Source organism: Fundulus heteroclitus, unplaced genomic scaffold (genome assembly GCF_011125445.2).
Source record: "Fundulus heteroclitus isolate FHET01 unplaced genomic scaffold, MU-UCD_Fhet_4.1 scaffold_36, whole genome shotgun sequence".
Taxonomy (NCBI): Eukaryota; Metazoa; Chordata; class Actinopteri; order Cyprinodontiformes; family Fundulidae; genus Fundulus; species Fundulus heteroclitus.
In genome coordinates, this window is record NW_023396770.1 from 539,517 (window position 1) to 681,379 (window position 141,863).

General features: G+C 46.7%; 6 protein-coding genes and 1 long non-coding RNA gene across 10 annotated transcripts; 3 read left to right on the forward strand and 4 right to left on the reverse strand.

Annotated features, from left to right (window-relative positions):
• Positions 1–27,980: 27,980 nt before the first annotated feature.
• Positions 27,981–46,463, reverse strand: cd109 (CD109 molecule). Its single transcript, XM_036130384.1, has 34 exons — positions 46,103–46,463; positions 45,944–45,972; positions 45,633–45,860; positions 44,655–44,780; positions 44,290–44,399; positions 44,157–44,245; positions 44,010–44,091; positions 43,827–43,920; positions 43,590–43,716; positions 43,126–43,235; positions 42,792–43,046; positions 42,431–42,532; positions 41,653–41,715; positions 41,383–41,556; positions 41,139–41,291; positions 40,109–40,198; positions 39,807–39,995; positions 39,008–39,129; positions 38,430–38,547; positions 38,214–38,327; positions 37,523–37,741; positions 35,710–35,851; positions 35,125–35,264; positions 34,512–34,545; positions 34,259–34,340; positions 33,957–34,185; positions 33,545–33,716; positions 33,257–33,447; positions 32,782–32,934; positions 31,782–31,847; positions 31,571–31,704; positions 30,448–30,604; positions 30,262–30,364; positions 27,981–28,339 (listed from the first exon to the last, which is right to left on the reverse strand). The coding sequence occupies exons 1-34, from the start codon at positions 46,446–46,448 to the stop codon at positions 28,146–28,148; spliced, it is 4,737 nt and encodes a 1,578-aa protein (XP_035986277.1). The 5' UTR covers positions 46,449–46,463; the 3' UTR covers positions 27,981–28,145.
• Positions 46,464–49,492: 3,029 nt separating this feature from the next.
• naa20 (N-alpha-acetyltransferase 20, NatB catalytic subunit) lies at positions 49,493–52,656 on the forward strand. The gene is made up of 6 exons (XM_012874329.3): positions 49,493–49,631; positions 50,043–50,067; positions 51,426–51,516; positions 51,595–51,730; positions 51,804–51,949; positions 52,489–52,656. The coding sequence occupies exons 1-6, from the start codon at positions 49,579–49,581 to the stop codon at positions 52,572–52,574; spliced, it is 537 nt and encodes a 178-aa protein (XP_012729783.1). The 5' UTR covers positions 49,493–49,578; the 3' UTR covers positions 52,575–52,656.
• On the reverse strand, positions 52,422–60,720 carry crnkl1 (crooked neck pre-mRNA splicing factor 1). Its single transcript, XM_021322416.2, has 14 exons — positions 60,545–60,720; positions 59,268–59,420; positions 59,048–59,139; positions 58,665–58,823; positions 57,377–57,543; positions 56,999–57,177; positions 56,758–56,928; positions 56,489–56,680; positions 56,354–56,413; positions 56,141–56,221; positions 54,123–54,362; positions 53,913–54,014; positions 53,435–53,683; positions 52,422–53,152 (listed from the first exon to the last, which is right to left on the reverse strand). Exons 1-14 carry the CDS (start codon positions 60,590–60,592, stop codon positions 52,688–52,690), a joined length of 2,358 nt encoding a protein of 785 aa, XP_021178091.2. The 5' UTR covers positions 60,593–60,720; the 3' UTR covers positions 52,422–52,687.
• Positions 60,721–60,821: 101 nt separating this feature from the next.
• On the forward strand, positions 60,822–105,788 carry cfap61 (cilia and flagella associated protein 61). Of its 2 annotated transcripts, XM_036130593.1 has the most exons (24): positions 60,823–61,104; positions 63,491–63,641; positions 64,541–64,617; positions 64,688–64,755; positions 64,831–64,951; positions 78,614–78,728; positions 79,255–79,392; positions 79,465–79,547; positions 81,251–81,290; positions 82,003–82,139; positions 82,936–83,062; positions 86,020–86,097; positions 86,168–86,374; positions 87,769–87,897; positions 89,845–89,972; positions 94,847–94,936; positions 95,192–95,360; positions 96,879–97,056; positions 97,915–98,207; positions 101,153–101,480; positions 102,368–102,450; positions 102,525–102,730; positions 104,727–104,820; positions 105,540–105,788. In XM_036130593.1, exons 1-24 carry the CDS (start codon positions 60,971–60,973, stop codon positions 105,723–105,725), a joined length of 3,360 nt encoding a protein of 1,119 aa, XP_035986486.1. In that variant the 5' UTR covers positions 60,823–60,970; the 3' UTR covers positions 105,726–105,788. The 2 variants fall into 2 exon arrangements, with proteins under 2 accessions (XP_035986487.1, XP_035986486.1); XM_036130594.1 differs by lacking the exon at positions 87,769–87,897 and having other exon boundaries at positions 60,822–61,104; positions 79,462–79,547.
• LOC118556180 (outer dense fiber protein 3-B-like) lies at positions 69,562–71,734 on the reverse strand. Of its 3 annotated transcripts, none has more exons than XM_036130596.1 (7): positions 71,624–71,734; positions 70,764–70,898; positions 70,443–70,646; positions 70,257–70,358; positions 69,990–70,111; positions 69,773–69,910; positions 69,562–69,698 (listed from the first exon to the last, which is right to left on the reverse strand). In XM_036130596.1, exons 2-7 carry the CDS (start codon positions 70,888–70,890, stop codon positions 69,627–69,629), a joined length of 765 nt encoding a protein of 254 aa, XP_035986489.1. In that variant the 5' UTR covers positions 70,891–70,898; positions 71,624–71,734; the 3' UTR covers positions 69,562–69,626. The 3 variants fall into 3 exon arrangements, with proteins under 3 accessions (XP_035986489.1, XP_035986492.1, XP_035986490.1); XM_036130599.1 differs by having other exon boundaries at positions 70,764–70,869; positions 71,624–71,708; XM_036130597.1 differs by having other exon boundaries at positions 70,764–70,912; positions 71,624–71,693.
• A 4,767-nt stretch (positions 105,789–110,555) lies between the features above and the next one.
• On the reverse strand, positions 110,556–111,755 carry LOC118559898. Its single transcript, XR_004929005.1, has 3 exons — positions 111,432–111,755; positions 110,844–111,083; positions 110,556–110,646 (listed from the first exon to the last, which is right to left on the reverse strand). It is a non-coding gene; the product is annotated as an uncharacterized LOC118559898 (long non-coding RNA).
• A 1,739-nt stretch (positions 111,756–113,494) lies between these two features.
• On the forward strand, positions 113,495–115,660 carry insm1a (insulinoma-associated 1a). The gene has a single exon (XM_036130595.1). It carries the CDS (start codon positions 113,733–113,735, stop codon positions 114,984–114,986), a length of 1,254 nt encoding a protein of 417 aa, XP_035986488.1. The 5' UTR covers positions 113,495–113,732; the 3' UTR covers positions 114,987–115,660.
• Positions 115,661–141,863: the final 26,203 nt, after the last annotated feature.

Genomic DNA, 141,863 nt, shown 5'->3' on the forward strand with positions numbered 1-141,863 from the left:
AGTTAGCGGTAAACTCAATTAAATTCATTTCTAGAGCCCCAGTTCACAACATGTCATCTCATTTATGAAGGGTAAAAGGGACAATAATGAATATATCATGAAGTAAATAAATGTAAATATACCATAAAATTAATAAATGTAAAATGAAATAATGAAATGTAGATTGAAATAAATAAATGCAGCATTAAATCTATCATTGAATGAACCATGAAATAAATGAATGTGCCATTTGATAATGAAATGTAAAATAAAATAATGAAATGTGAAATATATAAAGGTATCATTAAATGTTCCATTGAATGAATAAATGTACTATTTCTTTATTTAACACATCAATAAACAATAAAATGTACAATTAAATTATGAAATGTAAAATGAAATATTTAAATGTGTCATTAAATAATTAATATGCCTTTTAATTTGTAACATAAAATAATGTAATTTTTATTAAATTAATTTGAATAAACTCTTTCATGGCTCATCATGAAATCTTGTAATCTCACCTTCACCCGTCAAACCCAGTGGGCGGGATTAAGGAGACCCTGACCTCTGATTGATAAGATAAGATAAGATTTATTGATCTCACATTGGAGAAATTCACACGTCACATCGGCTCAGTAATCAGAAGAAGAAGAAGGTTCCAAAGTAGGACAAGGTGCATCAGGTATATACAGTGTGTTTATACTGCGGATCAAAAAGAAGTAGATAAGAAAATAAAGATAAAAATACAAAATAGAAAAAAGGCAGAGGATGTCTTATGTACATTCACGGTGACTTATATAGATTGGCTGCTTCACATTGAGCAAGAAGAGACAACTTCCTGGTTGAATATTGACTCTGAGGTCAATTCTTTTGCTGTAACGTGCAGAAATAACTTCAATGTGTTGCATTATATCCCTGGTCTGACGGGTGAAGGTGACGATTTAAAAGCTTTCATGAGGAGTCTGCTGTGCGACATTTAATGGTACATTTATGTAGTTCATTCTATAGTTCATTGTTTCATGGTACATTTATTGATGTCATGGTATATTTACATTTATATATTTCATGATATATTTATTTAGTATTAGCCCCTTTAACCCTCCATACTCATGACTCTTTCCAGAGTAAATTCAGCCAGATCCTCCAGACAGATTAGTTTAAAGTTTCCTCTCTCAGGAAAGTCACTGACCTGCAGCATTAAATCCTCCTGAATGAACATAGAGCCTCAGAGGACTTCTCCTGGCATTGTGTTGATGTGTTTGCAGCAATCTCTCATACTGAGCATGCATGTAGCGACAGTGGAGAGGAAAACTCCCCTTTAACAGGGAGGAGAACCTCCTGCAGAACCAGAACCAGGCTCAGTGTGCCGACAGCTGTCTCGGAGAGTGACATCCTCTACAGTAATATTTAATACTCTGACCAATCCCTGCTGGTCGGTCCGGATGGCAGGGATTGGTCAGAGTTCTGGTTCTGCTCTCACCCTCCTCTGTTCTTCAGGTTCTGGAGGAATCTCCTCATCTTCTGGTGGTTCCACATGCCCTCATTCCGACACGCTCATCTAACACCAGTCTGCATACTCTTTCTTTGTTAGTTTCTGCTTGCTGGCTGCACACTTCTAGAGATTATGTAGCTGGTTAGCCTAGCGGCTAGTTTAGCAGTTAGCTTAGCGGTTAGCCATTCACTGTAGCTCCGCTGCTCTCACCGTAGCCTATGAACATGGCTGAGAGTTACAAGAAGCAAACCATGTTCATGTTTATGAGGAGAGAGGAAGGCCTCAGTAGAAAGAAATAAGACCTGAGAGGATTTTGGAAACCACGAGGCCACCACTCCCCGGAAGAACACAAAGTTGTTGACAGCAGCAGATTATCTGCCTCCCCTGATGATGTCACAGCTAACAGAACGCCAGACCAGGTGTACCTTCTATGAAGAGAAAAATGGCAGAGAACAAAAAGTTAAAAGCTGAAATAACAACAAACAATGCAGATTGGAGAGCAGTAGGAGAACTCAGCAGAGAGAGAGAAATAGACCCTGATGTCCTCCAGCACAGAACCAGCTCATTTTGCAGCCTGAACATCTGATGTGAACATCAGAACTTTTAGGAGTGGGATGCGTTGGAGCTGAAGATCTGGGCCAGAAACAGAAGGATCCAGATCAAGGCAAGAAAAATTTATTAATATAGTTTACATTTCAGTACAATGACAACATAAGGTGCTTTACTTGATTAAAATATAGGAAAATAAAACAGAATAAAAGCAAGTTGGAATAAAATGTAGAAACAAAATAGAACATGGGAGAATAGAAACTAAAACCAAACATTATAAACAGTTGGACTACAAACTTAAACTGATGATGTTTCAGTGAAACAGTTTAACTAGAACAGTTAAAGTCCTGAACTAATGTGTTTTTAACCTTGATTTAAAGGAACTCAGGCTTTCAGCACTTTTACAGTTTTCTGGGAGTTTGTTCCAGATCAGTGGAGCATAGGAACTAAATGCTGCTTCTCCATGTCTGGTTCTGGTTCTGGTTCTGGTTCTGCAGAGCAGGCTGGAGCCAGAAGACCTGAGTGGTCTGGAGGGTTGATGCCCTGATAACAAGTCTGTGATGGATTTAGGTGCTAATTCAGAACCGGGTCCATGTTCTCTACGTTCTTAGTCTTAGTGGAAGGACTTCAGAACCGGGTCCATGTTCTCTACGTTCTTAGTCTTAGTGGAAGGACTTCAGAACCGGGTCCATGTTCTCTACGTTCTTAGTCTTAGTGGAAGGACTTCAGAACCGGGTCCATGTTCTCTACGTTCTTAGTCTTAGTGAGGACTTCAGAACCGGGTCCATGTTCTCTACATTCTTAGTCTTAGTGGAAGGACTTCAGAACCGGGTCCATGTTCTCTACGTTCTTAGTCTTAGTGGAAGGACTTCAGAACCGGGTCCATGTTCTCTACGTTCTTAGTCTTAGTGGAAGGACTTCAGAACCGGGTCCATGTTCTCTACGTTCTTAGTCTTAGTGGAAGGACTTCAGAACCGGGTCCATGTTCTCTACGTTCTTAGTCTTAGTGAGGACTTCAGAACCGGGTCCATGTTCTCTACGTTCTTAGTCTTAGTGAGGACTTCAGAACCGGGTCCATGTTCTCTACGTTCTAAGTCTTAGTGGAAGGACTTCAGAACCGGGTCCATGTTCTCTACGTTCTTAGTCTTAGTGAGGACTTCAGAACCGGGTCCATGTTCTCTACGTTCTTAGTCTTAGTGGAAGGACTTCAGAACCGGGTCCATGTTCTCTACGTTCTTAGTCTTAGTGAGGACTTCAGAACCGGGTCCATGTTCTCTACGTTCTTAGTCTTAGTGGAAGGACTTCAGAACCGAGTCCATGTTCTCTACGTTCTTAGTCTTAGTGAGGACTTTAGAACCGGGTCCATGTTCTCTACGTTCTTAGTCTTAGTGAGGACTTCAGAACCGGGTCCATGTTCTCTAGGTTCTTAGTCTTAGTGAGGACTTCAGAACCGGGTCCATGTTCTCTAGGTTCTTAGTCTTAGTGAGGACTTCAGAACCGGGTCCATGTTCCCTACGTTCTTAGTCTCAGTGGAAGGACTTCAGAACCGGGTCCATGTTCTCTACGTTCTTAGTCTTAGTGGAAGGACTTCAGAACCGGGTCCATGTTCTCTACGTTCTTAGTCTTAGTGAGGACTTCAGAACCGGGTCCATGTTCTCTACGTTCTTAGTCTTAGTGGAAGGACTTCAGAACCGGGTCCATGTTCTCTACGTTCTTAGTCTCAGTGGAAGGACTTGGTTTAGAGGCATCAGTCATTCCTTCTCCATGTGGCTGTCAGGTGTTCACCAGAGCTCCAGCCTGGGGACAGAACCTGGTTCTGCATAGGCTCACTTTAGCCTTCAGCGCTCTCTAGCGCCGCCCTGAAGGCAACGGTCTGAATAACCTGAGACCAGGATGAGTTTATGAAGATGAATCCATCAGTTTATGGAGCTAAAAGTGTCGGGAACCAATACACCAAAGATGAAGCTTTCAGCGGATCTTTTTCTTTGAACTTGTTCTTCTTCTGCATGTTTTCACTCTGAAAGCGCTGCCAGGGTTCTGGTGGTTCCGATCACAGCTGATCCCGATCTGGTACATCTGCAGAACATCTTGAGGAGCACAGAGACAAGCAGTGCTTTCATGGAAGATACAATCTGTCTTCATCTTTCAGAGCTCAGAGAATGATTCTGTCCACCAGAAGAACCGGGCCTGGAAAACAGCCTGACAAGATAACAGAGCTGATTTACAAGAACTTACACTCATCCTGTCCTGAGTCCTGGTCCAGAACCAGAACATGTCTGGTTCTGGTTCTGGTCTCTTTTGAACACTGACTCTGGAAACAGTCAGAGTAAGTGGATGTTACTGGACCCACTTCCAGATGTTTGAGCAAACACAAACATTTCTGGAATCAGACGCCTGCATTCTGACTTTTAATCAGAACTTATCGCCCGGAATGTTTCGGGTTCTCAGTTTGGTTCTTCACTACAATCCTCTGGTCCTGTTAGCTGGGAACCATAACGCTTCGCTAAATATATATATTTATACATCAAAACTTGTGACTTTATTAAAATGTAAAGTTAGTATTACTTTATATGTAAATGCTTAATACCACGTCTATCTTTGTTTAAGAGGCAAAAAAAATATTTCTGCATTAAATATTTATTTATTTACACATTTATTTACACACTGTGTAAACATCAGGCTATTATGATTAGTGATTTAACCATTATTGGCCAGAGTTTAACATTTTATGGCACCAGGATGTTTTTCATTCCAATAATAGTGTAATTTATTGCAAAATTACATATTAAAATGCACAAATAAGCTTTTACAGTTTCAGAAATAAAAAGATAACATATGCATTTATTACATTAATGGACCTCGTATTCCCTCGCCCAGACGCGGGTCACCGGGGCCCCACTCTGGAGCCAGGCCTGGAGGTGGGGCAGGTAGGCGAGCGTCTGGAGGCCGGGCTTTTACCCATGGAGCCCGGCCGGGCTCAGCCCGAAGAGGCGACATGGTTCCCCCTTCTGATGGGCTCACCACCTGTCGGAGGGACCAAAGGGGTCGGGTGCATTGTGCAATGGGTGGCAGTAGAGGGCGGGGACCTTGGCGTTCCGATCCTCGGCTGCAGAAGCTGGCTCTTGGGACGTGGAATGTCACCTCTCTGGTGGGGAAGCAGCCTGAGCTCGTGCGCGAGGTTGAGAGGTTCCGACTAGAGATAGTCGGACTCACCTCGACGCACCGCTCTGGCTCTGAAACCAGTCTTCCATTGAGGAAGCAGAGCCTGAGGACTCTGGGTCGGGTTCTCCTATCTCTGGTGCTGAGGTTGCCGAGGTTGTTAAAAAGCTCCTCGGTGTCAAGGCCCCGGGGGTGGATGAGATTCGCCCTGAGTACCTTAAGGCTCTGGATGTTGTGGGGCTGTGTTGGTTAACGCGGCTCTGCAGCATTGCGTGGACATCGGGGGCAGTTCCCCTGGATTGGCAGACTGGGGTGTTGGTCCCCCTATTTAAAAAGGGGGACCAGAGGGTGTGTTCCAACTACAGAGGAATCACACTCTTATACCTCCCTGGTAAGGTCTATTCAGGGGTTCTGGAAAGGAGGGTCCGTCGGATAGTCGAATCTGGGATTCAGGAAGAGCAGTGTGGTTTTCGTCCTGGCCGTGGAACACTGGACCAGCTCTACACCCTCAGCAGGATTCTGGAGGGGGCATGGGAGTTTGCCCAACCAGTCTACATGTGTTTTGTGGATCTGGAGAAGGCATTCGACCGTGTCCCCCGAGGGATCCTGTGGGGGGGTACTCCGGGAGTATGGAGTACCGGACCCTTTAATAAGGGCTGTCAGGTCTCTGTACGACCGGTGTCAGAGTCTGGTCCGCATTGCCGGCAGTAAGTCGGACTCGTTTCCGGTGAGAGTTGGACTCCGCCAAGGTTGCCCTTTGTCACCGATTCTGTTCATAACTTTTATGGACAGAATTTCTAGGCGCAGCCAAGGTGTTGAGGGGATCCGCTTTGGTGGCCTTAGGATTGCGTCTCTGCTATTCGCGGATGACGTGGTCCTATTGGCTTCATCAGGGCGTGATCTACAGCTCTCACTGGAACGGTTCGCAGCCGAGTGCGAAGCGGCCGGGATGAAAATCAGTGCATCCAAATCCGAGACCATGGTCTTGAACCGGAAAAGGGTAGAGTGCCTTCTCCGGGTTGGGGAGGATGTGCTGCCCCTAGTGGAGGAGTTCAAGTATCTTGGGGTCTTGTTCACGAATGAGGGGAAGATGGAGCGGGAGATCTACAGGCGGATTGGTGCAGCGTCTGCTGTGAAGCGGGCGCTGTACCGATCCGTTGTGGTGAAGAGAGAGCTGAGCCAAAAGGCCAAGCTCTGGATTTACCGGTCGATCTACGTTCCTACCCTCATCTATGGTCACGAGCTTTGGGTCGTGACCGAAAGAACGAGATCCCGGATACAAGCGGCTGAAATGAGTTTTCTCCGTAGTGTGTCTGGGCTCTCCCTTAGAGATAGGGTGAGGAGCTCAGTCATCCGGGGAGGACTCAGAGTAGAGCCGCTGCTCCTCCACGTCCAGAGGAGCCAGTTGAGGTGGCTCGGGCATCTGGTCAGGATGCCTCCTGGACGCCTCCCTGGTGAGGTGTTCCGGGCACGTCCCACCGGGAGGAGACCCAGGGGAAGACCCAGGACACGCTGGAGGGACTATGTCTCCCTGCTGGGAACGCCTTGGGATTCCTCCTAAGGAGCTGGCCCAAGTGGCTGGAGAGAGGGACGTCTGGGCCTCCCTACTGAAGCTGCTACCCCCACGACCTGACCCCACATAAGAAGAGGATGGATGGATGGACATTATACGAATATATATATATATATATATATATATATATATATATATATATATATATATATATATATATATATATATATATATATATATATATATATATATATTTATGGTCTCCAGGGTTTCTGGATTTGACTAGTGGGAAAAGGAAAGCAGGTGTAGGCTGTACTTCATCATGGTGGGATGTCCATACATGGCTGATAAGATGTTAGGGAGCAGAACCGGGCCGGTCCAGTCCCACTTTGAAGACGACAATCTGAAATGCTGACTGTTGGGTTTGTCTGCAATCATTAGACGTTCCTAATAAAGTGGCCAGCTGGCTGGATATACGCAGGAAAAGAAGCCTGGAGGGAAACAATGGGGGGGGGGGGGGGGGAAGCTGTGCTTTCTCTTCAGGATGTTCTAGAAGACAAAGCACATTTCTGGTCCAGTTCAGAAGCTGATCTTCTCAGATGTCGGTTCCTGGAGGTCTAAGAAGCCCAGAGTTTGTCTGCAGAGCCGTGCCTCAGATGCCAGAAATATTCGGGTCGGGGAAGAATTTCTCTACTTAAAACAAAACGTCCATGTTCCAAACAAACATGGTGAATGTGGCCCGCTGTGGAGGAATGAGGTTCTGCTAACGCGCTCCACATGTGGGCCAGCTGCTGCACATCACGCACGCCTCCGTCTGAAGCCAAGAGCCGCCTGCAGACCTCCAGGTCAGGGAGGCCGAGCAGCGAGGAGGCCGGACGTTGCTGATGTCTCAGATGAGATCAGCGGCTGCACCCCCCCCCCCACCCCCCCCCCACAGGCCGCCTGCAGCGCTGCTCCTGACCCACAGCATGATCACCAGCAGGACGCCGGACCGGTCCTGTGGGACGGTACTGGTGGAGGTTCTGGTACTGGTGATGGTTCTGATCCTGCTGCGGTTATTTTCATTTGAAACATCAGAATCAGAATCATAAACTGCAGCTGAACTAGTTTTCTAAAGTAGAAGCAAAGTTTGGCTGAAATAAAACAATAAAAACTGATTTCCTTCCTGCTTTCATTGCATTGATGTGTTTTGGACCAGCAGAACCAGACAAAGTTCTGCCGGAACAAACGGATCCTGTTCTCCTTTCTGGTTCACCTCAGAGTGAAGAACCCCAGGTCCGGTTCTGAGAAGGTCGTGGTACCGAGCCTGAGGCCCGCTGAGAGAAAGACAGTAACCGAAGCAAGCTGGAACATCTGGACCCATCTTTTATTTTTGTTTGTTTTTATTTAAATATAAAATCTGAAGCCTTGATTTTAACATCTTAGTTTTAATTTGCCTGGTGAAGAATAATGAACCTGAATAATGAAGCTGAGCAACAGAATAATGTGTTTCTGTTGCTCAGTGACCATAGCGAACGTTTTATCCACTAGCTTTACATCAAAACAGACATATTTATATAACAGATACTCCAAATTCAAAAATTTGATTCAACAAAAGGTATTTTTAGTTAAAGCTAAATAAAGCCACCATTTGAGTTACTGTCATATAGACTTTATTCATCTTTAATCATAAAACTGCCTTTTAAGTTTCAGCTTGCTGGGTTTTAATGGGTCTTATTCAGCTCAGAACAAACAAGTTTCATAAATAAAATCCTAAATTATTATTTCTGTGTTCAACTTCTCTCACTAGATCATAATTCTAATTAATATGGGACCTTAGCCAGAGTTCTGATCAGGGTGTTTAAACAATCATTTTGGTTTGTTCCTGATAAGAAGAGCAATCAGGGTGAAACTATGTGGCTTTAATTCACCTCTGAGAATCAAACCAGACTTTATGAGAGATGTTTGGTGTCCGTGGTTCAGCTGCAGCGAGAGCAGAAGGTAAAAGCTAATCTGGACCGGGGGGGTGGGGGGGGGGGTCTGCCTTTCACAGGAAGTGAAGAACAAACCCAGCTTCTTGGCTTCCTGCAGTTTTATCTGATGTGGAAATAACCCAGACTGCAGAAGAACTTCTTCATTAGGCTCATTGTCTCTAAGGGAGGATTTAATATTTTCCAGAAAGAGCAAAACATCATCAGCATATAAACAAATGTTATGGATTCTAGCTGTTAGCATCTCATGATGCTTTGCTTGGCGGATCAGTGAAGATGACGGACATGGAGGACGTTCTGTCTCTGAAGCTCAGAGAAGTTCAGAGAAGTTCAGACATTTGCTTTCACACCAGGCTAATCTTTATTTCACTGTTTCTTCTTTATTCCTCCTTTAACCTCTTCATTCTTTGTGTTTTTAACAGGTTTGGCTTTGGGAAATAACAACTCTGGTTATCTTTGAACTTATGCGACAGGAAGTGGGTTTTTACTGCCTTACCATCATCGTTGAGAACATACGGAGTTTGTAAAAGTTTTTTTATGAAGTTCTCAGACTAAACTCATTTAGTCAGTTTTTTTCCCTAAATCAGTATTAATTATGTAACATGAGGACATCTGCTCAGAATGACTCATTCTGAGTCAGCTGGGATATTTTAAACTAAATGAATGAGTTTTATTGGGAAAGTTTGGGTTTGAAGATTGAATTGTGGTGTTTTGCTCCGGCCAATGTTAGTTTATCTGAGGTGTTAACAGATGCTCATCAGACGGATATTTCCATGTTTCACCCTCGGCTCCAGCTGCTCCACCTCCTATAAACCCACAGGTGCTCCATGGCTGAGGCGGAGCCAGGCGGCGCCGTCCAGCAGACATCTGGAGCTGATTCAGGCTGAACGCCGCCCTGCAGGACATCTGCTGGTGTCGGCTCAGACCTCCAGCAGACCTCAGACCTGATTAAAGAAGGACGCCGTCTCCTCCAGGCTCCTCCAGGCTCCTCCAGGCTCCTCCGGGCTCCTCCAGTCCACACGTCGCTCCTCTGGAAAACCACAACTTTCACAAGAGCTGAGGAGGCTTTCAACATCAAAGTGTGCCTTCAGAGACGTTTGATCCAAGGATCTGATATGCATTACCATCTTATTAGCAGTTGTTCTCCTGCAGAAATATTACAGGCAGGAACAATACAGAATAAGCAGAAAGCAGCTCATTAAAGTTCACTTTATTAAGCAGAGGAGTAAATGGTCTGATCTGATGAATCCGATTCCTTTTAGCATGAAATCAGCCTTTAGTGATCTTAAAACAGTCCAATCTGGTTCTGTTCAGTGTCACGACAGTTTTATTGTATTTATCATGCAAACACCCAGAAACATGTTGATCTTTTTCAGCTCATCTTTACCTGCCGGTTCTGCAGGTACCGGTCCGGCACAGAACCTCTGAATAAACGGCCTTTATGGATGTGAGACAATCCCTCAGTGTCAGGAACCGGGCCTGATGCAGGTTCTCCACCTCCATCCAGGAACCAGGAGGAGTCCACAGACCCGTCACAGTTCGGTTCCTGAAGCTTAATCTATGGAGTTAGACGACTGTCAATATAAACCTCTGCGCAGGAATAAACGTGAATACATTTAAGATTTGTAGTTCTCCTGGTTGTCACTTCGTACGTGTGACATCAGATGTTTCATCTGAGAGAATACAAGTTTAAAAGTTACGAATACAAGTTACAGAGTTACAACTTTGCAGTCCTGAGTTTTATCATCGCGGTCCTGATTATTTTAGTTCGTTTAACAGGATTAGAGGTAATTCCTCTAAAAACAGTATATCTATACTTAATGTCTGAGTTCTGGGAAACTAAAGTCACATTCCTTGTCTGTTTTATCTTGGCCAAAACAGCAGATTGTGGTTCTGATAAATTCATATTTATGATTGACGAACACCGACAGAGGAAACGGATCACGGCAGGTTTACACCAACACAGCATCGCTGCTATTTGCTTTGTTAATCTGACGCTGAGACAGAGCAGGCAGCTGGTGCCACATCTGGTGCCACATCTGTCAGGGCTGCCAGCGGCTCCAGATGTGGAGGACTAAACAGCGCTGTCAGTCTGCCTGTGGTGGACCCAGGTCCAGAGTCTAAAGTCCGTGTTCCACATCGTCTGTGTTTTCCTCTGCAGAGCAGGATCTACTCACATGCAGCAGACACAAACCTCCCTCCACCACAGCTTAGCTCATCCTGCTGTCCTCATAATGTCATCCATAACTCAGATCCTCGCCGTGTCTCTGTGGTGCGGACTGATTTAGAGCCGTCCCATCAACGCTCCTCGTCATTTGTTCTGAATTAACGGAACAAAAGCAGTTTATCGTCACCAGAACCGACGGCCGGGCCGCAGAGCAGAGCCGCTGTGGGTGGAGATGGTCGGCTTTGGGTTTATCGTCTATGAAGCAAACAGCTTTAATAAGCCGGCGGTGGGTCAGAACCAGCACCATCATCTGTTGCTCTGGCCAGGCATAACATTATGACCAGGTAATAACCCTGGCTCCCTGTCAGAGCGCCTGCAGGTGGAAGCATCAGAGAGCATCACTTCATCCTGAGGCTGATGTGTTGGAGGCAGGAAAGGTGATGAGATCAGGGCGTAGGACAAGAAAGCAAAGTGATGGTTAGATGATCGGCTCAGAGAAGCTCTGATGGATGTTCTGCAGCGGTCAGGATCTACCGACATGGTCCGATCCGTCAGGGCGCTGCTGGTTCTGATGACGTTCTTTAGTCTGGGCTGCAGAGTTCTGTCCATCACCATAACTCCAACCAGACTGTGAAGTTCAGAACTGGGTCCTGGAGCAAAGGACAAAGGTAGCCATGTGTCTTAATCCTCAGGTGTTTTCAGTCAGTCTGTTTCACCTCCTTCTAGTTTCTCTTCCTGCTGCTTGGATTTCTCTGGATTATCTCTCACCTGTTTGCTCCAGTTTGATTATTGCCCAGCATACTAAAGTTCCTGGTTTCTGTCTTTGCTGGATCCTTAGTCAACATTAATCAGTTGTTAACCATAGTTATCCTCAGTTGTCCTAGTGAATCCTTACCTGAAGTCCTTTAGTTAAAGTTACCTTCTGATGACTCTGCATCGCCTCTGCTGCACCGTTGGTCCTCAACAACCCCAAATAATGACACCATGAGTGTGTGCATCGTTACCAGGGCAACGGATGGCACCAGGATGCATCATGGGAAGCGGTCTGCACATGAATCATGCGTCTCACGCTACTTCCTGTCTGTTTCTGATTGGTGGAGCCGTCCCTGAGGGGAAAATGGCAGCAAAGGGGGACAAAGATGGTATCAGAGAGGTCTGATGGTCCTGATGCCTGGTTGGAGCTTCACCTGCTAAAAATGGCCGTTCAGGGAACCAAGGAGAGGTTAAAGGTCAGAAATGAGTGACGGTAAACTTTGGCCAGGAGACCTGATTGGTGCAGATGAAGCTGTGATCTGTTGTCCTCCTGCTCCATCCTGTTCCATCCTGCCATGGCTGAGGAACGTCAGGATCCTGGTTCCCTGCTCCAGGGACACTGACGCCTCACTCTCTCTGTTTTTATGTCACCATTCATGTTGCGTGCTTCTAAAAAACGTTTTCATTTGGGTTTAAACTTAAAGAAGGGAAACATCTGCTCTGCAGGCTTTGTGGTTTCCAGCAGGAAGAACCAAAGAGCCGACTGAGGCCCTTTGTCCTTGATTCTAATAACGTCTTGATGAGCTGCATGGCAAGTTTGTAGAAACTGGTTTTAAAATTATGTCATTTTTTTCTTTTCACCAGAAACTGGGTTGGATGTGAGCAAAGACAGAAGATCCACATCAGTGTGGATCCATTCACTACAGCTGGGTCCTTCACCCTGACGTCATCGATGCGTTGGAGTGTTTTACCTACTGAATAATCTTTACACAGCTGATGAGCGCCCCCATGTGGCCAAACAATCCTTGGATGAATAAATTAGGAAGGACTTCACGTCGCTGCCAGATGGAGCTGCTCAGACCACTCAGCATGTGGAGGTGAGGTAAAATCTTCATCGGTGCAGACTGAGTGTCTGCACAGCGTAGCGTTACCCTGAGTGATGTCATAATCGGGTTTTTGCTGCAGCACAGAGTGACATGTTGGGAGAAGTTTTAGTTTTATCGGGGAAGTTTTAGTCTGGGTTTGCTGGAATGAAGATGTTTGAGTCGTGTAGAGATGATGCTGAAGCTGAACATCTTCTTACACCACTGTGATCTGGTGTTACAGCCAACATGGAGCAGCTTTCCACCTTTTCCACTAAATAATGAAGCATTAAAAGGAATTAAAAGGCAGGCAGACGTGTGTCTCATCTTTCAGACAAAGAAAAGCTGTTTTACAGATAATTTTGGCTGCCGTTACCGTCCAGCACCACCAAACAGATTAAATGTTAAACCTGAATAGACCTCCAATAAGCAGAGATATGACGGGTCTACATGAGGGGCTTCTGCTCGCTGGTCTTTCTAAGCCTTAAGCCGCTGCAGGACGGCTGTGTCTGAGCAGCTGTCGGTTGCATAACTTCTGTCAAAGCGTCATGTTTGGATGATGGAAACCAGTCCAGAGCTGAGGATCAAACAGAACCGACTCCCTGCAGCAGCTCCAGGGTGTGTCCTAACGGATAATAGGAGGACTGGGAGGCCGTGCATCAACATCTAACCCTGAGCGCTGAGAGGAGCAGGTTAGGGGCTGCAGGAAGGTTTGCTCATACGTTCCTGCTGCAGAGACCCTCACATGTCTGGGTGCATGAACACTTCCCTCCCTGCAGCCTGCTGGAAGCTGCTGTCAGACAGGATCAGCGGCACCCTGTCGCTGGGCTCAAAGCTCTCCTGTTTGAATAATCGCCTCTTTTTCTGCAGATATTGTCTTTCCAGACGCGGTCGCCCCGAGGTGAAATGTGGTAGTGGAAAAAATCTCCTCCTGCTCTCATCTGTACTCCGGCTGCTGCATGGAGGAGGAGGAGGAGGAGGAGATGATGATGATGATGATGATGATGATGATGGAAAATGAATCATCATGAATGGCCCTCCTGAAGGCTCTGCTGCCCCCTGGTGGCAGCATGATGAACAGCCGTCACCTTGTCTGCAGAACAGTGGGAACCTGGTCTCTGTTCTGGAGAACCAACCTTCTGGTGAGGACCACTGGTTCTGTTGGATCTGTCAGAAAGCAGCTTCTTGGTGTCGATGCGGTAAAAACAGGAGAACCTTGACTTATTTAAACAAACCTGCCCTGGCGCTGAAAACCGGCTTTTGTCTTTTTAACATTGATTCTTCAGGAAATATAGAAACTTTCAGCGTTTTGTCCCTTTGGAGCCAAACTTCAGATCCTTTAATGGGATTTTGTGAGCAACACGAAGTCATCCTGGTCTGAAGAGGAAAAGCAGCAGAGCCTGGAGAACATCTTCATCCTAATGATGAATCACTCAGAGATTTCTACATTTCCCACAGAATCAAAACCTTTAAATTTGTGCTCAAACGCTTCTAGTCACGTTGCTCTACTCCCTGAAATTAAATCCTGTGCAACCTGTTGGGTGCCATTTATCCTCAGTCTCCTGCAGACCTTCTGGTTCTGGCCTCAAAGGTTCTCCAGAGAACATCCAGGACCACAAAGACCAGGAACCCAGCAGGTCAGGGATGAAGTTCTGGTCCAGTTTCCAGCAGGTCAGGTTCTACAGAACCTCCCAGAGTTCTGATCATCATGTGGACCTGGAGAGAGGATGGACCTCCTGCAGACCTACCAGGACATGGACGTCCACCTGGACTGACAGGCTGGACCAGGAGAGCATTGATCAGAGAAGCAGGAGGACCATGGTGGCTCTGGAGGAGCTGCAGAGACCAGCAGCTCAGGTGGAGGTTAACCAGGAGGACCATGGTGGCTCTGGAGGAGCTGCTTCTGCTGCAAACTACGTGGGAGTCAGAGCGGACATGTTGAAGAAGGAGACCAGAACTGAACGTTTTGGTGTGGAGAGAAACTAACATCACCCTGAAGGTGAAGCATGGTGGTGGCAGCATCATGCTGTGGGACACCGCATGCAGCTAAATCTGGACAATGGAAGAAGTTCTAGAGCAGCTGGAGACGTTAACCTGGTGTTAGCTCCGTAAAACCTCGGTCAACAACTTGTTCTCATGAGTTCAGGCGTGAGACGACTTGTTCTCAGCCTGCAGTCCTGGTGTCACAGAAATATGATCACTGCTTCCTGCAGCAGGAGCCCCTCATGACGGCTGAGCCGAGTCGAGTCGCTGCACGTCTTCCTGGAAGACATCTGGATTGAGCCGGTGCCTTCAGGGACTCTATGGAGGACCTGTCAGGCTGACGGCACGTCCCTCAGTCTGGGTTTAGCTGACAGTCAAACATCTCAGTCTTCAGCTAGAAGAAGCTGCCCATTAATCTGCGTGAAGACGAAGATCCTCATGGAGGAGCTTCATTAACAGCTGCTGATTCACAGAAGACCTGCGAAACCTCCAGGTGTCCTCATCTCTTCTGTGCTAGCAGAACCTGCTGACCCTGGATCTGCAGGATCTGCAGAACCTGCTGACCCTGGATCTGCTGAACCTGCTGACCCTGGATCTGCAGGATCTGCAGAACCTGCTGACCCTGGATCTGCAGAACCTGCTGACCCTGGATCTGCAGGATCTGCTGAATCTGCAGGATCTGCAGGATTCTGTCCTTCAGACTTTCGTTGTTTCCTCGGTTATTAATGATCCGTCAAAGATCCGTTCTCTCCAGAACCTTTCACCCAGCAGAGAACCTTCCAGCACCAACAGTTGGGCCGCACCTCATGGCTCAGAAATCTGTTTGGTGACCTTTGACACTGCAGACACGCCGAGGCGTTGGTGGATTTCAGACTATTAACAACTTTTTCCTGGAGGAAAATCCCTGAAAGTTCAACGCTTCTCACAGCTGAGAATATAAAGCGGATCGATGCAGGAACCATGTTCTAATTCTCCTTTAGAACCTTAAGAACATGTTTAATCTTATTCAGGTAAAACAGATTATTGTTGCTGATCAGAGCACCAAAGCTGCAGATGAATAAATGAGAGGAAGCTGCAGGAACATCTGGAACATCTGGAGCTGCAGGTGGAGTAGCACCATCACGCAGCTCTCTATCCCCCTGGTGGCGCCATCGTTTCAAGCTTTCCCAGAATTCCTCTGGCTGCTGGCTGTGCTGAAGAACCTCTCCTCTTCCTCCTCATCGTCTCAGTTAAGCCATGAATCTATTAAACGACACGCTACAATGAAGGTCTTCTGATCAACAACTGGAGGTGTGAGGTACCGGGGGGGGGGGGGGGATCCTTCCTGTTCTTCCAAGCAGCAGAAATAATGACACTGCTGGAAATGTTTGCCAACAACACAAAGCTTTTTCTTCTGTTCTGGAAATGATGCAGAAAAGTAAAGATTGAAGTGATGAAATGAATTAAAATGTAGTTTGATGGAAACAAGCTGTCCTTAAATCTGAGCTAAAATAACGTCAACAATAATCCAACAGCCTGCAGAGTTTATGAAAATATGTTTCCACTGTCATTATTGACGATAAACGCAACTGGAAACCTCATATTAGAAATCGGTAAAATGAACTAAACCTGTTCTAGATCACTACGTTCTGCAAGGTTCCTAGGTTCTACTTTTTACTTAAGCCTTGAACCTGATGGACTGGATTTATGGTAATTATGTGAAATTATTAATATGTTTAACATTTAGGTGGAGCAGGTTCAGTTATTGTACTATAATAATCTGTATATAAATGATTTTAAAGTCCATAACTAGAATTTGTCCGGCTGTCACATGTTCCTGAAATAATAACCAGAACTGAACGGTTCCTCTCCATTCCTATAAACCCATAAACAGGGAGAAGAAGAACGGTCAGACGAGCAGAACCCGTCCCACCGGACCTTCAGACCGGTCCTCACCACGTCTGGCTGCATGGGGGACTTCCTGTCCCGCTCTGATGCTCGCCGCCGTCGCTCCAAACCTCTTCCAGCTGCGCTCTGCTGATTCTTCCTCATATTTCATAAACCTGGAGCCAGGCAGCAGCGAAGGGAAGACCTGCGGCCGTTAAACGTCAGAGCGACCCGCTGGAGAAAACCAGGTCTGCCTTCAGTCTGTGGAAATGTTGCCCACTGAGTTTCTGTTTTTCTTATTATGACAATAACAGAAATCATCTTCAGTTTTCAGTCTGTTTTGGTTTATTTGCTGTGCATCAAAATCAGATCAAGTTGACATAAACATTAAAGATGTTTTCTGTAAAAGATGTCAGGATTAATCTGCGCAGCACACAGAACGATCTGAACATTGAGAAATAATCTTTCCTCTGAATGACGACAAACTGCAGATCCTCTGGTTTTTCTGCCATAAACACTGACAGCTCAGTCAATGAAAAACAGCCTTAGAACTGGAACATGGTGATTAAAGCTTAATCTCCTGCTATGAGAGAAATGTCGCCGCTTTCAGACCAAACATTTCTCAACATGAAGCCTTAAAGCACAGAAAGCGTCAGAGCGTTCCTGCAGGACATCTTCTGCAGACTGGAGGCAGAATTCAGACATTCCTCTGATGGTCCTTCATAAATCACAGCTGAGCAGAAATGATGTTCTGCCATGAATTATTGCTGCAAAGGTCCAACTGGAGCCTGTTGGCCTCCTTGCTGCTCCGCTGCCCTGCAGCTGCAAACATGTCGCTTTCAATGACTTCATCCTGTCTTCATGAACACCAGTTATGCTCCCTTTAAAACACCATCGCAGTCATCCAATTCAGTTTTATTCATATAGCGCCAATCCACATCCCATCATCTCAAGTCTCGTTCCAAAGTCAGCCTCCATCAGATCCTCCAGGTTGGTGAGAAAGTTTCCTCTCTAAGGAAACCCAGCAGGTTGCATCAAGTCTCTCCAAGCAGCATTCACTCCTCCTGAAAGAGCGTAGAGCCACAGTGGACAGTCGTCTGCATTGTTGATGGCTTTGCAGCAATCCCTCATACTCAGCATGCATGAAGCGACAGTGGAGAGGAAAACTCCCCTTTAACAGGGAGGAGAACCTCCAGCAGAACCAGAACCAGGCTCAGTGTGAACATCTGCCTCCACCCACTGGGGCTTAGAGAAGACAGAGCAGAGACACAGAAAGCACAGAAGCTCACATTGACCCAGGAGTACTTTCTATGGTAGAGAAGACAGAGCAGAGACACAGAAAGCACAGAAGCTCACATTGACCCAGGAGTACTTTCTATGTTAGAGAAGACAGAGCAGAGACACAGAAAGCACAGAAGCTCACATTGACCCAGGAGTACTTTCTATGGTAGAGAAGACAGAGCAGAGACACAGAAAGCACAGAAGCTCACATTGACCCAGGAGTACTTTCTATGGTAGAGAAGACAGAGCAGAGACACAGAAAGCTCAGAAGCTCACATTGACCCAGGAGTACTTTCTATGTTAGATGGTAATAGAGGATGATCTGCCTCCCCTGATGATGTCACAGCTAACAGAACGGACCTTAGGAAAGTCACAGCAGAACCCAGAGGAACCCAGAGGAACCCAGGAGGCTCTGAGGCGTCACCAGCCATCATCAGGAGCAGCTACCTGAGATGATCAGGACCGCACACAGGTGTGCTTCCTGCAACGGCCTAGTTAAAGTTCAGACCTCAGCTTGGTTGCAGCAACATAGCAGCTTCTCGTCCATAATGGCTTCAGATGAGTGTAAGACAGACGCAGAATCAGACTCTTTTCTGCGTATCATTCATCTCTGGTCTCTGTGAGCTTCATTACATGAATGTTGGTTTGTTCCTCCTGCTGCGGCTGCTGATGTGTAAATGGTTGGATTCCTGGCTGACAGCGGGCGGCTCCACAACACGTCAAATTAATGCTCATAAATCTACGTTTCACAATATGTTTGGGACTGAAAGGCTCGCAGCGGAACCCAGAACATGTGTCAGCAGTTAGGCCACAAGTCAGACATGTAACCGGCTGCTAACCAGCTAAACCTGACCACTTCAGCTCATCTGAGAACTCTCTGCTCCCAGGTGTGCGTCCATGATCTCAGGTGTGCGTCCATGATCCCAGGTGTGCGTCCATGATCCCAGGTGTGCTTCCATGATCCCAGGTGTGCTTCCATGATCTCAGGTGTGCTTCCAGGATCTCTGTCTCTGCAGCAGGAAGTAGAAACGTCGCCCAGCCTGGAGAGAAATGCAGGTTTGTCTCATGAAAGTTTTTATTTCACAGCATAAACCGTGGATAATGTCCTCCGTCACAGAGATTTTCCTGTCAGCCCCCCCCCCCCCCCCCCCCCCCCCCCCACATGCGTTTATTTCTGAGCAGCTGTAAAGAGAAACAGACCTGGACTCACGTAGCTAAGCTGGAAAATATTCCAGCACCTCAGGCGGCTGGAAAAAGCCCGAGTTCATAAAAGACGCTGACGTCACCGAGCCAGAGAGAAAGTTCTCCTGGTTCCTGTGAACATGCGGATCAGCGCCGGGCCTGTTGGACACGTTCCTGACAAGATGCTGGTTCTAGATACGGCCCGGGTCCCAGGGGCGGTCCAGAAGGACCAGAAACGTTCCTGGACTCGCTGCTGGAGGCAGGAAGGAGAACCTGGAACATGTGGACTCTGGGGGGGTTCTGGTTCTGAAGGGTTGAAGCAGACAAAGGTGGTTCTGCTTCACAGGAAGTCTCACTATCTGCCACTGGACTTCTAACAGCCGGGCTCCGGAGCAGCGGGTTTTAGCTGATGCAGAGGGACAACCCGGTCCACTTCGGCTGTTTCAGGACGGGTCCTGGTTCTGAGATGCTGCAGAGGTTCTGCAGCGTCCCGTTCTGGTGCTGATCCAGTCTTCCCTGTGCTGACTGTGGATTTTATGAGGCTGACCAACACCAAGCAGCGCACAATCTGAAAAGTGTGGAGGGCATCAGAAGAACTTAGCAGAACCTCCTGAGGCTGCAGGTCTTTCTGGGTCTGGTTCTGCCTGCTTCTGCCGAGCCGGTTCTCCCATCCATGTTTCCTCGTTGTCTGTCATATAAGATTCTGATGAACTGACAGCCGGGTCGGGTCGGCACAGAACGCCTATCAGAGCCGGGTTCTGGACTGTGGGTCACTGGTACCGGTCCAATAGGTCCAGTCTGGGCCCGGGACACAGGGGAGCCACTAGAACTTCTGGTTCAAGATGTAGTAGATCAGCCGGCTGGGCTCCAGGTTCTGACCCAGAAGGCCAGAGGTGTAGATCAGTGAGACCGGAACCAAACGGGTCTGGGGTGTTCTGGCTGGAACTGGTGCCGGATTAATAAAGCCCATTCTCCGGTTCTGTTCTGGTCCACATTCACATGGATGGTTCTGGACGAGGCTTCACCTCCGACCCTCTGGACCGGTCAGACTTCAGACAAAGCCAGAAAACCCAGATTTGGTGCCGGCTGATTGGACCCAGAATGAGGATGAAGATCATCATCATCATCATCATCGTCATCACTATCTTCATCATCATCATCATCACCATCATCACTATCATCATCATCATCATCATCATCATCATCACTATCATCATCGTCATCATCATCATCATCATCACTATCATCATCATCATCATCATCATCATCATCACTATCATCATCATCATCATCATCATCATCTCCACCTAGAGAGGAACGCTGAGAGGAACAATCAGAAATAACCGGGTTCTGGACCAGACCCTCTCAGTTAAACTCCTTCCCTGAATAAATGCGTCTCTCTGGGTTCTAGGAAATTAAAACATCTTTTCTGAAATATAATCTTTGAGTTTTCAAATGAAGGCTTTCTTTAACAAAACTCCATTTGATGTCCAGTCTTTCCCAGCCACTGCCTTTGGACCGGATCATGTTTGTGTCTGGTTCTGATCCAGACCAGGAGTCTGAGGAGCACAGCTGTGTCACTTTGCTCTCACACAGACTCTGTTTGGTAACGGATGGTTTTTCTGCTCCGTCGGCTTTGATCCAGAAGCTTAATGATCCTGAGCTGAGGGGAAATGATGATCCGCTTTAAAAGCTGCAGCTTCTCAGCGTTCAAACAGCAGCTGATCCGTCTGACAGGCAGAAACATGAAGTCACCTCTGCTGCTGGCCTGGAAACTGACGACTCAGAAACATGGAGCCAGGAGGTCCTGTGACATCTCGCCGTTCATCAGAGGCCGTTTAGCTCCACATGCGCCGCAGCCTTTATCTGATTAAATGTTTAACAGCTTCTGAAAAGTTTCAATCTAACCTCCAGGTTCCATTTACATCATACATTAAACACAGATGAAGCTCCAATGGTCCACCATCCTGCTTCTACTGGAGATCAGAGGTTCAGCACCAGGAGCCACTGATCATCATCAGCGATGCTGGAGTTCTGGAACCAGCCAGGATGGATGGACACCATGCCAGGGTGGAAAGACCTCAGCAGGGACCTCAGAGCAGCAACTGCTGCTGCCCATCAACCTGCAAGGGTCAGAAGGTCCAAACCATCTGAGGTCCATCATCCTGCAGAGAGGAGAACATCTCAGCAGCTGCCAGCCTTCAGGATGGATGTCCAGCCGGTTCAGGTCAGAGACACCAGAACCCCAGGAGCTCCTCCTCAGACTCTACAGGTCCTGACCCTGAAGCAGCCTCGCTGCTGGAAGGAGAAAGCCTCTTATCTCCAGAACCAAGATGGCAGCAGGACGTGGATTTCCTCCTTTGTCAGCTCAAGACGGTTGAATCAGGAACAGACGTTCCTGTCTGAGGAATCAAGAGATGTTGGACGGACACAGCAACAAGCATCTGTCAGAGATATGAGTCCACCAAAAAAAATAAAAACTAGACTGGGAGGAAAGCTGTAAGAAGAAAGGGAGGATGAGGAGGAGCAGACAGCTGAGGAACCGTCATGTCTGGGGATGAAGACGATGGTCCAGCTGTCCAACTGCAGCACTTTCCACAGCGATGAGCAAACTGAGTCTGAGTCATCACACAGAACCACCGCTGATCCAGAACCACCACTGATCCAGAACCACCACTGATCCAGAACCACCGCTGATCCAGAACCACCACTGATCCAGAACCACCACTGATCCAGAACAAAGATCTGGCCTAAGAGGCTTCATCTGGTTCTGAATCAGAACGTATCTCCTAACGAGCTCATGTGGCTCCCAGTGGCTTCAGCCTCGTTAGTCGCGGAGCTTCTTGGTGCTGCAGACAGACCATAATGAGCAGTAATTACCTGCTATTAGACTGATGGCTGCACGTTCTTCTCTCTGAGCCCAGAAACAGCAGAAAACATCAACTCTGGGGCTGAAAGCCAAATAATAAAAGAATTACAGCTTAAAATACAAGGCAGCAGAACCTCCTCATGAAGGACCAACTTGTCCTGCCAACAATCACAGAAGCTTCAGCTGCAAGATCTGCAGCTTTCATAAAACAGAGAGAAGCAAGCTCAGCATTTTCACTTCAGACCCAATGCAGCTCAACATCTTGATCTTTCTGAGCGTTTCTGAATGGTTCTGAGCTCTTTGGGGAGGAGAACTAACTAACTAACTAACTAACTAACTAACTAACTAACTAACTAACTAACTAACTAACTAACTAACTGACTAACTAATTGGCTAACTAACTAACTAACTAACTAACTAACTAACTGTCTGACTGACTAACTAATTAAAACTAACCGTTTTTAAGCTGCCCACCAAGTTCCTATTAGAAACACATTTTAACTGGAATTTCTGTGTTTTAATAAATAACTCTAAGTTTTCAGTTGATGAATTTTATTAATCCTGTAATCGGTGTAGAATAACCAAGTCCAGCTTCGTCCTGTTTAAATAAATTAGATTTTAAACCAGAGACCTTGTTTGGCCAATCAGAATCAGCTTAAGCGGCTGACTTAGCTTCAGCTAATCATGTTTCTACTTTTATACAAAGCTACAGAGAAACTAATTCATATTAACAGTTATTAACCATCAGCTGCAAATCCTCATTCAGAAGCCATTCATCTGCTGGTAGCACAGGAGCGCCTCCTGCTGGCCGCCACTGGTTACTGCTTCCTTCCACCTTCAGCTGCTCCTGAAAAGCATTTTCACTGAAACTGGGATGAAATGTGAAATTAATGAACACACAGAAAATGCCTCCAGCAGTGTTTCTTTTAGGATCTGTCCAGTTCTTCCTGGAACCCTTCATCAGGGGTCCAGCAGTCCAGGAGGAGATCTGAAGATCCATGGAGCAGCAGGTCACAGACCGTTCAGTTTGTTCTCATTTGTTTAGTCAATGTAAAAGATAAAACCTTTTCAAAGGCATTAATGCTGAGATTATGAAGCCACCATGTGTCCTGGTCTTTGTTTCAGTGCAGCTCTTCTTTCTAACGTCCTCAGCCTTCATCCCAAAGCTCCTGGTGCTGAGAGCTTCCAGTGGTTTCTCGTTCGTCCTGCAGACACGTCTCAAGGTGTCCAACAGAACCGCCTCATCTCCACTATTCTCTACTGGAGACGGGTCAGAACCACAGGCCCCCAGGCCCGGCAGCTGGACCCTCCTCTTCCTCAGTCAGGTCTCTGGAACATGGTTCCATCCTCTTAGTGGAAAACGCTGGACATCCCTGGAGAAGATGAGGTCCTAAAGGCAGCAGGTTCTGCTCTAAAATCTCTGCTGGACTTTTCTGCATCAGATGATCCGAACCGGAACCGTGATCCAAACCGGAACCGTGATCCAAACCGGGACCGTGATCCAAACCGGAACCGTGATCCAAACCGGCCGTACAAGTCGAGGCCATTTAACATTTGTTTTAATGTAACTCTGGGTTGGAAAGTTGGACAAAGGTTCTCCAAGATAATCCCTGCTCCACGTGGTTCTAGCATGATGGTTCTGGGTTCTGCACCCAGAACCTGCAGACCCGTTGCAGTCTTTCCCTGAGGAACCTTTATCTGTTCTGGATGTTTTTAATGCATGGAGATCCCCCCGTTGTCTAGTTTGGGATCCCAGATTTATTTCCTGAACTTGGAGCTGAAGGGACAAGAAGTCCGTCCAGTGTGAGGAATGCAGGGATTTGACGTTCAGAACCTCCAGTCGGGTCTGTGAGGAGTAAATTCTCCCCGTTTGGCCCGTTTTCAGACCATTTTGCTCCACATTAAAAAGCTGAAGGGATTCTGTCAGACAGTTAATCCTGTTCTGTGAATTTTGTTTTTTTTCCAGAGTCTAAATCTGCAAAGTAAATCTTTCATCTGGAGCTCAGATGTTGCAGAAAACAAGCCAGCAGGAGTAAATTCCTCAGAAAAACCGTCCTGCTGGATCTGGTTCTGCTGCTTCCAAATGAAAACATCAGCCTTGGAAAATAAGACGCTCCAATGTTCTGTCTCTGAGGATTTTCTGATACCAGAGAGTCTCGCCTCAGGTGGGAGTGGACAGCCGTCTGTGGACTCGTCCAGGTGGGACCATCCACCCCGAGGCCTGCAGAGATCCACGTGAGCCGGTGCTGGAGGAGCTGGACCTCAGGACGGAGCAGGAACATCTCGTCCTGGTACAGGTGGACCCACCGGCTTATCTTTTAATTATTACTTGAGAATGCACTATTTAAATTTGTGAGTGGTGAATTAAGATATTTACTGTATGAAAGTGAGAATTATGTAATAGATATGAATGTAATAACTTATTTTGAAGGAATTTTGATGATATCTACAATAATGTCTACAATGTTTGATTAAGTGATTTTTGTTTTGTCTTGTGGACCCCAGGAAGACTAACTCGTCCCACTTTTGGTGACAGCTAATGGGGATCTTTTTAACAATAGGCAGTAAAACCGGCTGGAAGGTGTCCCTGAACGTTAATCACTGAACCGCTTTCCTCCAGATCTCCTGAGATTCCTCAGTGGGACGTGGAACCTGCTGGTCTCCTTCAACAGATCCCTCACTGGACCTCCTGGTTCAGAGACGCCATGTTGGACCTGCTGAAACCTTTGGGTCGCCTCCTGGATGCGTTCTGCTTTTCTACTCTCACATGTCATGATGTTTCCTCTGAAAACAACCTGGTACTGAACTGAAAGTGAGAGGAACTCAAACTGTGAAGACCGTCAGAACCCCTGGAGAACTAGACCCTTCAAGAGATTAAAGGAACGTCCTGAAGGCCTCCTCACCCTGTAGCTCCTTCTGTCAGAACCAAGTCAGAACCCTGGCTGACCCGTTTCCTAAATGTTAATATTACTGCCGGTCAGAGGAGACATGTTGGCCAGAACGTGTAATTTAATCCTAAATCTACCAGGATAAATAAATAATTATGGGATTAACTGTTAGTTCCTAAGCCTCCTGGATGATCTCACTGGCCTCAGGTCCAGAGCAGCAGCTGGATTTCTGACCCGCCGCTCAGGTTCTGACCCGCTGCTCAGGTTCTGACCCCACCGCTCAGGTTCTGACCCGCCTGAAGCAGAGAATCTCACGGTGGTTGTTGTGTTGAATCTTTTCAGTCACTTCATTTAACAGTGAAATTATTGTATTTATGCAGGAAAGGTCCTAAAAGCTGCAGATGTAAACAACAAAGATAGTTTATCTGCAGGGAGTTCTCACTCTGATGAAAACAGGAGAACATTTGTTAGATCAGTGGAAGGTCTCAGAGCTGCTGCTCTGTGGGACGGTGTCCAGATGGAGGGTTCTTCAGGGTAACTATAGAACCTGCAGGTCCTCGCTAATCTTCTTCAGGTGAGGTGGAGGCCTCCTGCTGGTGATCAGGAGATCTGAGCTCCTCCTCCCTGGAGAACAAACCGCCATGTGTGCGTTTATCGCTCCTAAAGATCACACCGCGGTTCTGAGGACGTGGAGCTCATCTCTACGGGGAGAACAAAGCGTCCCTGGGGTTCTTCAGCCGCGATCCTCTCCTTCACCGACGTTCTTCAGTTCTGATGCGTTCCTGTTTCCATCAGGCAGGAGGCGGAACACTGACCACCATGTCTAGAACTCATTTCTGGACTAACGTTCATGTTTGACCTGAAATATTCATTTAAAATGATGTAAGGAAACAGAACGTGTCTGAGCGGGGACAGTAGAACCCCAGACAGATCAGAGAACCATAGACAGATCAGAGAACCACAGACAGATCAGAGAACCACAGACAGATCAGAGAACCAAAGACAGATCAGAGAACCACAGACAGGGCGGGGCAGGTAACTTGCTGGCAGGGGAACCAGGTGAGAGAACCAGCAGAACATCAGAACCTGAACGGAGGAGCCGGGTCAGAAAAGATCCATCAGGATCCAACGGGACCCAAAGGATCCAGATAAAGACTGAAGCCAGAACCCAGAACAACCCCTGGAGAAGAGAACATGGAGGTCAGAGGTCATGTCAACGTGTCCTTCAGTTTGAACTTTGACCTCTCAGTCTTTATGGTTCTGACATGAAGCCCAGAAAGATCCTAAAGTTTTTAACACTGAAACCATCTGGTGCCCCAGGTTCTACCTACATCCATCATCCCTCCATCTGTTCATCTATTCATCATTCATCTGTTCATCCATCCATCTGTTCATCTATTCATCCCTCCATCCATGTCTACACCGGTTCCAGAGGAGAGAACATCTAAACTCCCTGCAGAAACACCTTCTAACCCAGTAACTATGTCGACCTTCATTTTATTCCATAGTTTGCAGACGACCCTACGGTGATTGGTCTCATCAGCAACAACGATGAGACAGCCTACAGGGAGGAGATCAAGCACCTGGCCACATGGTGCACTGACAATAACCAGCTCCTCAACACCACCAGAACGAAGGAGCTCATCGTGGACTTCAGAAAACATTCAAGAGGCACGCACGACACCGTCCACATCAATGGAACGGCTGTTGAGTGTGTCTCCAGTTTCAGGTTCCTGGGGACCCACATCTCAGCGGACATGTCCTGGTCCACCAACACCTCCTGCCTGGTCAAGAAGACTCACCAGCGCCTCTTCTTCCTGAGGACACTGAGGAAAAACCAGCTATCCTTGACTATCCTGGTGAACTTCTACCGCTGTACGATAGAAAGCATCCTGACCAACTGTGCAACAGTGTGGTATGGGAGCTGTACTGCTGCAGAGCGTAAGGCCCTGCAGCGGGGGGTGAAAGCCGCCCAGCACATCACTGGGACTCCACTACCCACCATGGAGCACATCCAGAAGAAACGCTGCCTACATGGAGCTCCCAGCATCCTTCAGGACTCTTCTCACCCAGCCCACAGACTGTTTTCTCTCCTGCCCTCCGGCAGGCGTTTCAGGTGCCTCTGGACCAGAACCAGCAGACTAAAGAACATCTTTTTCCCCAGAGCTGTCTCTTTGTTGAACTCTAATCCTCACTGATAGACTCTCCTCTCCCTCCTCACACCTACCTCCATTTTGTTATTCTGGTATTTACTAGACTGTAATGTTCACCTGCATTCCTGACTGTTACTATAGTAACAACTGTTTACATGCATCCTGCACTACTATGACTGGATATTGATTTGCACTGCTGACTGTTTATTCACAGTACCAATTGTTTACATATACATTTGCAATACCATACTTTAACTGTAATATACAATTACCTTCCACCGCACTTTAATTTAAATAGCTTCTGTCCAAACTTTATTTATTCATTTTATAGTAATAGCTACCTGTACATCATGCTCACAATTCTGCCTATAGTAATAGCCATCTGTACATATATTAATAGTACATGTAAACTCTGTTATAATAATCATCTGTATATTATGCTACTGTACATATCTGTAAAACTCTATTTATAGTAATACCCACTTGTATATTATATTCGGTACACATCCAGCTGTAAATTAGTTCATAATATTAGTCATCTATATATTATACTCATTGGACAAATCTATCAGTAAAATTCTGTCTATAATAGTATTCATCTCTATATTTATTCAGTAATAACCCATGTCCTGTACTTATAGAACCATTGTTTATCCTGAACTTGCTGCTATTGCACTTCTGGTTAGACCTAAACTGCATTTCGTTGCCTTGTACCTGTAAATGTGTAATGACAATAAAAATGTAATCTAATCTAATCTAATTTAATCTAATCTAAACCCAACTAATTCATTTTCAGAGACTAAACCTGAATAAATGTGTTTTAATTACTAAACTTAACGATTTAATGCTTACAGCAAAACTTTGATCCTGGTTTTGAAGCCTGCCACCTCCAGGTGGAGCAGAGACAGGAAACCACCTGGAGCTGAGTTCCTGAGGACCATCACCAGGTAGCAGACCTCCAGCCTGAAACCATGCTTCACTGACCTGGCTCAGGTTCCTCAGGTTCCTCAGATCCAAACGTAGCTCAGACTGAACATAAACATGATTTCACTGGTTCATCCAAAGCCAAACTCCCACTTTGTGCTGTTTGCTTTATTTTGCATTAATTTTTGAAGTATCAAACCAGAGGAAAGAATCCAGACAGAATCACAATTTATCCACATGTATTTGTTCCTCTACGTCTCCTACATGTGGAACCTAACACTTCGGCCCTCCCATCCAGCACTGAACCCAGACTAAGCCCATGTCGGCCATCTTTAATTGCTGCAGATGATGAAGAGCAGCAGCAGGGCGGGCAGGACGCCGCTGGCCGGGGCGCAGCGGCCGTGGCGGGGCGCAGCGTTCAGGCTGTAGTCGTTCGTTCCGCACTGACTGCAGTCCTCCCCGCAGAAGGAGCAGACGGACGCATCGCCCCTCCACGACGACCTGTACGACCTCACGGTCCTCCGTCCTGCAGGGGGCGCCAAAGAGCCAGAGTCAGCACAATTTACTAAAGTTCTGCTAGTTCACTTAAAAATAAGCTGTCAGATCCCAGATTTATTAGCATTTAAATCTCTCAACCAATTATCCTTATTTATTATTTATTTAATTTATGCACATATTAACATATTTTAGAGGTTTAGTGAGAAATGGATGTGAAAGAAAACCAGATTGTTTCACCTGTGAATTATTGTGAATAAGTTAATATACCCTCTGAATAAGTTAGATGTAACCCGGGTGTAAATCCCAGTGATCAAACCTGTGTAAAACTGAACTTCCATCCCTTCATTACTTCATAGCCAATCGCTGTCAAGGATCAAGGTCACATGTACCTCCACAGCCTATAGCTAGGTATATTAGCTGGAGCAAGCAAGTAGGAAAGATTAGGACATGTTGGGAGAAGCAGAGCTGCAGGAGCTAATTAGCCGAGATGAGATAGAAAAAAACTATTTTTGTAATTGTGGGAAATTAAAAACAGTACAACATATATTTTTAGAATGTAATAAATATACTCAGGAAAGAGAGATATTGCGTAGAGAGTTAAGCAGGAATAAAAATAAATTAGATATAAGAGAATTGTTTTAGAGGTCATCTGGGGATGTAGTGTTTGGGAGTATTTTTAGTTTTTTAAGAAGAACGGGTATTTTAGGGAGAATATAATAGATTGTCTGATCCATACTCCATTCTGGAAGGTGGCGCTAATGCACCTATAAGTTGTTTGCCAAACGGCATTAAAAAAAGAGAAGAAGAAGAAGAAAAACCTGTTTACTGCGGAATTGGTGAGTGTTTCTGTGTGTGTCTTAGTGTTAGCTCATAGATGTCACTGTTTGTTTGTATACTCAGTAATTTAGCAGCTAAACAAACAGACACACATACTAGATTTGAACAAACTATATGTGAACAATAGGGTGCCTTAAATATTAATTGAGCACTTGTTTATATTAGGTTACATTTCATGTTAGCTGATTTATATAGTGCATATTCATTGGATTTTCATGGATGTAATTTATATTGAACTTTATATTTATTGAATATGCATGTTGACTGAAAATTGTTTGGAATTATTTATAGTGCAAAGAGTGCCATTTATTGAATTTGTGTGTGCACACTAGAATGTTTTGATTATATATTGAGAAAATGGTCCTGTTTTATTATTCAGGCCAGGTTTCGATGGCGAGCTGAAGGTCCAGGCCTAGAGCCCAGGAACGGTTGCACTTTTGGGTGCATGAAGACTTTTGATCTCCTGCCAGGCTGGTAGGAGGCTCCTTGCAGCCAACGAACAATTCTGTTCTACTCTGATATGACCTGAGTCAGTCACGACCTGCACTGCACCAAGCACTTTAAAAAGAACTTGTTTGAGACCTTTAACCAACCCCAGCTTGGGGTGAATGAACTGAAGGGTTCATTAACTGTGGAATTGATTAATTTTGGGGGTTTTTCTGTTTATTTTGTTTTTCTCTTTTGCACATTTTATATGGCCATTTGAATGTTTCACTGATGTTGTAAATATGTATAATTTTCTTCACTATAAATACAAGGCAACTGCAACCTTCTAGTCTGTCTGCTCCTTCGTGAGTCGTATCTATTTTCTGATCCAACTAGCCCATTGACCCGATTGGTCACGACCCATTTACATTGATTTAAAATGTACTATATTGTTATCTTTACAAATATGCTACATAGAACACCCCCTGAATAAGTTAGGACACCCTCTAAAGACTGACATCAACTCTAATGGGTCACCATAAACCGGGTTCTGGTCCATTAGCTGAGATTGAGCATGAATGAGAGGAAGCAATGCTGGGAATGTTCTTGCTTTTAAACCGGGTCAGTCTGAGCGCTCGGTACGTCTGACTGGGTCTGCATGACCCGGCAGAAGGAGCAGAATCTTACTTGGTTCGTAATAGTCGTAGACGGCAACGGTGGCTTCCTGGACCTTCCCCACCTTAAACTCCACCAGCAGAGGAACGTACAGACACGTCTCCTGAGTCGAGACCTGCAGACAGAACCACAGAGGTTCTTCTGAAGCTCAGACAGAACCACCACCCGCTGAGAGAGACCGTTTGGGTTTCAGCTCACAGAGTCCAGGTACAGGACCACCTTCCCCAGCTGCGTCTCCACTTTCTTCACAGCGCCGTCCAGTTTGACGAGGTCCGGATGCAGAGCGAAGCCGCTGAGCAGACCCACCTCCATCAGAACCATTCCCGTCTCGTTCAGGCCCAGATCCCAGGACAGACTGAAGGGACAACAGATCCAGACCGCTTCAGAACATCCCGCTGGACAGCGACCCAGAACCAGCGATCCTGAACCAGAGACCCAGAACCAGCGATCCTGAACCAGCGACTCAGAACCAGTGACCCAGAACCCAGAACCAGCCGCTGAGACAACATGGACTAAATATAAGAATATGGTTCGGTTCTGGTCTGAACTCAAAGCCCAACATTCCTGAGTTTTACGATTAAAAAGCACAGTTTAGCTCATCTTATTGAAAATAAATCTAATTTTATTATAAATAAAAGGTAGAATTATTGTAAATTAATAAAAGCATTCAGTTAATTTCTCCTCTTTTGACTTTATTTAAATATGTATCATTTTATTTTTACATTTCTCAGAATATCAAGAAAGTCAAACACCAGAATTTAAAAAGAATAAAAGTCAACATTTCAACAAAAATAAAAAAAGAATATTTTAAAGACAAATAAATATTTATATTTCTAATTAACTTGTATTTACCTGATTTTTTCTATATTCCTCAAAAGGTTTTGTAAAAATTAATTAAACATTTAAATAAAGAGATATTAGTAAAAACCAAGAAGAACTCTTGGACGTTTAAAAGTCATGGAGATTTGTATTTACTTTTTTATTACTTTGTTGCTGCCAGTAAATAAAAAATGAATTTTATAATTAAAAAAAATTCTTGTGAATCCAAACACTTCCACTGTGGTCAGATGAAGCTTTTTATACTTTTTAATGGATCTTTCCAAATAAAGCTGCAACAATACAAAAGATAAAATATTAATGCTTATTCAAAAGTTGAAATGAATAAAGAGTAATTTGACAGTAAAAACATTTTTTTCAGACTCTGTTCAGTTACATTTTCACCTAATTTGAACATTTAAGTTCTTCTGACTGATCCTCTAAACTCATCTTCTGACTGCATTGTTGCTGTTTGGCAGATGTTTGGATCATGTGACCCACTCACCTGTTGCAGATGTACAGGTACGTGTCGTTCAGCCCATGGTCAACCAGGTGCACATACAGATAAAAGGCTTCCTGCTCATCCGTGTCCCGTCTCCTCCTCAGCTCCTCGGTCCTGATGTTGTAAAACACGTTCAGCTGCACAAGAGACGGTTGATGAGAAGGACCAACATGGAACAGCAGGGGGCGGTGTTACAGCTCTGAATCACCAGTACCTGGAACAGGGCGAGTCCACGGCCTTCAGCCGTCACCTGGAGACTCAGCTCAGGCTCTGGATCAATCTGAAACGTTCAAACACGTTTAAGATTCTGGCAGAACATTCAGATCCTGAGATCTTGAGCTTTGCTGCTGCAGCTTCAGTCAGCGAGGACTAGACTGGGACTAGACTGAAAGTAGACTGGGACTGGTCTCAGACTAGACTGAAAGTAGGCTGGGACTAGGCAGAAAGTAGAATGGGACTGGTCTCAGACTAGGCTGAAAGTAGACTGGGACTGGTCTCAGACTAGGCTGAAAGTAGACTGGGACCAGGGTGAAAGTAGAATGGGACTGGTCTCAGACTAGGGTGAAAGTAGACTGGGACCAGGGTGAAAGTATAATGGGACTAGTCTCAGACTAGGCTGAAAGTAGACTGGGACTAAGCTGAAAGTAGTCTGGGACTGGTCTCAGACTAGGCTGAAAGTAAAATGGGACTGGTCTCAGACTAGGCTGAAAGTAGATTGGGAATAGGATGGGATCAGGCTTGAACTAAAGTGGGACTAGACTGGAACTGGTCTGTTATTAGGCTGGGACCAAGCTGGGACTAGCCTAGGACTAAAATGTGACTAGGATCGGACATGGGAACATATTTGCTACAACAATAAAACGTATATTTTTGGAGGTATGTTAAAATGGCAAATGTTCTGCTGCTAATTAAAGGTCTGCTGTCTGATCTGGGGTTGGTCTGCATAACAAGCAGCTGACTGAACGTCCTCCCAGTGTTGTGATTCCAAGGCTTTTGTTCTTCTAACCAACTCTGTGGTTGTTTCCTGTCAGGCTGTTCTGGGACGGATGTCGCCCCCCCCCCTCCCCCCTTTGCCTCTCTGCTCTGAGACCTCAGCGTATGACTCTCTCTCTCTCTCTCTCTCTCTCTCTCTCTCTCTCTCTCTCTCTCTCTCTCTCTCTCTCTCTCTCTCTCTCTCTCTCCCTGAAAGGCTGCAGGACCGGGTCTCTGGTCACCTGCTGGGTCTGAAGCAGCAGCTCGTTGTCCTGGTCGATGTGGAAGGAGGCGACGGTGTCCGAGTCTCTGGTGACTCTGATGTTAATGTCTGAGCGCTGCGCCCCTCCCAGAGCGGTGAACCTGGACAGGGCCTGCAGAGCCACCACCGTGTCCTGGGAAACAGAGGCAGGAATGAGTGACGGCGCCTCCAGGAGGTCCGCTTTGTTCCTGCAGCTGTGTTCATGTTGCTGCTTGCTGCTCTGCCACCAAGTCTTTAATGAGCACATACGCAGACGCTTTAACCGCAGTTTACTGCAGTCAGATGGAAACATGTCTCACATGAACCCAGTAAATTCTGGTCTTAGTGGCGCTGAGTCACATTCAGCACCAGCTGCAACTATAAAGACTCAGGATTAATTAATCTGACCTCAGACCTCCATCAGGGAGGAGAAAACGAGACGTGACCAAACCTCCCGCGTCGTTTGGCGGTCCTACCTGAGTGCTGCCATATCCTCCAAGGTGGTTCCTCTGCTGGCTGAGCCACTTCAGCAGACCGAGGCCTTCAGCCACCCGGTCCAGTTTGTGGAGAGAGAGCAGCACGTAGGCCGCCATCTCGATGTCTGCAGAGCGAGGCTGCCATGATGACGACAGGCCGCCATCAGGGGACGACCACGTCGGCACGCCGTCTGCACACGGAGGGACCGGTCAGAGCTGGAATGGACCTCGCAGGTCAAACAGGAACCGGGCTGACGTCTAAACGACGCGGCGCTACAAAGAACGCACCTCGCACATCCGCTCGTCCAATCAGACGGTTCACTGCCGTCTGGGAGGCGGGGCTACCTGCCAGAGCAAGGGCGTAGGTGAGCAGGCTGAGGCTGTAGTTGCTGGACACACCCTGGTCCAAACGGGTCTCCAGGTAGGACCGGGCGGCAGACACCTGTGTGGCGTACTGAGCCTGGCAGACAGAGAGCAGGGCGGCACTGAGCCATCAGGTCCTGGTCCAGATCTGGACCGGGACCGGTTCAGACCATCAGGTCCTGGACCAGACCGGGACCGGTTCAGACCATCAGGTCCTGGACCAGATCTGGACCGGTTCAGACCATCAGGTCCTGGACCAGATCTGGACCATCAGGTCCTGGTCCAGATCTGGACCGGTTCAGACCAGCGGGCCGGTCCAGCAGTCTGTGCGTCTCACCCTGGTGTGGCTGTCCTCCAGCAGAGCCATCAGGACGTAGGACGTGAGGGACACAGGTCCGTCCAGACCTCCCTGGAGCTCGGTGTGGATCACTCTGCCCGGCTCCAGCATCCTCCCATCGCCGCCCTGCTGGCCGGCCAGCCACGCCGCCACGCTGCCCAGAACCCGCTCATCCATGCTGATGAAGGGCCGGGCCTGCAGGAAGCAGCGCAGCACGAACGCAGACAGCCTGCGCACACAGAGCCGGTTCTCAGGCGGTTCTGTGCGGGTTCTGGGCCCGGCTCCGCGGCTCTGATACCTACCAGGTGCTTCCAGACGCGTCCTGCTCCCCAAAGGCGCTGAAGGAGCCGTCGGACCTCTGGTAGGAAAGCTCCTGCTCATAACCTGCAGAGAGAGCCGCCATCAGGGCCTGAGCCGCCTCACACGGTCCAGAACCACAAGAACCGGGCCGGCAGCATCTGGACCGCAGAGGGAATCAGGGGTTCTGATCCGCTGGCCTCTGACAGAACCAGGCAGCCAGACGCTGTGAGGAACAGGAAGGAGGAGCTGCTCTACCTTTCATCATGTAGGCTGTGGCTCGCTGCGTCACCTCCGGGTCCACCGGGTCCACCGGGTCCACCGGGCCCACCGGGTCCACCGGGTCCAGCGGGTCCACCGGGTCCACCGAGTCCACCGGGTCCACCGGGCCCACCGGGTCCACCGGGTCCACCGGGCCCTCCGGGTCCATCGGGTCCACCGGGTCCACCGGGTCCTCCAGGTCCTCCGGGTCCACCGGGCCCACCGGGTCCACCGGGTCCTCCAGGTCCACCGGGTCCACCGGGTCCACCGGGTCCAGCGGGTCCACCGGGTCCACCGAGTCCACCGGGTCCACCGGGCCCACCGGGTCCACCGGGTCCACCGGGCCCTCCGGGTCCATCGGGTCCACCGGGTCCACCGGGTCCACCGGGTCCACCGGGTCCAGCGGGTCCACCGGGTCCACCGGGTCCACCGGGCCCACCGGGTCCACCGGGTCCACCGGGTCCACCGGGTCCACCGGGCCCTCCGGGTCCACCGGGTCCACCGGGCCCATCGGGTCCACCGGGTCCTCCAGGTCCACCGGGCCCACCGGGTCCACCGGGCCCTCCGGGCCCATCGGGTCCACCGGGTCCTCCAGGTCCACCGGGCCCACCGGGTCCACCGGGCCCTTGGCCCTCAGGTACTGCAGGACGTAGATGTTGGGAGCAAAGTGGACCATGTTCTGCTCCCCGCAGCCGGACGGCATCTGGATCAGCGAGTCCAGACCCGTGATGGACGGGCCCAGGAGGTCTCCTTCACGACAGCAGAAACCCGGTTAACGGCAGAACCAGCAGAACCAGAGCTTCTCTCTATCTGGGTCCAAACGGTGGCCGGTTCTGAAGAACTGAGACAGGAAACTGATCCAGACTAGAGAGACACACACAGCTGCTGCTGTTAGAGAGAGGAAGGAAGACCAGAACCAGGACCGGACCCAGGCTCCTCCCGGGGTCCGGTCCTGGTTCTGGTCCTGGTTCTGGTCCTGGGTTCTGTGCTGGTTGCTTCCTGGCTCCCATCAGTAATATTTCTGAGAACCTTTTTTGGGTCTAAGTGACCCAGATGGAGAAATGAATTCACAAACCACGTTGTACAAATGGATCAGAACCAGAACCGGGCCTTTTTCCCGGACCACAGCAGCGTGTTTGCTGGTTCAGATCCCGTTTCCCAACAGAACTGGCCCCTAAACGACGGGCTGACGTACCGACGGCGGTCACGGAGACGCTCTGGCTGCCCTCCACCACGCCTGCTGGGAAGGAGAACTTCACGTCTCTGGAGACGCTGGACTTCTTCTCATGCAGGTCCAACAGCAGCGAGGAGGAGAAGGTCTGCTGGAGTCCTTCAGCCTGCAGGAGGAAGGACACAAGCAGAGGTGTTACAGTTGAAACCGGACCTTCAGGAGCAGAGACCAGAACCGGAACCGTTGGGATGGAGAACCTCCTCTGGATGGATACCTGCAGCTTCCCTCACCAGTTTCCACATTTCTAACTGAACTTCCTGCAATCCTCACAGATCTGCTCATGACTGAGATCTTCTCAGATGTTCTTCCTCTGCTGGAACCAGGAACTAGTGCATAACTCTGCTGTTATCTGCTTCCTGGTTCCTCCTCCTTCTGCAGGAGGAGAAAACAAAGAAAGCCTCAGATGTTGGTCTGGTGGTCTCCACGTTCTGCAGGAGAACGTTTTAACTGCTCTTTGTCAAAGCTTCAGGGTTTTACTGGGATCTTCTGGACACAGAGAGCAGAACTGTTCCTGGTTTCCAGCATTTTTACTAATGAGCTGAAATGAAGCGGCAGGCGTCATTCAGCCTGTTCTGCTGATCAGAGACCAGCTGTGCACCATCATCTGAGGTTCTTTAGAGAACCCTGGAGAACAACCAGCATCACAAGAACATGGATCACGGCTTTCAACATTTTCTGAAGCTAAAAATCTGATAAGTGCGGTGTGCATTTGATTCAGAACCTTGTAGAACCTCCTCTGCTGTGGTTCTTCTGTGTGAAACATCTCCAGCTCAGGCAGGTTGGATGGAGAACATCTCACAGCATCAGTTCTTAAGTCTTGCAACAGATTCTGAGTTGGATTCAGGTCTGGACTTTGACTAGGCCGTTCTAACCCATTCTAACCATGCTGTCAACTGGACCAGAACTTCCTCCCTGGTTCCCTGGTCTCCTCTATTACCATCTAACATAGAAAGTACTCCTGGGTCAATGTGAGCTTCTGAGCTTTCTGTGTCTCTGCTCTGTCTTCTCTAACATAGAAAGTACTCCTGGGTCAATGTGAGCTTCTGTGCTTTCTGTGTCTCTGCTCTGTCTTCTCTAACATAGAAAGTACTCCTGGGTCAATGTGAGCTTCTGAGCTTTCTGTGTCTCTGCTCTGTCTTCTCTAAGCCCCAGTGGGTGGAGGCAGATGAGCGTTCACACTGAGCCTGGTTCTGGTTCTGCTGGAGGTTCTCCTCCCTGTTAAAGGGGAGTTTTCCTCTCCACTGTCGCTTCATGCATGCTCAGTATGAGGGATTGCTGCAAAGCCATCAACAATGCAGACGACTGTCCACTGTGGCTCTACGCTCTTTCAGGAGGAGTGAATGCTGCTTGGAGAGACTTGATGCAACCTGCTGGGTTTCCTTAGAGAGGAAACTTTCTCACCAACCTGGAGGATCTGATGGAAGCTGACTTTGGAAAGAGCCTTGATGATGATGTGATGTTAATTAGATCAATATGAATAAAAGTGAATTTAATTGAATTGAACTCAATTGAATGGTGCTGGTCGTTCTCTGAAGAACCTCTGAGGCCAGAACCAGAACTTCCCCAGCTGGACTCTGGTTGCTGATCATAGAAAAGGAGGTGAGCAGAAACACCTTTTAGATTTGATCATTAATGCCGTTCTGCAGCCGTTCCTGCTGGTCTGTCACATAAACACGGCTGACGATTTGAAGCAGGAAGAGGTGGGACTGAATACCTGAGCAGGTTATCTAGATCAAAGCTGTTCTCATCCAGGTGATCAGTGACGGTCTCTCTGCACCTTAACGAGGACGGCCGTGCGGACGTAGTCAGACGCTGCAGAGGACACGGCCTTCACGGAGATGGGGATCTCTCCCAGGACCAGGGTCCTGATGAGGATCAGGACGGTGGCCCCGCCCTCTCGCTCCAGGTAGACGTGGCGGACGCTGGCCATGGAGACCGCCTCGCTGTCCGGGAAGATGAACTCAAAGCTGCTGCTGTCCGCCACGATGACGGTGACCTGCAGGCGGAGACGCACCTGGATTAGATTAGCCGGGTCTGGGTCGGGTCTGGGCCGGGCCGGCAGCAGGAACAGCCGCCGACGCCCAGAGGAGGTTTGTGTGGATCTGGCTCAGAGCTGAAATCAGTTTCCTGGAGACAAAACATGATGTGACTTCTGCAGCCCTCCAGCTTCTCCAGCAGTCAGACGGTTCTTCACATGTTCTCCTTCCTCTCTGCAGAATCAAAGCGGCTTACTGGCTGCAGCCTTTGCAGCTGGTAAAGTATTCACACCCCGCAGAGTTCCTGCCTTCTCTCCCACTTAAAGGTTCACATCATCAAACCGCTGCTAATCTCAGAGTTTGGAGGACAAACTGGTGAAATCCTAAATAAAACCTAAATTCAAAGAATTAATAAAGAATCACTTGATACCAACGTTCTGCACAGATTTGGGTTTCTTCCCTGGTTCAGGTGAAGAAATGATGCAGACTGACCTCCAGGTCCTCTTGGAGGTAGTTGAACAGAACCACCTCCAGCACCAGCTCCTCTCCTCGGACTATGTAGGCGGGGAGGTTGAGGGACAAGAAGAAGTCCTGGAACACGGTGAGCTGCAGGAGAAGTCAGAGAGAAGGTCAGATCCACCAGGAGCTGCAGTAGGTCCACCATGAGGTGCAGCAGGTCCACCAGGAGGTGCAGGGAGCAGGTCGTACCTCCGCCGCGCTCTCTGTGATCCCCAGACCCAGGTTCTCTGACACCACGAAGGCGGAGGCCGTCCAGGTGGTGATGCTGTCAGGAACGGTCAGAGGAACCTCCTGGCTGGCTGAAGGACTGCAGAGCATTCAGCAGAAACATGGAGGTCACACACAGCTTCTGGACGACTTCTGCAGGTTTTAGATGTTATGAAGTCAGTTCTGCAGAAACGGACCAGATCCACCTGATCTCCACCTGATCTCCACCTCAACTTCACCTGATCTCCACCTCAACTTCACCTGAGCTCCACCTGAACTTCACCCGAGCTCCACCTGAGCTCCACCTGAGCTTCACCTGAGATCCACCTGAACTTCACCTGAGCTCCACCTGAGCTACCATCACACAGCTCTTCACTCTGTTGAAGACGTCGGTGGGATGGAAGGTAGAGATGTGGCTCAGGTAGAGATGTGGCTCAGGTGGAGATGTGGCTCAGGTAGAGATGTGGCTCAGGTAGAAAGCTCAGCTTTCTGATGCTGATCCGCTCTCACTGGTTCTGGACCTGGTTCTGAAAAAGCAGGACCAACGTGTGCTGCATCACCCCATGATGATGTCCATCCAGACCCAGGTTTCTGGAAAGTTCTGACGCTCGTGCAGCTCTGGTTGCTTCTCAAAAGGTTCTGCGTCCATCTGGAGAGGGAAAGCTGTTTCCACCTCTGCGGTTCAGAAGAAGAACGTTAGTTCCAGGCAGGGAGAACATCCCACAAACTGTTACAAAATCATTTCATTCTGAAAGATCTGTAAATCTGTGGCGGCGCAGATGGTAGAAAAGGCTCCTCCTAAATAGAGGCAGTGGTCTCAGGTCCGATTCCTGACCCATTTACTTCCCGTCTTCTCCTCCTCAAAGGAAGCTAGGAGGGAATAAAGTCCCCTGGTTCCACCAAACCCTGAAAATAAATCTGACCTTGATGAAGAACGACCGCTCACATGCTGGAAGCAATGTCCTTTCTATGCCGGTCAGGTCACAAAGCGTGTGAAGATAACCTGAAGAGGGAGGAGCAGGGCCAGTGGAACGGTCCGGTGGCTGCAGAACAATCCCTGACCATCAGCCCCCCCCACCACCATGCTTAACAACTGAGGACTGCTTCTTGAAGCAATGAAATGCTGGGACCAGCATCTAATCTGGACTAAATAAACAATTTAACCAGAACCAGAACCAGGCTTAAATCAGGACCAAACCAGGAAACGACTAGGATGGGTTAGAACAAATGATGGAATCCAGTAAAATGCTGTGTTGGTTCTGCAGAACATTAAGACCTGCTGAGGATCAGATGGTCGTTTGTCCTACTAACTAAAATCTGAACCTCAGAGTCTGGATCCAATGGCCTGTATGTGAACACTGGCTGAGAGAGAAGGTCCATGGAGTCAAAGCCGGGATGTCCTCCACACATGGGCCACGATTCAGCTTCTAGCATGATCATCTGGCTGACTGTAGGAGAAGAAGGTTCTGCTCCAGACTCACTGAGATCGTGCCACGTTGGACTTGCTTTGTGTAAACTGGCGTCAGTCATCACAGCCAGATCACACATCTGCAGAAGCAAAGGTCACTGCTGATTATCTGATTGTTCAGAACAATGAAGTCACAGACACTGGATCTGCTGGTTCTGGAGGCTAATCAGGTCAGGTCTCTGAGGAGGATCACCTGGAAAATGGAGTAGGCATCTCCCATTGTCATCTGGTCTCTGTGGGCTTCGCCTCTGGAAGCGCCCGGCTCCATTATCTCCTTCAGCACCTGTGAAAACAACACCAGACACCTCAGAGTGGAAGAACCAGTCGGGCCCACTTCCCCCTGGACTGATTCTGGAGAGGTTGGGTTTCTCAGGAGGATCTGCAGGAACAGCTTCCTGTTACTGGAAAATTTAAACTCAGGGCGGCGTGTGAAGATCAGATGACCAAGAACAGAGAACACATTTACTACTTTCAGGCTCCCAGTACAGACGCACGACTTTTACATAGTAAATCCTCACATAGCTCCTCACAGTCTTCAGATTCAAGAGTATTTTAATAAAATAATCTTCATATAAATATTAAGAATGTCATTAGTGAACGTGAACTTTGAGTCTTCCTAGAATGGATCCAATAAGTTTGGCCTGAACTTAAGGAACCTTAAGGAACTTTAATCCTCCTTTTTGTGGATCAAGATTGATTTTTGAACGTTTTCTCTACTGATGTTGGATGCACTGCTGCTTGAATGATATTTGGTAGGTTTTTCGCTTTTGGGGCATTTGTTATGATGCATAAACCATAGAATTGTTTTTTCTACAACCAGCGTCAGCTGACATCTCAGAAGCTGAAATGATACTTCAACTACATCCCCAAATCCTAGAGGAGTGGAAAAAGAGGAGAGAGAGAATGAGGAAATTCAAGCCATTGCTGTCCATCATTATGGACAATGTGAGATTTTTGGCAAAGCAGTTGGATGAACTCCAACCTTTACCAAGGACCCAGCCAGACTATGGGAATGCAGTGTTATGTGTTTCACTGAAACATGGCTGCAGGATCAGACCCCCGACTCCATCTTCTCTCTGAAAGGTTTTCTGAGCATACGAGCAGAAAGAAGCGTAGCAAGAGCAAAGGTGGAGGATCGGTGGAGCTTGTGAACAACAGATGGTGCCATCCAGGACGCGTTACTGTGAGGTTTCCTGTGCTAATCGTCTGGCAGAGGTTCTGACCGTCTCCATGCTGATGTCGTTGTGTGACCCTGCCCAGCGCGTTGCTTTGTCCACCACCAGGATCCCAACCAGGGAACCGGGCTCTGCCACCGACACCTGCAGGGCGACCTTCTCAGCAGGCTTCACCTTGTCGCTGCTCCATCTCAGAGATACCTGCCCACCACATCTGCTCAATCAGTCACTGATCAATGCGGAAACACAATGTTGCATCATGAAACTCCCAGAAGGGGAACCAGTGGGTCACCTTGTTCTGTAGAAACCGGGCCATGGGCAGATGGATTACATCGCTGACGACTTCGCCATCAGGACGAACGCAGTAGACAACGATGGAGGCCAGGGGAGCCCAGGAGGCCCCAGGGACCAGAGTCAGATCCCCTGAACTTCTCCCAGCAGAAACCAGCTGACCTCTGGCCTTCACCTGGACACAAACGGAGAACGTCCGCGTGGCCTCACATGAGAAAACACTTTGGGAGATCCGGTTAGAGGACTGCTGTTTTCAGGAGCTCTTCCTTACCAAGTAGTGAACATCAGTGATCGCAAAGTTCCTCTCAATCTTCAGCTGAAGTCGTGAACCAACCTGGAGAAGGTGGAGATACTCAACTAAAACTCCACACGTAACAAACTGGATGGAGGAAATCATGGAGAGGCCAACAGAGACCAGGAAGTATCAAGCTTCCCAGGAAAAACTTATTCTTTAGATCCAACAATGCCTCTGGGTTCTAGCACTGCTGTATGTTCTGCTTATTTTTGACCTGGACATGTCTCTAAATGTGCTATTTGCCCAGTATGTCCTTCTTTTGGGGTGGAAATGATGCAAAAAAAGCTTCCAATTGTTGCCTCTAAACTGAACCACCGTAACATCTCAAAGTCTGAAGCAGAAGAATAATCCTGGAATACCTTTAATACATAGTTTACTACAAAGAACATAATCTAGCTAAATGCCAGAGGAGCTCCCTGTGTTATAAACACAAACTGTTCCTGGTGTCAAAGCTGTGACACGTGACACCACGCCTGGCCTACTTCTGAACAACAGACTGTTTCCACAGCACCAGAGGTCAGATGACTCCTGTCTGGACTCTGAAAGCTTCAGGTAGCCACCTAAGAGGACTCCTCTTCAGCTCTGCTCCTGTTTAAGGTTTAGGAAACACTTGGAGGTTCTGGAGGAGACTCTGGTTTGGTTCCTAACTGGTGTTAGAAACCAGACCTGCTAACACAATGTTCCCCCTGCTTTTGATCAAATAGAGCTGGTGTGTAGCGCTGTTGGAAGTGGAGACATCTTTAAAGAGGTTTACCTCTGCAGGCCTGGAGGGTCTCTGAACCTGAAGGTAGGCGTGGCTCGGGGAGGCGTAGATCATGTCGAGGGAAAGAGTCTTCTGGCAATCCTCAAAAGAAACCTACAAGCATCAGAAAAAAGAAACCTTCATGAAGAAACGTTCATCCACTGGGTGCATGAGATCCTGTCACCATGGCTGCTGTGGGCCTTTCCCTTTGAGGACCAAACAGAGGTTCTCAGAGGGACCTCTGTTTGGCAGAGCTTGTGAACAACAGATGGTGCCATTCAGGACGCGGTTTAACTGCGGTTAAACTGCGCCTCTAAATAGGTGCAGTTTAGTGACGGATGTTTTAAGCTGTCGATACCAGACGGTGACTTACTTCAACGGTGAGATGCTGCGTGTCGTTCAGCACCCGGATGTCCAGAGGAACGACTCCGTCTGCAGGGAGAGGAACCTCCAGGTTCCCTGAGGACTCGTCAGGGTCCATCATGGAAGAGTCATTGCCGCTGAACAGCATCTCCTCCTCCAGCATCTGATCCCACAACCTTTGCTTTTGCTGCAGCACTGAAACTTTCACCGTCTTGGTCTGATCCTGCGCCGTCAGCGGCTCGCCGTTGTACCTTGATATTTTCAGCTGCACACAGAAGACAGGAAGGCCTTAATGGACCGGCTGGACCGGGCTGGACCGGCTGGGCAGGACCAACATTATTTACCCGCCCGCTGAAGCTCAGCGATGGTCTCAGTACTTTAGGAAAGTCTTCAAAGTGAATGTGGAACCTCTTTTTAGCCAAGGTGACGTTCACCGAGTTGTTATAAGTGAGACCTGAAAGCAGAGAAACCTTCAGCACCAGCAGCAGCAGACGTCAGCATCTCCACCCATCCAGTTCATCGCCTCGTTCTTTCTAATCTCTGCGGTTTATCACACGCCTCCCTGGCTGAGCTGCACGGCTCAGGGTGCCAAAACTTTCTGTATCTAATGGTCTGTGGATCTGCAGAAAGTGTTCCTCCTCCACAGACGATGATCTCAGTCATTAAGGCCGATCTGAACCATCCTGACCAACGTGAAGAAGTATTCACGCCCTAAGCCCAGTGTAGCTTTAGGGCGTGAATACTTCCTAGGGGATATTAGCATAGTCTGAACGTAGGCTGTAGTCTGGTGACCGGGTCAGAACCTTACCTGTCAGGTGTTCAGTCACAGACACCTGGATGGTCAGGTGGTCTGAGCGTTCATGGTAGCGCGTGGTTCTGGTCCAGGCGTGATGAAAGTCAGAGAGGACAAAGGAGAACTTCCCAGAGCCGTCGATCTAAAGGACACAGGAACTTTAGGAGAACTTCTCCTGCAGATGTTTGACGGTTTTTACTGAAACGTTTCTCCAGGTTTGTCTCTGAGGAGGAAACCTCTGCGCCTCCTGACCTCCTGCTCCTCGCTGTGAGTCTGGACGTCGCCGTGGGATCCATGACTGACGGTGACGGCCATGCGTCCGCGGACGGGCTCGCCGTACGAGTACCTGAGGACCGGATCAGAACCAACGGGCTCAGCGTTCACACCACACATGTCAGACGGGCCAGAAGACGGCGGACGGAGGAAAAGTCTCACTTTGCAGAAACGAAGCCTTCCAGGACGTCCTCCTGGTGGACGGCCGCCGGAGCGTCAATCAGAACCTCAAACTTTGGCAGAACTGGAACCACAGAGATCGGGTCAGCGTCTCTGGGGTTCTTACGGGCCGTGCTGAGGCCAGCTTACCGTAGTGGGCCACGGTGAAGGACTTCTCACTGGTGACGCCCTGCAGAGAGACAGACATTAGCTGCTGCCAGGCGGCCGGGTTCTGCTTCTAACTGCCGGTTCTGATCCGAGTCCACACGTCTAAAGCCAGAGCAGGACTAGAGAACCTTCTCGCATCTTCTCCTTTCCTGGACCTCTTCCAACCACATCATGAGCAGACCGGGTTTGGCTCTGGGCCCGGTTCTGTTGCCGCCTGCTAAGTTCCTGTAATGTGACTATATTTAATTAATCCTCCCTCCCAGAGATGAATTAGGACTCGTCTTAAACACCAGAACATCAGGTCTCCAGGCCGTGGTCCTGGTTCTGATCCCCGCTGCAGAAACACCAACGACTCTTTAAATGAACAAGATCTTTGCATAAAAGGCTTTAAACCTGGATGGAGTGTTTGTTGTTTTATGAAGTGATTTTAAAGTCTGCATGGATAAATCTCCTCGTTAACCGACCCGCCGTCTGACTTACGCTGACGGAGGCCGTGACGCTCCACCGCCCCAGAGGAGGACGTCCTGACAGCGGGAACTCTGCGGACACCACCCCGAGGACGCCGGCTTCGTCCAGCCACTGCCTGACCCGGTTTCCTCTGGGATCCTGGATCAGGGACAGAAATCTGAAAACCTACAACAACGTTCCTCGCTAAAGTATTCACACCCCTAAAACTTTTCTGCAAGTCGTCCCGTTCCACCTGCAACGCAGAGGAACGTCTATGAAGTGGAAAGAAACAACTTATTTACGACTAAAACTCTAAAATGTGACGGATGCCCCTTCAGGAGGCGCCCCTGAACGCACCGTCCCGCACCTGAACGCACGGTCCAGCACCTGAACGCACCGTCCCGCCCCTGAACGCACCGTCCTGCACCTGAACGCACCGTCCCGCACCTGAACGCACCGTCCCGCCCCTGAACACACCGTCCCGTACCTGAACACACCGTCCCGTACCTGAACGCACCATCCAGCACCTGAACGCACCATCCAGCACCTGAACACACCGTCCAGCACCTGAACGCACCGTCCCGCCCCTGAACGCACCGTCCCGCCCCTGAACGCACCGTCCCGCACCTGAACACACCGTCCCGCACCTGAACACACCGTCCCGTACCTGAACACACCGTCCCGCATGCTGCTGCCAGCAGGAGAACCTGATCCTGCAGCCTGATCCGTTATGGGATGGTTCAGATCCAGCGGTTAGAACGGCCTAGTCAAAGTCCAGACCTGAACTTTCTCCATCCAGCCTGACGGAGATGTTCTACAGAGAAGAACGGACCCGCAGCCGGTTCTACCGAGTTCTGACCAGGCGGGCTACAAAGCACTCCTCGCGGTTCTGCTCCACTGGGAGCGGTTCTGTTAAACCCAAAGGAAATGTTGGACCCTAACTTTCAGGGGTGTGAATACTTCTGAGCTGTAATTGCTGTGAGACTTTTTAAAAGGGAAGCAGCGTCTGACTCGGATCAGGATGTGTGCCGGGCCGACGCAGGGCTTCCCGTCGGCCAGAACCGACACGACCCGGATCTTCACCACCTGGCCCGGCAGGTAGGCGGCTCTGTCCGTCTGGATGAAGGTGGAGATGCCGGCGTGCAGGAGCAGCTCCGTGGAGTTGGAGAAGAACTGGTCCACGCCCCCGTGACCCCTGACCTTCAGGATGTAGGGCCGTCCGGGCCGGGCCTTGTGGATCTGCCGACATGAAGAACGGACCGCTGAGATGGAGCAGAACCGGACCGGAGCGTCACGGATCAGAGTGATTTCAGGGTTTTTACCGCGGGCAGAGTCAGCAGGCCGGTGGTTCCTGCAGAGAAAACGGTTCTGTTAGGGTTCTGAAGCGGTTCTGTTAGGGTTCTGATGCGGTTCTGTTAGGGTTCTGATGCGGTTCTGATCAGAGAACAGCCTCAGGTCCGTGAGGTCACTGAAGGCTTCACCTCCTCTAACCGTGGTGGAGCTGGAGGACAGCGTCTGGCCCTGATGGATGATGTGGGCCGAGACGGTGAAGGCGGAGGAGCTCAGGATGGAGACCGACACCGAGGTGGGGAGTCCGGGTCGGAGCGCCGCCGGCGCCAGCAGCAGGTAGGACGGCTGGGAACCGGGTCGGGGGGCGGGCCCGGTGTCCGTCCAAGCGTCGGGCCTGAGAGAGGAAACAGAACCAGAAACAAAGGAACCGGCTCTGGGTTTTGGGTTCTGATGGAAAGAACCGACTTTCTGCCGACCAACCAGAACCCCCGGTCCACTCAAAGCCGCCCCAGGTCCAAATGACCCGAATAAACTCATAAATCAGGGAACAAATGTTTGATTTGACTGAAAACATAAAAAGTTGCTGTTTAAGAAGGAGAAAAATGAAAGAATTAAATTAAGAATCCAAAAATATACAAAATTTTATCCATTCAACCTTAAAAATATGATCAATTATAACAATTATATTATAGCAATGAACAGGTGATCATTAAAAATTAATTACGTGTAGTAATGCAGTAATTATTTTAAAATAACCCTTTCTAATGCAAACAGAGAGATTGCTGATTAAAATTTACATTTCATAACCATCAGGCAATTATTATTTAAGGATATAGATATATAAACCATTAATAGTTCCCAGATGCTAACCTGGGAGGCTGCTGCTAATATGCATAATCTAAATAGTATATATTCTGTGTAAGGTTCAGTATTTACTCTTATCTTTAGATTAACTTTAGATCAGACCGTTTGCTCTTTCTCTTCTTCTCTTTTCCTTCATTGCTATAATTGTGAGTAACTTTGCCGCCGTCACACCTGAACTTCCACACTGCGGGTCAATAAAGGAGTTCTAAGTCTTAAAATATATTTATAAATATATTCCAACATCCCAGTTATAGATCATGAAAAATACTGACTGAGTTTAGAGTTTTAAAAGCAAATTAATCTGTTTAGCACAACTAGTGTTTGAGTTTATTTAGCTGTCAAATGTTTTACTGTGAATTACTAAAGGCAGCAGGAGTTCAGTCTGAAAGATTAAATGTGGTTTAATCATCTGAACAAGAACATTAAAAGATTTATTTTCAACAGAGAGCATGAAATAAAACATAAAAACATGAAACATCGTAGATTTATTCATTATTAGCGTCTCTGACTCTACAGGTGAGACATGTATCCAGGTGAGTTTACCTGCGGGTGACGTTCTGCGCTGCAGTCAGGATGAAGAAGAGGAAGACTCCTCCCAGCTGGAGCAGAGCCTTCATCGTGACTGAACGTTGCTTCTGGGAGCAGCTGATGTCAGGAGCTGCCTTCTTACCTGCAGACGAGGCCACGCCCCCTCCACCTGTATCACCTGATCCAGTGACCAGGTGGCACTTCACCTTTTTCTATTTCTACCAAACAAAGAACAAAACAATAGAGAAAGTAATACATGAAATATTAGAATGCAAACTCTCATGGAGGATTATAAATTAGGGGCATGAAGAAGAAGTCAGCTGTACAAGAAAAAACAGAAAATAGAGCAAAGCCACAAATAAAGAGCCTGAAACAAAAGATTTTATCTGATTTCCTTTGTTTAACCTTATTTAATGCTAAATAGTATATTTTAAATGTGTTTATAAAACAGGGGGAGGATGGCGTATTACATCTCCATTAATACAGTGAATGTGCTATTTAGATAAAAAAAATATTTATGGCCTCAGAGAAAGCTGGACTTAGATTATCCACATCCAATAAAAATGGCATCAGTTCTAAACAAAGGAATGTCAAGTTTAACATTAATGGTTAGTTTCTAATGTCCATCCAAAAGCTTTGTGAATATTGAGATAAAAAAAACACTCCAGGAATTCAGCTGGTGATTTACAAAAGACGCAGAGGTCAACGTCAAATTTAAATAATAAGTATGACAACAGGATGTGTTTAGTTAATAATTATGAAACAGGTCTCCTTCACTTTAACAGTTATAGACATTTTATAAATGTGGAACCAGCACAAGTCATACTTTTATCTGTTGTTTCAGGAAATTTATTGAAAGAATCTGTTTTATAGTCAAAATGTCTCGTACATTCGTTTATAATCTTATTATTACATTTATGGTCAATAGATGGCACTGAGAAGGTCACTTTAGAATAACCTATGAGAATTTTAATCAAAGGGATTGCTCCACAAACCTTCATTAACTCTTTATAAAAGCACCTTAGATTACATTTTCTAACAAATGATGAGAAATCCAAAATACGTTGAATGAAAATAACTCCATTCTCATACCAGTCTTTTTAAATAACGACTTCCTGCCTGTAGTAATTGCCCTATTATTCCATAAAAGGACGTGTGGGGAGAGAAATTATGTTGAAATATCATTTTCCAGAATGAAGGATTTGTTTGATATCTTTACTAGAATTTTACCAATATCAATTCCTCCCAGTTGCCTAAAGATAGAATTAGGAATATGAAACTGCATTAAATTTTGCTGAAGAATAAATGTTTTAAACCATTTTGTAGGAAATACGTTAAACCCAACCGTCATGTTTTTGACCTTTTAAGATAATGTTGTTTTTCCACAAAAACTGAAAAATAATGGAATTAGCTTTCCTTGTATTTAAAGGTGATATATTCATAGAATGGCATAGATAAATAACTTTGGAGATGCCATCAGCTTTGATCAACAGGTTCTTCTTAAGAAGGTTAAATCCCTGCTTAACCAACCAGACTCTTTCTTTTCTACCAATCGAGCTGTGAAGGTTTCTAGACAGGCTGGCTTGTTTTTTGTCACATCTGTCTGACCTGTTGCACAAAGCGGCTGTTATCTCCCAGATGGTAACTCACAGGTAGAGCTGACCGAGCAGCCTTACTGGTCAAACCTGCGCAGCATCAGCAGCAAACGTAGAGTTTATATATTTACACCAGACGTCTGGACGCCGTGTCTCTTTGCCAACAAGCAGGACCCAATAAAGATGAGGGTTCTTTGAACATCTGACCCTAACTATAACCGAATGATTGGTTTAATGTCTGACTGATTTGGATGTCGTGACATGATAATCAAATACACACATGTGTTTGGAAAGGGAACAGCAGCTACGATGTTTAGCCATCAGTTGGTGAATCTGGAACCTGAATCTTTGAAAGGTTACCACTGATTCTGATCAACCCAACAGAAACTCTGGAGCAGCTGAAGTCCCTTGCTTTAAATAATAACCTTCTTTCTGTGTGTATATTAAAAAATCCTACGTCTAAGATGAAATGTAGGTGTAATTAGAATAAATACATCCTGTGATTTTTCCTACTTTTTGCAGAGCAGTTCTCCTCCCCCCAGCAGGGGGCAGTAGTGGTCTCCGCAGCTGCAGCTGCAGTGCTTGCTGGTTCCAGCAGGGGGAGCTACCGGTTGTTGCTATTGCTGTTTGAGCTCCTCCTCTTCCTCAGCGAGGGCAGCAGCAGCAGCAGGAGGAGGAAGATGACTTCGTTACGACCGTTTACCTGCGACGATCTGTTTAAATTCAACAACATGTGAGTCAGAACCAGCCGGCCCGCTTTAGTCAGAACCCGTCTGTGAGTTCGGGGCCCAGCAGGCGGGTTGGACCCGGAACCAGGCGGACGGTCCGACACCCGAAGATTATCTCAGATTATCTCATTAATTAAAACATTTAATTTCCTCAGATTGTTGCCGATTTAATCAGAACACCCAGCGGGACAATCCTGATTAATGTTTGGTTCCATTTCCATGTTTAAACCCAATAATTTAATGACAAAGTCTTATTTTGGCACAAATATTTACAGAGTCTGTGAATCAAGATTTATTTTTCGTTTCTTCCCTTCTTTATGGGCAAATTCAGGGATTAATGATCAATAATCGCTTTTAGAAGCAACAAAGTGATCAAGAAGTGAAAATCTAACCGTTAAATGTTTCTATTTTGACAGAAATCTGGATCCTCTCACTGAAACTGTATCCTTTACAATAATTAATCATGTTTATGTAGTTATGTTTTATTCATTTTATTTTCTTGTCTTTTCGTGATCGAGATAGAGAAGTAAAATATTTTTCATAATTCAAGAATCTAAATAATTTCTATGCGCATAGTTATAATTAACAGAATGAATGGAAATATATTTAACAAAATGATCTTGTTTTCTTTATATTATCCTTCTACATCCGCAGGGTTTCACAAAAGTATTCACACCCTGTGAACTTTGGGATGCCTGTTAAATAACTGAAATTTCTTTAACTGGCATTTTATGTGACAGACCAACAGGAAGTAGACTGTAGTTAAGGGGAAGGAAAAAGGCTTTTTATGGATTAAAATCTAAAAATGTAAAACCCTTTTTATCTGATAGCAGTGAATAAAATCCAGTCCTGTAAGGATTCTTATACAACTTGCATTTAATTAGTTCATTCCTTATTTTATGTGCATTAACTTACGTGAGCTGTATGTTAGTTTATGTATAGCATGTGATCAGCACAGCAAATTGTGTAAAATACTACTTTGTATTCACCTGTTGCAGGCAAAGCAGCGTGCAGTGAAACACGGCAGTGGCAGCATCATGCTGTGGCACAGGGAAGCTAGCCTCGTGAGACCATCCTGATCTCGCGAGGTTTCAAGGTTTCACTCGCAGATCAGTCTGGATACCCTCCGTTGAAGAAAATTTGGAGCCGTTCACCAAACGAACGTCCAATCAGCGTTGGCTTTGAGGCGGGTTGAGGTGTGACGCAACGGGAAGCGCGTCAGTTCAGTCTAAAGAACATGGCGGCTTCAGCCGATGAAACTAGCGTTAGCGCGGCTATCGAGCAAGTTTTATCGGAATTACAGAGTATTTCTCTGCTGAGCTAACGAGCCTTTACCTGCAGCAGCAAGAGTAGCTTGGCTTGTGGTTGTGTTTTCGTCGTCGCTCGTAACAGAGCGACGACGAATCTGATTGGTTTATTTGGCCCGTCTATCACCAACATAGGCCAATCAGCTAACCAGTATTTTCGCCCCTTCCCAAAATTACTTCAACGGAAGGTTTCCAGATGGATATGCGGAGCAAATCTATCTGGCGGAGTCAGGTAACAGGGAAGCAGCCTGTAGGTGTAAATATAGGGATGGGGGCGTGGCCAGCCGCAGCTTATTTGCATAAAAGTGACAGAGTCCTAATAAGAGCTGACTCTGAACTCCCCTTTAATTCCTCGCCAACATGTTTGTGTGATTTCTCTGGATCCTTTAACTCGTGAGGCTCGGCCCGGTTCTGACCTGGGCCCGGTAACTTTAGCTCCTGGTTTCCAGCTGTAGATGTTCTGCCCAGTTTTCTCTAACCTTTGACCTCCAGTATGGCATCCCGTTCTACCTGCAGTACCTGGCCCACTGGCCCGAGTACTTCATCGTGGCTGAAGCTCCGGGTGGAGAGCTGATGGGCTACAGTAAGTCCCGCCGGCTGATCTAGACCAAATGTGTGGTTCTCCTGGTGGGTTCTTGTCTGACTGCATGTTCTGGATCAGTTATGGGGAAGGCGGAGGGATCCGTGGCCCGGGAGGAGTGGCACGGCCACGTCACGGCCTTATCTGTGGCTCCAGAGTTCAGGAGGCTCGGTCTGGCTGCTAAGCTCATGGAGATGCTGGAGGAGATCTCAGAGAGGTTTGTGTGTGGAGTCAGAGCTGAGGAACCAGGGAAGGTTCTGATTTCTGAGGGTCTGTGGTTCTCCCTGCAGGAAGGGCGGGTTCTTCGTGGACCTGTTTGTAAGAGTCTCCAACCAGGTGGCGGTGAACATGTACAAACGTCTGGGCTACAGCGTCTACAGGACGGTGATCGAGTATTACTCCGCCAGCAACGGCGAGCCGGATGAAGACGCCTACGGTACGTCAGACGTTCTACGTTCAGACCAGCAGGTTCTTCAGAACCGACCCAAACATTCGCAGTAATTCTTCTGGATTAGCTGCAGGAACCAAACTAAACTACGAGCATTTAAATCAGAATCTGTTGACTGTAAGGAAAGCTGCGGTGAACAGAACCGCTTTAGTGCAGTTTGGCCACAGGAGGGCGCTCTTTAAGGCTTAATTTCTGTTATGATGGCCTCTTTAAAATCAATAGTAAATTAAATCTAATATTAGGAAAAATAAGTATCAAATAGGAAATAACTTCTTCATATTTACTTCTTTTTTAGAGTACATTTTGCCTTCTAGAGTAAAGTTAGAAACATTTAAGTTCTGGCTCATCGGCCCACGTTGGTAAAACCTTCTGCTCCCAGACTTTGTTCCTAGAATAATCAGGTTTCAGTTTCCACCTCGCTGATGTTCTTCTAAAACAACGTTACTGTGTGAGAAAGCTGAGCCGTTAGAAAATAGTTCTTTATTATTGTCAGCAGTTAAAGCACTGAGCCGTGGTGTCCTCCACAGATATGAGGAAGGCTCTGTCCAGAGACACGGAGAAGAAGTCCATCATCCCGCTGCCGCACCCCGTCAGACCCGAAGACATCGAATAACAGACGCAGGCTCTCTGAGAGAACCGCTGCACGTAGAAAATGTTTGCTGTAAATCTAAAGAACGTTTGTTTCACAACAAAAACTGAGTCTGAGCTGTGATTGATGCTGAAGAGTCAATCTTTGTCCTCCTCTCTGCTGCTGCTCGCTTTCTTCTCTCCATCTTCATCGCTCCTGCTCTCTTTCTTCTCTCCATCATCTTCATCACTGCTGCTCCTGCTCTCTTTCTTCTCTCCATCATCTTCATCACTGCTGCTCCTCTCTTTCTTCTCTCCATCATCTTCATCACTGCTGCTGCTGCTGTCGTCTCGGTCGTCGTACGTCTTCTCCGTCTCAGCGTCTCTCTCAGACTGCGGCTGCGTCTCAGGAGGCGCTGAGCTCTCCTCCTCCTCCTCCTCCTCCTCCTCCTCTTCCTCAGCGGCAGGAGGCTTTTCTGGAGGCTTCTCTCTGTCCTCGGCGTCGTCGTCCTTCGCCTGCTGCCTCTTCCACATCTTGGCCATGGCGAGCAGCTTGAGGTTGGGCTGGTTGGCGGCGTCCTCGGGGAAGATGTAGTCGTAGTATTCCTCCCAGCCGGCGTCCGACTGGAGGGTCAGAAAAAGGTTCGTTAGAATCAGGAGAGCAAGATGGCCGCCCAGCCGCAGCGAGACTCAACTACCCAGAATCCTCAGTAAGGACTTCAGGTGAAGGAGAGTAACGTCTGAACAGCAACGTTCTCCACACGCAGAACCTGCAGAACAAACAGTAGAACCTGTGTGTTCTGCAGGTTCTGCTGCCCTCTGCTGGCGGAGGAGCGCAGCTTCAGCATCCAGACCCGTTTTTAGGGGCGACCCGCTGGACCCCCACAGCGGTTCTGCTGCTCTTACCCCGTCCTCGGCCGTCAGCTTCCTCCTCTTCTTCACCTTCTCAGGCAGCAGCTTGCGGACCCGTTCCCTGGTTCCGTCCGACCCAAACTCCTTCTCAAAGTCCCTCCAGGACTCCAGCAGCATCAGCCGCTCCTCCTTCTCCTCGCAGCTCCTCATGCTCTTGTTGGCCTCCTCGAAGATCTGCCGGCACCGCTGCAGCCGCTCCGCCCCGTCCACCGACAGCTCGAACTTGGCGTAGCTGATCCACACCTGAGAGCACAAGGCCGTCAGAACCCGGACCCGTTACACGCAGAACTTTTAGAGCAGGTTCTGGGTCCGGTTCCGAAGAGGACCGCTGCTTTTAGGAGCTTTAACAAAAAAAACAACCTGAGCCAACGGAGCAGGTTGTCACCCACTGCGGTCAGAACCGGGTCAGAACCGGACCGTGATCAGAACCGGACCCAGGTCAGAACCAGGTGAGAACCGGGCCGAGCCTCACCTTGACGTGCTGCGTGCGCTGCAGCAGCCTCTTGTAGAGGTTCCTCGTGTTCTCGAACTCTTCCTGCTCGATCTCAAAGTCGATGTAAGACTTCCACAGAACCTGGAAGGACAGAACATGTAGAGGACGGGATGAAGAACCGGGCGGTTCTGAGCAGGAACCACAGAACCTTTAAGTGGCTGCTCAGGGTTCTGGGGGAGGGAACCAAACCTCGGGCATGTCCAGCCGGGGCTGGCTGATGGCGAGCTCAAAGATGGCGCGGGCGCGCTCCACGTCGCCCAGGATGCTCTCCAGCTCGGCGAACTTGATCCAGGTGGTGCAGTTCTCCGGGCTGAACTCCAGGTACTTCTCGTAGAGCTTCCTGCAGCGGTCGAACTCACGCAGCTGCAGCTCCAGCTCGATGTAGCCCTTCAGCAGCTTGTTCTTCGGGCATTTACCGATCCCCGTGCCCTGACGGCACAGAACCACATCAGCACAACAGAACCACACGAGCCCAACAGAACCGCACACAGGAGCCCAACAGAACCGCACACAGGAGCCCAACAGAACCACACAGGAGCCCAACAGAACCACATCAGCACAACAGAACCCCCGGCAGCTTCTCAGGCTAACTAGCCATCCAGCTAGCTTAGCTTGATGCTACATTCTATCAGGATAATGCGTCTGCATTAACGCTCCTCAGACTGTTTCCTTCTTTCTCACGGTCTGGTTTGTTCTCTTGGCGTTTGAGGCTCAGAGTGGTTCTGGTTCAGTGGATCCAGGTGAGTTCTGGAGCTTTTTGGTTCTGATTCTGGCTGAAAACGTGCTGCTGCTCATTTTTACACGTTAGCTTTTCTACACCCTGAATCTGCGTCAAACGTCACGCTGCAGGTTTTCATCTGGTGACGTCTAGAATGAGCCGATGGATTCTCAGCTTGGTTTGACTCCAATATCCATATTTATTACTTTAATTAATGCTCAGTCATCCAATCAACAAAACCAGCTAAATATTATATTAATGTTCAATTTATTGAACACTGACATATTAACAGGAACATAAAGTGGTTTAATGCACAGACATATATACGTAGACGCGTCATAGGGCGCAGGTTCGCACGTCAACGTCACCGCCATATTGTATGTGGCAGAAAAAAGTTGAGTTCTGTTATTGTGAACGTGGATCAGAGAAGATGCCTCATTCCTGTGCTGCAATAAATACACACACACATACACATACACACACACACACATATATATATATATATATATATATATATATATATATATATATATATATATATATATATATATATATATATATTTTTTTTTTTTTTTTTTTTTTTGTGTGTGTGTATGTGTTAACAAATTGAATATAAGGATCAATTTGTTAAATCTAAACATCGTTGTCTTAATTATTTCGTAAAACCATGTCACATGTGAACCTTTAAGGACAGGCGGTAAAAATGTAAAATTAATAATATGAATGAAAAAAAGTCCAAGGTCAATAAAGTAAAAATAAACAAACACAAAAGTGATAATGTTATGATAAAAAACATCATATTATGAGAATTAAGGGGGAACATTTCCAGAATAAACACAGTTTGCAGAATTATTTCACTCCTGGAGTAATAGGGCCAGGTTAGATTATTTTAAATATTTTTATTATTTAGGAGAATAAATTCAGGAGAATGAAGCTAAAGGGATACGAAAATAAACTTGTAATATTACAAAAAAAAATACTACGAATACAAAGTATATTCAGAGATTAAAGTCCCTCTGATACTGTTTAAGTGACTGAGTAACTGCAGATTTGCCACATTTAAGATGGCGGACGCTCTGACGCATCGCAGCATAGGCAGAACCCGCCCAACGACGCGTCTACGCTTATATTATGTCTATGGTTTAATGCATTTAACGAACCACAGAAACCAAAAACGTCCCAAACGTCTGATTTTAGGGAGGAAGGAGCTTCTAAAATCCTGTCGGTCATTTGGCAAATTCGTCATGTCACGCAGTAATGGCGCATTGTACTATCGCCCCCTAGGGGTTGGGAGGTATATCCACACTGAAAGCTAGAATATCAATATTAAATCGTCTTTAAAAACATGGATATTAATCTTTGTATCCATTTTTATGCACAGCCCTACAACAGACGCTTCATGCGTGAGGCTACGGTTGAAACCTGAGGGGTGTGAATACTTTCTGAGGCCCTGAAGGTCCATCAGAAGTCAGGAGCTCTGGAGTCTCACCATGATCTTTCTGGCTCCCGGCAGGTTCTTCTGTCGGATCTCAAACTGAGCAAAGAGCAGCCAGATCTTTGCAAAGGTGAACTGGAAGAGAAGCGAGACACGGCGGTCAGAAGCAGAGTGGCAGAGAGTGGCAGGGAGTGGCAGAGAGTGGCAGAGAGTGGCAGCAAATAACAGAGAGTGGCAGCCAGGCCGCCTCGTGTCTTCAGGACTCACCTTTTTATGGGGGATGAGCTCCAGACACGCCTGGTAGACCTGCCTGGTCCGCTCAGGATCCTGTCAAAGAGCAGGTCAGGATTAGTTCTGGTTCTGGTTCTGGCCCGCCCCCCCCCGCCCCAGCTGAGGACCCACCCTGGTCTCCAGCTCCTCGTACAGGGCGTAGTTGATCCACAGGTAGATGTAGCGCCTCCAGTGCCTCTTCTCCTGGATGGGCGGCACGTTGGCGATGGCTCTCTCGTAGACCTCCCTGACGGTGTCGGCGTCGGCGTCGCTCTCCACCAGCCGCAGGTAATCAAACCAGGCGTCGTAGTTGTGTGGATTGGCCTGTGGGGACAGAAGAAGAGCGCGTCACGCTGAGGCGGCCCGTCGTCACCGCATCCCGCCGCTCTCCGCTGCCGTACCTTCACTTCCTCCTCATACTGAAACCTCCGCTTGCTGACGATCACGTCCTCGATTCCTCGCCGGTCTCCGAACTTCTTCTCAAACATGGTGTAGTTCTTGAAGAGCTCCTGCGCCTGATGTTTGGGGATCCTGTCCAGAGCGTACTTGTAGATGACCCGGACGCGCTCGAACTGTGGAGGAGCGCACAGTCAGAGACAGCAGGAGCAGCGAGCTGAGGGGGAAGCTGGTGTCAGCACTCGCCTCCTTCTGGGTCTCCTCAAACCTGGCGAAGGCCACAAACAGGTTCTCGTCCACGTACTCCTCCCCAAAGAACTCCACGGCTCGCTCGTACACCTTCCTGCTGTGGGCGATGTAGCCGTGCCTCTCCTCGAAGCGAGCGTACTTGATCCAGTTCTTCACCTCAGGGTGAACGATGACGAGTTCACAGGAGTCAAGGAAGTCATGGCGGTCGATCAGAAACGCTGAAAACACGAGAGCATGACCCGGACCAGGGAGAAGGCTGCAAGCTAGCAGGCTACACGTAAAAAAAATCAGCCTTTAATTTCCACTAAACGCCCCTCAGACACCTGAACACAGCCCAACAACGCAGACGCAGCTTTTTCCACAGACAGAGGATATATCGCTCATAGATGGTGCGGGCTTTGTCCACCTCCTTGTAGCGCAGCTCAAAGTTGATGTAGGAGTGCCAGGCCTGTTCTTCAGGCTCCCACTCCATCCAGCGCTCAAACACCTGCCTGCAGCCCGGCACGTTCCCCAGCATCTCCTCCATGTAGGTGTACTTGTACCTGCGCAGAAAGGCTTAACGGCTCAGAACAGCGTCAGGAAATCTGTCAGCTACACCTTTCCCTGACAGATGTTCTGCCCAAACACAGAAATCTGGTTATAGTAATTAACATTTCCCCCGTTTCCAGCCTTAAACCAGGAGAACAGGTAAATAATCTGTAATAAAAATGCATCAATAGTTTAAATCAACCTGGAATAATATATTATTTATATCTACATTTATCTAAATGTCTAAATCATTAATTTAAACTTCAGTTCATTACGTTGGTAAATTATTTCCATATTTATGTCAAATTTCACACACTGATGCAATTAGACCAGAACATCTGATTGGTTAACCTGCAAACCAATCAGATCGGCTAAAGCAGCCTCAAACTGATTTGCAGAATAAACTCATTCATAATTATCTCCTACGGTTGAAATATATATTAAATAAACGTACAATTATGTTTCAATAACATGAAATACGTAAAGAATTAGATGAGAAACTCGTTAAAATTTAAAACTCGTTAAAGCCACAGACTTATTTCCATGTTTAATCGGTGTGAGTGTATTAAGGCCAGGGGGCGGGGCTAGCGCTGTTTCAGACGAGCTGATTGGTCCCCAGCTAAACTTCTGCTTTATGACCCAAAGTGAGTTTAAATATTTTCTGGTGGACAGAAGCTAAAATAAGACCTTCCTTAAAGAATACTGAAATAATTTCAACATCTTATGAATTCAAGTTTGATCAATCATTTACGTGTTTATTTACAAACCTGTGTGTTTAAGAAGTGACAATTTGTGTAAATGTTGAAACTATTTTAGAATTAAATCAGTTTATTCTGTTTTACTTAAACCACGACAGAAATAAAAGTTTGACGAATGATTTATTGGATGGTGGAGATAAACGTTAAACTCTTTGTTTCTGAGCTCAGGGACAGAAACCTGCTGAGGAGGAGGTCCAGTTGCTCCTGGACCTCCTCCTCAGCAGGTTTCTGCTGGTTTCCTGCTGAGCTGCCCAGCTTCAGCTGAGAATCTAGACTATGTCCAGGGTTAAGCAGCTCAGGCTGATGGTTGTCAGCATCAGATCCCACCGGTCCAGCATGGACACCCGTCTAATGTGAGCGGCATCGCCTGGTCCTACCAGAACTGGTTGACCCGGGGGAGGATGGTGATGGCTCTGTCCCAGATGTTGCGAGCGTGGTTCACCTGGCGGCTCTTCATCTCCATCTCTGCGTACTTCAGCCACAGAGCGATGTTGCGGTGATCCACGTCCAGCGCTCGCTCGTAGATGGAGCGAGCCCTGAAACAAACAGTGATTTTATTCGGGTCATTTAGAACCTCGCTGATGGGTTCGGCCCTCATGCAGCAGATGAGAGCTTTCAGCCTCCAGCGCATTAAGACGGATTAATAACTGCATTTATTTAGAAAGACTGAAGCAAATATGTTAAAACAAAGTAAATCGGACCATGAAAACAGAACTTAGATAATAACTTTCCAACGGGTTTAAGGAGCTAACAGGTATACCTCTGAACCTCCTGCAGGCTTTCCTCCCATTGCGCGTATTTAATCCAGTTACTGATGACGGTCCGATTCTTCCTGATGTTGTCTTCAAAGCCCTTCAGAAAGGCGGGTGGACAGAATCAGAATCAGGCTTCATGGTTTCTGCCTCAGCAGATGTTATAGGAACCTTAAACTGCAGTAAACAGTTTCATTGCATTAAAGTGTCTCTGGTTAAAGAACAGACCTTCCTCTTCTTCAGCTTGTAGTCGTTCAGCTCCTCCTTATCGGTGATCTTCTGTTTGGGGGGTGGAGGCAGCAGTTCCAGCTCCCTCTCTTTGGCCTCTCTGAGCAGCTGCTCAGCCGTGATCTGAACCTCGGCAGGAGCTTTATTCTTCACCTGAAACACGACAAAAGCTCCTTCAGAAGGTTGCCTCGAATGTTTTCTGTGGCTTTACTTTGTGCAAACACTGGAAGGTTCTCAAGGCAAAGCTAAAAGTGCTTCCGTTATTCTTTGATCCCAATTTAAAGCAAAACAAGACGGTCTATTCTGTGGCGTTTGAGGAGAATAAAAACGCTGCGTTTTACAGACGATAAACATCAGCTCTGGATTAAACTGTTCTGTTCTTTCAAACATCTATATTTAATGCAGAATAAATCGATTTTTGACCTGTTCCATTTTTTAGAATGGCTCCAACCACTGTGGTAAAAATACAAAACAACATTCTCAAAGAAATGCATCAAAAATCACAAACTGAATCTATACTGAAGCAATTTTTGGAAGTTTTCTTAGAGTAGTTTGGCCAACAGTTGTGTTTTAAAGTGCCACAGAAATAATGTGGGTCCGGATTAAAGCTCATGTAATGTGGTAGAAAAGAGGAAAAGTGTTATTTGTGTGATTTATTTTTTTCAGCAGAATCAGTCCCGATTTTGCCTGATCTGATTCCTGATGTTTTCATGCTTGATTCTATCTGTGGTGTCCAGAAAATAATTATTTATGTATTTCATAAAATATCTAAAGACTGACATGAATAAAGACACTTATTGGGTGTTTTTGTCACCGTTTCACTGGTTAAATCATCATAATAACATGTTTTTTTTTTTTATTCAGTAAAATTAAATTAATTCTTCACATTTTAAAACTATGCTGGAAATAAGCAGCGAGCAATAACAAAATATATATTAAAATTTTGATTGGGAGGGGGTATAAATATGGGTCTTGTTGTTTTTTTAACGGTTAAACTTTTCATGTCGGAATGATTAATTTAACCCTTAAAATAAATTAAACTTTAACTCTTAAAATAGTGGCAGAGCCCTTTAGTCCAGTCGGATGCTAACAGAAATTAATAAGCGATTATTTTAGCTTAAGCAACGTCAGAAAACGTAAAATATTTAGATTACCACATTGATCAGAGTTTACAGAAAGAGCAGAAGCACATTTTAAAAGCGCCAGGACCTGCTTCCTGTCTTTAGCTCCTGCTAGCATTAGCCGCTCCGAGCTAACCTCCCCCCGGCTTTTCTTACCTTCGCCACCTTCGGGATGCGCTGCTTTCCCGCCGCCGTGGACGCCATGTTGCCGGTGGTTCCGACCCAAAACTACCGCGCAGCTTTTCACAGAACAAACCGACACCTACAGCGGCTCCCAACCGACAGACTCAAAACGTTTTTGTGTCACCAGCAGACAGCCGCCATGACAGTACCCACAATGCCACGCGGCTCCAGCGTCCCGCGAGAGTCTTCAAACAGGCGCCTGCTGTTGCTATGGCAACGGACTCAACGGAGTAGGAGTGACGAAAAGCAGTCGTTTATTGAGTTAAAGTCGAGAAGTTTTAGGAGAAAACGAGCAACTGAGGTTAAATACGACCGAGCGAGAGCAGAGAGGAAGAAGCGGAGGAAACAGTTAGTGATTCCATCCGATAATAACCCCGGAGGAAGAGGAGGAAGAGGAGGATGAGGTCGGCCGACGGGCAGGAGGAAGGTCTGCTTGTCACTAGGAGTCAGTCATCAGAGATCCAGTGGATCAATGAACTGATCGGGTCCTCGGCTCTGGCTGTGTTTGGAAGGATCAATGTCATCGATCTGCTGTGAGAACATCTCTTATTGTTCTAGTGATGCGTTGGTAAACTGCTGCTGCCTATGAGAACCAGAGCTGTTCATTACAAACGGCCATAACCAGTTAACCAGGAGTTAACCAGCAGTTAACCAGTAGTTAACCAGGAGTTAACCAGTAGTTAACCAGTAATTAACCAGCAGTTAACCAGCAGTTAATTAGGAGTTAACCATCAGATAACCAGGGTTAATCAGTGGTTAATCAAGAGTTAACCAGTAGTTAACCAGGAGTTAATCAGGAGTTAACCAGCAGTTAACCAGGAGTTAACCATCAGATAACCAGGGTTAATCAGTGGTTAATCAGGAGTTAACCAGTAGTTAACCAGGAGTTAATCAGGAGTTAACCAGCAGTTAACCAGGAGTTAACCATCAGATAACCAGGGTTAATCAGTGGTTAATCAAGAGTTAACCAGGAGTTAACCTGTGGTTAATCAGTGGTTAATCAGGAGTTAACCAGGAGTTAACCAGTAGTTAACCAGTGGTTAATCAGTGGTTAACCAGGAGTTAACCAGTAGTTAACCAGGGGTTAACCAGGAGTTAACCAACAGTTAACCAATAGTTAACCAGTAGTTAACCTGTAGTTAATCAGGAGTTAAACATCAGTTAACCAGTAGTTAACCAGGGGTTAATCAGGAGTTAACCAACAGTTAACCATCAGTTAACCAGTAGTTAATCAGGAGTTAACCAACAGTTAACCAGTAGTTAACCAGTGGTTAATCAGGAGTTAATAAGGAGTTAACCAGTTGTTAACCAGTTGTTAACCAGTAGGTAATCAGTTCCCCAGTGATTTATTCAGTCATCGCCTGATCCATAGATGACTCATTTCAATAATAATAATAATAACAATAATAATAATAACGACAATAATAATAATAATAATAATAATAATAATAATAATAATAATAATAATTATTGTTATTATTATTATTATTATTATTATTATTATTATTAAATAATAATAATAACGACAATAATAATAACAATAACAACAATAATAATAACAATTATAATAATAATAATTAAATAACAACAATAATAATAATAATAATAATAATAATAATAATAATATGATAACAATAATAATAATGATAATAATAATAATAATAATAATATGATAACAATAATAATAATGATAATAATAATATTAGTAACATATGGGACAAACAACCACACACACACACATGTTGGTATTTACAACATTGTGTGGACCTTCCATTGACTTCCATCTTTTTTCTATTGCTTTCTATGTCTTAACCCTGAACTTCAACTCAGTTCACACCTTAGCCCTACACCTAAGCATTAGCCCAATCTGCACTGTGTGGACCAGCGGTCACCAACATGGGGTCCGCGGGCCCTAAGTAGCCCCTGAGGACCTCATGCGGGGCCCACAAGCCTGTTCTGGAAAAATAAAGCACAACCCACCAGTGAGCTGCATTTAGAACTTTATTTTATTCCGTTACTCTTCCTGTTTATTCACACTTGTATTTATATAGATTTAAAAATGACAATATCTACAACAAAGCATGAAAAATGTGTTTATTTTACATAAAGTTAAGGTGAACTCTGACACCAGTGAAGGAGCTGTCAGTTCCAGAAAGACTCCAGAATCTCAGTTTCTATGCTGATGACTCCTGTTTCTGTGCCATGACTTTTGCTCCTTACAGTCCCTGAGTTCATGTGATCATCAGGGAATACACGGGTCAGAACTTTATCTGCCTGAATTTATGTAAAGCATCACTTTACATAAATTCAGACTGTTACCAGGATCAGAGACCATCTAGACTGGACAGAGAAATCCAAGAAGCTCGTTATGGATTTGGCCCTTCATGGTCAGTCTGTTGTTGAAGCAGCTCACTGCTAAAACCTGCAGCCTGTCTTTATTTCAGGTGTTAGATTACTGTAATGGTATTTCTGATGTCTGAGCCAACAAGGTGCAGCTCATCTATAACGCTGCAGGCGGAGTCCTGACCACATAAATGGATCATACCAGAACCAGATCTTTTAATCAGCAGATTCATTTAGGATCTTGTTGATGGACCGTGAATCTCTGAATGGACCCAGAGCTTCTGGTCAGGTGTGCACAGTTTAGTCTCCTCAGGTAATCAGAGATTACTTCAGAACCAGAACCAATCAGGTGAGGCAGAGTTCTGTTTCTAGGCTCCTTGGCTCTGGAACAAAGAGCCTGAAAGGCTTTAGAACTGAGAACATCAATGAAAGCTTTAATTTGATCCTGTTTTAGCTTGATTATTGTTTAAGTCTTTTTCTGTGAAGTTCTCTCGGTGTTTCTGTTTCCTCCTCTCCTGTAAGCCCCTGCTGTGCGGATGGCCTGGCCGGGTTCTGACGCTCCCTGGTTCTGTGCAGAGAGAAGGCCACGCTGGCTGTGACTGTGGCCGACAGGGAGGACCACGTCCTGGCCCACGCCTCCTTCCTGGACCGGCCCGCTGCACAAGTGCTGGATGGGGACACCTGGGAGGCATTCCTGCAGGCACACTTCAGCGCTGACACATGCACAGTGAGTATTAGTGTGGGATTCAGGCGTCTGGAGGAATTAATGGTCACTAGTTATTAGGGCTGTGCATAAAAATCGATATAAAGATTAATATCGATATTTTTAAAAACGATTTAATATATTCTGGCTTTCAATATCGATATACCTCCCAACCTCTAGGGGGCGTTATTACAGCGCAACCATTACAGTTCACAGCGAAGGAGAGCAAGTGAGACGAATTTGTGGAACGGCCGACAGGATTTTAGAAGCTCCTTTGTCCCTAAAATCAGATGTTTGGGCACATTTTTGGTTTCTGTGACACGTTAAATGCATTGAAGCAAATGCACTTTATTTTCCTGTTAATATGTCTGTGATCAATAAATAGAACATAAACATAATATTTGGCTGATTTTGGTGATTGAATCATTGAGCATTAATTCAAAGTAATAAATATCGATATTGGAATCAAATCAAGCTGAGCTATGTATCGAGAATTGTATCGTATCGTGAGCTGTGTATCTAGAATCGTATCGAATCGGCTCATCCTAGATGATACCCAGCCCTACTAGTTATAGCGCTCTGTGAGAAAATGATGAGCAGAAAAAGCTTCAGAGCCGTAGAAGCTTTGAGTGAAGATTACAGGAGAAGCTTGATGTTCCCAGTGGGAACAGGTTCTGTTTGCTGACCATCTTTGATCCAACATGGAGTTTAACAGGTCACCAGAGCAACCAGAGCACAGAAACGCCTGGAACGCGTTTCACTTCAAAAGAGGCTAAAAGGTAGTTTGGGTCTGGAGAAGTCCTGCGTTCTGACCTGAAAGGAAGAAGGAAGCAGGTCCCTCAGACGGTCTCATGAGGAACCGGATCTGAAGCGATGTGCTGGTCCTGATGTTCTGACAGATGCTCCTGGTTTCTTCTCTGCAGCCTGTCAACACTCTCTTCCTGCGTCTGTTTGCGTCTGAGCCCAGAGCGGCTGCAGCCAGTCTGAAGGAGATACTAAGGTGTGCAGATGCCTGACAGACGGATCATTCTGAGAGGTTCCTGCATTAGCATCCTGATTTCTTTCTGCAGGACCGTCTTCAGCAACACACCTGAACTAGAATACATCCTCCTGCTCTGCCCGAGCGCCTGTGCTTTAGGTGAGAGCCAGCTTCGCTTCTCTGCCCTCGCTGACGGCCTGTTATTAAACTCTGATTCATGACGTGTGTGTGCAGAGCCGGCTCTGGAGGAGGCCTTTGTGCCGCTGCAGTGTGTGACCGAGCCTGAGCCTCCGTGTTCAGCTTTCATCTGCAGCAGAGAGGATCACTGCAGGCGGCTGCATGTACGCAGAGCCAGGTGAGCTTAGGCAAGATTTCAGCGCATAGGACTGAACCAGGAGGCGTCTACGTATTTATGTCTGTGGTTGGCCCTCCTTGTGTCCTTAATAGTTTCGCTTCTTTAAAAAAAAAAAAAACTTTATTTAATGAACCGAAGACCTATTTTATCAAGTGTAAAACAATAAAACTTATCTGCCAAATGAAATGTGTAGTGTAGCATATCAACAAATGATCAAGCTCCATAATCACTTTGGGATCTTGTAATCTTTCCCTATTTAAACAGTTCTTGCTCTTCTATGTCCAACTTGATGAATAAGAATTTTTTACCGTTATTAGAGAACATGGAGAAAGATTTCGACAGGTGGTCCTTATTGCCATTATCTTTGATGGGACGGGTGAACCTGGTTAAAATGGTAATTTTACCCAAATTTTTCTACCTTTTCCAACATGTTCCCATATTAATTACAAAGTCCTTTTTTGACAAGTTGGATAAGAAAATATCCCAATTCTTATGGCTTAAAAGACCTGCCAGACTTCGTAAATTAGTGCTACAGTCCCCAACTTGTGAGGGTGGATTTGCTCTTCCCAACTTCAGACAATACTACTGGGCAGCTAATAGACAGAAACTATTATATTGGGGGTGTGATGCTGAGGCTTCACCTGCCTGGGTGCAGATTGAAAGGGCATCTAGCCGTTATTCGTTGTCCTCTCTGCTTTGCTCTCAGCTCCCCCTTCCACTCTCCCTGATAGAGAATAATCCCATAGTTAAAGCCACATTAAGGATTTGGATCCAATTCAGGAAACAGTTTGGCCTGCATGGACCCTCGATACAAACTCCTCTAGCTAAAAATTGTAACTTCATGCCTTCAGTCACTGATTTAGTTTTTAACTCGTGGCACGACAGAGGGATCAAGACTGTAAAAGATCTTTATAACAGTAATACCTTTTCATCCTTTGCTGAACTTTCATCCAAATTCCAACTGCCCAATTCTCATCTCTTTCGGTTCTTTCAGGCCAGGGATTATGTTAAAAAAGTGTTTCCACACTTTCCTAATCGACCCCCTGAAACACTCTTAGATACCCTTCTACAATTAGACCCACAACGGAAAAAATGTATTTCATTCATCTATAATTCTATTAATAATGATAACACCTTAAGACCTGAAGCCTTTGTTAAAACGGCATGGGAGGGGGAGTTGGGTACTGGGGTGGAGGAGGAGCAGTGGGAGGCTGCCAAGGATTTAATTCATAAGTCCTCGTTCTGTGCCCGGCATGTTTTAATACAGTGCAAAATATTCTATAAAGTGCATTTCCCAAAATGCAAAATTAGCAAAGATTTACCCATCAGTCAGCGACATTTGCAATAGGTGCGGACAGTCGCCAGCTAACCATACCCACATGTTTTGGGCGTGCCCAAAGCTAATCGGGTATTGGGGTAACATTTTTAAAACACTAAGTCAAGCATATAACCAGACAATTCTCCCCAATCCATTATCGGCTATATTTGGCATCCCTCCAGACCCGGGCCTTTCGCGTTCTCTGAAACAAGCCCTAGCCTTCACTACCCTTTTGGCTCGAAGACTTATCCTACTTAGATGGAAACTAAACGTCCCCCCATCTCATGACTACTGGGTCAGAGAAGTTCTTTACAACCTGAAGCTGGAAAAACTCAGATTTTCACTTAAGGGTTCCACCAGTAAATTTATGGAGACTTGGAGACCTTTCCTATCTACATGACCTTGCTACCTGATTCAGAAGAAAATTAAATTATCTGTAGGACTTCTCATTGATATCCAATCCAATTCTTTGGTTTTTTAACCGATATATATTCTTCGTCTTATAATTCATTTATTTATTTTTTATTATTATTATTATTATTTATTTATTTTTTCTCCTTTCTCTTTCCTTCTTAATTTGTAATTTATTTGTATACTTGTTTAACTTAACATGTATTCTCAAGTATATATTCATTTATTTACTTAGTATCAGTAATATTATTTTTTTCTTTATTTCTTTTCTTGCCTCCCTTGAATGTGTGTGGATGGATGTGTGTGTATGTCGCGTTGCTAGAATCTGCTACAGGGACTGGATCCCAGCAGGCTGTTTGTCTTGTGCTTGGACGGGGTGCGTTTGGGGTGGGCTGGGTTCTGGGAGAAATCAGCTTGAACTTCTTTTTCTCTCCATCTATAACCACTCTGTTTTCAGTGTACTAATGATTGATGTGTGTCAAGTTGTAAAATGCAATAAAGAAAGTTGGAAAAAAAAAAAAACAGTTCTTGCCAAGACAGTTTGATTTTAGAGTAATAAATTCAAAAAGTAGCTATAAAGAATCAAATGTGTATCTAATGTTTAGTAACTAAAAGATATCCTTCTAGTTACTAAACACATTTTTATGCTGTGATCCCTTTAATTCTAGTTTCAGTATTAACCCTCTGAGGGGTACTGTTAATTTGTTTTTGTTTTATTCTGCATTGTTTTATCCATATTAAGAGCTGGACTTGAAGTAAAATCTGTTTTTAAGCAGAGCTTAAGTTTTGTGATCTTCAATATATCTCATCTGATTTCCTGTAAAGTGCTTCGGATTGTCTTGTGTAGGAATAGTGTAAGTCTTTTTATTGTATCCCAATTGACATTATTTTGATATACTCTCATTAATAAATAGTTATGTTGCTGCCAAGTGTGTAGATAATGCCCACCTTGCTGCTTTATAGCTTTAGTGATCTGCACTTTTAAATAGTGTGGCCAAATGTTGAGAATAAATGTTTACAACCCTTACATTGACGAGATAAAAAGCATTTTCCCTGGCGCTGACCAGACACGTCTGAAAAGATGAATGTGTAAAAATGACCAGCAGCAACATGCAGATACAGATGCAGAGCAAAATTATGAAGAATGACAACATCCTCTATCGACTCATGAACTATTCACCTTCTCTATGATTCCACACTGAAGAACATTTAACACAAGTCATTTAATCTGTCCACAGCAAATTCACATCAACATATTTTTACTAACTTGTGACTTCAGGCTTATATTGTTTTTTCTCTTATTTATATTTAGTGTAATTTTCTGCCCCGATAAACATTTTTTTCACTCTCCAGTGTTTCTGACATGCTGTGAAGCAAATAATAAGAATAATAAGATAAAAAAAGCAGAAATCTCATGTAATAGCCAAAACAAAACTACATCTCCCTTTCTGTCCGTCCTTCCATCCGTCCACCGTCTGAAACCACGCTAGGCCGCTACAGTAATAATCATAATAATCATAATAATCATTCTCCTGCTCTGAAATTCAAAGGAGGGTCAGGAAATTTAATTCAGTACTGTGTGGGTAGTTAAATCTTTAATTGCAATTTATTGAACAAGGTACTGGATGGTGACCTGTCCAGGATGAATCCCCCCCACTTTCGCCCACTGACAGCTGGAGACAGGCACCAGCACCCCCCCCCCCCCCCCCCCCCACACACACACACACACAAGAGATAGATGTGTTAGAAAATGGACGGATGGGATTGGATGGTAAAAACCCTGAAAAGGAGCAATAAGCAGTTTCTCTTACTGTTTTATGAGGGATTTCCTCCCACAGTCCAAAAATATGACTGTTAGGTTAATTGGTCTCTCTAAATTCTCCTTAGGTGTGAGTGAGTGTGTGAATAGTTGTTTGTCCTGTTTGTCTCTCTGTGTTGCCCTGTGATAGGCTGCTTACCTGTCCAGGTGAACCCCGCCTCTCACCCAGTGAACGCTGGAGATAGACTGATTGATGGATGGATGGATGGATGGATGGATGGATGGATGGATGCATGGATGGATGGATGGATGGATGGATGCATGGATGGATGGATGCATGGATGGATGGATGGATGGATGGAGGATGGATGGAGGATGGATGGATGATGGATGGATGATGGATGGATGGATGGATGATGGATGGATGATGGGTGGATGGATGGATAGATGGATGGATGATGGATGGATGGATGGATGGATGATGGATGGATGGATGGATGGATGGATGGATGATGGATGGATGGATGGATGCATGGATGGATGCATGGATGGATGGATGGATGGATGGATGATGGATGGATGATGGATGGATGGATGGATGGATGGATGGATGGATGGATGGATGGATGGATGGATGGATGGATGGATGGATGGATGGATGGATGGATGGATGGATGGATGGATGGATGATGGATGGATGGATGGATGGATGATGGATGGATGGATGGATGATGGATGGATGGATGGATGGATGGATGGATGATGGATGGATGGATGGATGGATGGATGGATGGATGATGATGGATGGATGGATGGATGGATGGATGGATGGATGGATGGATTTATGGATGGATGGATGGATGGAGGATGGATGGATGGATGGATGGATGGATGGATGGATGATGGATGGATGGATGGATGGATGATGGATGGATGATGGATGGATGGATGGATGGATGGATGATGGATGGATGGATGGATGGATGGATGTAAATTCTTAACCCTTTCAGATATGAGCATGCATTAACATTTATAGCTAATCCATGTAACTGCAGACTAAACTGATTGCATTATTGATAATTTGTCCTATAACTAACGTTGAAGCAGTAAAATGATCTCATCTATCTTCCACGCTGCTTATTGAGTGTTTATTGGGTCAGTTTACTGTCAGATTTCCTCCATGTTCACTAAAAGTAGGCCCTGTACTGCGAATGGTGGATGCCAAAGGAGAAGCTTGGAGCTTTAGGTTTTGTAAAGATCTGTAAGGAAGAATAAAAAACGTGTTAGGAAATTAAGGATTTTAGCTCTTTCTAGAACATAAAGTGTTGCTTACCAGCGGATAGCTTGGCCCTGGGCCCGGCGTTTTAGCAGCTTTGTCTGGAGGGAAATGACGACCTGTCATAGTCCACTGAGGGGGTTTTGGCTTAGAGATATACGGGTCTGCAGCATTATAGGCAGCTGGGCCTGGAGTCTGCAAGGAAAACAACAGTAAATCCAGCTTTTTAGATTAGTTTTAGAGACAGTTGGTTTTATTTTCATTTTATTTTTACCTTTGTTATATCTTCCAAAAAGGATCCCTTCACAGTGCGCCCTGTGATGGTGAAGGAGGGAGCTGAAGAGGTTGTTATCCCCTTTGTGCCAAGTAATGGGGGTAACTTGTAGGATGCTGGACCTAAAAGGGGAAGAGACAACTTTCTCCTATTTTAAAATTTAAATGATGGTCTGACACAAACACAGAAAAAAATCTATACAAATTGAGTTCAGTTCTAAATTAAGCTTAAATTTAAGTTTTCTCAGAGCAGATGATCCTTCCTCACCTGGAGTTTGGTTCTTAGTAAGTTCTTTGGGTCTGCTGGAGAAAGTGTACGCAGGGGACGATTTGAAGGTGGACAGTTTTGAAAAATCTGGGGAGTACTGGCCTAACATACCAAAGAAAATGATTAAAAGAAAGTACTAAATCACAACCACATGTGTTGTTTTGGTTTGCAACGGGCCCAACAGACCTGGTCCAGGAGTGCAGAATGGTGCGAGTGGATTTAGACGGCCACGGACGGAAAATGCCAGCGTGCCATCTCTGCCGTATCGGGTGTAGTTGGGTGGGAGCTTATAAATTGGTCCAGGGGAACAGTCGGTGTTTGCCACTTTACGCCGTGACGTAATGGAGAACGCTGGCGCTTTGGGTTTAGTCGGGTCATGACGAATTGCACCTTAAATTGTGAGAAAAAAAGGAAAACAAAGCAAGTAACAAGATCCAATAGAGGTTTAACTCCTAAACTACTAAATTCATAACTTCAATGGGATGTAGTTGTACATTTTAGTCTCACCTGTTAGCCCAGGTAACATGTATACAGGCCCAGGGCTCCCATACTGAGCCGCTATGGGCCCTTTTGGCTTGTGGGGCCTCCAGGTCCCAACCCAAGGCTCATTTTTCTGCATTGTTTTGAGGGACATATAACTGCCTATAAAGAAACAACTGAGTACATTTAAAAAATAACATTTCTGATCTAACATGATGAATCCAGAGATGCTTGACAACAAATCTTTTAAAAATCAGCTTTGAAAAACAATCCCTTGTCTCAACATATTCTTTGAGTCATCACTTGCTTTTGGTTTATCTGAAAAGCACAATATAAGCAATTATAATAAGATTTATTTTTTGTCTCACAAATAGGTGCTGTAGAGGTTGAACCTGTTGCATATTTTAATTCAATTCAAAAATAATCATCCCAAAGAGATTAAAGCTGCTGTGAAAGTGTCGCCACTAGCAACCAAGCAGAAGAGCAAAGTTTGAATTATAACAGTTCTGCTTAACATGAGCAGTAACCAGCTTGATATTCACAATATGCAAAGAAAAAAGAACAATGCATGAAAGAGGACAAACATTTTATTGTGAGGACAGGAAGGACTTGACTAAAAAGATATGATTTAAAAAAATGTTCTCACATGAAAACAGCAACTTGCTATGTTAACATCTTAAGTATGGTTTAATTTTCTGAAATTTTAAACTTTCTTTTCCTTTTTATTGCAAGTAAAACCGCTGCTTCTGAAAGACATGTTCCGTTACTCTCCAAAGCATGTGGACACTTAAAGTTTACTTTTGAAACTAAAGTAAAATGAACAGGTCCTTTAAAAAGAGATGCCTTGTCTCCATTAATCTAAAATTAATCTAAAATTAACGATTTACCTTAAAAGGTTTCAGGTTCAGCTCATTCTGTCCTCTTCAGGCTTAAGTTATTACATCTGCAACTGCCTTAAAATCAGAATTTTCAAATTGTTGACAATGCCTCCATGACAACGTTGCCATGGTGATGGTTTTATTCACAATACTGTAGTCAATAACATGCAATTAAAACTTCACATGAGTATTACAAAATGGTTCTGCAACTGAACCAGTGTCCTTTACTTTAAAATATTTCCTTTAGGGTAAAATATGTATTTATCTTTTATTTCTATTATAATAACTTTTATTAGTGGTTATTGGTACAAAAGTCAACATTCAGTTTGTTAAACAATTTATAATCACTCAATCACTGTAAAGCAGTGGTGGAGAAAGTACTCATACAATGTACTTAAGTAAAAGTACAAATACACAGACAAAAATTTACTCAAGTAAAAGTCAAAGTACCACATTATTATTTTACTTAAGTAAAAGTAAGAAAGTACAAGCTTTTAAAACTACTTAAGTATTAAAAGTAAAAGTACTTGCCAACCATAATACCTAACAGCTTATTTAATGTCATTAAGTGTACCTATCGTATTTAGTTTTAATAAATCAGTAATGTACCATTTTAATGAGCAATGCTGCAGATAAAGCATGTTTTTATTGTGTTTACCCCCTGTGACAGTTTAGATTTAGATATTTTATTCTATGCATCAGAATTCAAGGGATCGATATCGATAGCGTTTAGCAACTTAACTTACCTCAATATGTTTTTTCAAATTTGATGGTGAATTTTTGAAAGATAGAATTTCATGCTTTCGGGGAAGGCAAAGGCGGCATTGGAATCTCCAGGAAGCGTTTTTTTGACCCAGTTATTTCAAAGAAATCTTTTAAATAAGGCCATGGGTGGGGCAGGTCTTCTGCAGGATGACCATCCTTGGACTCCATTCTGGGAGTTAATGATTCTGCAGGTCCTGCGTACTGTGCTGCTCTTCTTGAGGGAGGGCCTAATGGTTATTTCCCGCTTTGGATTGGTTCAGCGGACTGATTCTGCTCTCGCCATTGGATACTTTCAAACTAACGAACAAATCAAAAAACCGAAATGCGTCTTGGATGTAACGAGTAACGAAACGCTGTATAGAAATGTAGTGAAGTAGAAAGTACAGATACTTACTGTTAAATGTAGTCGAGTAAAAGTAGAAAGTATCCATTATTAAATCTACTTAAGTAAAGTACAGATACACGGAAGTTGTACTTAAGTACAGTAACGAAGTACTTGTACTTCGTTACTTCCCACCACTGCTGTAAAGACAGTGTCACCCTATTAAATTAAATAAACATTTAAATTCATATGAACTGACAATCCCAGTTATTGCCATTTCATTGTAAATTAAATACTATACAATGACACAACACAGTATTCATCAGGGATCTATAAGAATGAAACAAACCAAAAAATTTACATATATATATATATATATATGTTATGTTCTGTTCTGTTCTGCCAATCTCTATCAATTAATCTATATATATATATATATTTTATACAAGTATATATAAGCTCCATCTTTCTATCTAAATACTTAAAACAAAGGGAACATAGACGTTCACTACTCTCTGCCTCATACAATATGGTGGTGACGTTGACGTGCAAACCGGCGCCCAATGAGACGTTTGCGTATAAATGTCTGTGGTCTCTGGCTCCTGACTTCCTGTCTGGAAAATAAGGCGATTTGCTTCTGTTGTCATTTCTCAGTTAAACATTTACTTAAGTGCATTATGCATAAGAACTGATCACAGTGATTGTACAATTCAATTCAATTCAATTCAATTTTATTTATATAGCGCCAAATCATGAAACATGTCATCTCAAGGCACTTTACAAAGTCAAGTTCAATCATATTATACAGATTGGGTCAGATTATACAGATTGGTCAAAAATGTCCTATATAAGGAAACCAGTTGATTGCATCAAAGTCCCGACAAGCAGCATTCACTCCTGGGGAACCGTAGAGCCACAGGAAGAGTCGTCTGCATTGTACATGGCTTTGCTGCAATCCCTCATACTGAGCAAGCATGAAGCGACAGTGGGAAGAAAAACTCCCCATTAACGGGAAGGAAAAACCTCCGGCAGAACCGGACTCAGTATGAACGGACATCTGCCTCGACCGACGGGGGTTACAGAAGACAGAACAGAGACACAACAAGAGAGACAAAAAAGCACAGAAGCACACATTGATCTAGTAATCTGTTCTACATTAGATGGTAGTAGCGGGTGAGCCGTCTTCTCTGGATGATGTCACAGTTAATAGAACAAAGACCAGGTGTACCTACGATGAAGAAAAAGAGAGAGAGCAAAAAGTTAAAGCAGAAATGACAACACATAATGCATAATTGAAGAACAGTAGAACTCTATAGAGAGAGAAATAGACCCTGATGTCCTCCAGCAGCCTAAGCCTATAGCAGCATAACTATAGAGGTAGCTCAGGGTAACATGAGCCACTCTAGTTATAAGTTTTGTCAAAAAGAAAAGTTTTAAGCCTAGTCTTAAAAGTAGACGGGGTGTCTGCCTCATGGACCAAAACTGGGAGTTGGTTCCACAGGAGAGGAGCCTGATAGCTAAAGGATCTGCCTCCCATTCTACTTTTAGAGACTCTAGGAACCACCAGCAGACCTGCAGTCTGAGAGCGAAGTGCTCTGTTAAGAACATACGGGGTAATCAGAGCTCTGATATATGATGGAGCTTGATTATTAAGGGCTTTATACGTTAGAAGGAGAATTTTAAATTCTATTCTTGATTTAACAGGAAGCCAATGAAGGGAAGCTAAAATTGGAGAAATATGATCCCTCTTGTTGATTTTCATCAGAACTCTTGCTGCAGCATTTTGAATCAGCTGAAGACTTTGAACTGCATTTTGTGGACTTCCTGATAGTAAAGAATTACAATAGTCCAGCCTTGAAGTAACAAATGCATGGACTAGTTTTTCAGCATCACTCCTGGACAGAATGTTTCTAATTTTGGCGATATTCCGGAGGTGAAAAAAGGAAACTCTGGAAACCTGTTTAATATGGGATTTAAATGACATGTCTTGGTCAAAAATAACACCAAGATTTTTTACTTTATTACCAGGGGCCAAGTTAATGCCATCCAGATTAAGTGATTGGTTAAAAAGTTTATTTTTTGAAGACTCTGGTCCAAAGATTACAACTTCTGTGTTGTCAGAATTTAAATGCAGGAAATTTAAAGTCATCCAGCTTTTGATGTCATCAAGACATGACTGCAGTCGAAGTAACTGATTGGATTCATCAGGATTTATGGATAAATATAGCTGAGTGTCATCAGCATAACAGTGGAAATTAATCCCATGCTGTCTGATAATTTTGCCAATCGGAAGCATATATATAGTAAAGAGAATTGGTCCAAGGACTGAACCCTGTGGTACTCCACAGGTGATCCTAGAGTTTGAGGAAGATTTATTATTAACATGAACAAACTGGAATCTGTTTGACAGATAAGATTTAAACCAGCCTAATGCTTTCCCCTTAATCCCTACAGTATGTTCAAGTCTTTGTAGGAGAATATTGTGATCAACTGTATCAAATGCAGCACTGAGATCTAACAGGACAAGTATAGACACAAGTCCATTATCTGAGGCCATGAGAATATCATTAGTGACCTTCACCAGAGCTGTTTCAGTGCTATGATGAGCTCTGAAGCCTGACTGAAACTCCTCAAGTAGGTCATTACTTTGTAAATGTTCACATAGTTGATTAGCAACTACTTTCTCAAGAATTTTAGATAAGAAAAGAAGATTAGATATAGGTCTGTAATTTACTAACTCATCTTGATCAAGAGAAGGTTTCTTAAGTAAAGGTTTAATAACAGCTACTTTCAAAACCTGTGGTACATATACATTTACTAAGGATAGATTAATCATGTCTAAAATAGTGCCACTGATCAAAGGGAATATGTCCTTAAACAACTTGGTTGGGATTGGGTCTAACATACAGGTAGAAGGTTTAGATGAAGCTAAAATTTTAGATAGCTCAGAAAGCTCTACTGCTTCTAAACAGTTCAGACACTGCGCAGGTTCTAAAGATTCCTCCAATGCTGCCTCACTTACTGAGGACGAGGCAATCATGTTTGGGAGGATGCCAATTATTTTATTTTTAATGGAATCAATTTTATTTATGAAGAATCCCATAAAATCATTACTACTAAGAGCTAAGGGGATGGATGGATCAACAGAGTTGTGGCTCTGGGTAAGTTTGGCAACTGTATTGAAGAGAAATCTAGGATTATTTTTATTCTCTTCAATTAATGATGAAAAATATGCTGCTCTAACTCTGCGAAGGGTCTTGTTATACAACAATAGACTGTCCCTCCAGATTAGGTAGGATTCCTCTTGGTGTGTAGAGCGCCATTTTCTCTCCAATTTCCTAACATTGTGCTTCAAGGAACGCAGCTCTGAATTAAACCAAGGAGCCAGCTTCCTGTGAATAATCACCTTCTTTTTCAAGGGAGCTACATTGTCTAATGCAGAACGCAATGACGAAGTCATACTGTTTACAAAGACATCTATTTGTGAATTGGAAGAAACAACATTACTGCTATCTGCAGGGTATTTCTGCAATACTGAGGATATTAAAAAGGGGACAGACTCTTTAAGTTTTGATACAGCATTATCCGATAAAAATCTACTATAATGGAACCCTCTTTTGGGGGTGGAGAACTCAGTTAGATTAAACTCAAATGTTATTAAAAAATTATCAGATAGGACAGGGTTGTGAGGAAATACTGTTAATTCTTCACAATCAATGCCATATGTCAGAACAAGGTCTAAAGTATGGAGCCGAGAGTGCGTCGGTTTATGCACATTTTGAGCAAAACCAATTGAATCTAGGATAGTTTTAAAGGCTACACTAAGGTTATCACATTCAGTGTCAACATGGATGTTAAAATCACCCACTATAATAACCTTATCAGTATTTAACACCAAATCAGATAAGAAATCTGACAACTCATCCAAAAACTGAGTGTAAGGGCCTGGTGGACGATACAAAACAACAAACAGAAGAGGTTTTATTGCCTTGCAGTTAGGATGAGGGAAACTGAGGGTTAAATGTTCAAAAGAACTGTAATTATTAGTTGGCCAATGTTGAAAAATATTTATTCACATTTTTTGGAACTTAAAAACACTGTCCTGCATGACAAAATACATCAAACAGATAAAAATTAAGAAATGATTTAAAATCAATTTTCCACATCTGAAGCTCATCTGCTAATTAAAACACAGCGCCCCTCGTGGACAATATAGGAACTGCAGATTTTCAACGAAAACGAAGTACATGTTTTTTTCTATAATTGTTTTATCATTCTCTTCCTTTTATCTCCTCTTTCTTTCACCTTTTCTTTTTTCTTCTTGTTCTCCCTTTCCTCTCCTACTTTCCCATTGTAGTGTCCATATCCTTTGAGATATTCCCCGCATGAATAATAATAAAACTATTCACATTCATAAATCAAGCAGAGCACTATGGCAAAAGCCGTACTGCTCCACTTGTGAAAGTCAAATCTGATGAGCTCTTTTTTGTCATGATTGGAGTTTTGTTATTGGTTTGTTTTGTACTTCTTTCTATTTTACCGATTCTGTCTTAGTTTTAGGTTCTGTCTTAGTTTATGGAATAGTTTGAGTTTTGTTGTGGTTTGCTTTTGTTCTTCGTTTTATATTATCAGTCAGGGTTCTGCAAGCTTTTAGTTCAGTTCTGTTCACCTGTCAGCTCACCTCCCTGTTTTCACCCAATCAGTTTGTCACTCCCCTGTCAGCAGTCACCAACCTATCAGTTCACTTCTCTGTCAGTTTGAATCTCGTTAGGCTTTGCTGCTTTGGGGGTTAGAGCATTACGTTTGTGTCTCAGAGCTTCTGGGTTCAGCTGCTCCGCTGGGTCTCCAGGAGCCTCAGTGGCAGCCCACTGCTCCCCAAGGGGCCGGGTTCAATGCAGAGGACACATTTCATTGGTATGTACGTTGCAATGACAATAAAGGTGATTACAATTATTATTAAACACCTGATTTACCTCCAGCAACACTTCATGATAGCTGCTTGAGCCAAAATATTACAAACCGAGGAAGCTGGATAAGAATTTAATACAAACCAACAACCTGTAAACTCCTAGCTCCCGGACCACTGCGCCCCGCAAAGACAGAGCAAACAACAGAGTTAACCCACAGCGACCAACAGCAGCAGCGTCACTGAAAGGCTAATTAATGCAAAATACACAGCATCTGTCTGCCAGGAACCTTTGTCCATGTTTAATAATGGAGGCGGGAGGCTGGGACCCCCAGGACCCGTGGCCCCCAGGACCAGTGGCCCCCAGGACCCAGGCCCCCAGGACCAGTGGCCCCCAGGACCCCAGGTTTTCTCTGCTGGCTGTAGTGTCCAGTTGTGTTTGCCACTATATTGAGGTTGAGTGGTGGAGTTGTTATTTTGGGTTAAATTGTTTTGCTTCTTTCCTGCACGGCTCTCTATGCAGACTCTCTCCATCTGTCATTGTAGCACAAGGAGCACAAACAGGTTTTCATGTTTATGAGTTTATGTCGACTAAAATAGAAGCAAAAACTGCGCTGCCATCATTTTCAGGTCTGATAACTGGCTCTGCTGGTGCTGAGTATTTAAATCTGTGTGCGGTTTGGTCCTAGCGTGGGACTCCAGCCAGTAAGCTCTCGTCCCGTAGAGAAAGTCCTTCTGACCTTCACAGCCTGCAGTCCTGGATGTTCTCCAGAGGTTCTGCAGGTATGGTTCTGCTAACCGCTGATTTCTGGGCCTCTGCTCAGACTGATGGAGCGGTTTAAAGGCTGCTGGTTGTTCTCATCCTAACCTTTTTCTCTTTTTGCATCACCGTGGTGACTGTGAGCAGACAGGATGTTATTCATGCAGGAACGTCTGAGCTGGAAGGTTCTGCCCTCAGCAGCCGCTCTGCTCTGTGCTTTCAGCTCTGTGTGTTGTTCTGTGGCAGGGTGGCAGACTACGATGACGTGATGCTGATCGTCAGGCAGCAGGACAGCAGCAGGCGGCAGGACGTTCTGATAGAACTGATAGAGAACCAGAAGTATCACGCTGCTGTCTTTGAGGTTGGTTCTGCTCTGTCTGCTCTCATGTCACCTCTGATTCCCCCGTTAGAAATCTGAGCAGCAGCTTGCTGACGGAGCTTTGAAGGATTTTCAGGAACCCCGCTGGGTCGGTTCCCCCCGGACCGGGACGGAACCGATCTGCCGTTCCTCCTGCGCCAGGCGCTCTGACATGTGTTCACGGCAGCATCTGGTGGATGTGAGCTGACGGCCAGCCAAGACCAGCTCTCCCCCAGCAGCCTAAGACAGACAGGAGAGGCTCTCCTGGGCCTCTGAGGAGCAGCACCTCCTCCACCTCCTGCAGGAGGAGGTGGAGGAGGTGCTGCTCCTCAGAGGCCCAGTAAAGCTTCTCCTGTCTGGGCCTCTGAGGAGCAGCACCTCCCCTTATGGTGGGGAGCTCCCCTCAGCGCCTCCTCCACCTCCTGCAGGAGGAGGCGCTGCTCCACAGACCGCTGCCTCCTGCAGCAGAACCCAGATACAGGAACCAGAACCCTAGAATCAGGGATCTAAAGCTGTTTTCTCTCCAAAGGACGGAGAACGCATCGTGGGCTTCATCGCCGTGACGTCTGAGGTTGATGTGGAACATCTTCAGCAGAACTTTGACCTCAGTGAGTTTGACGGTTTCTACAAAGAGCAACAGCAGAAGGTTCCACGTGGAGAACCCCAGGTACCGTAAAGCCTCCTTCAGCTGCAGCAGCAGATACCAGGACCATGACCGCTGTCCCTCTGGTGTCAGCAGGACCAGCAGACCCGCCGGGCTTCCAGGAGGTCCAACTGTTTCTGCTCTCAGCACTTCCTGGCTGACCAGGACTATCAGACCAGGTAACACACCTGGAGAGGAACCGCACAACCAGAGTCCTTCTCACTTCTTCAGGTAGAGGAAGGTTGATGAGGAGGAGGAAGGAACCGTTCTGGTTCTACAGGTGGTCTAAATGTCCACCTGTAGAACCTCAGTCAGCGCCAAGGGCTGTCTCCTTGGGGAGAAGTTCTGGTTCTGTTGATGAACCAAACTGTTGAACCTAGAACCTTTTGGACTACAGAGGAGATCGTGGTCCACTCAGTGACAGAGAGGACAGAACCATCGTCCACCGTGCTTTACAGCTGGTCTCAGCCGTTCCTCCATGGTTCTGTCCACCATGGTTCTGTCCACCATAGTTCCTCCTCCATGGTTCCTCCTCCATGGTTCCTCCATCATGGTTCCTCCTCCATGGTTCCTCCTCCATGGTTCCTCCTCCATGGTTCCTCCATCATGGTTCCTCCTCCATGGTTCCTCCTCCATGGGTCTGTCCATCATGGTTCCTCCTCCATGGTTCTGTCCACCATGGTTCTGTCCACCATAGTTCCTCCTCCATGGTTCCTCCTCCATGGTTCCTCCTCCATGGTTCTGTCCATCATAGTTCCTCCTCCATGGTTCCTCCATCACAGTTCTGTACATCATGGTTCCTCCATCATGGTTCTGTCCATCATGGTTCCTCCATCACAGTTCTGTCCATCATGGTTCTGTCCACCATGGTTCTGTCCATCAAAGTTCCTCCTCCATGGTTCCTCCTCCATGGTTCCTCCATCATGGTTCCTCCATCATGGTTCCTCCATCACAGTTCTGTCCATCATGGTTCTGTCCACCATGGTTCTGTCCTCCATGGTTCCTCCATCATGGTTCTGTCCATCATGGTTCCTCCTCCATGGTTCCTCCTCCATGGTTCCTCCATCATGGTTCCTCCATCATGGTTCCTCCATCACAGTTCTGTCCATCACAGTTCTGTCCATCATGGTTCCATCCATCATGGTCCATCATCTCTGGTCCTTCATCCAGGTCCAGCTCTGCTGACTTCACTCCTGCTGCCATCTTGGTAGCAGAAGAGACTTTAACCTTCATGCTGAGATGTTCTCCTCTCTGCAGGATGAAGGACTCAGGTAGTCTGGAGATGACCTTCCCAGGTTGATGGCAGCAGCAGCAGCTGCTCTGAGGTTCCTGCTGAGGTCTTTCTGCCCTCATGTTGCTTTAACCGTCCTCTGGAGGCTGCAGAGCAGCAAACGGACTAAAGTGCAGCTTTCATGGAGACGTTCTCACTGATGATGGTCAGATGACCTGATCAGCAGCTCCAGCAGCTCTGATAGAAGCAGGAAGCATAGATCCTTCAGCTTTGTCTGAATAAATGTCTCTGCTCACTCTCTCATGTCCTGGTTCTCCATCAGGGCATGAACCTCCTGAGGCTCTGCTGCTGCTGGCAGGCTGCTGGCAGGCTGCTGGCAGGCTGCTGGCAGGCTGCTGGCAGGCTGCTGGCAGGCTGCTGGCAGGCTGCTGGCAGCCGCCCAGCGCTGCGTCAGTCATAGGCTGGGAGCGCTGACTGCTAGTTGGCTCCCGCTGAGCTGCTCACCTCCCAGCTGCTCCTGCCTGCAGAGAGCGAGCGCGTTATTAACGAGCGGCCAGCAGAAAGTGACGGCGCGCTGAGGCTGAGCACAGATTGCTGCAGCAGTTGTTCCTCAGCTTGGCTCTAACTTCCCTGCTTCTGCTTGTCTTACAGATCCGCCGACTGTGTTCCTCACCTGTTCCAGCTTTTCCCTGTAAGTACCGGAGCGCTGCGTGGCTCCGTGGTGGAGCGCACCCAGTTTACACGGACCAGCAGGTACCAGCCGGTACCGGCAGGTACCGGCAGGTACCAGCAGGTACCAGCAGGTACCAGCAGCTGGACTCAAATAAAGCTCTGAACAACTTCTAACCTGGATCTAAAGGAACTCAGAACTTCTGCTGATTTACAGTTTTCTGGGAGTTTGTTCCAGATGTAGAGGAAAATAAATATCTTAGTGGAAGGACTTCAGAACCAGGTCCATGTTCTCTACGTTCTTAGTCTTAGTGAGGACTTCAGAACCGGGTCCATTTAGTTTACCTGAAGTTCTCCAGAAGAACCAGAGGACCTCCTCATCTATACCTGGGTTATGGAGGTCCATCTGGACTTCATGATGAAGGAATTACATTTCATCATTAAATTAACAATATTTAGTTTTTATTTCTTCCTAAACTGATAAATCCAGCATTGAAAAGTCCAGGATGTTTAATGCTGCATGAGTAGACGGGTCCGATAGGTGTCAGATGGATCAGGGAACATCAGAACTACCTGACAGAACCCAACAGAACTCCAGAGATCCAGCTCTGTGGTCAGATACTTCAACCCTTCAGAATGACTTTATTTTCTTTCTGCGTTCCTCAGCGGCTTTCTGTTGACTCCACAGAACCTTGATCCCATGGTTCTGTTCTGACTCTGTTTGGCCTCTCCAGGACCTGGACTACTGCATAGTCATGCTTCCCTCTGCTCAGCCCGAGTTCCCCTGGTTGCAGAACTTTGTGATGGTGCCGCTGCGACCCAGCAGCTTGCTGCTCAGCAGTCTCTACGTCCTCCACAGGTCCAGACTCAGGTGGGTCCGCCGCACCGTCAGTTCAGTCCCTTCAGAGGTTCTGGTGGGTCGTTCTGGTGGGTTGGTTCTGGTGGGTCGGTTCTGGTGGGTCGGTTCTGGTGGGTCGGTTCTGGTGGGTTGGTTCTGGTGGGGCGGTTCAGGTGGGTCACAGATCAGGAGAAGGAAGAAATCTCTGCTTTCTGACTGCAGATGCTTTTATGGGATCAGACGGAGTATAAAGGGTTTTATTGAGTAAAAATCATTTCTCTGAAAATAATTTCATGTCCAGAATCAAACCTCATCAGTGGAGGAAATTATTATTATTATTATTATTATTATTATTATTATTATTATTATTATTATTATTATTATTATTATTAATAATAATAATAATAATAATAATAATAATAATAATAATAACCTCTGGGTTCCTCCTCTGGGTTCCTCCCCTGGGTTCTCCTGCGTGCAGATCTGCGTCTTTTACTTCCTGGAGCTTCTCAAAGCAGCCAAGGTGCTGCTGCTGGAGAAACCTGCGGTTCTGTTAACCAGGGTCCTCGCCATGAACAGCAAGAACTATTTGGACCGATGCAGAACCTTGACCTTTCTCCCAGATTGTCCTAATTTAGGATCTAAAGCAGCTTCACATTTTGTAATCACACATCTAAACCTGCAGCAGTATGAATAGTTCTGGCCTCAGCTGTGGACTGAAGCCAGAACTCTCTCCAGTGACGGGTCAGAGGAGCGTTTCTGGTTCTGTCCGGAGCAACAAACCTTAGAACCTGCAGAGATCCAGAACCTTTCCTGTGTCTCTTTGAAGGAGTGTGGAGGTGAGGCTGTCTGTTCCTGCAGACCGCCACGCTGTGTCTGACCTGCTCCACAGCTTGGATCTCAGTGGCTGGGCTCTGAAGGACCTGGACTCGTTCTACAGAACCCGCTGTGACCCGGTGAGTCGCCTCTGAAAGGCTTATTTAGCTCTACTGGGTCCACTTTGCTCCCTGCTGGCCTGCTAGCACCTGCTAGCCTTGGTCAGACCGTCATGATGCGGTACCATTGATAACTAACCCTACCACTAGTTACCATTGATCACTAACCCTACCACTAGTTACCATTGATCACTAACCCTAACACTAGTTACCATTGATCACTAACCCTACCACTAGTTACCATTGATCACTGACCCTAACACTAGTAACCATTGATCACTGACCCTAACACTAGTAACCATTGATCACTAACCATGACACTAGTTACCATTGATCACTAACCCTACCACTAGTTACCATTGATCACTAACCCTACCACTAGTTACCATTGATAACTAACCCTACCACTAGTTACCATTGATCACTGACCCTAACACTAGTAACCATTGATCACTGACCCTAACACTAGTAACCATTGATCACTAACCCTGACACTAGTTACCATTGATAACTAACTCTACCACTAGTTACCATTGATCACTAACACTAGTTACCAATGATCACTGACCTTAACACTAGTTACCATTGATCACTGACCCTAACACTAGTAACCATTGATCACTGACCCTAACACTAGTAACCATTGATCACTAACCCTACCACTAGTAACCATTGATCACTAACCCTACCACTAGTTACCATTGATAACTAACCCTACCACTAGTTACCATTGATCACTGACCCTAACACTAGTAACCATTGATCACTAACCCTAACACTAGTAACATTGATCACTAACCCTACCACTAGTTACCATTGATAACTAACCCTACCACTAGTTACCATTGATAACTAACCCTACCACTAGTTACCATTGATCACTGACCCTAACACTAGTAACCATTGATCACTAACCCTACCACTAGTTACCATTGATCACTGACCCTAACACTAGTAACCATTGATCACTGACCCTAACACTAGTAACCATTGATCACTAACCCTACCACTAGTTACCATTGATCACTAACACTAGTTACCATTGATAACTAACCATACCACTAGTTACCATTGATCACTAACACTAGTTACCATTGATCACTTACTCTACCACTAGTTACCATTGATAACTAACCATACCACTAGTTACCATTGATCACTAACACTAGTTACCATTGATAACTAACCATACCACTAGTTACCATTGATAACTAACCCTACCACTAGTTACTATTGATCACTAACACTAGGTACCATTGATAACTAACTCTACCACTAGTTACCATTGATCACTAACACTAGTTACCATTGATAACTAACCATACCACTAGTTACCATTGATCACTAACACTAGTTACCATTGATAACTAACCCTACCACTAGTTACCATTGATCACTAACACTAGTTACCATTGATCACTTACTCTACCACTAGTTACAATTGATAACTAACCATACCACTAGTTACCATTGATCACTAACACTAGTTACCATTGATAACTAACCATACCACTAGTTACCATTGATCACTAACACTAGTTACCATTGATAACTAACCCTACCACTAGTTACCATTGATCACTAACACTAGTTACCATTGATAACTAACCATACCACTAGTTACCATTGATAACTAACCCTACCACTAGTTACTATTGATCACTAACACTAGGTACCATTGATAACTAACTCTACCACTAGTTACCATTGATCACTAACACTAGTTACCATTGATAACTAACCATACCACTTGTTACCATTGATCACTAACACTAGTTACCATTGATAACTAACCCTACCACTAGTTACCATTGATCACTAACACTAGTTACCATTGATAACTAACCATACCACTAGTTACCATTGATCACTAACACTAGTTACCATTGATAACTAACCCTACCACTAGTTACCATTGATCACTAACACTAGTAACCATTGATCACTGACCCTAACACTAGTAACCATTGATCACTAACCCTAACACTAGTAACCATTGATCACTAACCCTACCACTAGTTACCATTGATAACTAACCCTACCACTAGTTACCATTGATAACTAACCATACCACTAGTTACCATTGATCACTAACACTAGTTACCATTGATCACTGACCCTAACACTAGTTACCATTGATAACTAACCATACCACTAGTTACCATTGATCACTGACCCTACCACTAGTTACCATTGATAACTAACCCTACCACTAGTTACTATTGATCACTAACCCTACCACTAGTTACCATTGATAACTAAGCCTAACACTAGTTACCATTGATAACTAAGCCTAACACTAGTTACCATTGATCACTAACACTAGTTACCATTGATCACTAACACTAGTTATCATTGATAACTAACCCTACCACTAGTTACCATTAATCACTGACACTAACACTAGTTACCACTGATCACTAACCCTACCACTAGTTACTATTGATAACTAACCCTACCACTAGTTACTATTGATAACTAACCGTACCACTAGTTACCACTGATCACTAACCCTACCGCTAGTTATCATTGATCACTGACCCTACCACTAGTTACCATTGATCACTGACCCTAACACTAGTTACCATTGATCACTAACACTAGTTACCATTGATCACTAACACTAGTAACCATTGATCACTAACACTAGTTACCATTGATCACTAACCCTAACACTAGTTACCATTGATAACTAACCCTACCACTAGTTATCAGAGAGTTTTAAATGCTATAGAGGAAGATGCTCTCCTGCCCTCAGCTGTAGCTCTCAGGATGTTTCAGTCTGGCGTAATGAGGATTGGCTCAGGTTCCAGGAACAGCTTCTCCTCTCCGCCTGACGCCCCAGCTGTCGCTGCCGCCGCTCCAGAACAGATAATAATTACTTGTTGAGCGAGGAAGCTGCTCCTCCATGTGTGTTCATGGCTGTGTGGGTTAACATCCATGCAGCTCCTGTGTCGTTGTGTCGTTGCTGTCGCCAGGCGGGAGAGCCTCTGCAGGCCTTTGTGGTCGTGGTGGACGGTGAGCTGGTGGGGCTGCTGGTCATCAGAGACGAGCAGGTAAAGGTTTCTGCATCTCTGCTCTGAGCTCACTGTAACGTTACGACTGACAGGAACGCTTGTCTCCCAGGACATCGAGTACCTTCACGCACGCTACGACGTGGACAGCTTCATCCGTTTCAGCCGCCACGGCTACGAGGAGCACGCCCACATTCGCCACTTCGTCCTGAAGCCTCGCTGCTACCATGTCACCAGATTCTGGTTCAGGGAGGTCCTGCGGCTGGCCCACAAGTCCTGCCTCTACCACCGCATCTACTCGCCTCTGCTGGCGGACCAGGTGAGTGGGCTGGGCCCGGGGACCCAAACAGAGGGGACCCGGTCACAGGGGACCCAACCACAGGGACCCAACCACAGGGACCCAACCACAGGGACCCAACGACAGGGACCCAAACACAGGGACCCAACCACAGGGACCCAACCACAGGGACCCAACCACAGGGTACCGGGTCACAGGGACCCAAACAGAGGGACCCAAACACAGGGACCCAACCACAGGGTACCCGGTCACAGGGGACACGGTCACAGGGACCCAACCACAGGGACCCAAACACAGGGACCAGATCACAGGGACCCAACCACAGGGACCCAAACACAGGGACCCAAACACAGGGACCCAACCACAGGGACCCAAACACAGGGACCCAAACACAGGGACCCAAACAGAGGGACCCAACCACAGGGACCCAACGACAGGGACCCAACTACAGGGACCCATTCACAGAGGACTCGGTCACAGGGGACCCGGTCACAGGGACCCAAACAGAGGGACCCAAACACAGGGACCCAAACACAGGGACCCAAACACAGGGGACCTAACGACAGGGACCCGGTCACAGGGGACCCAAACACAGGGACCTAACGACAGGGACCCGGTCACAGGGGACCCAACCACAGGGACCCTGTCACAGGGGACCCGGTCACAGGGGACCCAACGACAGGGACCCGGTCACAGGGACCCGGTCACAGGGACCCGGTCACAGGGGACCCGGTCACAGGGACCCGGTCACAGGGGACCCGGTCACAGGGGACCCGGTCACAGGGACCCGGTCACAGGGACCCGGTCACAGGGGACCCGGTCACAGGGACCCGGTCACAGGGGACCCGGTCACAGGGGACCCGGTCACAGGGACCCGGTCACAGGGGACCCGGTCACAGGGACCCGGTCACAGGGACCCGGTCACAGGGGACCCGGTCACAGGGACCCGGTCACAGGGGACCCGGTCACAGGGACCCGGTCACAGGGGACCCGGTCACAGGGGACCCGGTCACAGGGACCCGGTCACAGGGACCCGGTCACAGGGGACCCGGTCACAGGGACCCGGTCACAGGGGACCCGGTCACAGGGGACCCGGTCACAGGGACCCGGTCACAGGGACCCGGTCACAGGGGACCCGGTCACAGGGACCCGGTCACAGGGGACCCCACCGGTCGGGTCCTGGGGATGCAGAGGTCCAACGTGCTGCAGCTGGTTGCTGCTGACCCTGCAGGTTCTGAGGAGGCGTAACGTTCTCCTCAGCTTGTAGAAAGCGCCCCCCACCCTGAAACAGGAAGTGCTCCAGGAGTAGTGAGAGGAAGCCTCAGCTGCTGCAGCCTCCTCTCAGGACCTCATTATCAGCCGGTTAACCTTTCTCTCTCTTCCTCACTGACTCTGTCCTGCTCCTCTGCTCTCAGACTTCCTGCATTCACCGTCTGGAGTTCATCCTGGACTCTTCGGTGCCGGTCCCGCCTCGGCAGCAGCTCGTCTACCCGCTGGAGGAGCTTGGCATCAACGCCCCGTCCCGGCGGGTCACCGAGGATCAGGTGGGCCGAGCAGCAGCTGCCAGCCGGCGCTGGCTGGGTGTGTGGTGTCCACCAGGGGGCGCCGCTGCACCAGCTACACCGGAATAAGTTCACAGAAAACTGACAGATCAGATTTAAAAGTGAGGTGAAAGCTGCCTGTTCCAGCAGGTGATGTGCAGGAGAGAGAACACCTGCTCAGGTAGACTCAGGTAGACTCAGGTAGACTCAGGTAGACTCAGGTAGACCTGCTCCTCCATCTGGTAGATAGATCAGTTCTCCACTATTTAAAGGTCAGAAAAGGTTAGAAGCCCCAACTGTCACTTTGGCTCTGAGTTCTTTTCTCTGAATGTTGACCACCGTTCACTCCTTCCTCTCCTCTGACGCACAGCTTCATCTCTGAGCTGTTTCAGCCTCCTCTTCCTCAGGAAGAGCGATCCACTGTCAGCTCGTGTTTCTGTCCTGAGGAGATGATGTGAGCTGCTGCTCCTCATGGATCATCTGATCTTCTGGAAGCAGCAGCAGGACGTTCCTCTGCTTCAGCTCTGAAACCAGCCTCAGCCTGGTGTCCACCAGGCAGACCAGAAATCACACTTTGGTCTTAGACTTTTTATTTCTCACAGAATAAATATAAAGAGAAGAATAATAATAATCAATACCTTTTTTCATCTGGAGAGGGAGGAACCGAGATTCAGAACCAGCCACGCTTGTTACTGGGTTTAAATCTCTCAGAACCGGCTCATGTCTTCCTCCTCCTCCATCTCTGCTAGAGAACAGTCGGGTTGCTGGTTCAACACCGGTTCAGTCTGCCTACAGATGCTCAAAGCCTATCAGATCTTCTGGACCACCATGGAACATCTGGAGGATCATCATCAGATGACTGGTGCTGAAGGCAAAGTTCTCCTGGAGGCTGCAGTTCTACTGGGTCCGCCTGGACACCCGGTCCAGCTAGAAGAACTTAGAGTCACGAATCTTTAAATAAAACCTCCGCCCAGCGGTCGTCCTGCCACGGTTGAGCTGGACCTGAACAGAACTTTGCACCAGTCAGCGTAAACATTGTCTACCAGCGGTACCGTGGCGTATCCCACAGTACCGGGTCAGCTCGGCCCGGTCCACGGGTTTCCTTAGCTCTGATTGTTGTTGCTGCATATGCTGCAGCTCTGGTTGAGGTGAAATACACCAAAGGGGTTCTGTTTACCAGCAGAAAGAGAGTTTAAAACAGCAGAATGGGCCAACAGGGCCACGATTTAACCAGAAGACCAGAGATACTGCCGCAGAACTTCCTAAATCATAGTAGCACTAGAACCCTTTAAGGGGAAGGATGAATTTAACGGCACACTGATCCTCTCTGGCCCGGTTAGGAAGCCCAGCACCACCGAACTCTCAGAACCTCCTCGGTGGTCCATGAGCACAAAGAGCCGGTGCTGCGTCTGGACTCTGTGCCTCCATACAAGCTGGGTTCTGCTTCTGGTTCTCTGAAACCTCTGATGGTTCTGCTCCAATCCTCACCGTCCCACCAAGCCGGGAACTACTCCAGCCCTGGCTTCCTCCTCTCTGCTGCTTCCATCCAACCAGGTGCATTGTGGGCCTGATGGGAGAAACTGAAGGAGGCGTCAGCAGCTTCAGACTAACCGGGTCTCACTAGTTCCTCTGGGATGGTTCAGATCAGCGTTCTGTCCCCGACCCGGCCGCATGGAGGCGGAGCCTGCAGAGCTCCACCTCATCATCACCAACCAGAACCGCCGCCTCCCAGGGATGAAGTGGACTGGGTCTGTTTGTCCCTGACAGCCTCCAGGTTTCTGTCCGTAAAGCAGCTGGAGGTCATCTCATGTTTTATTCTCTGAGCGTTTTGGCCAAACTGCCAGACTGAGCGTGGACCTGAGAGAGATGCAGGTTTCCTCAGAGTCAGAAATCTATGAGCTGTGCTGTAAGCCTGAGTCTGACAGACGCCGTCCTCTCTGTTCCCGCCAGGCGCCGTTTGCTCTCTGCCTCATCAGTAAGAAGCTGACCGTAGAACCGAAGGTCCGGATCAACGCCAGCACGGTGGTGGTGGGGGCCTCAGACACGGGCCTGGCTCTGCTGGAGGAGCTGTGCTTCTGGTGAGTCCTCCTAACCTCAGGTTGTCCCTCTGACCTCAGCAGCAGCCGTTCTCGCTCTGCCACAGGAACCAAACGGTTCTGCGTCACAGGTGACTGACGTTCATGATGGAAACGCCTTCAGAAACAGAGCAGACTACCTGAAAATGAGCTCTGAGCAGCGTCTCCACTCCTCTGCTCCTTCAGCCAAAGCTGCTCCTGCTCCCATGTTGATTCTTTGTTTACATGCTGCAGATCCCACTGACCTGCTCTGCCGGGGCCAGCAGTGCATGCTGGGTAATCAGCTGTGGCATCTGAGGACCTGATGCTCACTGAAAATCACACAGGTTCTTAGAGATGCAATTAAAAAATAAGCCTGATTAAGGCGAGGCACGTTTATTTCTGAAGCACTTTTCAGTAACAAGATGATCCAAAGTGCATTTCATCTAATGCTGATAGTAGAGTTAGATTTACGTCAGGCTTTTCATTCTAATAGGTTTTTGTTGACGACATCAAACCTGCATCATGATGATGTTGAGTAATTTCTACCTGGATTAAGTGAAAAGAGCAGATCGGGTTAAACGTCGTCTGTTAAACCGTCCACTTCACCTCCATGTTCCCCTAAATCCTGCAGAAATGTTGGAAAAAAGGTTTCTATATGTAACAAAACAGAGTTTCTGTCGTTTAGTTTCTATCCAGAAGTGCTCCACCGCTCTCTGCGTCGCTGCATTCTAGTGGAAATGTTGTTTTTAATCCTCTACATGTATTAATATTTCACCTTTCAGTAGCAGCGCTGATAATGTTCTGTTTCTACCCCCCCCCCCCCCCCCCTCAGCTTTAGACAAAAGCCACGAGTTAGAGCGCCGGGCGTGCTGCACTCACCTGTACTCTCACGTCCCACGTTAACGCTTTTTACCTGTACATCAGATGGGGGCCTAGTGCTTAGAGCATTGTGCTTTTGTCCTGGAGGTTCTGGGTTCTACTCCCGCAGACTGCCACTCTGGGTCCCTGAGCAACACCCTTAGTCCCAGAATGCTCCCTGGTGCCGTACAGCGGCAGGGATGGGAAGTTTCACTGGAATGTATGTTGCAAATAAAGGTTATTAATATAGGTTCACATTCCACAGTCGGATTAGATGCATTGATCTTTTTTCCTCAAAAGTGTTTTTTCTGTAATTAATTCATAGAAATTAACGTTTAAAGTACCTTTCTTTGTTTCTGGCCAAATTAGAAACACTCAATCAGAATCAACTTTATTCGCCAAGTTTGTGGCAAACAAGGAACTTGATTTTGGATTCCATCGCAGGCAGACAAGAAAAACTATAAACTGCAGCCTAAAACATTATGCAGAGAAAAAAGGTAAGAACACAGGAAGACCACAGGGCTGTGTCCTCAGCCCAGATCTCCTCACCTGTTCACCCAGGACTGTCCTGCTGTCCCCCCCACAGACAGTGGAGAAGTTTGTGGACGACTCCACTAGTGGGTCTCATCTCCACCAATGATGAGTCCCACTACAGGGAGGAGGTCAGCAGTCTGACACAGTGGAGCTCCAGGAACAACCTGATCCTGAACACCAGTCAGACCAAGGAGGTAATGATGGACTCCAGGAGGTCCAGGAGGACTGAACACCTCCTCTCTGCAAACAGGGGGAGGTGGTGGAGGTGTGGACAGCATCAGGTTCCTGGACATCCACATCTCCTCTGACCTCCTGGACTGTGAACACCTCCCACCTGGTGAAGAAGGCCCAACAACGGCTCTTCTTCCTCAGGAACCTGAAAATGTCTGGACTTGCCACTAAGCTGCTGAGGAACTTCTACAGAGCTACGATAGAAAGCGTTTATGTCTCAGCATCACTGTGAGGTCTGGGAGCTGAACAGTCCAGGAGAGGAAGGACCATGCAGGGGATTGTGGGACGCTGTCTGCAGGATCTAGACTCAGTTTACGCAGAATGAGTCCAAAGAAGGTCCACTGACCCCCCCCCCCCCCACCCCACCCCACCCCACCGCCAGGCAAAGTGCTATACATATATATGTATATATAGCCCATGGGTCTCAAGATTAAATGTAACAATGGCATTTTGGTTAAAACAGAGTCTGAAGCAGAAAAATAAAAAGACTTCATTGACCTTAAGCTGAGCCACAAATGCATCTGACATGTATGATGGAGGCTTAGTCAGCTGTGGCTGGTTTACCTGCTGAGGGGCGAATGTACCTGATCTGAATAAAACCATCATATACGGCTCTACCGGGTGTACTTTCTATGTGACTGATGAAAAGCAGACGCTGGGATAAACATCTGGCAGCTGTTAGAAGAAGAAATATTTGTTTCTACCGCGGGTCAGAGACAGCCTGAGCTAAAGGACAGCTTTGTCACGCTGAAGTTTCTCCTCTTTATCAGCTTTACTTGGGGAATCCAGACTGTGGACAGGTCTGTTGACTCCAGGTCGGACGTTTAGCATGTTTTTGTCCTGGCTGTGAGATTAACTGCTGCGGGGAACAATGAGACGCTGAGGGCTGCAGAGTGAGAGGCGGCCGATAGCTGCCAGGCAACCGGGGCTGCTGTTCTGTGAGAGCGAGATATCCTGGAGCCGGAGAGGATGGAGAGGATGGAGGAGGCAGCTGTGTGAGGCCTGGCCATCAGCTGCTCTGGCTCCAGCCCCCTTTAATTAGCCGCTCGTCAGGGATCTGCAGCAGCGATCTGTGTTTGCTGTCACTAATGAGTTGACTAATGAGGCAGTTAGAGTCCGCTGCTCTAATGCTGAGGCGGCGACACATTCAGAGGGTGAAGCATGGGTCAGCTCGGCCCCCTTTATCAGCTCCATCCAAACCTCCCCCTCTCAGCTTTCTAACCCTAAACTGATTTCCCTGAGCTCCCCTCCCTCTCTAACTCCATCAGCGGCCGGGTCAGGGTCGCTCAGATAAAGAGCTGAGCGGCGGCTCGGCCCTCTGCCCGCCGCGCTCAGGCTGCAGGGTCACCGCGGCCGTCTGTCGCTGGTGATAACAGATCCAGAACCGCTGATTCTGCCCCATAATTAGCCGCGTTGCCTCCGAGCTGCAGCAGAAATCCATCCTCAGTTTAGCAGCAAACACTGACTTCTGATTACAGGACGTTCCTGATTCACCTGCTCAACACATCAGAACCTTTAACTCAGTTCAGCTGTTACAGACACACCCAGAACAGTTCTGGTTCCTTTACCAGGACTCGGTATTTCTGCTGCTGTTTCCTGTTCCGACAAAGTCTGACCTAAGCTGACTGAGAAATTCAATCCATCAAGTGTTTATTCTAAACCACAAGCTTCGTCTGTCATCAGCGGACCTCTCCTGCAGACGTAAAGCACCTCCTGCATGTGTGAAGCAGTGCGGCGGAGCAGATGTGCCGCCAGGCGTTAATTTTACAGGAAGCAGAGATAAGAGCGCAGCAACAGGCCATCAGTTTATCCCGGCGATAAGCAGCAGAGCTGCAGCGGCTCTTATCAGCCGCGTATTGTCCTGAAGGCCACAATGAAACCGCTCATTTACATCACAAGAAACGCTCTGAAAACAAAGAGGCGGGAGGCTGCCAAAGATTTTCCTGCTCAGGAACCATCAGGGAACTGCAAAAGCTAAAAACATTTATGATACTGGTTCACGTCTTCTTCTATATTCGTTCGATAAAGAAACAAAGTGGCCCAGTTGGGTTTAAACCTGCGGATCAATGACATGAAACAGCAGATCTGCTGGATGGGTTCTACAGAACCTGGTCCTGGAGGTTTAACTAAAACACCTTCAGACCTGAAACCAGCCAGCAGAGCTGGTGGAGAGCATCTGATCACAGGTTCTGTTTGCAGTTTATTTAACTTCTGCATGTGTGGCGTTTTGGACTGCTGACCCATCCAGGGCGCTGCCCAGAGACCCTGCAAGGAGAAACAGCTATAAACCAGGGGGGTGTGGACTCGTTATCCCAGCATCACTGCATGCAAAGGACCGCCTGGAACGTAAGAAAGCTTAGTACCAATCATTCAGACCCTATGCCTGTAAGATGCTCAGGTCTTTGGTTCCTCACAGCCACTACTGAGCATTTTCCTCATGGATAAACCTCACAGACACAAGTTCACTCTCACCAACACCTCCAGGTGATCCAGGTGCTACAGACTCACTTCTATCCATAAACCCTGTTATTATCTTCAGCTGTCACTTTCTACATGTCATATTAATTAATCCTGTTATTACCTTCAGCTGTCACTTTCTACATGTCGTATTAATTAATCCTGTTATTTTTCCTAATTAATCCTATGTACTTTTTCCCTTTTAGCATTTTGTCTGTTTCTCTCTTTTTTTCCTCTTCTACCTGTTTCTGAGTCCATTAAACATGAAATAGTCCCTGCATAGATTCTAATAAAGCTTCTTGCATTTATAAATCAAGCAGAGCTCTATGGTGAAAGCAGTAAGGCTCCACTGGTGAAAGTAAATCTGTCTTTGGCATTAAGACAACAATTAATGCTACATTAGCAGACAGGACAAAAAAAGAAGTCCGTTGATTCTTGTTTGATGCAACATGAACGTTTTTAAATGTGTGGAAGTGGGAAGGTGATCCAACATAACCACAACGTATGGATTCTATATTTAAAAACAACCAGAGCAGTAGTATCAGTAAAAATGTCTGACTTTCGTTGCTGGAAGAGAGAACCTGGTGTCTTCCTGCCACTTCCCTGGGAGGACCAGGTCTACAGGAGGAGACTGAAGGACGTGGCTCAGAGCCATTGCTCCTTCTGGACCGCTGAGTCCTCCTGGTTCTGCCAGCTCTACCAGGCCGTCTCCGTCCACCGAAACCTTCTGAGTTTCCTGGAAAGCTCCAGGTTCTCTGTGTGCTTATGGTGTCATGTGGTCCGTTTTTCATTCTGTTCTGTTTGTCATCTTCCAGCTCTCACCTCCGGTTCAACAACCTCACCCTCATTTCAACGCATGGTTTCCCAAACTACGACCATCAGCAAGTCGGATTTCTGTCCACAAGGTGCATAAAGAACAGCAGACGTGTTCATGCTCAGCATGAAGTTCGCTTTGGTCCAGTTTTCTACAGCTTCGCCTCAGGAAAACTCCACCCTGCAAACTTCTGTCATGTAACTTTAGTCAAACTGAAGTTGAACTTCCTCAATGTGTGAAGTGTTTGTTTTGACTGGGAGGAAAATCCAATTAGTAGCAGTTCCTGTAATGGCAGCTGTTTGCTGTGAGTCCCAGACAGAGACGTTCTCTCCTGCATCTCCTGCAGCCACGCCTTCAGCAGCAGAGGCCTGGCCCAGACCCACCTGCTCTCCTGCATCCGTGTGGTGGCAGCAAAGATGGTGAGGATCAACAGGAAGTCCAAATACGTCCTGGTGGCTGATGGGAAGAAGGTCCCATACGACTACCTGATCCTCTGCACGGGCCTTCAGTACCGGGTGAGCCTAACATCTTCCAGTGGAACCAGTCCTGCTCCTAATCAGTCCCCTCATGGTTTCATTACGCTGCTGTAGATCCTGGGACAATAATGAAGGTTAAATCAACTCAGTTTTCTGCCAGCATCCTCAGAGACGATTGCTGCAAAGCAAAGTTGTTTTTTTATTTCAGCCTGCTGCTGCTTTCTTCTTCTGTGGTGTTGTTAAACCCAGCAACAGTCTGGGAGTCCAGCTTTAGTCGTGATGCCAGCGGACTTTTAAAATGTATCAATTAATAAAGTGTACAGCTTCTACTTGGCTACAAGCTCTCAGTTACACCTGAGGATCATCTGCATAGAAGATGACATTATGATGCCCTAAACAAATAGGCAGGGATAACTTTATTTTGTCAGGGCAGAGTTACAGTTTATGAAGATTCAGACTCCTCAGGGTGAAGATGTGAGGTTCTCTGCTGCCCATAGATGTCACTATATTTTCACAGTTCTCCTTTAATTTACAGTAGTATTAAGATCTTTATTTTTAAAAAGCTTTCTGACAAACATCCACAGAACATGGCTGCTGAATGTCTTGAGTGGTGCTTGAGATCAGAGAGAGTGGGGAGGAACATACTGGTGTAGAAGATCAGAAAGATAGGGCAGCAAGAGCTTAAAATCAGCTCATACCTGGCAAGGCAACCAATGAAAATTTCAATTCACTTTTATTCATACAGCACCAATTCATGAAACACATCATCAAGGCTCTTTCCAAAGTCAGCTTCCATCAGATCCTCCAGGTTGGTGAGAAAGTTTCCTCTCTAAGGAAACCCAGCAGGTTGCATCAAGTCTCTCCAAGCAGCATTCACTCCTCCTGAAAGAGCGTAGAGCCACAGTGGACAGTCGTCTGCATTGTTGATGGCTTTGCAGCAATCCCTCATACTGAGCATGCATGAAGCGACAGTGGAGAGGAAAACTCCCCTTTAACAGGGAGGAGAACCTCCAGCAGAACCAGAACCAGGCTCAGTGTGAACGCTCATCTGCCTCCACCCACTGGGGCTTAGAGAAGACAGAGCAGAGACACAGAAAGCTCAGAAGCTCACGTTGACCCAGGAGTACTTTCTATGTTAGAGAAGACAGAGCAGAGACACAGAAAGCTCAGAAGCTCACATTGACCCAGGAGTACTTTCTATGTTAGAGAAGACAGAGCAGAGACACAGAAAGCACAGAAAAGGATATCAGTGGTGGCGTAATATGCCATTTCCCAGTTTTGGTTGAAATGTGAACAGCTGCCTTTTGAACCATCTGCAGGCCTCTAGGTCTTTTCCTGGGTACCAGACAGGAGAGCATTGCGGTAATCAGTGTGTGAAGACACAAAGGCCTGGATAAGAAGCTATGCAGAGATTGTGGCGGTCCAATGACCATCAAGTCTGTCTTTTCAACATTAGGAAGGAGGAAATGATTAGACAACCACTGGTTACTGGTGTTCCAGTTTTGAACACTTGTTGCAGTCTTCTGAAATGTGAACAATGATCTGATGCTGCTGCAGGTACCCTGTCCCACTGGTGTGGATGTTACCCAGCCTGTCACTAACAGCCAGCTGGACCCCGAGGTGTCTGAGCGAAGATACAAAGGGCCCGTCCCCTCCAACCTCTTCACCATCAGTGACCTCCATGACGGCATGGCCGCCCGCCGCTGGCTCTGTGACAACTTTGTGGATCTGCAGGGTAAGTGAACCCCCTCCTCCAGCCGCACTAGCACCTAAAATGAATCTGTAGCAGCGTGTCATCACTCAGCCAGTCAGCGCTGAAGTGCTCCGGTATAATTAGCAGCTAATTAGCTGCAGAGAAATCTTTCATCTCTGTGAATCAGGTCGGCCCTTTTCCATCCATTTTCCATTATCAGATCAGTGTGTGAGAGGCAGCGAGATACACAGCGTCATTAAGCAAAATTAATCTGCTCTCTGAAGGAATTGTGCTGCCATCGAGAGTACGGCTTTTATTCTCACTAATTGGCTGATCCAAGTCATGAAGGAAAACCATTAATAAATGCAAATTACAACAGCAGACACTCCGAGATAGCATGTTTATTTCCATATTTCACCATAAGCACTAAAAGGAACCACAGAGTGCATGTAAATGTGTTTGTCTCAGATGGATTCAGTCTGAGTAAAGAGTCTGTTTCTGCTGCAGTGAGGGAGGATTACAGCAGCTTCCAACACATCAATGCAGCTGGAAGCAAAAACGTTTAATTTGTAGAAAATGTGAATAATAATAGATCTGTTACGATGAAACTTGGATGCAGGACAGTGGACAGAAACCGCCAACACCCTCAGTGTGTTGGTTCCTCCTGAACCAGGCATGGCCAGTGGGGCGGGTGTTCTCTTTACAGCGCTGCTGCTCACCCTTGCTCTAAGCTGTAAAGCAGTGTTGAATTTAGAGTATTGCTAAGTTATTCCTTCTTGATTCAACGTGAGAATGATCAGATTAAAATCTGCCTTCAGTTTTTTTCCTTAAAAGTTTGACCTCCAAGATGTGTAAATGTTGCAGAGATCCACGTTGCCTCCTTGTTGAATCTGATCGCAGATAACGCCATCGTTTACGGAAACAGCCTGGATGTCTACATCACCGTCCAGACGCTGCTCAGCCTTGGTATCCGTGGATCTCGCATCCATCTGATCCTCCCTCCCTCAGAGCCCGGCGTGTCCTGCTTCCCAGAACCCTCTGTGGAGCGGGCCGTGGAGGCGGCCATGAGGAAGGCTGAGGTCCAGGTCCACCAGAACTGCATCCTGGCTCAGATAAATGATGGAGAGCAGCCTGACCCGATCAGCTCCGTCATTTTCACCACCGACTCAGAGCTTCTGCGACTGAAATGTGGAGTAAGTTCTTGTCTTAAGTCTTTTAGACAGGATCTGGCTTTTTTTCAGCCCATTCTTGTTTCTACAGCACAAATTTAAACCAAAACGAAAGTGTTGAGTGACCAAACAAATCTGGTGGATCTGGTAGTGCTGAATTCGCCTGGCGGATGGTAATTGACCTTGCTTGAAGCTCCCTGTGTTTAGAAGAGACTGAATTGTTTGGGCATTTTTCCCATTTCCATCTCTTCTGTTAGTTTCTGTGCTGCTGTTTTCTGTTTTCAGCCTGAGGTTTTCAGATTTGTGATCTGTGTGAGATCATCACCTGCTGAGAACAGGCCTCAGTTCACCTTAGCTCAGGCTAATAGCTGCCGTTAGCTACTATTATAAGGTGACCAGATTTCTATAATCATGGGCATGGAAGGTGCCTTCGACTCAGCTCTTCTACTACATCGGGACAGCAGCAGGACCGGGTAAATACCTCTTGCTGCGTTAAACTTTTTTACTCCATCATGATTCACTAAAATCTGGGACAGTTCCAGGGACAGCCTTTGTCAGGGACAGATCATCCAAAATGGGGACTCTCTCCAGAAATCTGGTCACCCTATACCATTAGTGGCAATTATTTACTGGTAGCTGATATTAGCGACTGTTAGCTATTATTAGCTGTTATTAGCGACTGTTGACTGCTCCTGGTTACTGTTAGCTACTGTTAGCTGTTGTTAGCTACTGTTAGCTGCTGTTAGCTATTGTTAGCTGCTATTAGTCGCTATTAGCTACTGTTAGCTGTTGTTAGCTACTGTTAGCTTTTGTTAGCTGCTATTAGTCGCTATTAGCTACTGTCAGCTGTTGTTAGCTACTGTTAGCTGCTGTTAGCTATTGTTAGCTGCTATTAGTCGCTATTAGCTACTGTTAGCTGTTGTTAGCTACTGTTAGCTTTTGTTAGCTACTATTAGTCGCTATTAGCTACTGTTAGCTGTTGTTAGCTACTGTTAGCTTTTGTTAGCTGCTATTAGTTGCTATTAGCTACTGTTAGCTACTATTAGTCGCTATTAGCTACTGTTAGCTATTGTTAGCTGCTAGTAGTCGCTATTAGCTACTGTTCATCATCATCAACTTTATTTATAAAGCGCTTTATAACCAGCCACAGCTGACACAAAGTGCTGAATATTAAAAACAATAAAATGATACCAAGTGATAAACTGGAAAAACTAAGCACACAACAATAAATTAAGAAACTTGCTACAAAACACAATAAAACAATGCAAATACAGATAAAAACCACACCAGTAAAAATTAAGTCAAATCAAATCTCACTTGGTTTTAAGGCCAGTGAATAAAAGTAAGTTTTTATAATGGAAAATGAGGGGGCCTTCTCTATTGGGGCCCAAATAGAGAAGGCCCTGTCTCCCCTAAGCTTCTGCTTTGAGCTGGGAACCACTGGGACTAAGTGGTTAGCGGACCTTAGAGACTGGTTGGGGGTGTAGCGGTACAGAAGCTCTACCAAGTAGGGCGGGGCCAAGTTATCTAAGACTTTAAAAACGAACAAAAGCGAATGAAGGGATGCCAGGACCAGAGTAATATGCTCCCTTTTACACGTTCCCATTAAAAGACGTGCTACAGCATTTTGCTGCAGACGAGCAAGTGATGACTGGCTGATTCTGAAATAAAGGCAATTACAGTAATCCAACCACGATGAAATTACTGTTTCCAACTGTTTCCTTTAAGGATGGCTTTTATTTTTGCTATTTTTCTCAAATGATAAAAACTAGACTTCAATGTGCCCTTTATTTGACTGTCAAGGTTAGTCTTAAAAACAAGATTTGTTAGCTGCTACTAGCTACTGCTGGCTGATATAGCTGCTGTTAGCTGCTATTAGCTACTGTTAGCTGCTATTAGCTACTGCTGGCTGATATAGCTGCTGTTAGCTGCTATTAGCTACTGTTAGCTGCTATTAGCTACTGCTGGCTGATATAGCTGCTGTTAGCTGCTATTAGCTACTGTTAACTGCTACTAGCTACCGTTGGCTGCTATAGCTGCTATTAGTTTCTACTAGATACTGTTGGCTGCTATAGCTGCTGTTAGCTGCCATTAGCTACTGTTAGCTGCTGTTAGCTAGTGTTAGTGACCTTTTGAATGTGTCGTGTAGCCAATGAGAAAGCGCAGTGAGGGAAACCCTGACAAAAAACAGCTCCCCTCCATGTCACAGTGCAGCAAACATAGAGCCGTGGTTCGTCTACACTCTTTAAACAATACCTGTTTTTTATGTTTTTCCCTGTTAAATGAATCCACAAACTTCATTGGGTTTTGTTCCTCATCATCCAAGTTTATTTACTCTGAACGTTTCTGACATCTGAATGATCCCGACTTAAATCTTTTCGTGTCTGGTGTGCTGTGCTTGCTGTCTGACCGGATGTCACAGTACGAGCAAACCTGTTTTATCTACGATTGTCTCATCATTACATATGGTGCCCTCAGGCTTTGAAAATCATCCGACTATTTTAAAATATTGTTGTGTGAACCAGCCTTTATATGTTACATAGACTCAGTCAACACAAAGAAGACATTTTAAGTGTTTATTTTGGTTAATTTGGATGATTACGTCAGACCATTAGAAAGGATTTTAACACAGATCATCTAGAACAGTAACAGCTTCCAGAACACCTCAGCAGAACCACAGGCTGATCTCCTCCATGCTGCGCTGCACTGATCCAGACCCGGTACTGGGAGCAGAAACTACGTAGATGCTGTTCAGTAGGTCCAGATTTCTGGATTAAAATCATCTTTTTATTGGTCTGATGTGATATTTTCCTTTTCTGATTAACTAAATGTTGGTTTTTATCAACTGGAAACCAGAATCTTCTGTTGAGTGTTGATTTTTCAGCTTGTTTTTATTTAAGCGTCAGATCCAGGGTCACAGTAAATGAAACTGACCAATGAGGTGAGCTCTGATGGATCTCTCCTCTCAGGTGTTCCTCAACCTTCACAATAAAGGCGTGGACTACGACAGCTTCCACAGCATCAGAACCTGCTTCCTGCCCTTCGACGGCAGACTGGTGATAAACAGCCGCTTCCTGACCAGCGACGCCTCCATTTACGCTGCCGGGCCCCTCACCAAGTTCTCCTGCAGATACCACTCAGATGAATGGACCCACGCCAACTTCAACTCCAAGGAGGTGGGCCAGGATCTGGCCGCCGTGCTGCTGTCCCGCCTCGATCCCACCCAGGCGGCGCCAAAGGATCCTCCATCCCAGACGGATCTTCTCATCCCACTTTACAAACAACCCAAGATCCAAGGTCCGTCCTGCTGCCCGGCTCAGGTTCTTCCTCTCAGGCTCCAGAACATGTTCAGAGTTTCTGTGCTGCTGTTTTCTCTCTCAGTGAAAGTGTTTCTTTACACAAACACGCTCTCAGCCTTCCGCCCACGTGTCACAGCGGCGCTCGCTGAGTCCCGCGCATTGTTGAGCAGACCAAGGCCGCTCTGCAGCTTCCAGCAGCACAACAGCCACTCTGGGCTGGCCTTCTGTGAAGCAGGGACACGCGTGACCTTTGCAGCGCCACATCACCGCCTGTTATCTGAGTCCATTAGCTTTGCTGTTGGTGGAGGACGCTGGCTGCCATTGTCTGCTTCAGCAGCTTCAGCTTCAGCTTCAGCTTCAGCTCTGCTCTGCTCTGTCAGGCTGGTAGAGCCGCTCTGACGCTGGATTATCAGCATCTCTACATCAGATCCAACCTTTTAGCTGCTGGCAGTCAGAAAACACAACCATTAAGGCTGGACCATGTAGAAAAAGAGCATATTGATAAAATAGAAATGATATCAGATCGATAATTATCAACACATTAAAATCAGCCCTGGACATTTTATGCTGTTGCTTAGCGACTGAATTCAAACTCAACCCTTTATTCAACCAACTTTTACCAAAACTGCAACTTTTTAAGAAAGAAAAAAGAACGTGTGCTCTCTGACCTCTGTGAAGGGGGAGGAGCCTGGCTCCAGGGTCTGTGTTGTGATTGGCTGGGAGGATGTAATGATGTAATATTAACCTACATGCTAGAATACACAAGGAAGGAAAACTTTTATTCTATTGAACTTTTTATTGACCCGTTTTTTCTATCGATAAATGTGGTTACTGAATTATCGTCCAGCCCTGTGGACGTCTGTCAGCTGTCCCTCTGTCTTTCAGGAGGGACACTTCCTGGTGGACATCACTTCCTGCATGTGACCAAAGTGTCTCCCTCCTTCCAGACGGGTCCTCGTGTGCAGCCTGTGAGTCCAGCCTGAGTGTTCTGTGGAGGTCCAGGTGTTCTGTGGTTCTGCTGAAACAGGTTCTGTTGATCCAGGACGGCGGGGTTGTGAGCGGAGCAGCAGAGACGGGGAACTACTTCTGTATCCACCTGAGCCATGTGGAGCTGGTGGAGGGCCTCACCTGTCTGTCCCTGAAGCCCCTCCCCGTCTCCAACTACCTGAACCTGTTTGGGAAGCACCAGGAGCTGCTGGGCGAGCTGCTGCTCCACTGCCGGCTCGCCCTGGTCCCCGACCTGCACAGGTGGGTCAGCAGCGGCTCTGCAGGTATGGGTTACACACAGGTAAGAGTCCACCGCCTCTGGACAGCACCAGAGCCGCACCAGAGCCGCACCAGAACCGCATCAGAACCAGGATTTATGGGAGATTTTCACTAATCAGCAGTTTGAGATAAAAATCACCTTTTCTACTAAAAACCAACATGATAAAAATGATTCATCCATCCATCCATCCATCATCCATCTATCATTCATCATCCATCCTTCCATCCATCCATCCTCCATCCATCCATCCATCTATCATTCATCATCCATCATCCATCCATCCATCATCCATCCATCTATCATTCATCATCCATCCTTCCATCCATCCATCCTCCATCCATCCATCCATCCATCCATCCATCTATCATTCATCATCCATCATCCATCCATCCATCATCCATCCATCTATCATTCATCATCCATCCTCCATCCATCCATCCATCTATCATTCATCATCCATCCTTCCATCCATCCATCCTCCATCCATCCATCCATCCATCTATCATTCATCATCCATCATCCATCCATCCATCATCCATCCATCTATCATTCATCATCCATCCATCCATCCATCTATCATTCATCATCCATCCTTCCATCCATCCATCCTCCATCATCCATCCATCCTCCATCATCCATCCATCCATCCATCATCCATTCATCTATCATTCATCATCCATCCATCCATCATTCATCCATCCATCCATCATCCATTATTCATCCATCCATCTTTGTGAGCTCTGCTCCTCAACTTTGTGATTGAAGGTTTTACTTAAACTCTCGGTTTACTGAGTTTGGACCTCTCAGAACCAAACTGGGTTCTTCAGAGTCTTTCTAACGTCGGTTCATAAAAGCTGATTCAGGCGTTCAGCTGTGATTGTTCTGCAGCTGCTGGATCCTTCAGTGACAGCAGATGTTCTCAGAAATGATGGTGTGGAGCAGCAGATCTACTTTAGTTCTCTGTCTGCAGACGTTTGCTGCATTGTTCTGGTGTTGCCGGTACGTCTGTTGTTTACCGTGCAGAACACATTAAATGACGTGTCCTTCTTTTTAATACTAAGTGAAGGCAGAGAGTGAGAACGACCCACTTTGATTTCAGCCGCAGCATTTCTCTACCAGATGACTGTAAATGAAGTCTGCTGACGCTGCAGCAGCAGCATCTCAGGCCGCTCTTTGTCTTCCTGGATGTTTGTCTGACAGCAGGTGACCTGCTTCTGAGACTTCAGGCCAAATGGCCCCAGACACGCCGGCCTGTGGCCCCGCCTCCTAATCTCTTCATGCAGTGTGTCTGTGCGGCGCTGCAGGAAGTCAGCAGCAGGATCTCTGACTCCTGACTGAGACAAACGCTGCATCCTGCTTTCTAAACCCGACCGCCTTGTTTTAACCTGGGCTAACCCAACAAGCAGTCGGACCTTCTGGGTCAGAACCGCCTGTTAAACAGACGTTTTAGCTGTCAGCATGCGGGGAGAAATCCTCCAGCTGTGCCATGAAGCCTTCAGATCCGAAACATCAGAACCGTACTGGATTCAAACTGAAGTCCTAAAAACGACGGTAAAATGTCCCAGAAACACATTTAATCATGTCCAGAGTACGGCTGACCCGGTCCAGAACCTGGAGAATACATCAGGGGTCTGCAGTTCTGGTCCAACACACCTGAACCAATCAGCTCCTCATATGCAGTCAGGTTCTCCAGAGTTCTGCTGATGGCCTGATTATTGGACTAAAGATCCCTGAAACAGATGATGTTCTGCTTTCTGGTCCTGACAGAAGCTCAGAAGTTCCAGCCACTTCAGAACCAGGCAGCAGGGATGCTGATGGTTCTCCTGCTGGGATTCAAGGCTCTCAGTGGCTTCAGCCCCTCCAGCCGCCTGGACCACTGGGTCGCCTGTTGGGTCCGGTTCTGTACCGGGTGTCACAGCCCATGATGGCTCAGGGTTTAACCGTGTCTCCATGTTTTCCTCAATCTTTCTCTTCCAGTTTCCTCAGACGGAGCAGCTGTCTGCCTGTTTTCCACGACAGGTTCCCCGACTTCCATCAGACGGCCCTGGAGACGATGTCCCTCAATCAGAAGGTTCATATTTTCCTGATATTCCTTCCTGTCCCAAGGTTCCTCCTCTTCACCGCCTGTTGAATGAGCTGGTGGAGGTCTGAGGTCTGAGGAGGTCAGAGGAGGTCTGAGGAGGTCTGAGGAGGTCTGAGGAGGCCTGAGGAGGTCTGAGGAGGTCTGAGGAGGTCTGAGGTCTGAGGAGGTCAGAGGAGGTCTGAGGAGGTCTGAGGAGGTCTGAGGAGGTCAGAGGAGGTCTGAGGAGGTCTGAGGAGGCCTGAGGAGGTCTGAGGAGGCCTCAGGAGGCCGTCTTCATGGCTCCCCTGTCTGTTAGGTTTATTGTTTTCATCCCTGCAGATCTTCCTCTGCTCCTCAGCCTGAACCGTCTGCATGATTTTATTAAAGGTGACAGGATGAACTGTTCCGTGTAGCTGATGTTGCTGCAGATGCAGGTTCTAGAAATCAGACGGTCCTCAGTTAAAGCTGTGGCTGCAGCACTGATATGCAGCTCTACTAGCTGGCTTCACTCTGATTGGCTACAGCGTTATTTGGAGAACCAATCACCCCCCCCCCTCCTGGTGGTCGACACCTTCTGTGTCGGTACAGAAGTTTTTTTAAGTCGGTTTGTTCCAAAACTCCGACATGAATCTCTCCAGGAAACCGTCTTCACTAACGTCCCCATGAAGCTTCAGCCTCTCTTCTGTGATTCTCTCGTTCTTCATCATTTTTTCTCCACCTGTCTGCAGGATGCTGATGCTGAGGATGAGGAGGATGAGGAGGAAGACTCAGACGTTCTTCCTCAGGTCAGTGGCAGTGACCCAGAGAGACGCGCGGCCCTGAGGAGCAGCGCTCTGAAGTTCCTGGTGGAAAACAGAAACCTGCTGCCCATGTTCGCCATCCCGGAGCCAGACGCACCTTCAGAGTCTGTGTGACAGTAATCAGGGTGACCTGCTGCTAGCTGGTATCATTATAATGCTGAATAAAGAGCTGAGTACAACAGCAGCCTTTGGTTGGTCCTATTTATACTGTGGTCTGCTGAAGGAGCCGTACCTTCACCTCCAGCCTGGATACATACCTGGTGAAGAGATGGTTGGAGGAGAAGAGCTCTGTGCTCCTCAAGCGGAGAACATGGCAGCATCACTGCATCAGCTTCTGTGTGGACAACACCGAACCCTCATGAAGATACGGTGGTCCTCCAGCATTCCTCCCTGATCTAAAGGCGCTCCTCAAGGAGAAGAAGGAGCCTTTAGATCAGCTGAGGGCTGTGCAGAAGGATCTGAGAAGGAAGGAAAGAACATCTGCAGGGAGAAGAAGCAGGCTGGTCTGCAGTACGGGAGCCCCACAGGGACATTTCCTTTCAGACTTCTCCATCCACATTTTCCTTCAGACGGTTCTGGCAGCAGCCGCCAGTTTAAGTCTCTGGACCAGCATCTAGTGCTAGATGGTAACTAAGGAGCTCGCTGTTAATAACTGAAGCCTCTGAGGGTAAAAAGTGTAACAATGTCCGCGTGTCCTCCATGTGTTTACCACCAAGCTGCTAACAGGTAACAGCTATCAGCTAACAGCTAACAGCTAACAGGTAACAGCTATCAGCTAACAGCTAACAGGTAACAGCTATCAGCTAACAGCTAACAGCTAACAGCTATCAGCTATCAGCTAACAGGTAACAGCTATCAGCTAACAGCTAAAAGCTAACAGCTATCAGCTAACAGCTAAAAGCTAACAGCTATCAGCTAACAGCTAAAAGCTATCAGCTAACAGCTATCAGCTAACAGGTAACAGCTATCAACTAACAGCTATCAGCTAACAGCTATCAGCTAACAGCTAAAAGCTAACAGCTATCAGCTAACAGGTAACAGCTATCAGCTAACAGCTAAAAGCTGACAGCTATCAGCTAACAGCTATCAGCTAACAGCTAAAAGCTAACAGCTAACAGGTAACAGCTATCAGCTAACAGCTATCAGCTAACAGCTAAAAGCTAACAGCTATCAGCTAACAGGTAACAGCTATCAGCTAACAGCTAAAAGCTAACAGCTATCAGCTAACAGCTAAAAGCTAACAGCTATCAGCTAACAGCTAAAAGCTATCAGCTAACAGCTATCAGCTAACAGGTAACAGCTATCAACTAACAGCTATCAGCTAACAGCTATCAGCTAACAGCTAAAAGCTAACAGCTATCAGCTAACAGGTAACAGCTATCAGCTAACAGCTAAAAGCTGACAGCTATCAGCTAACAGCTATCAGCTAACAGCTAAAAGCTAACAGCTAACAGGTAACAGCTATCAGCTAACAGCTATCAGCTAACAGCTAAAAGCTAACAGCTATCAGCTAACAGGTAACAGCTATCAGCTAAAAGCTAACAGCTATCAGTTAACAGCTAAAAGCTAACAGCTACGCTCATGGTGTGAAAAGCTTTCTGGCTCTGTTGCCAAGCCTGCTAGCTTTTTCTAAAGTGGTTTATAAATTCAGTGAGCTGCAGTCTCTCAGGCTGCTTTCTGAACATCAACCTGCTTATCTGGGCTCTAAAAAGCCTCTAGAAAGACGGCAGAGAGAGCCGGTGAGGCTGCTGCTCTGCACACAGCGACCGGCTGCTATCCTCCGCCTCTCCCCGTTCACACAGGGAGACCAACAACCTGTCTCTGCCTGCAGGGAGGACAGAGGCGCTGCTGCACCTCACCTGTTTCTAACGTGAGCCCAGATCAACTTCTGCTAGAATGCATGAAGTTGTCCAGCAGACAGCTGCAGCCTCAGCATCGCCTTAAACCCTCATCCCTCATCATTTATCTCCACCTGGTGATAACCGCTCATAGAGACTTATCTCTACTTTCTCTTCCCTCTGGCTGGGCAGAGTGTGGATGTCCTCCATGGACCTTACCAGAGGGGCCGCTTTTCATTGGCTGATGCCCATTCTACGTCATAGAGTGGCTACAACGTTCGAAGAAGTCTCACAAACACAAGCTAATGTAGTGCTATACTACCGCTGTGCTAGCATACCGGCATAAAGTTTTCGAGTTAATAATCGAAAAATAATAAAAAAATAATGGTTCTCCATTGCCAGTGGGGTATCTGTACTGGTGATGTCAGATACCCTAATCGTATTTGTGGTGGGAAAATTCACCGATTTCCAAAATCAGGTGCAGAATGCCGGGCTTGGATCAAAGCTTGTGCGCGACCACACGAGCAGCTCAACCTTCGTAGGATCAATAAGAACAAGGGAGTGTGTGCTGGTGTAAGTATTATAAATTTGCTTTAATACTTAAAGCAAAGCAATAATACTTATTGCTTATTATTTATTTATTTATTAGCATTTTGTCGGCGGGGATGGGCCAACAGCGTCCCATCCTTATCCGACACCAGCAGACGGAGCGCGAGTGCATAAAGCTAGGCGCGCACGAAAAAGAGCATCGGAAAGTGCAAGTAGGCAGGACAGCAAAGACAAGAGACCATCGATTAGAGCAGAGAGCTTGTTAGTACACACAATTATATACACATCCATAACACAGTGCTGATTAAAAGTTATTTTATTATTTATCATGTGTCACAATTCACATTTTCCACAAACATGAACATCAAACAGAAACAGAATCACTTTTGTTGTTTCAATTGTTTACAGGGATACCATCTAGTTCACAGTGAATGTTCTGAATTATTTACAGGGATACCTACGATGCTGCAGAAAACAATGATGCAGACAAAGGGATAGAGGTGCAAACAGATGAACATTGTAAGTGAGGATAACCAGTTCCTACATGTTTTGTAAATAAGGCACAGCATGATCTTGATAGAAAGCAGCTAAAACTTCTAACATGGATGACATAAATACTTTGTCTGGCCACACTCTTTCTACATGTAGATCCTTGTGGGTGAAAACAATAAAATCACAAAAATCACATCCTGTGATCATAAGTTGACCTTGAACCTGAGCATAGTACATGTGTGTCTTCTTCAGCTGAGCAGAGCCACTGGGTTGCATTTCTAGGCAAAAATTGGGTAGCATGCAGGCATCCAGAATGGTGGAATTTCGAGCGGTATACGGACACTTTATTTCTATTAGACCTGATCGGCCACCGTCACATACTTTGCCGTCGGGTGAAGCACCTATGAAGGGAAAGTGATTACTGACCACAAAGCCACACTCATGCAAGTGCCGGTCCTGATGAGTCTGTAAATATTTTGATTTTGCTAAGGGCTCGTTTCTTCGCCCGTAATCCAGTGAAGGGGCTGAAACAGAGTTAGCGTCAAAAATTGACTCTAAAAACTTGTGTGTGACCTTTGCTTTCCTGACCATAACTCGATGGAAATTTGAGGCTGTAAGCCTTTTTTTTCTTGCCTCAAACCACTCAGCACATTTACTCTGTTCTCTGGTTCGAGCTTCCAGTTCCACAGGATCTTCACAAATATTAAGGTCTTTCAACGCTTTATATCTTTCTGGAAGATCCACTGGTGGGTTATTTGTGACACAGGTGTTGCCACACTGTTGCATGACCGCTGTCGCATCTGCCTTCAAGTTCCTTGTCGGAAACAAAAGAGCAGTATCATCACATTATATACATTTGTCTATATATACATATTTAGTCCTTTTTTATTTTTTGTTTTCAGGGATTTCGCCGCTGGATATGCTTGCAGTGACTGCAGAGTTGGAAATGGCAAAAACTGAAATCAGTCGCTTACAAGCAAAAGTGGAAAATTTAGAAACTGAGCTACAGAAAGAACAGAAACGAAAACTGTTTGGTATTGATGCTGTTGTTGAATCTGAGAAGAACAGCAAAAAAAATCTGTGTGTATATTATACAGGACTTACACTAGTCCGTTTCATGTCACTATTTACATTTCTCTTGCCAAAGAGGGAGACTTTGACTTATGATGAAAACAGAAATGACATTAGAGAAATGTCAGCAGAAAATGGACTTTTCCTGACTATGTGCAGACTAAGACAAAACTTTGGTCTGTTCGATCTAGCAACACGGTTCGGCATTTCACAACAGTCAGCTGGTATAGTATTTAACACTTGGATTGACATTATTTATCTTAAGCTGTGCACTGTTTCTATCTGGCCACACAGACAAACTATAATAGACAACATGCCAAAAGACTTCAAAGCTAATTTCCCTACAACATTAATTATTATTGATGGAACAGAATTAAAAACAGAATCCCCCTGGGCCCATGGTGTGCAATGCCAACTATATAGCGATTATAAGTCTACCACAACATTCAAGGCACTCATAGGTTGTGACTCTCGGGGGTCTTTCATGTTCACATCAGAATTATTCACAGGATCAATATCAGACAAGGCCATTACAAAAGCAAGTGGTTTTTATGAAACCATACAACAACTGAAGGACATTGGTTACATTCAGAATGGTGACGGTGTCATGGCAGACAAAGGGTTTACAATCAAGGATGAGATAAATGCCCTTGGTCTGTCCTTAAACATACCACCTTTTGCCTCAGCAGACAAACAGTTGTCTCAGGCAGATCTTGCACTAACTGACAAAATAGCAAGACACAGAGTGCATGTTGAACGACTCATTTCTCGCATTAAAGATTTCAAAATAGTTGGTTGTACAATTCCTGCTATATTATTTCCTAAGTTAAACAGAATATGGGCTGTGTGTTGCTACTTGACACTTTTCCAGGGCTTTGTTTTGAAGAAAATGTAAGAACAGTAATACTAGTCTTGTTTTAGTACACATTTCATTAATTTTTACCTGATAGGAAACAGCTGACCCAATTTGCACTTCTCCCAGGGGTGTAGAGACAGTTGGTGCTGAAGGCGTCAGCATATATGTCAATGGAGTACCATGTAATAATTTCAGTGCAGCTATCTCCTCGGGTTCAACCTTTGTCACTCTGTAAATATAATGAAAATGAATTTTGAGAGTTGTCAAATTTGCAATATTAATTAAAATAAAGAACAGTTTTATGTGTTGGTTTTGTTTGCATTCATGCAGTTGTAGTTACACTCAGAATCATAAAACAACACCAGGGTACATATATTTATTTTGTTAAATTTTGTTTCAAATCTAAATCAGTAAAAAAGTACATACATTTTGTTCAAGTCCACACTGCATTCCTTCGGTCTGCGCTTGCGGTGAGTCACGTTTCGTGCTAGAGTGAGGTGGTTGATGGGCACGGGTTCAATCCTCAAACCCCGAGCTGATTGTGCTCCCCAAGCTTGTGGCATACTGGTGCAGCTCAATCGGTCAGGGATTGAGGAAAAACTTTGCAGTTTGAAATACTGCAAGGTCTTGAGGAGGCCTATAATATGTGAACAATGACCCCCAAGTCTGAAAAAAAGAAAATCAACAATAAACGCATGCATCATGAACAGCTTTTAGCTAATTGCAACATAACGGCAGTACTGATACAACTTTACAGCTTCAAGATCGTGAAGCATGTCTGCTACACAGTCTTACGTTAGCTAAACAGATCAATCTCAATCGTGTACTGTATCTGACATACACTAAATATTTTATTTTAGCAGAAGAGGCTTTGGACGAAACTGTTCCTCGTGTTAGCCACTCTAGCACCAAGTACAGCGTATCAAGCTAGCCACACAAACATTTGCCAACAAACCACAGGAATTATCCGCTGATTTCAAAAGTAACAGACAAAACGATGAATGCACAACTTACCCAGCCTTGCAAGAACAATAGGCATCAGTTATCTTGTCCACATCTATATTAATGCTGAGGGAGTGAGGGTCTGCCGTTTTCCTCATCGACCGATAGCATTTTGCGGTGACCTGCACAACTTTGGAGGCTTCGCGTGGCTCAAATACCCTTAACTCGTCCAAAAATGATGACATGAACTTGTTAACTCCTCTGTCCATTGTTGTCGATGATATTTTCTCAAAATCAGGCAGAAATGACGCACTAATCGAGTCAGGAATACTCCGCAAAGAATCCGTCCAAGTGGAAACCGCCATGTTTACATAGAAACTACCGTAGAATGAATGCGCCGCGAGGCTTTGTTTGTGAGACTTCAGAATTTTAGGTCAGTTGTGGGCGGAGCTTGGTAAGGTCCATTTCAACAGAAAGCGCTAAATAGATGATCTACGGTCGTCTTTGCTTGTTTTCTCCTCCTCCTCCACCGACAGCACGTCTTCATTTAGGAGACGGAGAGGAAAACGCGTCTGGAGGAGAAGTTTGGTCCCTTTCTGCTGCTGAAATCAGAAATAGTGACGCAGCGTAGCGCCTCCTAGTGGTGCACCACCACCGCAGTATTTATAAACTACTGGTTCTAAACCATGAGAACGCTTTCATTTCTGATGTGATGTCATTAGACGTTGCCAGAATATGTAGTTCTCAAAGCAGTGCTTGATTTCTGCTAATTAAAGCCAGATTAATTACACACTGTCCCTTTAAGGCAGAGGTCCATGTCATCAGGAAGGAGGTCACACATCAAGCTCAGCTCCAGACGAAATGTTTCTGCTTTTTCTGCATGAAACATCTAAAGTTAGATTAGATCAACTTTATTACAGGTAGAAAGCAACGTAATGCAGTTTAGGTCTAACCAGAAGTGCAATATCAGCAGTGCAGGATAAATAATGGTTCCATAAGTACAGGACATGATTTATTACTGAATAAATATACAGATGAATACTATTATAGACAGAATTTGTTGACAGAATAACGTTGTCTCCTTGAAACGTTCCTGCCTGGCAGAGTTGTTCCCCAGCCCTTCAGAATAAAGCTCAGCTTGTTCCCCCGGCAGCCCAGAACCTGCTCTGAGTTTTAGGTCTGGGGGGGGGGCAGTCCAGCTGTATGCTAATGAGGCTGAGCCGTCCACACCCAGCAGCATGTCTGCTCCAGGCTGCTGGTGTCCAGACACGGAGTCACGCTGAGGAACAGATCCCCTCCTTTCACAACTGGGTCTCCGGTTCTGTGTTCAGCTCGCTCCACCCGAACCTCTCTGACACCCATCATCGTTTAAAGTCCAGCTGGGCCGGAACCAGGTCCAGTATGAGCGGCCATCTGCTGCCTGCGACCAATGGCTGAAAGCGCAAGAAGCAGAACCAGAACCGGACCAAACCCACAGAATCACTGAGCCGGGAGTCCTTTCTATGACTCCTTGGGTCCAGAAACAAGACGAGGTTCTACACAGAGACATTGGGCCGCCATCAGAACTCTGTCAGACAGTTTGGGACAACTTTGGACCTTTAGGACCCTAAATGCAGCGAAGACTGCAGCAGCTGAGGGTCTGATCAGAACCGCGGCCCTCATTTCTGACCCAACAATCGGGTTTGATTTGTTTTCACCGACAGATAATCTCGCTTTGCCCCATTTGGAGACGCAGAAAGAGCGCGCTGATTACGCGCGGCACGCGCCGTGGGGGGGGGGGGGGGGGGGCATTTCCTATCCAATCAGGACGGAGCTGCAGCCATTATGATGCAGAGCAGGAACCCTCCTCTGCTTATTAATTATGTATGCGTGAATCTGATCACATCTGAATAAAGTTCAGTTTTCATAAGAATTTTCTTCCATCTGGTTTTTAACCAACTTTCCTGTAATTTCATGTTTTTCTGAGGACGCACCGAACCCGACCCGACCCGACCCGGACACGTGTGGTTCTATAGAAACCCATCAGACCGTGAAAGCAGGAGGCTGCTGGCGTGTGTCCGTGGAGGGGGGGGGGGGGGGGTTAACACAATAAAACCTCAGGTACATCTGCTCCCCCCACCCCCGCCTCTCCATCCTCCCACTCTGCGTGTCCACGGGGAGCAGGGCCGCTCCTGATTGGTCGGGGGGAGGACGGAGCGGTGTCATCGTGGGGACTTAAATCAGTGCAGCTATGTTGTTGTGAGAAGAACCGTGGATCAGAACCGGCAGACACACGCAGAACCACGCAGCGCATCTTTACGCGCAGCTCAGCGTGGATTATTTCGCTCCCCGCTGAGAACCCGAAGTGCCTTCAGCTCTCCGTCCGGACCGAACATGCCCAGAGGCTTCCTGGTCAAACGGAACAAGAAGACCCCCCCGGTGTCCTACCGGGTCCGCTCCGACGAGGAGGAGGACGCGGAGCGAGCCGCAGCTGATGCGCCGCCGCCGCCGCCGCGTCTCTCCTCCATCCCGCTGCGCGCACAGACCTGCGGGCCAGCGGCCACCGCTCCGGAACCAGGTCCGGCTGCCAAGCCCGTTCAGTTCGGGAACCCGGAGTCCGTGTACCAGACGCTCTACAGCCCCACCCGGCCCGTCAGCCGGGACCATGAGCGCTCCTCGGAGCGGCGCTTCAGCCTCGGCTCTCCGGTCTCAGCGGAGTCCTTCCCCACGCCGGCGGCTCTCACCGGACTGGACCACCTGTTCCCGGTGGACCTGAAGATCGGCTCCAGCAGCAGCAGCAGCAGCGGCGACGCGGCCGCCGGGACGCTCCCCACCGCGGGCGCCAAGCGGCCGGCAGGCGACGCGGAGCGCAGAGGCAAAGCGGCCAGCTCCAAGAGGACCAAAGCCATCCGGAAACTGCACTTTGAGGACGACGTCACCACGTCCCCGGTCCTGGGGCTCAAGATCAAGGAGGCTCCGGTGGAGCAGAGGCCGGCGGGGGGAGAGCGCCCCCTGCTGGGAGGGTTTGTCTGCCAGCTGTGCCGCGAAGCCTACCAGGACCCGTTCTCTCTGGCCCAGCACAAGTGCTCCAGGATAGTTCGGGTCGAGTACAGGTGTCCCGAGTGCGACAAGGTGTTCAGCTGCCCGGCTAACCTGGCCTCCCACCGGCGGTGGCACAAGCCCAAGCCCCAGAGCGAGCCGGCCCCGTCCGGCAAGGACTGCAGCGACAGGGACTCACCCAGCCCCGAACCGTCCGAGTCCGGTTCCGAGGACGGACTGTACGACTGCGCTCAGTGTGGCAAAAGGTTTAAGCGCCAGGCGTACCTGAGGAAGCACCTGGCGTCTCACCACGGCGCCCAGAAACCCGCAGAGCCGCAGCAGGTGGAGAAGGAGCCGCAGGGCTGCGGGCCGCTGAACCTCAGCGCGTCCTCCTGCCACGCGTGTCCCGTGTGCGGGGAGAGCTTCAGCAGCAGGGGCGGCCAGGAGCGCCACCTGCGCCTGCTGCACTCCGCCCAGGTGTTCCCCTGCAAGTACTGCCCCGCCCTCTTCCACAGCTCGCCGGGACTCACCCGACACATCAACAAGTGCCACCCGTCCGAGAGCCGCCAGGTGATCCTGCTGCAGGTGCCGCTGCGCCCGGCCTGCTGAGGCCCGGTCCGGTCCGGTTCGGCCCGGCCCGGTTCGGCCCGGTTCGGTCCGGGTGTTGCCAGGTCCAGTTGGCTCCTGCTGGTTTCAGCCCTTCACCTTCCTTCACACATTCCTGCTCAGGAATATTGCTCAGCTGGATGTTTTCTCCGTGTGACTCAGAGCTGCTGCTGAGGCAGGGACCCAGTGCCTTGCTCAAGGACACTTCCTCTCGCTCAGAGGGAGCTCGAACCCCCTGAGAGGATCTGAAGCCTAGACTGTGGAGGAAGCTCTCCGCTCAGACGCTGTTAGCTGGTAGACCTAAGAGAGGTCCGGTCCGGTCCGGTCCGGTCCGGTTCTGGACGGGCCTGTTCCCGTCAGTAGCTTTAATAGATGTGGGTCAGTTAGTGTAGCCGAACCGCCTTCAGACTAGAGCGCCCTGCTGTAAAACCCGCCTTAAATCATCTCTCTGCTTATTTATGACTATTTATTATTAATTTATTGCTGATTTCCGTTGAGCCGTGGTGTGTTCAAGTGTCGTTAAAACAATCGGTGCTTTTATCAGCCGCTTCTGCAATCAGCTGTTCTTTATTTATTGGTGGCTTCTTGTTGGCCCTCAGCTCTGAAACTGCTCTGGGTGTTTCTGCTGTGACTTTTGCTAAGTGTCCAAAAACAATAAAACCAAACTGAGACTCAGATTTCCTGTTTTCTTTCTTCCTGCTCGGTCCGGTCCGGTCCGGTCCGGTCCGGTCCGCCTCCTCAGTCCGCAGGGTCCAGCTCTCTGGACCATGAAGGCATCCTCAGCGGGATTTATGTGCATTCATACTTTATTCAGATTTTTCTGGTTTTAAAATGAAATACTATCTTGTTTTTCCATCTTTATGCACATATAAGCTACAGCTATGCAGAAATAGAACCTGAAAAACTGTCATTCATTTTTAAATAATATCATTTTCAAAACTACCTAAAATGCAAATATGTACAACAGAAATATTTTTATTGATGTATATTTTATATGCATTTTGAAATTCATTATTATTCCTAACATGTATTTCCATAATAATACAAATAAAAGTATGAAAAAATGATACATTTAGAATAAAACCTGCAGCTTAACAACACATTCCATTAAATAAATGAGGAACATATTTTTCATAATTTCCAGATGAACCTTTATCTGAAATAATAAACCAGATAGTAACGTCTCTATAATCTGCATTTATTACATTTATTTTCATCCTCTGATCATTTCTGCAGAAAAGCACCAAACATGGAGAAATATCTCCAGTTTACGTAAGAAAACGTAAAGTTCTATGAGCCTCAGAGGTTAACAGACAAAAGCATCTGCTTAAAGGTTCTGGTGCAGCTCGGTCCAATGATCAGAGCATCTCTGCAGGGGATGATGTAACGCAGCGCTGGATTGGACAGGACTCACCTGTTCCTGAACAGAGCACACCTGTCTGCAGGTGTAGATCTGTGTGCATGGCTCTGATTGGCTGCTGCAATGATCGAGCAGAGGAACCGGAACCAGCGGGCCAATAGAACCGTGTGACTGAGGTCCTGATAGCAGGTCTCCTGTCTGCAGCGGGTCTACAGGTGTTCCTCTCACGGTGAGTGACGTCATCACCGCGTGGGGCGGGAAAGCAACAGGTGGCGTGTTTCCACCTGCGCGGGACACAGCTGAACGCAGACAACACACAGAACCTGGAAACAGCCGCAGACCGGGTCAGAACCAGGTTCTGCAGGAACGTCTGGCCCAGAGGGTCCACATGCATCCCCGCTCTATCAGAACCGGGGGAACGTGTCGTTACCGGATCGCAGAGCGGGAGGACTGGGAGCTGAAGAGGTCCAGCTACAGAACCGGACCTGAACACCGGGATTATGGAGGAACCATCCAGAGGTTCCGTCTGCTGTGATTCTCTGAAGCAGAACCTGGTTCTGATATTAGTAAAAGAAGCGGATGCCCACATTTCTGTATTAAAACGTGTTTCTATGGTTCTGCTGTAAATTCACCATAATTATCTGGAATTAATCTGCTTAATGAATCTGATTCATGTGTTTCTTTAGAAATAAATGGATTTTCAATAAATTCTCATTTATAGAATGTGACCTATTTCCTGTTTTTAGTGTATTTCTGTTCTTTATTCTTACTAATTTTTATTTTATTTGCTGCGTTGACGCTGCAGATTCACCTGCATCGCCTCACATCCAGTGGAGGTTTGGATGTGGTCAGCTGTCCTTAGAACAAAAGCTCCACCTGCTCCTGACACCAACACCTGAAGAACACCTGGAGAACAGCTGGAGATCAGTTGAGCCCTGAAACACGTTACTGACCATCCTCCAAGATGGAGATAAGAGGAGGAGCAGGATACATCATTCATCCATCCATCATCCATCACCAGTGAAGGAAACTGATCGTGTGTTTTTCTACAGTTCTGCTGGTAAAATGTTACCAAATGTCTTGGAGGGAGAACATCTTAGAACATCAGTCTTCAAGTCTTGCTGCAGATTCTCAGTTTGATAAAGGTCTGGGCTTTGACTAGGCCACTCTGAACCTGCTTTGATCTAAACCAGGATGCTTAAACCTGTCCTGCAGGTTGCAGTTGTGTCTCTGCTCAGTCAAACCATGACCTCCTCAGCAGCCATCAGGGGCTGAATGAAGGACACCACATAACTTAGATATTTATTGGTAAAAATTATGAAAACTGAATAATTCTCATGTCACTTCATAATCATTCACAAATTTGTGTCGTTCTGTCACATAAAACCACAGAGGTGTAAGGATGGATGTTTAAGGGGTGTGAATACTTTCACATGGAGCTGCAGCTCTAGCAGTAGATATTTCTCATAAATTCAGCTGACGATGAAGCTGTTATTTCACACCAAGGTCAGGGTGGACGTGTCTGAGCCGAACAGCTTTCCAGGACCGGATCCAGCTGCTGTGATACCATCTCCGTCTGATTAGCCCGGCTCAGATTAAACTCTAATCGCCTTGTTGAGCTGAAAGCCTCTCAGAGAGTCACAGATCCTTAACTACCGGCAGCCGGACCGTCCAGAGGAGCCTTTGTCCTCTCATGAAAGCATCCAACGTTCATCCGGCATGGAACATGGCAAAGGGTCCTGATTCAAGGTAATACCTAGAACACATGACGCTTCTGTGGGTTAAATGTCGGTTCATGAACCGCTAGAAGAACGTTCTGCTCCTCAGGTCCAGAACCATCAGCCTGGTGGTTCTGGACCCGTCTGAGTAAAAATGTTACTCATCTAGAATCTTTAAAGATTTTACAGCCAGAACTGGTTTTGGACTCATGTTTGGATCATTTACAGAACCACAAGTTTCATTTTATTTCTATAGCTCAAATTCACATCACATCATCATCAAGGCTCTTTCCAAAGTCAGACTCCATCAGATCCTCCAGGTTGGTGAGAAAGTTTCCTCTCTAAGGAAACCCAGCAGGTTGCATCAAGTCTCTCCAAGCAGCATTCACTCCTCCTGAAAGAGCGTAGAGCCACAGTGGACAGTCGTCTGCATTGTTGATGGCTTTGCAGCAATCCCTCATACTGAGCATGCATGAAGCGACAGTGGAGAGGAAAACTCCCCTTTAACAGGGAGGAGAACCTCCAGCAGAACCAGAACCAGGCTCAGTGTGAACATCTGCCTCCACCCACTGGGGCTTAGAGAAGACAGAGCAGAGACACAGAAAGCACAGAAGCTCACATTGACCCAGGAGTACTTTCTATGTTAGAGTAGACAGAGCAGAGACACAGAAAGCTCAGAAGCTCACATTGACCCAGGAGTACTTTCTATGTTAGAGAAGACAGAGCAGAGACACAGAAAGCACAGAAGCTCACATTGACCCAGGAGTACTTTCTATGTTAGAGAAGACAGAGCAGAGACACAGAAAGCTCAGAAGCTCACATTGACCCAGGAGTACTTTCTATGTTAGAGAAGACAGAGCAGAGACACAGGAAGCAGACAAAGAGCTCCTGAGGCAGCGGGAGGCCGGACCAGCTGCATCCTCTGGAGATGAAGCTGATGACAGCAGCTCAGCTGATCTGCCAGGATCACAGCTAACAGAACGTCAGACCGGGAGCATGAGGAGGAAAATACAGAGAGGACAAAAGGTTAAATGTTTAAATAACACCAGATGATGCTAAACTGGAGAGTAGTAGGAGAATGTAGCGGATAACCTGGATTTTAGCGTGGTTCCATGCGGTAATGGGGCTCTGTGGGGCGCCGTGATCTTTTTGGATGTTTAGAACAAAAGACGGTGAGACAATCAGCGGACCCCCACCTGGTGGATGGAAATCAAACCTGGTGATCAGTCGTGTTGTGGAATGATGGCAGATCTGATTTCATATTCAGTTTAAATAAACAAGCTTTTCTGGACTAAATGAGATGGTTTGTAATTCAGTCAAGCGTGGAGGTGGGTGTTAGAGGGCGGGGGGGCTGGGGGCAGCTGATTTAAGGGCCCCTGAGAACACAATAGAGTGCAGACCTCCTCCTCACATGCTCCTCACAAAGACCCGGCCCTAATGCTTGTAAATCTATTCACACGTCCAGGGGCCACAGATAATAACAAGCTGTTCAGAGCGAATTCCTAATGAGGCGCCGAGGCAGGCGGAGATGTGACTACAGGAGGACGGAGACGAGTCCTCCGTCACGGAGCCGTGTGAGCAGAACCAGAACCTCCATCATCTTCAGCCCAGACACACGTGTGGGTGCTGCAGACACGGAGTCCTTCTCCTGGTTTCCATCCGCCCACATCCACCCAGAACCTCCCGCTATCATCCAACACACCCCGTCTACGAGTGTGGACACCATGTTTGTTACAAGAAGCAGAAGATGGAGCAGAATCTGCCGGGTCACATGACCCGGCTGACAGTTCTGAACCAACACCTCACAGCTCGGGTCCAGACATTTCTTCCCCGAGACGTTGAAGTCATCTTTAACCAGAAGATTTTAATTTCTCTTTTATGTATTTTTGCTGTAAAATAAATGAAAGTTTCTTTGAGTTCAGGTGCAGAATGAAGCGGCAGGACACTTTACTCCTGAAGAGGCAGCAAGGTTCCAGGTTTGAATCCCACAGAATGCCACTCCGGGTGCTTGAGCAAGACCCTTGACCCCAGAATGCTCCCCGGCGCCCCCCGGTGGTGGCCGGCTGCACAGGACACGGTACTTTGACGGGACGCTGCAATGAATCATTGTAACGAGGTTCTGCTTCTGACCTCCAATGAGCAGAAAGAGCTTTCAGTCCCAACCTGCTGAGACCTGCTCTGATGAAAAGCCTGCAGAGATGCGGGGGCTGCAGGGGGGGGGGGGGGGGGGGTTGCCAGGGCGGCTCCTGGGGCCCCGGCTGACAGCAGCAGCTTGCAGGGCCGGGGACCGTCTGGTCCTCCTGGCTGAGCTGGCACACGCCGACACAGCAGCCTGAGAGAAGCATGACCAATCGCTGAAAGAAACGTCTGTGAGGCCACGCAGAGGAGCACCTGAGCCCTGGGGGGGGGGGGGGGGGGGGGGGGGGGGGGGACCATGATGTGATGCCAGATCCAGGCAGACCTCAGCAGTCAGGATGGAGTCTTACTGAACGGCTGCAGTGAAAACGTGAAGCTTTGAGCTCTCAGGGAGGTGAAACAACCAGCATCACACCTGCAGCCAGGTGAGCTCCTCTCTCCACAGAAGAACCTCCATCGCCTTCCTGGATCCTCCAGTCATCTGGACTGTTGTGTCATCTGCATGATTTCTTAATAATTAAAAGCCTTAACTGGCGCTGTCAGAGGATGAACTCCCACTCAGAACGACTGAAACCTGCTTTGATCTTCTGACTTTGATTAAAACGCACCACCAGCTAACCGCTAACGTTCAGAAACCAAACCATGAAATAATACCTGCTGCTGCTGATCTGCTCTGGGTTTACTCTCCTCAGACCCGCCTGGACCGGGTGGTTCTGAAGGTCCGGCCCGTATTCAGACCTAGGAAACATCTGACAGAGGCAGGGGCAATAAAACAATGTTTCACATCAGGGTTCTGACTGACGTCACTTCCTGTTTGCGGTAAGGCGTATTGTATCACTTCCTGTTTTCACTGCGTGAGCAACGGTTTGTTGCTCCAGATTCTCTCGCTTTTATCTTTAATCTCTTTGCTGTAACATCTGTTTCTAACACATAAGCACTTTTAAAACATTTTCTGTTGCTGCACATCACGCTTGGGAACTCCTCGTGTTTCACGGTTTGCTCTCTTGGCGTGGTAGAAGGGCGCTAGCCTAGCTTTAGCCTAGCCTAGCCTTAGCTCCACAATGGCTTCCTCTCCTACTATTACTTCAGCTTCTCCGTCTCTGACTAAGTCTCCCCTTATCTCCTGCTCTCTGTGTCAGATGTTTAGCTATTCCTCTGCCTCCTTTAGTGATAATGGTACTTGTAATAAATGTAGTGTTTTTGTAGCTTTGGAGGCGAGGGTGTCAGAATTAGAGTCCCGGCTCCGTGCTATGGAAAGACCAGCTGATAGCCGCCCCTCTGCTAGCGCGGAGCCACATAGACCTAGCGTTAGTTCACTTAGTGGTCCTCCAGAAGCACCCGAGCAGCCGGGTAAGCAGGCCGGCTGGGTGACAGTTCGTAGGAAGCATAGCTCTAGATTTCAGCCCCCAGTTCACCACCGACCCGTCTGCGTTTCAAATAAATTTTCCCCACTCAGCGACACACCCGCTGAGAAGCCGACCCTGATTATTGGGAGCTCAATAGTCAGAAACGTGGCACTAGAGACACCAGGGACCATAGTTAAATGCCTGCCAGGGGCCAGAACGGGCGACATAGAATCTTACCTAAAACTGCTGGCTAAGGATAAGCGTAAATACAGTAAGATTGTTATTCACGCTGGCGGTAATGACACCCGATCACGCCGATCGGAGGTCACTAAAGTTGGTGTTGCTTCGGTGTGTGAGTTTGCTAAAGCAATGTCGGACTCCGTAATTTTCTCTGGTCCCCTGCCTGATTTGACCAGTGATGACATGTTAAGCCGCATGTCATCATTCAACCGCTGGTTGTCTAGGTGGTGTCCTGAAAACGACGTGGGCTACATTGATAACTGGAGAACTTTCTGGGGAAAACCTGGTCTGATCCGGAGAGACGGCATCAATCCTACTTTGGATGGTGCAGCTCTTCTTTCTAGAAATCTGGCCGGATTTATTAGTCCTCCTAAATGCTGACAATCCAGGGTCCAGACCAGGAAGCAGAGCCGTAGTTTAACACACCTCTCTGCAGCTTCTGTACTGTTACCCATCCATTATCCTATTGAGACGGTGTCTTTCCCACGGCCAAAACTTAACAGATCAAAAACTTATCTAAAAGGAACAAATCATAAAAACCTAATAAAAATCAATACGGTTCACCTTGAACCTAAAATAAAACAATTAAATGTGGTCTATTAAATATAAGGTCTCTCCCTCCAAAGACTTTGTTAGTTAATGAATTGATTTCTGATAAACAGATTGATTTGTTTTGTCTCACAGAAACCTGGCTACAAGAGGACTACGTTAGTATAAATGAGTCAACTCCCTCCAATTATTCAAATTTCCACATTCCCAGATCTGTGGGAAGAGGAGGAGGAGTGGCAACTATCTTTCAGTCTGATTTATTAATTAGTCCCAGGCCAATTAATAACTACAGTTCTTTTGAACATTTAACCCTCAGTTTCCCTCATCCAAGCTGCAAAGCAATAAAACCTCTTCTGTTTGTTGTTTTGTATCGTCCACCAGGCCCTTACACTCAGTTTTTGGATGAGTTGTCAGATTTCTTATCTGATTTGGTGTTAAATACTGATAAGGCTATTATAGTGGGTGATTTTAACATCCATGTTGACACAGAATGTGATAACCTTAGTGTAGCCTTTAAAACTATCCTAGATTCAATTGGTTTTGCTCAAAATGTGCATGAACCGACGCACTCTCGGCTCCATACTTTAGACCTTGTTCTGACATATGGCATTGATTGTGAAGAATTAACAGTATTTCCTCACAACCCTGTCCTGTCTGATCATTTTTTAATAACATTTGAGTTTAATCTAACTGAGTTCTCCACCCCCAAAAGAGGGTTCCATTATAGTAGATCTTTATCGGATAATGCTGTATCAAAACTTAAAGAGTCTGTCCCCTTTTTAATATCCTCCGTATTGCAGAAATGCCCTGCAGATAGCAGCAATGTTGTTTCTTCCAATTCACAAATAGATGTCTTTGTAAACGGTATGACTTCGTCATTGCGTTCTGCATTAGACAATGTAGCTCCCTTGAAAAAGAAGGTGATTATTCACAGGAAGCTGGCTCCTTGGTTTAATTCAGAGCTGCGTTCCTTGAAGCACAATGTTAGGAAATTGGAGAGAAAATGGCGCTCTACACACCAAGAGGAATCCTACCTAATCTGGAAGAACAGTCTATTGTTGTATAACAAGACCCTTCGCAGAGCTAGAGCAGCATATTTTTCATCATTAATTGAGGAGAATAAGAATAATCCTAGATTTCTCTTCAGTACAGTTGCCAAACTTACACAGAGCCACAGCTCTGTTGATCCATCCATTCCCTTAGCTCTTAGCAGTAATGATTTTATGGGATTCTTCATAAATAAAATTGATTCCATTAAAAATAAAATAATTGGCATCCTCCCAAACATGATTACCTCATCCTCAGTAAGTGAGGCAGCATTGGAGGAATCCTTAGAACCTGCGCAGTGTCTGAACTGTTTAAAAGCAGTAGAGCTTTCTGAGCTATCTAAAATTTTAGCTTCATCTAAACCTTCTACCTGTATGTTAGACCCAATCCCAACCAAGTTGTTTAAGGAGGTATTCCCTCTGATCAGTGGTCCTATTTTAGACATGATTAATGTATCCTTGGTAAATGGATATGTACCACAGGCTTTTAAAGTAGCTGTTATTAAACCTTTACTTAAGAAACCATCTCTTGATCAAGATGAGTTAGTAAATTACAGACCTATATCTAATCTTCTTTTCTTATCTAAAATTCTTGAGAAAGTAGTTGCTAATCAACTATGTGAACATTTACAAAGTAATGACCTACTTGAGGAGTTTCAGTCAGGCTTCAGAGCTCATCATAGCACTGAAACAGCTCTGGTGAAGGTCACTAATGATATTCTCATGGCCTCAGATAATGGACTTGTGTCTATACTTGTCCTGTTAGATCTCAGTGCTGCATTTGATACAGTTGATCACAATATTCTCCTACAAAGACTTGAGCATACTGTAGGGATTAAGGGGAAAGCATTAGGCTGGTTTAAATCTTATCTGTCGGACAGATTCCAGTTTGTTCATGTTAATAATAAATCTTCCTCAAACTCTAGGGTCACTTGTGGAGTACCACAGGGTTCAGTCCTTGGACCAATTCTATTTACTATATATATGCTTCCGATTGGCAAAATTATCAGACAGCATGGGATTAATTTCCACTGTTATGCTGATGACACTCAGCTATATTTATCCATAAATCCTGATGAATCCAATCAGTTACTTCGACTGCAGTCATGTCTTGATGACATCAAAAGCTGGATGACTTTAAATTTCCTGCATTTAAATTCTGACAAGACAGAAGTTGTAATCTTTGGGCCAGAGTCTTCAAAAATAAAGTTCTTAATCAATCCCTTAATCTGGATGGCATTAACTTGGCCTCTGGTAATAAAGTTAAAAATCTTGGTGTTGTTTTCGACCAAGACATGTCATTTAAATCCCATATTAAACAGGTTTCCAGAGTTTCCTTTTTTCACCTCCGGAATATCGCCAAAATTAGAAACATTCTGTCCAGGAGTGATGCTGAAAAACTAGTCCATGCATTTGTTACTTCAAGGCTGGACTATTGTAATTCTTTACTATCAGGAAGTCCACAAAATGCAGTTCGAAGTCTTCAGCTGATTCAAAATGCTGCGGCAAGAGTTCTGATGAAAATCAACAAGAGGGATCATATTTCTCCAATTTTAGCTTCCCTTCATTGGCTTCCTGTTAAATCAAGAATAGAATTTAAAATTCTCCTTCTAACGTATAAAGCCCTTAATAATCAAGCTCCATCATATATCAGAGCTCTGATTACCCCGTATGTTCCTAACAGAGCACTTCGCTCTCAGACTGCAGGTCTGCTGCTGGTTCCTAGAGTCTCTAAAAGTAGAATGGGAGGCAGATCCTTTAGCTATCAGGCTCCTCTCCTGTGGAACCAACTCCCAGTTTTGGTCCGTGAGGCAGACACCCTATCTATTTTTAAGACTAATGTTAAAACTTTCCTTTTTGACAAAGCTTATAGTTAGAGTGGCTCATACCCTGAGCTATCTCTATAGTTGTGCTGTGATAGGCCTAGGCTGCTGGAGGACATCAGGGTCTAATTTTCTCACTCTACTGATTTCTACTGTTCTTCAGTCTACTGTTCTCCAGTTTTGCATTGTATTACATTGAAATGACTGTCGTCATTTCAGCTTTTAACTTTTTGCGCTCTCTCTTTTTCTTCATAGTAGGTACACCTGGTCTGGCGTTCTGTTAACTGTGACATCATCCAGAGAAGACGGCTCACCTGCTACTACCATCTAATGTAGAACAGATTACTAGATCAATGTGTGCTTCTGTGCTTGTTTGTCTGTCTTGTTGTGTCTCTGTTCTGTCTTCTGTAACCCCAGTCGGTCGAGGCAGATGACCGTTCATACTGAGCCCGGTTCTGCCGGAGGTTTTTCCTTCCCGTTAATGGGTGGTTTTTCTTCCCACTGTCGCTTCATGCTTGCTCAGTATGAGGGATTGCAGCAAAGCCATGTACAATGCAGACGACTCTCCCTGTGGCTCTACGGTTCCCCAGGAGTGACTGCTGCTTGTCGGGACTTTGATGCAATCAACTGGTTTCCTTATATAGGACATTTTTGACCAATCTGTATAATCTGACCCAATCTGTATAATATGATTGAACTTGACTTTGTAAAGTGCCTTGAGATGACATGTTTCATGATTTGGCGCTATATAAATAAAATTGAATTGAATTGAATTGACCACAGATGGTGTTACATCACCTCCAGCGTCGTTAACTCTGAGGTTCCACTTCACATCAACCAAACATGAAGACTAGGATGGATCCATCGTTCCTGACTGTGTGGGTGCTGAGCAGCAGCAGCAGCAGCAGCAATAGCAGCAGCAGCAATAGCAGCAGCAGCAGCAGCAGCAATAGCAGCAATAGCAGCAGCAGCAGCAGCAGCAGCAATAGCAGCAGCAGCAGCAGCAGCAATAGCAGCAGCAGCAATAGCAGCAGCAATAGCAGCAATAGCAGCAATAGCAGCAGCAGCAGCAGCAGCAGCAATAGCAGCAATAGCAGCAATAGCAGCAGCAGCAGCAGCAGCAGCAATAGCAGCAATAGCAGCAATAGCAGCAGCAGCAGCAATAGCAGCAGCAGCAGCAGCAGCAATAGCAGCAGCAGCAGCAGCAATAGCAGCAGCAGTGATAGAAACGTCACGCTGCAGCCCGGCTCTGTGGAGACGCCGTCAGTCCGGCCGCTTTGGGGAGCAGAATCAATAAAGGTGGGGGGGGGGGGGGTCTGAAGCTGACAGAGGTTTCAAAGGGGCTGGAAGCAGGCAGCTGAGGCCGGATTAACCCCCCCCCCCCCCCCCCACACACACACACACACATACACACACACTTGGTGAACTTGTTTGGTTGCCTAATGGAGCTGCAGGCGAGTGGATTACTGCGATGGCAGAGCATGACGAGAAATCCTTCACCTCACAGACGATGTTAGAGGCCTGACAGGCAGAGAGGCAGAGACACGTCCATCCTCCATGATAACCCCCCCCCCCCCCCATACATCCTCCATGATAACCCCCCCATACCTCCTCCATGATAAACATCCCCCATAGATCAGATTCCTGCAGGGAGAGTTTACCAGGAGGAACAGCTCCAGCAAACACTCAGCAGGAGAGAGAGAGCGAGAGAGAGAGAGACATAGATAGATAGATAGATAGATAGATAGATAGATAGATAGATAGATAGATAGATAGATAGATAGATAGATAGATAGATGGCCTATCAGAGGAGCTTTTTAAACAAACAGGTGTAAATGTCAAAAACGGCCAAAAATGACCCTTTGAGCCAAAATGGCCGACTTCCTGTTGGTTTTAGCCCGTAAACCCAATTTCTATGATTCACGGTTTGGTCCAGCTCACTCTAGGTGGCGCTGTAGAGCAGTTTGGCCACGCCCATTTTTAATGACATTAAAATCTGGCAATTTAACTCAACTTTTGGTGAGTTTTCATGAACCTAGGCCTCCATCACCAGGGCTAAAGAAAAATAAACCATCCGATTACTAAAGGCCTTTGCAGCGCTTCAAAATGTTGGGTACTCGACTTTAGAACGTCTGTGGCGGCCATATTTCTCCCGCTCAGACACCACGGCCTGTGAGAACGTGCTTCTGGTGCCTAGCAGCCTGCATCATGTGCGTAAACCAGTGATCAGGGGATTGCTGGTGGTTCAGGTGCTGCTGAGGGGATTGCTGTAAAGCCCAGCGGTCTGAAATGTTGGGAAGCAGGAATATTTAAGGTTCCTCACAGGAAGTGACATCAGTGAAGGTTTACACATGGACTGAAGACCAGAGGGACGTCTGCATGTCTCTGGCTGCATGAGGCCAACCGCCACAGTTTCTTCTCACTGGCGGCTCCATCCAGGTCCGGTTCCTGTGACTGGATGTTCTGCGCTCCAGTAGAACCCACACGTTCTCTGTTTTTAGCCATGCAGAACCTGGGCTGGATCAAATGAGCGATGGACACAAAGTTCCAGGTTAAAGCAGCTAAACGGAGGTCCTGGCTGCAGGTTTGTGTTTGACCCGCTGACTGCAGGCACCAGAACCAGAACCAGAACTTCTCTCATCTCCAGCGTGAAAGCAGAGGTTCTAAAGGCCGGCCGGTTGGTACCGTCCCAGATGGCTCGGCCCAGACCTCATCACATTTCCATCTCCATTACCCAAATCAGTAAGCAGATTAAATGTGATCTGCAGCAGAGAGGAGAGAGATTGCTGCTAAATGTGATTGCTGTTGCTGGGTTCCTCCTGAGTTCCTCCTGAGTTCCTCCTGAGTTCCTCATGGCCGACCTTCAGCGGCGGAGAACATTATGATTTTATCTTTGTTCCTTTAACCGGAGCAAAGCCTCGTCTTCAACAGGCCTGCATGTTAGAGGCTATTCCAGCGTTTTGCTGCCAGCGGCTGAGAAACGTTTATGGAGCCGGAGGATCCGGGTCGGTACCAGGCTTCTTACCACCAACCCAATCATCTGTTAAAATGTTGTACAAAATATCTTTATTTACCTTTTATTGTACGTTAAAGTGGAGGTTTGGCTGCTTGCTGCATGAACTTGCTGATCAGAGCTGGTTCTGGTGTCAGAGGTTCTGCTGACCTCAGCGGTGATCTGGCCTTTAAAGTATAAAGTTTAAAGTTTAAAGCACCCAGAAGTGTGGCTGGGTGGAAACATCAGACCCAGCATCTCTGCAGAGACGCCGACATCAGCAGAAACCTCCAGATTCCCAGCATGCAGCTGGTCGTCACCAGAACCAGCGCATCGGACCGTGTCTGGGCTTGTCTCCTCCCGGCAGCACATAACAGCACACGCCTCTGGGTTCTCAGAACGCCGGCTCTGACATCAGCACGTCCCCGAGGTTCTGGCCGACCCGGCCGGGCCGACCCAGCAGGCAGCTGATGGCGGCTGAGAGGACCTGTGGCGGCTCGCTAATTGGCCCTCAGGGACCTCCTCTCGCTCTTCATCAGCAGAACCTCCTGGTGAAGAGCGCCGCCGCCGCTCTGGGACCCGTTAAGGTTCTGCTCCGTTGTTGTTTTTCCAGCTGGCTGCAGGTGAAAGCCGGCTCTGATTCCACCCAGAACCTCAGCAGAACCCGGAGAACACCTCCATCATCCAGGAGCACCTCAGAGAAGGACCTGGACCTGTTCCTCGTTTCCAGTAATCACAGAACCCAGACAGAAAGATCTGGGTTTGCCTTGGGGCCCGGAGAACCAAAGCCTCCTGAAGGAGCCGCCAGGCGGATGTCTGGGTCCAGGTTCTGAAGCCCCGGTTCTGAAAAGTAACGTCTGGGCTCTGACAGAACCCCCTGTGGTCCTGGTTGGAGAACGTTGGCTGATTCTGTGGGTGGGGTCCGGTCCCGGTGGGGTCCAGTCCTAGTGGGGGTCTGGTCCCGGTGTTCTGCTGTCCTCTGCTCCTGATCTGTAGATAAATAATGAATCAGCACCAGGGGCCCCAGGCAGAACGTGGTCCATATGGGAGCTGCTGGCCAGAACCGAGGAACCACACGGGCCCTCGGTTCTGCCACACGGGCCCTGAGTTCTGCCACACGGGCCCTCGGTTCTGCCGGGCCGCAGCGCCTTCAGGTGGTCTGATCACCAAACTGCATCTCCTGCTGACGCTTTAATGGACTCTGACAGGAGAACCCGGGCAGGAAGTGACCCCAGGGACCCATCGGGGGACGGCTGGATGACGCACCTCGCATTAGCCCGGAGAACGTCCCTGCGGCCGGCGCCGGCGCTAAAAGCCCGAGCCTGACGGCCCGGTTCTGAAGGGAACAGCAGGCGGTGGACGGGGGCCGCATTAACTCTGAGCCTCGGCGTCTCGGAGGGCCGGCAAATGGAGACGGGGGTCCCTGAAGGGGTCCCTGAAGGCGGCGCAGGCAGGAAGCCCATCGATCGCCTGCTAGCCTGACGCCTGCAAGTCACAGCCCAGGGCTTAGAGCCGTTCCTCCTGCTGCTCTGGTTCTGACCCGGTGAGCTCAGTACGGTACCGGAGCAGACGGGCCGTAGTTGGGTTCCGCTATTCAGCACATCAGAGATTCACTGGGAGGAGCTTAGAGAACGAACAGAACCGGGAAAGGTTCTAGAGAAATTCTGACCCAGTTATCATTCTGACCCAGTTATCACCTGCCTGCATGTTCCTGTAATCTGTCCTCAGCAGAACCTGGTCCATCAGAACCTGGTCCAACAGAACCTGATCCATCAGAACCTGGTCTATTAGAACCTGGCCTCAGCAGAACCTGATCCATCAGAACCCGGTCCATCAGATCCTGGTCCATCAGAACCCAACTGGACTCCTTCAGACTCAAAGACCAGCAGCTCTCTGAACGAGTCTCAGACTAAACGAGTGTTTTTACCCAGTTCGGCCTTTCTGTTCCTAATCGGGTCCAATTTAAAGTTTTACATTTGGTTTTAAGTGTCTAACGGTTCTTAGACACTTAAAACCAAATGTAAAACTTTAAACTTATCTGAGCTGCTCTTTATTCCCGCTCTGAAAACAACCATAGAGTCTAATAGCAGGCTGACTCTGGAACATCGTGAATCTCTGAAGACGCATTTCTATGATCTGACCCGAGCGTTTTGCTTTAATAGATGTTTTAGTTATTTAGTTTTCCTCTCTGTCTGGTTTTATCTCACTCTAGCTGTTTTGCTTATAAAGCTGTTGGAAGTGTGCCGTATAAATAATCAGCACCTTGAGCTCAGGTTAGGTTTACAGAAATAGATTTTATAGAGTGGATCTGCTGGTGGTTTCCTCACAGAGCAGCGGCTCCAGTCACTTCTGCATCCTGCACTTTATCTCCTGCATGATGTAACGAGCATCTTTAATCTGCTTTAATCTGCTTTAAGCAGTAAGCAGGAGCAGCTCCGCCTCCCAGCCAGGGCCCCGGGCCCCGCAGGACATCAGGTGGTCGGCCCCTCAGGCCGGTTACCTGGCAGCGGCGCAGCGAGGGACGACGGCGGTCCCTGAACGCAGCAGCACTCAGCCACTGATGCTCGCCTCCATCTGTGGCCTTTATCAGGCAGATTATGTCTCCAAGCAGCCTGTTGTTCTGCTGCTGTTCTGATGGAGAACGTCTGCTGAGAGACCGGAGGGTCAACCACTGAAGCTATCGGCCCAGATTCAGACGGTTTAATCCACACAGAGCCGTCCAGCCCAGATATCTGGGGTCGGATGTTCAGAAAGAAAGAATTAAAGCGAAGCTGAAACTGATCTGGAGGATTCCTGGATGCTAGCAGTCGTGTTCAGCTGCGGCTGAATTTCACCACGTTTCAGCTAAATGTGACCTAAAACACACGGAGTCAGTCCGTCCACCGATCAGTCCCCCCCCACGCTGTGGTTCCACTGACAGGAACCTTGGGGGCCGGGTTTATGGGGTTCTGTTGTTCTCTGAGGCTGTGCCTCATTGCCTCATACCTTTGTGTCCATTTTGTCCATTTTTGTGTAAAGTTCCTGTTCGTTGGTTATTATTTTCTGTCAGATCTCTAGATTGTTCTCCAGATTTTATCGTTTCTTCTGTCTCTGCTCCGTTGGTGTTGATTAGTCTCCCCTCCTCAGCCTCCCTGCTCTCCTCCTGACCCAGCGGCTTCATCACCTCCTCATGAACTCACCTGCATACCGGGTCATTCTCCACCTGTCCCTCAGTAAATATACTCATCGTTCTCCTCCATGGAGACCATGTCCAACACAGAGAGACATGGTCTCCATGGAGGGACACGTTTTAGGCAAGATGGTCTGACTGACATGAGTTTTATCTTGCATGGAGAACATTTCCACATCAGAACACGTCTTCTTTTAGTGATAATTCCTCTGTTAATAAAAGTAATCTTGTTACAGACGTGTTTTAACGTTTAAACCAGATCTGAAGACGTCTCTGAGTGGACGTCTTCCTGCTGTAAGCTGTGTCTCTGTGGCTCAGGCAGCAGGAGGTCTCAGTGTCTGGCTGAACCCAGATGACCTTCCTGGGACATTCTGACAGAAATTAGTTGCTTTTCCCAGCAATCTTTCTTTCTTTCTTTCTTTCTTTCTTTCTTTCTTTCTTTCTTTCTACACCTTTCTCTCCAGAAACACCCACATCAAACCTTTTTTCTCTTTATTTTATGTCGTCATGTTAAGTCAAATGGAAATCTTCAAAGCAGAGAGCCAATCAGATCCCAGGCCTCTGATTGGTCCGTCAGTGATGATCACAGCTCCTGTTTGCCCTATTAGCACCAATCAGTCGTGTTGTTTAAAAGCAGCTTCTGATAGATTTACTTTAACATCCATTTATTGGACCTAATATGTCAGCAGCTCTACAAACAGTCGCTCATTTAAAGATGCAGCCGATAAATCCATCGTTCATCTGAGACGTGTTTGTCCTCCTGATGAAGATCCGTCTCTCCTGACTCACATGAGTCTTTAGTGGAGGAGGGAGGGAGAGAGGGAGGGAGGATGGAGGGAAGGAGGAAGGAAGGAAGGAAGGAAGGGAGGAAGGAAGGAAGGAAGGGAGGGAAGGAAGGAAGGAAGGAAGGAAGAGGAAGGAAGGGAGGAAGGGAGGGAGGAAGGGAGGGAGGAAGGAAGGAAGGAAGGAAGGAAGGAAAGAGAAGGAAGGAGAGGACAGGACAGGTAAGGAGGAAGGAAGGAGGGAGGGAAGGGATGGGAGGGAAGGGAGGGCAGGAGGGCACGGGAATGCGGAACGGGAGGGAGGGGAAGGGAAGGGAGGAGAGAGGGGAGGGAGGAATGGATTTTCAGGAAGGGAAGTTCTATTTCTCAGGAGGACAGAAGGAAGGCAAGGAAGGAAGGAAGGAATGGAAGGAAGGAAAGGAAGAAGGACGGACGGGAGGAAGGAAGGAAGGAAGAAGGGAGGAAGGAAGGAAAGTAGGAAGGAAGGAAGGAAGGAAGGAAGGAAGGAAGGAAGGAAGGAAGGAAGGAAGGAAGGAAGGAAGGGAGGGAGGAAGGAAGGGAGAGAGGAAGAAAGGAAGGGAGGGAGGGAGGAAGGGGGGAAGGAAGGGAGGGAGGGAGAGAGAGAGGGAGGAAGGGAGGGAGGGAGGGAGGGAGGGAGGGAGGGAGGGAGGGAGGGAGGGAGGGAGGGAGGGAGGGAGGGAGGGAGGGAGGGAGGGGGGGAGGGAGGGAGGAAGGGAGGGAGGAAGGAAGGAAGGAAGGAAGGAAGGAAGGAAGGAAGGGAGGAAGGAAGGGAGAGAGAGAGGGAGGGAGGGAGGAATGGATTGAGGGAGGGAGGAAGGAAGGAAGGGAGGAAGGAAGGGAGAGAGGAAGAAAGGAAGGGAGGGAGGGAGGGAGGAAGGGGGGAAGGAAGGAAGGAAGGAAGGAAGGAAGGAAGGAAGGGAGGGAGAGAGGGAGGGAGGGAGGAATGGATTGAGGGAGGGAGGAAGAATTGAAGGAAGGTGTAAACTGTGTAATGTTCGGACGTGCAGCCATTGGACGGACCAGACTACAACCCCCCCCCCTCCCTGCCCCAACCAGGTGTTTCTACATTAGTTGCATTAGCTGACCCCCCCCCCCCCCCCCAACAGAGAATCTGGAGGCGAAGCGGTTTAAAACTCATTAAAATGGGGATCTCTCCTCCTTCCTGCATAATTGAGAGCAGGACGAGCTCCTTGGAATCCAGGCACGTTTCTCCTGATGGGGGGGGGGGGGGGGGGGGTAGGGTCATAATAGATCTATTCATGTATTCATGATAGACAAAACAGACAGAGACCAATAGAAATGAGACGGCAGCCTGTCAGTCGCTCTGCAACAGCCTGCAAAGCTGCAGAGAAAGGAGCTCAGGCCCAGAAAGGCGCTGACATTTACGGCAGCACCTGAACGCCTCCTTCCTCCTGCTGCTCCTCAGGTGGACGATGGAGGAAAGAGATCTGCTGCTGACCAGCAGACAAACGCTGCATTTCAGCTAAATGCTCAGAAGGGGGGGGGGGGGGAGCAACAAAGGTCCTAAGATGAGGACTCCAACCTCCGACAGCTGGTTGAGGACCTCCATAACCCCCCCCCCCCCCCCATTCTGCGGAGTTTAGGCTCAGTTCTGTGAAGGAGGCGAATACAGCAGCAGAGACAGTTTAGAGAGAAATGCAGATTTAAAGCAGCAACGAGCTGAAATGCTAACAGTGAGCTGACAGAAATAACTCCAGTCCTGCTCTAAATGCTTCAGCTGCTGGGTTTCATGCTGCCTCCTGGGCTTTTCATCACGGCACTGAATAAATCCCACCAGTCCATCACAGAGCAGCAGTCCAGTTTGGACTGCAGGAACAAGGAGAACCAGGAGGGAACTCCCACCTGCTGGAGGGGGAACCTGCAGCTGGGAACGTTCTGCTGCAGGGATGCAGAAGATAAAAACATAAAATCTCCTGCAGAAGAAGCTGGAGGCGCGTCTCCGTCAGGATCCTGTGTGCAAAACTCTTCAACTCAACAACGACACAGTCAGAGCCACAGAAAGATGCAAGATAAACGTTTCCAGTCAGAGAAGAAATTTTCAGAAATAAAATGAACTAAACCTCCAAAATAAAACAAAACCAAATCTGAAAATTTCTTTCATTTCTGTGTCATGATAAAAGCATCTGAGTCCTTTCAGCCTTCCTCAGAAGACATCAAAGCTCAGAGGAGGAGGAGGAGGAGGAAGAGGAGGAAGAGGAGGAGGAGGAGGAGGAAGAGGAGGAGGAGGAGGAGGAGGAGGAGGAGGCAGGATGCCCTCACTTTAAGCTCTTTTATCCGCTGATGTGAAGACAGCGGTCCCAAATTCCATTTACAGGAGAAATAGTGATGCAAAGAGGCTGAGCGTGTCTTTGGAGCTCGCTGAACAAATCGGGATGCAAATGTGAATCCTTTGAAGTGTGTAAAGTGGCATAATGGGATGATCCATAAATTATTAAGCAGCGCTGGAAGAGGCCGAGCCCAGAGGAGGCTGACATCACCGGAGCAACAAGGCGTCTGGTTAACTCCACCGCAGGAACAACTTCATTCAGGGTTTATGTTCAGGGGGGAGCAGTCAGAAAATATAATGCAAAACATGTAATTATATTCAATGGAAATGCTTTTATTTGATTTTGAAAAAAATCATCTCGTAAATGTAATTATTTGTATGAAAATAGCATAAACTTTTATCATTTTAAATAAACAGACAAATTCAATAAATTAGAATATTTATCTCTGAGAGGTTTGTTTGTTTGTCAGATTAAAAGTACCTTTTGATAAAAAAAAATAACATTTAAGCCGGTATTAAACATACTTTTTATTAAACTTCCATTTGTGCATGAAAAATGTTGGTTTTTATTAGTTTGATGCAATATTCTAATCTTAATGCTGTATTTTTATTTGCTGCAGGTGGAAAAAACACGACAGAAATAAAAGCTTTAAAACGTGATCGGTGGTTCCTTTAGTGAAATAAATGAACTTTTCAATAACTTTCTAGTTTATGGAATATGACTGTCACCGAGGCTCCATCGGTGGAGCAGCGGCTGGTTCTGCTGGTTCTGCTGGTTCTGCCGGTTCTGGGTCTCACGCCTCGTTCTGCATGGAGCTGCTGCTGGACCGGGCCTGCTGGCGGGTCCTGCTGGTTGGTCCTGCTCGTTGGTCCTGTGTCTCTGGGTTACCTGGTGATGGACTGGACACCTTTCTGTCTGCTTTGGAAGGGCCTGGTTGACGTTTGGTGAATAAACCCAGGAAGACCTGCAACACCAGCAGGATAATAATTCAGATATTAATAAAGTGAGAGAACGCGTTGAGCTTCAGTCTGCTGCTGTTTTCTGCTTCAGCTGTAAACCAGACAGATGTTCAGGTCCAGATTACCCTGCTCCATGACTCTGGTGCTGGTGGTAGGAGGTCTGGATGAGAACTTCACTCCTTTATCATGCTGGATGACATTTGATCTTTCTGAGCAGATAAAGACGAGGGGAACTCAGAGCAGGAGGACTCCTGTCCAACCCGGGTCCATTAGAACCGTCTTCAGCAGCCACATGGCCAGGGTCCGAAATTAACACTCGCCAGTCGCCAAATGCGAGTAAATTTCCAGTTTGGCGAGTGAATTTCAGAGGGCTAGCTGCCACATGGCGAGTAAATGTTTGTACCAAATAAAATAAAAGTAACATAAAAATAACAAAACCCATACGATCCGTTCACAGCTCTGTCCATCCAGAGCTCAGTCTCGACCCGCCTTCTGCGGTGCTGTTTCAGCTTCTTTCACATTCAGAACCAGTCATGGCTGTACGCTGGATCAGAAAACAGATCTGCTAACCAGATACAGTCTAAAACGCCAATTAGTCTGTTTATAAGTTTTCGTTCTTTTTTAACTACCTGCGCTGCGGCTCTGTGCTTCACCGCTCTTACTGCGCCCCCCCCCCTCTCGGAGCAAGGTGCTTTTATCAGCGGCCAGCCTTCAAAACGTGAATCGCTACGTTTAATGTCCTTCCACTCGTACCAAAATGTCCCAATTAAAGTCAGAGTCAGTAACTGTTTTTTCATGCTCTTTTGTTTTTAACGACACAGAACCAGCGCTGCTTCGGTGGGCGTGGTGCGTTGCGCTTGAATTCAGGTGCGCAAAATTACGTTACATGTAACCTGTAACATCGGGGGCGCAGCGCACGAGGGTAAAATCCAGCAGCGAGATCAGCGTAAAGACGCAGCGTGAACCCTGAGTGCTTTAAGTGTTGCAGCTGAGGGGAAAAGTTTGAACAGTACACAGGGGCGGTTCTGAACAGGGGCCAACAGGGGCCTATGCCCATGTAGAACTGTTCCTGGCCCCTGTTATGGCCCCTGTACTAAAAACATGATGTTAAATTTCTTAGGATGATAAAATGCTGACAAAGATAACGTGACTGACTGGTCATTTGGATCAGTTGCATTTTTTTTTGTTTATGTTTTTACCCAATAATAAAATAACAAAATAATTAAAAAAATATAAAAAAATAACAATTAAAATTAAGCTGTTTCATGTTAAGCTCCCGCTGTATTGAGAAAAGATCAGGGGTCTGCAACCTGCAGTTCCAGAGCCACAATTGGCTCTTTGGCTTACTTAATATTTTAAACAATGAAATGTTGACCTGTTAAGTCCTCCCCCCCCCCCCCCCCAATCTTTTGTTCTGTGCCCCTGTGAAAAACACTGGCCCCACCCTGACCCACCCTGCTAAATTTGGTCTAGAACCCCCACTGACCGTACTGGCTTGATGAAACTCTGCCTCATTCACAAATAAGGCCAACATGGATAGAATAATGATAATCTGTAGTGTTTTTATTGCCTGGATGTGAATCTGATAATTCATATTGTGTCTTTTATAATCATCTACAATATTTTCTTTTTTTTAAATCAGGAAACAAAGGTTTCTCTTCCAGGGTCCAGTCAGCCACGCCCCAACCACACCCCCCATAATTAACATAATCCCACTCTTAATTTTTATAAAAATTGAGGTCTGGTCAGGATTAATATTTTGGCCGGTAAAAAATATGCCTGGCCGGTGGATTTTTACATCTACCGGCCAACTTGGCCGGTGAATAACAAAGTTAATTTCGGACACTGCACATGGCCACGCCCAACCCTGGATATAAACTGCTTGATCTGTTGGATTAAAGGTTTCTGGTTCCTGCAAGTCGTTAAAAACATCTGGAATAAAGGTTCTCAGACTTCTTCCTGAGAACCTTCCAGCGCTGATCCATCAGATGAAGAGAAAAGCAGAACCTTTCGCTCGTTGCCTCCTTTTTATGATTGATGGATGGAGGAGTCAACATGAAGATGCACTTCAGGGTGAGCATGTCAGACCAGGACCAGTCTCCATGTGGCAGTGATCCTTCTCCACATGCAGGTGTCATCATGCAGGATGCTGGATCAGACTTGGATCTGGGCCAGAACACGCTGCAGAACACCTGCCACCCTGAAAGTCCCACAAAGGTTTTAAACTTCATCTGCAGAGACTGAAGCAGGAGGAGATGAAGAGTGGAATGCTCTGAGACCTCCACCTGAGCTGGGAAGATGGAGCTGATGGATGCAGACGTCCTCTGGTTCATGATCCATGCGAGGTTCTCCTGAAGAGGAGGGGACTTCAGCGTCTGCAGCAGATCCAGACATGGAGCAGCTGGTCAGTTGGAGAACCACGTGAGCGTCAGGCTGCCTCACTGATAATGGGATTAATTTAAGACAGGCAGCAGGGAAAGCTGTGAAGAAGAGGAGGAGGAGGAGGAGGAGGAGGAAGAAGAGGAGGAGGAGGAGGAGGAGGAGGAGGAGGAGGAGGAGGAGGAGGAGGAGGAGGACACCCTCCATCCAGCTACCATCTCTGAGGTTTCTTCATATTTTAGGTTTAAAAATGGCTAAATATATCCAAAGTTTCACTGTAGCTGGAGCTGAAATGCAACAAATTGTGTAGTTTTTGAAGCTGAAACCCAGTCAGAAGGAAGGAAGCCCTTAAAAGGAAATCTCAAAAAGGGTCTATTTCTCTCACTCTGCTGAGTTCTCCTACTGCTCTCCAATCTGCATTGTTTGTTGTTATTTCAGCAGTTTTAGCAGTTTGTTCTGGACCACAGACTGATGGATGGATGATGGATGGATGGATGGATGGATGGACGGATGATGGTTGGATGATGGATGGATGGATGGATGGATGGATGAATGATGGATGGATGATCGATGGATGGATGGATGAATGATGGATGGATGATGGATGGATGATGGATGGATGATGGATGAATGATGGATGATGGATGGATGGATGGATGATGGATGGATGATGGATGGATGATGGATGGATGATGGATGAATGATGGATGATGGGTGATGGATGGATGGATGAATGATGGATGATGTATGGATGGATGGATGGATGGATGGATCGATGGATGGATGGATGGATGAATGATGGATGGATGATGGATGGATGATGGATGGATGGATGATGGATGGTAATGGATGGATGGATGGATGGACTAGGCTTAAAACTTTTCTTTTTGACAAAAATTATAACTAGTGGCTCATGTTACTCTCAGCTACCTTTATAGTTTTACTGCTATAGGCTTAGGCTACTGGAGTATATCAGGATCTAATTTTCTCACTATATTGAGTTCTACTGTTCTTCAATTATGCATTATGTGTTGTCATTTCTGCTTTAACTTTCTGTTCTCTCTCTTTTCTCTTCATAGTAGGTACACCTGGTCTGGCGTTCTGTTAACTGTGACATCATCCAGAGAAGACGGCTCACCTGCTACTACCATCTAATGTAGAACAGATTACTAGATCAATGTGTGCTTCTGTGCTTTTTTGTTTCTCTTGTTGTGTCTCTGTTCTGTCTTCTGTAACCCCAGTCGGTCGAGGCAGATGACCGTTCATACTGAGCCCGGTTCTGCCGGAGGTTTTTTTTCCCCGTTAATGGGTGGTTTTTCTTCCCACTGTCGCTTCATGCTTGCTCAGTATGAGGGATTGCAGCAAAGCCATGTACAATGCAGACGACTCTCCCTGTGGCTCTACGGTTCCCCAGGAGTGAATGCTGCTTGTCGGGACTTTGATGCAATCAACTGGTTTCCTTATATAGGACATTTTTGACCAATCTGTATAATCTGACCCAATCTGTATAATATGATTGAACTTGACTTTGTAAAGTGCCTTGAGATGACATGTTTCATGATTTGGCGCTATATAAATAAAATTGAATTGAATTGAATTGAATGAATGATGGATGGATGATCGATGGATGGATGGATGGATGAATGATGGATGATGGATGGATGGATGGATGATGGATGGATGGATGATGGATGGATGATGGATGAATGATGGATGATGGGTGATGGATGGATGGATGGATGATGGATGGATGATGGATGAATGATGGATGATGGATGATGGATGGATGGATGGATGGATGATGGATGAATGATGGATGGATGATGAATGATGGATGATGGATGATGGATGGATGGATGGATGGATGGATGGATGGATGGATGGATGGATGGATGGATGGATGGATGATGGATGGATGGATGATGGATGGATGATGGATGGATGATGGATGAATGATGGATGATGGGTGATGGATGGATGGATGGATGATGGATGGATGATGGATGAATGATGGATGATGGATGATGGATGGATGGATGGATGGATGGATGATGGATGAATGATGGATGGATGATGAATGATGGATGATGGATGATGGATGGATGGATGGATGGATGGATGGATGGATGGATGGATGGATGGATGGATGATGGATGGATGGATGGATGGATGGATGAATGATGGATGGATGGATGATGGATGGATGGATGGATGAATGATGGATGGATGATGGATGGATGGATGGATGATGGATGGATGATGGATGGATGGATGGATGAATGATGGATGAATGATGGATGATGGATGGATGGATGGATGGATGATGGATGGATGGATGATGGATGGATGATGGATGAATGATGGATGATGGGTGATGGATGGATGGATGGATGATGGATGGATGATGGATGAATGATGGATGATGGATGATGGATGATGGATGGATGGATGGATGGATGGATGGATGATGGATGGATGGATGGATGGATGGATGAATGATGGATGGATGGATGATGGATGGATGATGGATGGATGGATGGATGATGGATGGATGATGGATGGATGGATGGATGAATGATGGATGGATGATGGATGGATGGATGGATGAATGATGGATGGATGATGGATGGATGGATGGATGAATGATGGATGGATGATGAATGGATGGATGATGGATCTCAGCAGATCTATTATCAGAGCAGCAGCAGCTTTCAAAGCTCACCTCTTTGCAGAGGGAAGCAGCAATTTGGACGTGATGAGAAAGCCTGAAGGCGACATCTTCCTCTTCCTCTTCCTCCTCCTCCTCTTCCTCAGCAGCAGCAGCTCATAATTTGAGCCTAAAAGCTCCCAGCACTCCCACTGAGGGCTGGAGAGGATTGGAGGCAGATTGATCTGGGAGAGTAGATGGATGTGAGAGCCCACAGAGACACTGATTGATTCAGAGCGCATGGAGGATGAATCCATGATGAAGAAAGGTCACAGCTCCTTAATGTCGGCCTTTAATCAGAACACGGGTCCGTACGGCCGCTTCCCGACACCTGGAACCTGGAAGGATCCACTTCCAGGGATGGGAGCAATAAATGCTCTCTGATTGGACCGGTCCCACCGGCAGAGATCTGCTGCCCACATCCAGGCAGAAAGGTTTCAGTATCAAGAGGCAGGAAATGACAGCAGGCCCATTTTCAGCCAGGAGAACCAGAAACTAAGTGGCCTTTAAACTTTAAAACATTTGATCCAAACAGAATTTGTGAACTGCGCTCGGTTCTGGTTCTGGTTCCAGCTTCATTTCCTCCTTTACTGCTTTTCACTTTTTCTCTTTCCTTAAACCTGTCAGCTTTAAACACTTTAAACCGATCCGTCTGTTAGACGTGTTTTAAAGTTAAAAACTCACATTTGACATAAAGCACAAACATTTTAAAGATGCTCTGAGCTGTTTTAGCTCCAGAACCAGCCCAGAACCGGACCTGCTGCGGCAGAGCAGCGTTCTTTCTGTAGGTTTCACACGCTGCAGGTAACGAAGCTGCTGCTGGATCTGACCACTTCCTGCATTTCAGAACCAACCGCTGAGCCGCGCTGACTCAGCATTTAAAGAAGCCTGAACCCAAACAGAGAATCTCTGAAAATGATGAGGAGCTGCTGATCTGACGCATCGATGAACTGACCGCCATGCAGCCTCCAGGTGAGCATGAACACCACGCCAAGCTGGAACGCATCAGCAATGACCTCAGAGCAGCACCTGCTGCCGCAAAGCAACCTGGGAAATTCAGAGCTCATCTCCAAACCCCTCCATCATCATCATCATCATCATCATCATCATCATCATCATCATCATCATCATCATCATCATCATCATCATCATCCTGCAGGGAGGAGAACGTCTCAGCAGCTCAACCTGCAGGTTATGTTTAACCTTCTTTATATTCTGAACGTAACACTGTGATGATGTCATTTAGTATTAAAATATATTATATAAATATATAGTATTAAATATGGACATCACACATGGGACAGAACAGAAGCATGTGTGATAATCTTCAGTCCATAGGAGGCTTTTAGCTTAATATTGCAGAGT

What these genes read in the sequence shown, in the direction of transcription:
- cd109 (XM_036130384.1), bottom strand. Translation starts at nt 46,448, where the DNA reads ATGAGTTTATTCGGGTCATTTGGACCTGGGGCGGCTTTGAGTGGACCG. An exon ending in CTCACAGCGAGGAGCAGGAG is followed by an intron (nt 43,717 to 43,826) that starts GTCAGGAGGCGC and finishes TGTGTCCTTTAG; the next exon opens with ATCGACGGCTCTGGGAAGTT. An exon ending in CCCGGTTTCTACAGAACAAG is followed by an intron (nt 41,292 to 41,382) that starts GTGACCCACTGG and finishes TGTGGTGGGCAG; the next exon opens with GTATCTCTGAGATGGAGCAG.
- naa20 (XM_012874329.3), top strand. Translation starts at nt 49,579, where the DNA reads ATGACTTCGTTACGACCGTTTACCTGCGACGATCTGTTTAAATTCAAC. An exon ending in TGGATCCTCTCACTGAAACT is followed by an intron (nt 50,068 to 51,425) that starts GTATCCTTTACA and finishes TTTGACCTCCAG; the next exon opens with TATGGCATCCCGTTCTACCT. An exon ending in CTGGAGGAGATCTCAGAGAG is followed by an intron (nt 51,731 to 51,803) that starts GTTTGTGTGTGG and finishes TTCTCCCTGCAG; the next exon opens with GAAGGGCGGGTTCTTCGTGG.
- crnkl1 (XM_021322416.2), bottom strand. Translation starts at nt 60,592, where the DNA reads ATGGCGTCCACGGCGGCGGGAAAGCAGCGCATCCCGAAGGTGGCGAAG. An exon ending in GCATCCCGAAGGTGGCGAAG is followed by an intron (nt 59,421 to 60,544) that starts GTAAGAAAAGCC and finishes GTCGTGTTTCAG; the next exon opens with GTGAAGAATAAAGCTCCTGC. An exon ending in CCGCACCATCTATGAGCGAT is followed by an intron (nt 57,178 to 57,376) that starts ATATCCTCTGTC and finishes ACTCCTGTGAAC; the next exon opens with TCGTCATCGTTCACCCTGAG.
- cfap61 (XM_036130593.1), top strand. Translation starts at nt 60,971, where the DNA reads ATGAGGTCGGCCGACGGGCAGGAGGAAGGTCTGCTTGTCACTAGGAGT. An exon ending in GTCGGATTTCTGTCCACAAG is followed by an intron (nt 94,937 to 95,191) that starts GTGCATAAAGAA and finishes CATCTCCTGCAG; the next exon opens with CCACGCCTTCAGCAGCAGAG. An exon ending in CAAACAACCCAAGATCCAAG is followed by an intron (nt 101,481 to 102,367) that starts GTCCGTCCTGCT and finishes TCTGTCTTTCAG; the next exon opens with GAGGGACACTTCCTGGTGGA.
- LOC118556180 (XM_036130596.1), bottom strand. Translation starts at nt 70,890, where the DNA reads ATGTCCCTCAAAACAATGCAGAAAAATGAGCCTTGGGTTGGGACCTGG. An exon ending in CATGTTACCTGGGCTAACAG is followed by an intron (nt 70,647 to 70,763) that starts GTGAGACTAAAA and finishes TCACAATTTAAG; the next exon opens with GTGCAATTCGTCATGACCCG. An exon ending in CAGGGCCAAGCTATCCGCTG is followed by an intron (nt 69,699 to 69,772) that starts GTAAGCAACACT and finishes TCTTCCTTACAG; the next exon opens with ATCTTTACAAAACCTAAAGC.
- insm1a (XM_036130595.1), top strand. Translation starts at nt 113,733, where the DNA reads ATGCCCAGAGGCTTCCTGGTCAAACGGAACAAGAAGACCCCCCCGGTG.